The sequence below is a fragment of the Enhydra lutris genome, unplaced genomic scaffold, assembly GCF_002288905.1.
Source record: "Enhydra lutris kenyoni isolate GAN:26980312 unplaced genomic scaffold, ASM228890v2 scaffoldscaffold9, whole genome shotgun sequence".
NCBI classification, from domain to species: Eukaryota; Metazoa; Chordata; class Mammalia; order Carnivora; family Mustelidae; genus Enhydra; species Enhydra lutris.
The window spans coordinates 35239431-35355351 of NW_019154093.1; the positions used below are offsets into that span (position 1 = coordinate 35239431).

A 115921-nucleotide genomic window follows, 5' to 3' on the forward strand; every position below is an offset into this window, starting at 1 on the left:
GGTACGTTGTGTTACAGAAATTCACTCTGACAAATTGCCTCCTCACTGTTTTGAAAGCTCATGTAAAACAATGATTACCCACCTCTGAATCTCAGCAGCAAGTAAAGGATTTTATACCTAAGTGGGATCTGAAAAGTATAATTTAATTTGGAGACATCTCTGGTTATATCATTTTAGGGAGAGTAATCCCAGTTTATCTTAATAGATAATGTTAATTCAGGATGATTTACTGGGGTATGAAACATGAAGTTGAGTGAATGATTATAAAATACATTTCTTGCCAAATTTAAATTCAGTAAAATTATTTCCAAAGGAAACTTGGATTTATGTTCTCAATTACTGGCTCAGTAATGACAGTATTTTTAAAAAGAACACAATGAAACAGAGAACTTGCCAACTAGGACAAAACGAAATTCTCAGTGGTTCTTACAGTAAATCACCCACAGAACTTGCTGTGAAGACTTGGCTGCATAATGAACAATTTCAAGGTTGCAGGGCCAACATTATAAGCACATCAGAGGCTGAGTCATACTAAAAATAACATTATCAAACTAAAAAGTTGCTTTTAAGAACAATAATTCATTTTTAAAAGTTAGCACCTTTGGGACTGAAAAAAATTCAGAAAGCACACAACAAAAAACTCCAATGCTTCCAACATAATAGGCTCTGCTAAACAGGCTTCTTTAGCAAGTTCTTAATGTCTCCTATTAAAGGAAGAACTCAGGAAAACCAAAAGGGCCTCAAACTCATAAAGAGTATGACTGAGCAATTATCTAGAAAATGGAAGTTTAAATTAAAATTTTCTCCCATTATCTGGTTTTGTCAGTTCAAACATTTACTCCTTGAAGGAAAAGCGTCTATCTTAGGCTTTTATCTTACACATGCACTAAACACTGTATTCCACACATTGAACTCACTGTTCAATAATTACATTTTACTTACTGAGATACCAGGCTGAATTTCTCCACCTCACATTTCAAGTACAGATACAAGAAAATCCTTTTTTCTAAGTCTAAAACATTGAGAAGTGGTCCATAATTATGGGCTGAATTACGCTTCACCAAAATTCCTGTTTGGAAGCCCCAATACCTAGTACCTCAGAATGTGGCTAGAGACAGAGTCTTTGTTTTACAAAGTAACTAAGTGAAAATGGGGTCATTAGACCAGACCTTAATCCATTTGACTGGTAAGAAGGGATTAGGACACAGACATCATGCACAGAGGAAAGACTATGTGAGAACACAGCAAAGCAGCCATCCCCAAGCCAAAGAAAGAGGACTAAGAAGAAATCAACCCTTTAGACCCCTTGATCTTGACCTTCTAGCCTCTGGGACTGAAAGAAATAAATTTCTGTTGTTTAAGCACCCCTGGTCTCTGGCATTTTGTTATGGCAGCCCTTATAAACTAATACAGCCCACAAATCATGAGAACTAATTTGAAAGCTCACTATCAGAAGATATAACTATTAAATATAGCCCATGTGCTTAGATCTATACCACATATTTCCTTGTCTTTTTGTTATAAGAGAGGGAGAGAAAATTTACTCTTCATTTTGAAACTTTACTAAAATTTGCCTATAACCAACTTGAGGTTGGGTAGGAAGCTTCTAAGGAAAAATATAAAGGATGTTTAAAAAATTAAGAACAAGGCAGAGGATCATAGGGGGAGAGAGGAAAAAAATGAAACAAGATGAAACCAGAGAAGGAGACAAACCATAAAAAACTCTTAATCTTAGGAAACAAACTGAGGATTGCTGGAGGGGGTAGGGTGGGGATGGGGGATGGGGTAACCAGGTGATAGCCATTGGGAAGGGCATGTGTTGTAATTATATATATAATATATATATTATATATAATTATCTGGGTATTATATAAGACTGATGAATCACACACCTGTACCCCTGAAATAAATAACACCATTATATGTTAATTGAATTTAAATTAAAAATAAATAAATAAATAAATAAATAAAGTTACCAAAAAATAAAAATAAAATAAATAAAAGTCTGGAAAAAATATGTTTACAGGATCTGGGGAGTATTATTGTGAGCAACCAATCAGACAACAATTGGGAGAATCTCAAAATTCCACAATTATTGTAAAAGTGATCAATTCTTACCATCCCATTCCCGATTGGTTCTGTCTGGCAAGTTTGGAATGTACCAGTCAGGTCCCCTCAAGCAGGCTCACACCTTGTGCTCACCCCCCCACCTCCAACCCCCTCCCCACCTCCAACCCCTCTCCAGGTTCACCTTCCAGGTGGTTTCTCCAACCCCAGCTGGCCTGGACTGGGTGGGGGGTGGGGGGTGCTGAAAATAAGGAGCCCAACTAAAACACTCTATGCCTTTGTCCTTTAATGGGAAGTCAAAACTAGGGGCAAAATGGTAAGATACTTTAATATTAAGTACAGAAGATGCAAAGGTTGTTTTCAAGGAACCTGGAAGAGCCCCAGACCAGCCTCCCACCCCCATCCTATACTCACCTGAGAAACCATGGTGGGGAGAACCCAGCAACCTAGCTTTACACATGCCACTTTTCACATCTCCTCAATCTCTCTCTCTCAGTAGATACAGCTGGAGACAGTTGCACTGACTGGGGGAACAAAAAGAGCCTAAGATTTAATAAAACTATGTGTTTTCTAGTTCATCTCCCAACTCCACACAAATTTTAATTTCTGGCCTTCCAATACCGCTGCCTCTACTTTCTTTTTTTCTCTTCTAGTTCTGCTAGTTCTTCTCTCCCCACACTGCCACCTCCAGCCCTGTTACAACACATCCTGTGTCCATTGAAAATTTCCAGAACTTTCCCTACCTTGAAAAGGTCAATTTTCTTTCTCCAGGAAGAGGTTGCACCCACACACTTAAATCACTAAAAGTTAAAGTGACTCACCTATATTATAGATATAAAAACAACTATGCTGAAAGAGCAAAAGAATAAAGAGGTTAAGGAAAAAATCAAGCATAAGGGACTAGGAGTAGTAACTTCACTTTTCTTTCTTTCTTTCTTTCTTTCTTTCTTTCTTTCTTTCTTTCTTTCTTTCTTCCTTTTGTACTTTCCTGGAAACACAAAATTCTGAACAGAAGCTTAAATCTTCCTCCTTGCAGCCTGCAGGTCTGAATGGAAGTCAGCAGCCTGTATTTAAAAATTTGTTGAAAGGCTGCTTTCATGACTTAGGACATAAACAGCACAACAAAAACAACGACAAAATTCTTATTCCTAATATCAAGAAGCTGCCGATGTAATTAGTAAGATCACCCTGTATTTTATTAGTCAGATAGCAGGTTTGGGCACCCTCACCACACACACACACACACACACACACACACACACACACACACACACATACACACCATTCGTACACACCACAGAATCATAATTTAAAAATGACTGACTTGAAAATGTTCTTCATTTGAGAATGATGGAGCATTACTACAATATTAATTGAGCTGTTAGGCAAGAGTTACATTGGTAAGCATTTCAGGAATTCAGCTCATTATGCAAAGTGAAATGGAAATAAAAGTTTTTAAAAACAGCATTGACATCCCAACACAAGTCCATGCTAGTGGCAATGGGAGAAATTTTGCAAAAAATGTGCTTTTACTGTGTAGTAATCAAAATTTGGCTAGACATTGTTATTCATAGTCAATGCATGAAAACATTGGAATCAACTTATTTCACATATTTAAAATATAAGAAATAATAATAAAATAATAAGAAGAATATATAATATAATAATAAGAAACAATAATAAAAAGTACAGTGGTTTAATTCTATCATATTTTAAAACCATGTACATTCAAATACATGATTTGTAGGGAATCCATAACTAGAATCAAGTTGATTATAGAGTTTTGCCTAAGATTAATATAATGCCTTCAGCTCATAAATTTGCACAAAGGTGACATTAACTTCTTAAATAAAGGGGAACTGAATTCAGAATGTTAGCTACTCACCAATTTATAATCAATAAAATTTATTAAGCATGAATCTTATTAAAGTTCTTAGAATATTGCCATTATCTCGGTTAGTATTTATGGAATGCATACGTTGTGTCACAAGCTACAGTAGAAATTTTTAATGTCATATCTCATTTCATCCTTCATCTTTCATTAATATGTAATCTTTAATTAATATCTACGAGGAAAGTATTATCTTGAGCTTTAGAAATGATAAAACTCAAAGAAATTACATGACTTCCCCCAACATCAGGTAATTAGTAACAATTAGTAACTATTAATATAATGAAAAATATTTTCTCTTCAATAAAAAACATTCGGTAAAATATACACTAAAACAATCAAAATGAATTCTTTCAGTTAAATTCAACAGAAAATTACTGAATGAGGTCATGAACCTGGTACAGATAAATACTGAGTAAAAGAGCTTAATGAATGGTTTTATTTTAAAAGTATACAATTTCTTGGGGCACTTGGGTGGTTCAGTCAGTTAAGCACCCGACTCTTGATTTCAGTTCAGGTCATGATCTCAGGGTCCTGAGCTTGAACCCTGCATTGGGCTCTGCTCTGAGCATGGAGCCTGTTTTAGATTCTCTCTCTCCCTCTCCCTCTGCCCCACCCACTTGTGTACTCTCTTTCTAATAAAACAAAACAAAAAAAAAGGCAAAAGTATACAATTTCTTAAAATATTAACTGAATTCTATAAGAAAGCAAAGAAAGTAATATATGCAGACTTTTTCCTGCAAAGAGTGCAGACCAACCACAAAGTTAGAGGGCACGTTCCCAAGACCACACACACTTCTGCCACCAAGTTCAAACCCTTGGTTCAGTAATTAGCTAGTACCCACAGAACTCACTGAAAGCTATTATACTCAGGATTATGGTTTACTACAGGAAAACTATACAGATTAGAATCACCAACCAAGGGAAAAAGTGCATAGGGCAGAGTGTAGGAGAAGGACTAAATGCAGAGTTTCTGTTGTCTTCCTGTGGAGACAGGACAGGTTACTCTCTTGGTGTGAATGTACACATAAGGAGTACTGCCAATGAGGGAGGCTCACCTAAGCTTTGCAGCCAGAGTTTTTAACTGGGCTTCATCAATTTGACCGATTGCCCACATGGTTAATCTCAGTTTCCATGTTGACCCAAAATACCCACCTTAAGTCACATTGTTGGTCTTTCTGGAGCAGCCAACGCCCACCTTAAAAAATATGGGTGTGGCCAGCCCTCCACTCTAAATCACACTGCTAGACTATTCAATATGACCCAAGGCCCCAAGTAAACAAAGACATTCTATCAGGCACAACATCCCTAGGACCCAAAGATTACCCCCTAGAATAGCAAAGGGCAAAGGCCAGAACTTCTCTTTGGGCAAGAGAATCTTGACTATAATTCTTTCCTACGCACCTACTATATTTGGTTTAGAAAGTATCTAAATTTTTACTTACCCATTCTGAAATGATGAAAAGCCTGTGATTGCCCATCCCCATCTTCTGTTCTCTCACATAAACCATGAGGCCTAGGAGACATGTCAATATTCTTCAGCCTTCCTATTGTCCCTTTCATATCATTATTATTTATTTCTCTTCCTTTGGAGAGGTCTCCTTTTATGAGGTTTATGCCAACCATCTCTGCACACCTACTTACTAACAAAATTTCCAACCATTTCCCACTTGAACTAATTTAGGACAGTTCTCAGTATTCCTTTCCATATTAAATCCAAGAAGACAAAAGCTTTGTCTCTAAACTCATTAACCTCCCAGATTAAAGCTACCTTTACTTTTTTCTTTATCCTCTAAAATGATGAGTCTAAAATCTTGAGCTCTGATAGATCATCTCTAATCACAATCTCTTATCCCTTTAGTTCATTACCTCTCTTCTTCCAGATAATTGGCTCTTTGGTCCCTTAATCACCCTTTATTCCATCTCTTCCATTTTCAAATCCAATGGACGTCTTTCAGACCCTATGTTATTTGATCTTTGTTTTGAATTTGACACATTAATTCTGGTTCTTTGAAACGTTCCCATCCCTTGGCTTCAAGGATCCCACTCTCTACTACTTCTCCTGCCTTACTGACAATTTCCTTATGACCCACCCTTACGAACTCCTGTTTTTCCACTCACTCCCTGGGATTCTTTCCTGTTTTCTTCTCCCTTCATCCTCTTCCTGGGCTTGACATTGCCTTCAGAATACAGTCAAAATTACACAGCATAGAATATGGAACCTTGCATCATCTGAGTCTTATCTACATTGAACTGAGTTCTGATTTCTTTTCCAGCTTTTCTTCAGCTAACCTATTGTACACAAAGTGACAACCTTACCAGTTAATGTGAATTCTTCAGATGTTCCAGGTTTTTCCTATCTCTATGTCTTTGTTCATGCTGCTCCCCCTGCACAGGCACTTTAAAAGAACTTTTTCAACCCTGTGGCTCCAGAGGAGGAACACTTTATTTGTTCAGTGCCAATGAGACCACTGGCCACAACTCTGACCACAATGATTGGCTCAGGAAAAGGGGAATGACTCAGGTGAGTTCAATTAAGACCCAGAAAATTCAGTTCTGGGATATGGAGCCTCTGGGAAAGCAGATTCTCTCTCTTCTCCTAGTCTGTTTTGGCTTTGGGGGCCACCATAAATAGTCTGAAAATGTAGCTGATCCAGAGGAAACAAAGTGACAGATAGATATTGGAGGTATCATCTGCGCCCAGGGCAAAGCTACCACTGATGCTAGACCTTGTCAGCTTACGTGATGAAATAAATTTTCTTTGCGCATAAGCTAGTTTGGATTTATTTTTTCACTCTGTATAAGAGGAAATCTAAAAACTGATAGTGTGCTCAACATGTATTTGTCAAATGAATGGAATTGGTAAAGTTAGGAGATTAATGATCCCATAGGACTAATCTGAGGATTAAAGGATTTACCAATCTGAAGCACCAAGCACGGTGCCTAGCAAAAGGCAAATACTCAAAACTTTCCTTATGTTTCTGTGCCCCTAGCCCTTTCCCCTTCCCCACAAAGTCCACACAACACAATTTAAAACTGTTGCCTGCACTTGATTTTATAGTCTAAGAAAATACATATTCTTAAATATTTCAGTTATTAAATCATAGACTTTTTCTCCATAAATCCTTTCCTCCTATTAAAGACCACAAGTTTAAACACATTCTTTTATACAGCATCTTAAAATGTTTTGTCTATATCCATGCAAAAATGCAATATTTAAAGTAAAATATTGTTAGATCTGACTTTATATTAAAAATTTCTGCGTGTTAGAAAACACCATAACAAAATTTTTAAACATATTGAACTTGGGAAACTGCCCAATATATGTAAACACAGAGTATTTTAAAATCTTACAAATCATTAAGAAAAGGACAAATACCATACTGAAAACAAAATATGTGTTGGATATAAACCATCTATTTGCAAAAGAATAACTACGAATGACCATTAATTATATTTTTAATATCAACAAACTATTCAAAGGCATATATGTGCATTAAATCAACAAAATATGAATTTCTCCCTTATATTGGTAAGTTGGAGAAAGGAGCAGAGAAATACATATTCATATGTTCTGAGGGCACAAGAGTAAATTATTAGGATGGTAACTTACAATTTACAGAAAACTTTTAAAAATATATAACCTATGGTCCCACAATTCCACTTCCAAAAATTTATATTTAGAAATTAATCAAAGAAATCCACAAAGAATTAGAAATAATGATATAAATGTAACAAGTCTTTATAACAGTGGGAAAAATTAAAAACAGAATAATTTTTAATAATTAAATAATTATATAATTAAATAATAATCATCTATTATTTATTTATTATCAAATGGTATAGTTTCACAAATATTGTCTCACTTATCCTTTATTCTATAGATTTAAAAATTGGATTCAGATACATTAAGCATCTTGGTCAAAATCATAAAGCTATTAAGTTGCAGATTCAGAATTGAAGTCCAGTTATATTTGTTTCCAAAACCTATGATCTTTACTACTATTTTTTCATTTTCCTGTCTAAATTCTTGACTAGCCATATGAAGTTATATATAATGCATCTCTTAAAAGTGATATAAAGGAGCATTAACAACATAGGAAAATGTTTATATTTGTGTTAGTTAAAAAAAGCATCTAGTAAGACTTTACATATAGAATTATTTTCTTCTTAACAAAATAAAGTATGGGTCTCTGTTCTCAAAAAACATTCTGTGATAAAATGTCCTAAAAGATGGTTATCTTAGGGTGGTAAAATTATATCTTGGAATATTTTAACTGCTTTACACTCTTATATTTTCTAAATGCACTAACACATAGAGAATACATAGGAATATGTATTAGTTTTGCAGCCAAAAAGTTATTTAAAAACTTCAGTATGGCCAATATGGCCTCTTCTTGTGAGGTTTGAACAATCAAAAGCCTTTTAAAATAAAAAAATTAAAATGTCTTTCCATTTAACATCCAAAAAAGTTTTTACAAAAGTACATAAAGCTAAATACAATAATAACTTAATGATTTCAAAAGTAAAGGATAAGCCAATGAAAAATAAAAAGCTGAATGTAAACAAAAGAAAGATTGTTGATACTTTATGAGCAAGCCCTTCTAAAATCCTTCTGTTCTCTGTTTCAGGCTGAGGCACTTTTTCCTGAGGGAGGGCCCAAGACTCACTTCTGGGAATAAGAACTGGAGCCTCTCCAATTAGTCTGCTCTCCAAGATAGTTTACAAATACAATATAATCTGTTTTCATCCTAAAGCAGGAGAACTCTGAAATGAGCAAGACATTTTAATTTTGACTGCGGGACTCCTAAGTACAGATGGTATCCCAGAGTAGAAATAATAGATTAGTTTTTCCTATGATTCAAAATAAGATATAAACATTTTTATTGCAAAAACTAGTGAGGATACAACCAATTGAATTAAAATAGAATCTCTAATGCTGAACTGAACATAGAATTCCTGCTTAGATTAACTTAATGTTGGGAACCTTATTATAATTCCAAAATCAGGTTTTCAACTTTTGTAGAACAGTGATAGAAAGCCAGTTTAACATGATTTTTGCAATATTTATACATTTTTGGGGCACCTGAGTAGCTTAATCATCAAGTGTCTGCCTTCGGCTCAGGTCATGATCCCAGGGCTCTGGGATTGAGCCCCACATCGTGATCTCTGCTCAGCGGGGAGCCTGCTTCTCCTCTCCCTCTCTATTCCCCCGGCTTATGCTCGCTCTCTCTCTCTCTCTCTCTCTCTCCCTGTCAAATAAATAAATAAAATCTTTAAAAAAAATTTATACATTTTCTTTGAAATTTTGCAAAAGGGTTCTATTACTTTTTTAAAAATGTTCTCAGAAGTCTGTCTTAGTATTTTATACTACTTGAAAAAATACTTTAAAACTAAACAAGAAAAATATTATTATAGTCCTCACAGACCAGTGACAAACCACAGTCAAAGGTGGGCAGAGGAATGTAGGCAGAGAAGGTAGAAAGAACACAAGAAAGAGAGAAAGCAGAACAAATTGAATGGGAGGGGGTGGAGATAAAAGAGCAAATAAATTATTATAAATAAGGAAAAATAATCATGGAAGGTCTTATGACACAAATAAGACTGTTGTAGATATCTCTTTTGTTATTTTCTTTTTGGTACCATGTTGAGAAAGAAGGTAAAATTTTAAGAGAAAGAGGGTAGGGAGAAAGAGCAAAGACATGGGTGTGGTATGTTTTATGTCCATTATATCATTAAGGAATAAACCACTTTTAATGAGACTGTGTTAAGGCATAACCTCATTCAATCTTCCCCACAGGCTTAGGAAAGAGGTATTATTATCTCCTTTTTATAGATGAAAAAAAACTGACACTCAGATAAAGTAATCTGACAAATTTACTTAGGTAGTGAGAGGTTAATTTTCTTTTCCTTTCAAAGCCAGGATCTTTCTACTGCTCCTCACAACATAACAGGATCAAAAGCTATACATGAACTTCATGGGCAGAAGCCAAGCAGAGTGAATATCCTGTCTGTGACTCAAGACAAATCTGATATTCTGCTAAGAGATAAACAATTTTTAGATTGTTTGAAAATGAGTAACATAGCAGGATACCATGGTGGGAAGAATTTTTGCTTCAAAAGTAAAATTAAAGGTGAATAGTTAATGAAAATATAAAGATCATTATAAAGGGTTCCACTGTCTTATTTGGGTTCTCCCAAAAGCAGAACAAGCAAAGACATAAGGAGTATTTTGGTATAAGGAGTTTATTTAGCAAGTATAAGGAGTTTATTTAGCAAGTAACCCTATAAAGTGTGATGAGGAAGTAAAACAAAAAAAGAAAAAAATTTAATATGATAATGAATGGGGTCACTGCTCCTGGCAACTGGGGCTCAGTTCCCTTGGGTAGCTCTGAGAGGGGATGGAACTGATGTAGAACTCACAACAGAATTGTCTCTTCCCTGGGTAAGGAAGCTAGGGTATTTATCTGCAACACTCATCTCTCACCGATTAATGGTTATTCTGTGTCGTTATATCCCTGTCACTTTCACTCTGCCCACAAATGGGCTGAGCTCATACTTGAAACCAGAGAAAGTCTCCAGGCAGAGGGACACAAATGCTTGAGGTAAGATGTTACTGGCATATAAAGGAATTCTCCATGAAGTTGCAGGCGACCTGAAGAGTGGACTGAGGGAGTGAGTACAGACAGGACATCAACCGATTTGGCCATAGGGACCAATAAATAATACAATGTGTGTTTGTGCATGTATGTTTTACTTCAGTAAAAAAAAACAAAAACAAAAACAAAAACAAAAAAAAACCCACAGTTTCAGAAGTAGATTTCAGTAGAATAAAATGAAGAGAAAAATATTTGCTTACTTGTATACATCCTCCTACCACTTGGTGGCAGTATACCAAAGTCTAGATGGAAGAGAAGAGAAGAGAAGAGAAAGAAAGAAGAAAAAAGAGGAAGAAAGGAAGGAGAGAAAGAAAGGAAGTAAGAAAGGAAGGAAGGAAGGCAGACAGAGTAGAAAAGACTAACTTGAAGTGACACAAATATGTCATGATAATGGTTACAAAACAACTTCCTCAAAATGTGCCCTTTTCCAGTTGGAGATTAAGCTACTACTACTATATTGTAGGGTTTTCAGCAAAGTTTCTCCAATGCTTCCTTTCTGCCCCTGGCCCTGACCATTTTTACAACTATTACAGTCGTGAAATTACTATTACAGTTCACTGAAACTATTGAATTAATACTTAAACCACTTTATTTGTATGTCTCTTTACTCTTTGCTGCTACTTGAGGCCTGATTTTTCTCTTTATATTGGCATTCTTTATAGAATGCCAATAGAAACAGAAAGATCTCTCTTTTCAGTAAGAGAGGAGCTGTTTTCCTAACCAAAATGCTGACCAGGAATTATTATAAATGCTGATAACTATAACCAATTTTTTTGTGTTCTTGTGTTATACTCACATTTCTTCTTAATCTACTTACAATGATTCATTTAAAAACCTGTTAAGTAAATGTAATTAAAAGCTTGTATAAAACACCATCATTGTTTTTGAACTAAATGTAAAATTAAATATTGGTAAATTTTTATTAATTCTAAAAGGACTGACATACTCTCACACTCAACTTCTACTTCCTTTTTGGTTTCCTCCTACTGATTAGGTGGTTTCTGTAGTGGGCTCTTCTTTCTCTCCTCACTTTTTAAATGTTGATATTATCCAGGGTTCTGTGTTCAAACTTCTTTTTCCCTCAGCCTAGTCATTTCCCCTAAACAATCTCATTCATAACTAATGTTCATCATCTCCTTCCACTTACTGACAATTCCTAGACTTACATTCCTAGCCTTATCTCTCCCCAAAGCTCCAGTTTTATTTTTTGATTGCCTATTAAACATCTCCACTGGAGGTCCCACACACTGCAAATTCAACATGTCTAGAAGGTAATTTATTATTTTTTAAAAGATTTTATTTACTTATTTGAGAGAGAGAGAAGTAGTGAGAAAGAGCATGAGCAGGGGTGTGAGGAGAGGGAGAAGCAGGCTCCCCACTGAGCAGGGAGCCCAATTTGGGGCTCAATCCCAGGACCCTGGGATCATGATATGAGCCCAAGGCAGGGGTTTAACCTACTGAGTCACTGAGGTGCCCCCAGAAGATAATATATATCCCTTCCCAAACGTGTTCCATCCCACAGCCTTTTCCCTTTCACCTGATCATTAGAATGAAATATTGAAATTATTTTAATGCGAATAATGATATTATTAATTGAGTTCCTACCTTGTCCCAGGCACTGAGTCTTTTATGTGCATCACCTTATTTAATGCTCAAAACAAGCCCATGAGGTAAGTACTATTGTTAAGATCATTTTACAAATGAGGAAACAGAGACTTGGCCACAGCTACATGGCTAGTAAGTAGAGGAACTGGGATTTAAACTCAGGCAGTAGGTTTTGAGAGTCCATACTACTAATCCACACTGGTAATGATAACAGCACCAAATATCCATATGTGTCTAACCCTTTTCCCACCTCCCTCACAATTAGGTTGGGGCCATTCATCTAGTTCTGGTCAGTAAAATAAGAATGGAAGTGATGCATATCTCTTCCAGGCCAATGTGTATTTAAGAAATGGTATTCCTCTCAACGTATTTTTCCTCACCTATGGCAACCTTAGAGGTCATGAATTACAGATGGCATAGCTACAAGATAGAGGAGACTCCATATGAGTAAGGATAAAACCTCTGTGATAAGCTCTGGGATTTCAGGGGTTTTTGTGAGCACAGAGTTCTAACTAATACAGGCTATATCTGCCAATAAATTTCTCCCTCTCCTTTACTTTCCACATTCAATCAATCAGCAAATCTCATTCCTCCATAATTCTTCTTCCTCTCTGTTCTTTCCACAGTGCCTAAGGCTAAGCCCTCAATTGTCTGAATTGGGACAGCTCAGGTTAGCCCTTCTAAATAACTGATCTTCTTGCCCCCATCTCCAATCCATCCTCCACAGTCCAGCCCAGAATGACCCTTCTGAAATAATATTATATTAACATCCTGTTCTTATTTAAAATTTTTAAACGTCTTCCCATTCCCCAGTAGATAATGCCCTAATCCTGCAGCATGAGCTACAGGATCCTTGACAAGCCTGGTAACACGTCACTGGCCACTCCCCTCAGCTTCATGTTCATCCCATTCAGGTTCCCAAAGGTAACTTATTCTGCTTTTCTAATATGCTTCTCTTCCTGGGAATGCCTTTTCTATGTATCTTTAGAAATTCAACTTAGGGGGCACCTGGGTGGCTCAGTCAGTAGGTGTCCAGCTCTTGATTTTGCCTCAGGTCATGATCTCAAGGTTGTGGGATCAAGCCCCATGTTGGGCTCCACACATAGAACAGAATCTGCTTGTCCCTTTCCCTACCCCCATTTGTGTTCTTTCTATCTAGAATAAATAAATAAAATCTTCAAAAAAAAGAAAAGAAATTCAACTTAATTGTTGCCTTTTAGGAAGAAATCTTCCTTGACACTTTGTTCCATCTCCTATTTTTTCTGCTCCCATGGCCCTCTTTTTTCTAGTTCTTATGCACTGCATGTAGCTCTTTATTCCCTTATCTGTGTTCATCTCACTGTCAGATTCATGTTAATGTCTTCATTCCTATGCACTGGCTCTGGCACATATTAGATAATCAAATACCTATTGAATGAAATAATTAATATATAAATTAGTGAATATTATTTTTAGCTATAATGTATTTCTTACATAGCTTGTAGGAAAAACAGGATCATTTTTAAAAATCCATAAAACTGCATTCTCTAGCTATGGAAGACATTTTGCTGAAATAGTCCCTAATGAACTATGCCTCCCAGTACTCACACCTAATGTAAACCATTCCCACATTGAGTCTGGACTGGCCCTGTGGTTAGTTTTAGTTAATAGAATGTGGAAGAAGCAACACTATGCAGCCTTTAAGATTGGGCTTAAAATATCTGCAGTTTCTAATTTCTCTGCTTCAGAGACTCCTCTTCCGAAAACAGGCAACATGCTCTCAACAGCCCAAGCCATGGAGAAGATACAAGGAGGAAAAGTGAGGCACTTTGGTTAATAGTCCCAGCTGATTTCCCAAAAGCCAGCTAGCACAAGCTATGAGCTCCATGCATAAGCCCTTTTGATATTCTAAACAAGATGACTGCATATCCCAACAATATCATGTAGGACAGAAGAACCTCTCAGTTTAGCCCAATCAACAGCTTCTCTCCTATTCTGGCTTAATGTGGTCATGTCTTCTATGCATGTAATGACCAAAGTACCGATTCTGCTGCCTTGCAAGTCCTTGCCATGTCAGACTGATTCCCAGAGCCTGCCAATGTCTTTGCTAATGCTGTTGATACTTAACGTTGAGAGTGCAGATGTCTATACTGGTGTGTGGTCTCAGGTCTCTACAGAAATTTTGTCATGGATACTGCTAACTTCTCGCACTGTGTCCCACAGAGATCACTATATAATAGCTCTTCTGATTGACTCACATTTTTATGGTACCCTTTTCAGTCTAGGGCTTGGGCATAAATCTATGAGGGCATGGCTAAAAACCAATCTGAGGGATAGACAGAAAGAGTGCTACATTCATCATCATTTCTCTTCCTTAATCCTGGACATTGTCTTTAAACCTTACTCTGTGCCATGACATTCCCTTCCCTTGCAATGAAGTCTTTCCAAACAGGCACCAAGGTCCTTCATGGAAACAGATCCTAGGATAGAAGCTCACAGGACCTTCAGACATATCTAGAGAAGGCCAAAACCAAAAGGGATAACATGCTCAGATTCTAGTGAATTAAGACTAGAGACATTTATTGTTTTTTGTTTGTTTAATCAGTGCAGAGTACCTCTCCTCTACTCATCTTCATTTACTAACAGCTACACTTCTGGTTAGAGAAACTGCCTTTCCTTCTTCCCCGTTAGCTGTGGTTGGACTGTCAATTACAGTACAGAGATACTAGCCTACAGGGATAGTAACACCACCCTGTTCCCATGATAGAGCAATCAGAACCTTTCTTTGAGACTCTTTTCAGGAAGACCACTTTTTCATTCAACAATGAGAGTTGTAATCTGGACTTCTATGTGAAAGATACTTGGAGAGAGCAAAGTCTAGAAGAATTAAGCAGATGAGAGATGAATGATATGAAAGAGAATGGGTCTTGGTCAGGTCAAGTTAGAAGTTCTCTCCCTGAGATACCTGAAGTGATCTGCTTCCCATAGAAATTCCATCAGAAGTTTTATAACATTAGTTCTACAACATTCCTTCCCCATTGATTGTCACTTTTTACTTAGGTAGTTTGAGTTGGATTTCTATCAGGTATAGTAAAAAAAATTCTGACTATTGCAAATACAAGCATGCCAAAGTGATAAAAATATCTTTTTGTTTTGTTTTTAAGTGATCTTTTATTCATAATGGGAAAATGACTTAAAGTAAAAAGAGCTGAAGTTGCACATATTTAGAGTTATCTAATAAGAAATCAGTGTGCTGTATATAATTTGTGGTTACTATGCTCTACCGTGGTTCACAGATTGTTCAAGAAAAGGAAATTGGATTTTCAGAGTTTTTTGTAATGGGAAAAATTTGTGGAAAATATATGTTTTGTTGGAATAAAATAACTTTAAAATCACTCAGCTTTACTATTTTCTCTTGTAACTTTAATTTGAAATTTTGCCTTAAAAAAAGAATGTATCTATAATTTTGCCATCCAGAAAATAAGAGATATAATATACAACATGAAGTAATGAAACTCTTTGAGAGTTCTTTACTACTGAGAAATACTAAGCTCTGGATTTGTCTTCTATTGCTTTTAGAGTGAAACATGAACAAAGATTTAACTCTTTGAATCATTCTTTTTTTTAAACAACTGATTAGTATTAACTGAAGAAAGATATCTCACCCAAATATAAATGTTCTTATAAACAAGGCTGTATGAAATGTGTAAAGTATAAAGGTGTCTAAAGAAGAAAAATTACTTAAATACATCAGCCAAGATTTAGTCTGTCAAATGAGAAAGTAAAAATTTGACAACCTAATTTATATTAGATATCATCTTTTTAAATGTGTTTTTAAGTGTGAACATTTTGATTTCCCAATACCAGGAGGAAAAGGAAGCACCATCCTGATGCCTCTCTCTCATAAACATAAAGATCAGATCAGGCCATGATCTACTCCTAAAGAAGCAGCAACTAGAAAAAGAGATATTAACTTGGAATCCTCAAAGGATGCTTTCTTCAGAACTTAAGAGAGTTTATGGGCAAAATGACATTGTTTCAGGTTAAATATAACATTCCTGTTTCTCCTTTCAGATTCTATCTATAAAATTCTTAGTATAGTACTTGTTACATTGTAAGACAAACTAGTTCTCTTCCAATTGCTCTCCACTTTAGCATTTTGGGATTGATATTTGTTTGCCCAACATCCAGTCTTTCTCTGGGAGCTGTTTCTCACATCTACCCTTTGTAGTGGATGAAATGATTCAGCCTCATCCTTTCCAATCCTTTCCATCTCACTTTGACTATAGTTTCACTGTGGGTAAGGAAGTACTTTTCTGCCCTTTGACTTATTGTTTAGCCATGTGACTTACATTGACCAATGGCATGAGAGTAGGAGAGGCAACATTAGGATGGTTCTTGGTCTAAACTTCAGAGGCTGCCCACAAGCCCTGGCTAGCTTACTGGCTCCAGGGAGGATGACCAAGTTGTGGAATACAGATATCCTCGTCACCACAGTCTGAAGTAGAGCTGCACCAGCCAATCAGCACATGATGGAAATAAATGACAGTTGTTTTAAACCACTAGTTTGGGATGTTTGTTATGCAGCATTAAAATGTTAATAGCTAGCTGATATAACCTTCACCCCATTCCATTCCCAATCATATGGTTCCCACAGGACTTACCAAGTTCTTATAAGATCTATAATATGTTCTTATAAGATCCTGTCATCAGTTGGTCCAGAGGCTGACTGGGCTACTTAGAACTCTTCTCAATGTTTTTAACTCAGAGGGAGAACATCAGGCATTCTTTCTATGGCAGAAAGACCAAGGTGTAAAACCTGGGAGCTACCATCAGCCTGTAGAGAAAGTACATTTGCAAAGAGAAATAAAATGAGTCAAGAGGCAAAGAGCAACAACTAGGGGCTTTTTAGAGTCCCTTGTTGGTAGTTTTTTTTAAGGCTCTGCTGTATCCTTACCCTACGTTAGGTTCTCTGAACCAATAAATTCTCCTTTGTTTGACTAAGCTATTTGGGTTAGATTTAATTACAATTGAAGGAGTATGGGCACATTCACATTTTTTCTTTTTTTTTTAAATTGTGGTAAAAAAACACATAGCATAAAATTTACCATCTTAACTATTTTAAAGAAGGGAGCACAATAGTGTTAACTATATGCATGTTATTGTACAATAGCTCTCTCAAACATTTTTCTTCTTCTCTATCTCCTCTCTATCCCTGGCACTCCATTCTACTTTCAGTTTCTATGAGTTTAATTACTTTAGATACCTCAGGGAAGTGGAATCATTCAGTATCTGTGTTTTTGTGACCAGTTTATTTTATTTAGCCTAATGTCCTCAAAGTTCATCCATATTGTAACATCTGATGGAATTTTCTTCTCTTTAGACTGCAGAATATCCCATTATGTGCATATGCTACAATTTCCTTTTTCATTCATCCATTGATGGCCATTTAGATTGTTTCTACCTCTTGGTTGTTGTGAATAATGCTGCAATGAACATAAGTGTGCAAATATACACTTATTTTCTTAGTGGATTCAAGCTAATAATTATTTATGCAATCTCTGCTTTTGTACTTTGGAAGGAAAAAAAAATGAATGAAATATGGATAACAATAACAAGGGTTTGGGGACATGACCACCCACCAGTGAAACATACTCCTGAGTTTTCCCACCTCAGGGCCTTTGTTCATACTGTATCTTCTACCTGTCAATATCCCATTCTACCCCATATTTTAGGGGCTATCTTCAATGCCATGTCCTCTATGGAGCTTCTCAGATGCACCCAATGGAGAATCACCTTATTAAGCTTGACCCTCCATGAGGTGTGTCTGCCTCTCTATGTCTCTTATCATGTTTTACTTAGCTTATTGTCAATTTTTCTGTTGCAATCTTTCTGAGGAAAAAGTGTCTAATTTAAATTATCTGTATTTCCCCAGTTACCCTTTCAAGTGATAACAGGCACTGAATAAAAACTGTGAAATTGTGTGCTTCCCCATTGAAACCCTTGAGTTAAAACTAGATCTTGATCTCGATCTCTCTCTCTTTTCTTCAAGTAAGCCCATTTATTCTAATTCACCTATTTTGGACAGGCAGTTCATGTTTCAATCATTGCCCTTCATTTGACTGAAATTAAACCCCTAAGTTAGAATTTGATGAATGACTCAGTCAGCTAGTTTTTTTTAAAGGCCAAGGTATTTTTTCCAAAATGTCAACAGGTTGAATGTCATCATCCTTTAGGTTAAGGTCTATGTTACCATCAAGATTCTTTAGGTTTATGATATAGGCATTTAATTCTTTTTTCCAATCATAAATAAATGTACTTCCTAGTAACCTTCTTTGAATAGTTGGTAGACAATTTGGCCTGGTTTATTTTTTCTGATATCTTTGCATAGCAATGTTCTGGGCACAGTCCTAGGGCTTCTCCCCAGAGTTTATATTTTATATAATTTTTTACGTTTATATAAAATATATATAAATATAAATTATATAAAATATTTTTATATTTTATATATTATATAGTTTATATCCACTTTCTTGGTAATCTCACTCATATTTGTGGCTTTAAATTCCATCTGTGTGCAGGTGACACTCAAAATTTTCTATCCCACCTGCTTCTCTCCTCTGAATCTCAACCTGATGTGACCAGCTGCCTACTGAACATCTCCGTCTGAAGGCATATCAGGAACTCTAAACTTAACATGTTCCAAAACAGATTTCTAATTCCCTTCCCCATTCCTCTGCAAAATATTTTCCTGTTCAGGTTTACCCCATCTCAATGGTCACTTTATCCAATCTTTCTAGTTGTTTAGAACAGAATCCCTGGAGTCAAATCATTGTCATTCCTCTGTTTAAATCCTCCAATGGAGGTTGGGTCCAAGATGGCAGAGGAGTAGGAGACCTTAGTTTTATCTGGTCCCAGGAATTCAGCTAGATAGGTTTCAAATTATTCTGAATACCTGTGAACTCAATCAGAGATTGAAGAAAAGAATTGCTACAATTCTACAAATAGAAAAGTGACCACTTTCTGCAAGGTAGGAGGTACGGAGAAGTGAATCCAAGGTGATATATTAGAAGATAGACCAAAGGCAGAGGGGGCTTCCAAAAGATGGCTACTAGAAAGTGAGATAGCAGCAAAGCACAAAATCAGAACTTTTAGATTTCTGCTCTGGTGAGGGACATTCCTGCCTGAAAGGTACTCAGGTAGCAAAGTGGGGCAGAAACCTAGGTGGTTGTCTCAGGATCCCCAGGGTATCAGGAAGACCAGGGGTGCCTGAGTGCAGCAGAGTTCCTGAGCATTGGAATGGGGAAGCTGGTTGTAATTGGCGAGCCCAGAAGTGGGCTCTCAACTCACTGTTGCCATAAACCATGATCCAGCATGGTTGGACGACCACTCTCTGAGCAGGGGCCCAGCAAGAGGCAGGACTGAGGTGAGACTCCCCTTCCCCCCAACCCCCAGAAGGAGTGGCATGGGAGCTGGCCACAGGAGTCTGCAGGTTTTGGAGACTCATAGAAGGGTTGCCTGCCTGAGATAGAAACACGTGGTCACAGGCTGGGTGAACACAGAGTGCAGGCTGCACATGGAGGCCAGGGAGATAAGAGTGATTCACTGCTTTTCCCTGAGGGCACACTGAGGAGTGGAGCCTAGAGATTTCAGCTCCAGGGCTGGAGATTGGGAGGCTGCCATTTTCATTTTAATCCTCTAAAGCAGTGTGGAAAACCTTCAGGGAACAAAAGCCACATTGAGCAATCCAGAGCTGCAGCTCACTTGGCTTTGCCCTCTGGCAAGGGTGGTGCAGTTCCACCTGGGGCAAAGACACCTGAGAATTAGCACAGCAGGCCTCACTGACAGAAGATCAGGAAAAACATCTGGTGAAGACCAAGTTTACCAATCACACAGAACTGCAAAACTCCAGCACTAGGGGAAAATAGTATATGGAATACATAGTTTTTGCTCCTGATTCTTTACTCTTTTAATTTTAATTTTTTCTCTCTCTCCTTTTCAACCAATTTATTTTATCAACTCTTTTTTTAGGTCTTTTTAAATTTTCATCTTTTACAGTTACATTCTATCCTTTTACTGTATTTAATTTTACACTTATACAAATATTTATATATGTATATATGTATGTAAATATATACATATATGTGTTTTTCTTTCTTTACACTTTTGGGATGTAGTTTCTGCTAATAAACACACGAAAATACACACAGGATCCAGTGTACTACTCTGTTCTGTTCACCTGTCTATTCATATTCTTTTTTTTGGCTTTTAATTTTCATTTTTACAGTTACATTCTATCACTTCATTGTATTTAATTTTATTTTTGTGTGTGTATATATATATACATATATATATATCTTTCTTTTTTTCTTTTTAAAAAGGTTTTTATTTATTTATTTGACAGAGAGAGACACAGTGAGAGAGGGAACACAAGAACAGGGGAATGGGAGAGGGAGAAGCAAGCTTCCTACTGAGCAGGGAGCCTGATGCGGGGCTCGATCCTATGACCCTGGGATCATGACTGGAAGCCGAAGGCAGACGCTTAACAACTGAGCCACCCAGGCACCCCCCAAGTTTTTCTTTCTTTAAAATTTGGGATGTGTGTTTTCTATCAGACCAAAATACACATAGGATCCAGTGCATTGCTCTTGTCTGTTAACCTGTCTAATTATATTCTTTCTTTTTTTTGTCTTTTAATTTTCATTTTTTACAGTAAGATTCTATACTGTAAATATATAATTATATATATGTGTGTACATATGTATATATATACACATACATATATATACATATATACATATGTGTGTATATATACACACATATATATACATATATATTCATATATATATATTAAAAGAATATATATATATATTCTTTCTCATAATTTTGGGATATAGTTTTCTAACAAAAAGACCAAAATATACACAGGATCCAGTGTATTGTTTTGTTCCATTCACCTGACTATATTCTCTTTTTATCTTCCTTTTATACTTTCTACTTTTTTTCGGTTTAGGGTCTCTTCTGATTTGCTTAGTATATATTTCTCTGGGTGCATTGTTACCCTTTTAGCATTTTGTTCTCTCATTCATCTATCATTCTCTGGACAGAATGACTAGATGGAAAAACTCACATCAAAAAAGAGAACAACAGGCAGTACTAACTGCCAGGGATATAATTAGTATGGATATAAGTAAGATGTCAGAACTAGAGTTTAGAATAACTATTATAAAGATACTAGCTGGGCTTAAAAAAACCATGGAAGACACTAGAGAATCTATTCTGGAGAAATAAAAGAACTAAAATCTAATCAAGTCAAAATTTAAAAAAATCTATTAATGAGATACAACCAAAAATAGAGACTCTAGGGGCACCTGGATGGCTTAGTTGGTTAAAGGTCTACCTTTGGCTCAGGTCATGATCCCGGGGCCCTGGGATCAAGTCCCGCATCAGGCTCCTTGCTGAGTAGGGAGCCTGCTTCTCCCTCTGCCTGCTACTCTCTCTCTCTCTCACAAAAAAATAAATAAATTTTTTAACAAAAAAATGGAGGCTCTAACTGCTAGGAAAAATGAAGCCGAAAAGAGAATTAGTGATATAGAAGACAAAATGATGGAGAAAAAGGAAGCTGAGAAAAAAAAGAGATAAACAACTACTAGATCATGAGGGGGAGAATTCAAGAGATGAGTGATACCATAAAGTGAAATAGTATTAGAATAATTGGGATCTGAAAAGAAGAGGGGGAAAAAAGGGGGCAGAAGGTATATTGAAGCAAATTATAGCAGAGAATTTCCTTAATCTGGCATTCAAGTCCAGGAGGAAGAGAAACCCTCTCAAAATCAATAAAAATATGTCAACACCTCGACATATAATAGTGAGGCTTGCAAATCTCAGAGACAAAGAGAAAATCCTGAAAGCAGCTTGGGACAAGAAGTCCATAACCTATAAGGATAGAAATATTAGACTGGGGGGGGGGAGGAATCAAGATGGCAGAAGAGTAGCAGGCTGAGATGACATCAGGTAGCAGGAGTTCAGCTAGATAGTTATCAACCCATTCCGAACACCTACAAATCCAACAGAAGATTGAAGAAAAGCAGAGCAGCAATTCTAGAAACAGAAAATCGATGACTTTCTGAAAGGTAGGACCTGTGGAGAAGTGAATCCAAAGCAACGGGAAGACAGACCATGGGGGGAGGGGCTGGCTCCCGGGCAAGCAGCTGAGCAACAGAGCACAAAACAACAACTTTTAGAAGTCTGCTCCACTGAGGGACATCGCTCCAGAGGGTAAGTGGGGGTCGAGCCCTCATGGGGACAGTGTGGTCTTAGGTTCAGCAGGGTCACAGAAGGATCGGGGGTATCTGACTGTAGCAGAGCTCACAGGTATCAGAGCAGGGAAGCCAGCTACAGAGACAGAGCAGAGGAGTGAGCTTTCAGCTCAGGGTTACCTTAAACTGTGATCCATAGAACAGTCAGACCACTGCTCTTTGAGCAGGGATCCCACAAGTGGCAGATCCGGGGAGACCCCACTGGAAGAGTGGCAGGGATCTGCTGGGTTTGGAGACTCCAAACGGGGCTGTGTGCCAGAGACAGAAATGCCCAGTCACAGACTGGGTAAGCTCGGAGTGTGGCTGGAGACCAGGTAGATGGGAGTGATTGAGTGAGTGCTTTTCTCCGAGGGCACACTGAGGAGTGGGGCCCCAAGCTCTCGGCTCCTCCAGGCTGGAGATTGGGACGCCACCATTTTCATTCCTGTCCTCCAGAGCTCTATGGAAAGTATTCAGGGAACAAAAGCTCCTGAGAGCAAACCTAGTGGATTACTTAGTATGACCCCTGGCAAGGGTGGTGCAATTCTGCCTTGGCCAAAGACACTTGAGAATCACTACAACAGGCCCCTCCCCCAGAAGATTAGCAAGAAATCCAGCCAAGACCAAGCTCAAGGAAAACAGCGGAATTCCAGAGGAGGGGAAAACAAAGCACGGAATTCATGGCTTTCTCCCCATGATTCTTTAGTCTTCCAAAGTTAATTAAAATTTTTTAATTTTATTTTTTTCTTATTCTAATTTTTTAAACTTTTACTCTTTCCTCTTTTCACGTTTTTTAACTAGTTTATCTAACAGTACCTTTCTTACAAAAAAATCTTTTTGAATCTTTATTATTATAGTCATATTTTATCCTTCAGTGTCTCTAACTTTATCTTTTGCATACACATAGGGTTTTTTCTTCTAAACAATTTTGGGATGCAACTTCTTCTAATAGATCAAAATATACCCTAAATCTAGCACAGGGTTTGTTCTAGTCTCCAGCCTGAGCAAATTCTCTCCACTTTCTTTTTCTTTCTTTTCCAACTAACTTATCTTATCAACTCCTTCTTCAGAATTTTTTTTTAAATTTTCATCTTTACAGTCATATTCCATCCCTTCATCAGGTTTACCCTTATTTGTGTGTGTGTGTGTGTGTGTGTGTGTGTGTGTGTATGCTTTCCTTACTTTAAAATTTTGGGAGGTAGTTTCTTCTAAGAGACCAAAATACTCCCAAAATCAAGTGGGTGGCTCTGTTCTATTCATCAGTCTAATATATATTTTTTCTTTTTTTTTTTTTTTTTAATTCTTTTTGAATTTCGTTTTACTCCCTTTCTTCTCCCCATGATTTGGGGTCTCTTCTGATTTGGTTAACACACATTTTTCTGGGGTCTTTGCCACCCTCTTAGTATTTTATTCTCTCGTTCATATATTCTTATCTGGATAAAATGACAAGGTGGGAAAACTCACCACAAAAAAAAGAACAAGACGCAGTACCAAAGGCAAGAGACCTAATCGATATGGACGTTGGTAATATGTCAGATCTAGAGTTCAGAATGATGATTCTCAAGATGCTAGCTGGACTTGAAAAAGGCATGGAAGATATTAGAGAGACACTGTCTGGAGAAATAAAAGACCTTTCTGGAGAAATGAAAGAACTAAAATCTAACCAAGCTGAAATCAAAAAAGCTATTAATGAGATGCAATAAAAAATGGAGGCTCTTACTGCTAGGATAAATGAGGCAGAAGAGAGGATTAGTGATATAGAAGACCAAATGATGGAGAATAAAGAAGCTGAGCAAAAGAGAGACAAACAACTACTGGACCATGAGGGGAGAATTTGAGAGATAAGTGATACCATAAGATGAAACAATATTAGAATAATTGGGATTCCAGAAGAAGAAGAAAGGGAGAGGGGGACAGAGGGTATATTGGAGCAAATTATTGTAGAGAATTTCCCTAATATGGCAAAGGGAAAAAGCATCAAAATCCAGGAGGCACAGAGAATCCCCCTCAAAATCAATAAGAATAGGTCCACACCCCATCATCTAATAGTAAAACTTACAAGTCTTAGTGACAAAGAGAAAATTCTGAAAGCAGCCCAGGACAAGAAGTCTGTAACACACAATGGGAAAAATATTAGATTGACAGCAGACTTATCCACAGAGACCTGGCAGGCCAGAAAGAACTGGCATGGTATATTCAGAGCACTAAATGAGAAAAACATGCAGCCAAGAATACTATATCCAGCTAGGTTATGATCGAAAATAGAAGGAGAGATAAAAAGCTTCCAGGACAAACAAAAACTAAAAGAGTTTGTAAACACCAAACCAGCTCTATAGGAAATATTGAAAGGGGTCCTCTAAGCAAAGAGAGAGCCTAAAGGTAGTAGATCAGAAAGGAACAGAGAAAATATACAGGAACAGTCACCTTACAGGCAATACAATGGCACTAAATTCATATCTCTCAATAGTTACCCTGAATGTAAATGGGTTAAATGCTCCAATCAAAAGACACAGGGTATTGTAATGGATTAAAAAAACAAAACCCATCAATATGCTGTCTACAAGAAACTCATTTTAGACCCAAAGACACCTCCAGATTCAAAGTGAAGAGGTGGAAAACAATTTACCATGCTAATGGACACCAAAAGAAAGCTGGGGTGGAAATTCTTATATCAGATAAATTAGATTTTAAGCCAAAGACTATAATAAGAGATGAGGAAGGACACTATATCATACTCAAAGGCTCTGTCCCACAAGAAGATCTAACAATTTTAAATATCTGTGCCCCAACATGGGAGCAGACAACTACATAAACCAATTAATAACAAAATCAAAGAAACACATCCACAATGATACAAAATAGTTGGGGACTTTAACACCCTGCTCACTGAAATGGACAGATCATCCAAACAAAAGATCAACAAGGAAATAAAGACCTTAAATGACACAATGGACCATGGACATCACAGATATATTCAGAACATTCCATCCCAAAGCAACAGAATACACATTCTTTTCTAGTGAACATGAAACATTTTCCAGAACAGATCCCATCCTGGGTCACAAATCATGTCTCAACTGGTACCAAAAGATTGGGATCATTCCCTGCATATTTTCAGACCTCAATGCTCTGAGGCTAGAACTTAATCACAAGAGGAAATTTGGAAAGAACACAAATACATGGAGACTAAAGAACATCCTACTAAAGAATGAATGGGTCAACCAAGAAATTAAAGAAGAATTGAAAAAATTCATGGAAACAAATGATAATGAAAACAAAACTGTTTAAAATCTGTGGGGCACAGCAAAGGTGGTCCTGAGAGGGAAGTATATAGCAATACAAGCCTTTCTTAAGAAACAAGAAAGGGGGGGCGCCTGGGTGGCTCAGTGGGTTAAAGCCTCTGCCTTCGGCTCAGGTCATGATCTCAGGGCCTTGGGATCGAGCCCCACATCGGGCTCTCTGCTCAGCAGGGAGATTGCTTCCTCCTCTCTCTCTGCCTACTTGTGATCTCTCACTGTCAAATAAATAAATAAAATCTTAAAAAAAAAAAAAAGGAAACAAGAAAGGTCTCAAGTATACAACCTAACCCTACACCTAAAGGAGCTGGAGAAAGAACAACAAAGAAAGCCTAAACCCAGCAGGAGAAGAGAAATAATAAAGTTATGAGCAGAAATCAATGAAACAGAAACCAAAACAACAATAAAACAAATCAAAGAAACTAGAAGCTGGTTCTTTGAAAGAATCAATAAGATTGATAAACCCCTGGCCAGACTTATCAAAAAGAAAGGATAAAGGACCCAAATTAATAAAATGAATGAAATGAATGAAAGAAGAGAGATCACAACCAACCCCAAAGAAATACAAGCAATTATAAGAACATATTATAAGCAACTATATGCCAGCAAATTTGACACTCTGGAAGAAATCGATGCATTCTTAGAGACATAAAATACCACAACTGAACCAGGAAGAAATAGAAAACCTGAACACACCCATAACCAGTAAGGAGATTGAAGCAGTCATCAAAAATCTCCCAACAAACAAGAGCCCAGGGCCAGACGGCTTCCCAGGGGAATTCTACCAAGAATTTAAAGAATTCTCCTGAAACTGTTCCAAAAACTAGAAATGGAAGGAAAACTTCCAAACTCATTTTATGAGGCCAGCATTACCGTGATCCCAAAACCAGACAAAGACCCCAACAAAAAAGAGAATTACAGACCAATATCCTTGATGAACACAGATGCTAAAATTCTCACCAAAATACTAGCCAATAGGATCCAACAGTACATTAAAAGGATTATTCATCACGACCAAGTGAGATATATTCCAGGGCTGCAAGGTTGGTTCAACATCCACAAATCAATCAATGTGATACAATACATTAGTAAAAGAAAGAACAAGAACCATATGATACTCTCAATAGATGCTGAAAAGCATTTGACAAAGTATAGCATCCTTTCTTGATCAAAACTCTTCAAAGTGTAAGGACAACGAAAAGAAATAAAAGGCATCTGAATTGGTGAAGAAGAAGTCAAACTCCCACTCTTTGCAGATAATATGATACTTTATGTGGAAAACCCAAAAGACTCCATTCCAAATCTGCTAGAACTTGTACAGGAATTCAGTAAAATGTCAGGATATAAAATCAATGCACAGAAATCAATGGCATTTCTATACACCAACAACAAGACAGAAGAAAGAGAAATTAAGGAGTTGATCCCATTTACAGTTGCACCCAAAACCATAAGATACCTAGGAATAAACCTACCAAAGAGGCAAAGAATCTGTACTCAGAAAACTATAAAGCACTCATGAAAGAAGTTGAGGAAGACCAAAGAAATGAAAAAATGTTCCATGTTCATGGATTGGAAGAACAAACATTGTGAAAATGTCTATGATCCCTAAAGCAATCAATATGTTTAATGCAATCCCTATCAAAATACCATCCTTTTTTTTTTTTCAAAGAAATAGAACAAATAATCTTAAAATTTATATGGGACAGGAAAAGACCTCAAATAGCTAGAGGAATGTTGAAAAAGAAAGCCAAAGTTGGTGGCATCACAATTCCAGACTTTAAGCTCTATTGCAAAGCTGTCATCATCAAGACAGTATGGTATTGGCACAAAAAAGGACACATAGATCAGTAGAACAGAAAAGAGAGCCCAGAAATAGATCCTCAACTCTATGGTCAACTAATCTTCGACAAAACAGGAAAGAATGTCCAATGGAAAAAAGACAGCCTCTTCAACAAATGGTGTTGGGAAAATTGGACAGTACCATGCAGAAGATTGAAACTGGACCATTTCCTTATACCATACACAAAAATAGATTCCAAATGGATGAAGGACCTCAATGTGAGAAAGGAATCCATCAAAATCTTTGAGGAGAACACAGGCAGTAACCTCTTCGACCTCAGTTGCTGCAACTTCTTCCTAGAAACATTGCCAAAGGCAAGGGAAGCAAGGGCAAAAATGAACTATTGGGACTTCATCAAGGTCAAAATCTTTTGCACAGCAACGGAAACAGTTAACAAAACCAAAAGACAACTGACAGAATGGGGAAGATATTTGCAAATGACATATCAGATAAAGGGTTAGTATCCAAAATCTATAAAGAACTTACCAAATTCAACATCCAAAGAACAAATAACCAATCATGAAATGGGCAGAGGACATGAACAGACATTTCTGCAAAGGAGACATCCAGATGGCCAACAGACACATGAAAAAGTGCTCCACATCACTCGGCATCAGGGAAATACAAATCAAAACCACAATGAGATACCACCTCATACCAGTCAGAATGGCTAAAATTAACAAGTCAGGAAACAACAGATGTTGGTGAGGATGTGGAGAAAGGGGAACCCTTCTACACTGCTGGTGGGATTGCAAGCTGGTGCGGCCACTCTGGAAAACAGTATGGAGGTTCCTCAAAAAGTTGAAAATAGAGGTCCCCTATGACCCAGCAATTGCACGACTGGATATTTACCCTAAAGATACATACGTAGTGATCCGAAGGGGCACATGCATCCGAATGTTTATAGCAGCAATGTCCACAATAGCCAAACTATGCAACGAACCTAGATATCTATCAACAGATGAATGGATAAAGAAGATGTGGTATATATATGCAATGGAATACTATGCAGCCATCAAAAGAAATGAAATCTTGCCATTTGTGGCAAATGTGGATGGAACTAGAGGGCATTATGCTGAGTGAAATAAGTCAATCAGGGAAAGACAATTATCATATGATCTCCTGATATGAGGAAGTTGAGAGGCAAAGTGGGCGGTTTGGTCGGTATGGAAGGAAAAAATGAAACAAGATGGGATTGGGAGGGAGACAAACCGTAAGAGACTCTGAATCTCTCAAAACAAACTGAGGGTTGCTGGGGAGAGGGTAGGGAGAGGGTGGTTGGGTTATGGATGCTGGGGAGGGTATGTGCTCTGTTGAGTGCTGTGAAGTGTGTAAACCTGGCGATTCACAGACCTGTATCCCTGGGGCTAATAATACATTATATGTTAATAAAAAATAAAAAATTAACAAAAAAGAAAAGAAAAGAAACATTAGACTGGCAACAGACCTATCCATGGAAACCTGGCAGGCCAGAAAAGACTGGCATAATATATTCAGGGTTTTAAGTGAGAAAAATATGCAGCCAAGAATGTTTTATCTATCAAGGCTGTCATTCAAAATAGAAGGAGAGATAAAAAGCTTCCAGGACAAAGACAAACTAAAAGAATTTGTGATCACTAAAGCAGCCCTGGAAGAAATATTAAGGGATCCTTTAAGAAAAGAGAGTCCAAAAAGTAAAATGGACCAGAAAGGAACAGAGACAATATACAGAAACAGTGACTGTACAGGTAATACAATGGTACTAAATTCTTATCTTTCAATATTTACTCTGAATGTAAATGGGCTAAAGGCCCCAATAAAAAGACAGAAAGATTGGATAAAAAAGCAAGACTGATCGATGTGCTATTCACAATAGATTCATTGTAGACCTCAAGACACCTCCAGATTGAAAGTGAGGGGGGTGGAAAACTATCATGCTAATGGACATCAAAAGAAAGACGGGGTAGCAATCCTTATGTCAGACAAATTAGATTTTAAACCAAAGACTGTGATAAAAGATAAGGAAGGACACTATATCATAATTAAAGGGGCTATCCAACAGGAAGATCTAATAGTAGTAAATATTTATTCCCCTAACATGGGAGAAGCCAATTATATAAACCAGTTTACAAGAAAATTAAAGAAACACATTAATAATAATACAATGATAGTAGGGGACTTTAGTACCCCACTCACTAGAATAGACAGATCATCTAAGCAGAAGGTCAAGAAACAAGGACTTTGAATGACACACTGGACCAGATGGATTTCACAGATATATATAGGACATTCCATCCTAAAGCAACAGAATACACATTTGTCTCACATGCACATGGAACATCTTCCAGAATAGATTACACACTGGGTCACAAATCAGGTCTTAAATGATACCAAAAGATTGGTATCATTCCCTGCATATTTTCAGACCACAATCACAAGAGAAAATTTGGAAAGAACTCAAATACATGAAGGCTAAAGAGCATCCTACTAAAGAATGAATGGGTGAATAGGTCAACAAGGAAATTAAAGAAAAATTTAAAGAATTCATGGAAACAAGCGAAAATGAAAACACAACTGTTCAAAACCTTTAGGATGCAGCAAAGGCAGTTCTAAGAGGGAAGTATATAGCAATATAAGCCTTTCTCAAGAAACAAGAAAGGTCTCAAATACACAACCTAATCTTACACCTAAAGGAGTAGGAGAAAAAAAGAGCAAATGAAGCCTAAACCCAGCAGGAGAAGAGAAATAATAAAGATTAGAGCAGAAATCAATGAAATAGAAAACAAAGAACAGTAGAACAGATCAATGAAACTAGGAGCTGGTTCTTTGAAAGAATTAATAAGATTGATAAAGCCCTGGACACACTTATCAAAAAGAAAATATAAAGGACCCAAATAAATAAAATCATTAATGAAAGAGGAGAGATCACAACCAAAACCAAATAAATACAAATTATAAGAACATATTATGAGCAACTATATGTCGACAAATTAGGCAATCTGGAAGAAACAGATACTTTCCTAAAGATGTGTAAACTACCAAAATAGAAACAGGAAGAAATAGAAAACCTACACAGAACCATAATCAGCAAGGAAATTGAAGCAGTAATAAAAAATCTCCCAACAAGAGCCCACAGCTGGATGGCTTTCCAGAGGAATTCTACCAAATATTTGAAGAAGAATTAATACCTATTCTTCTGAAGCTATTTCAAAAAATAGAAATGGAAGGGAAACTTCCAAACTCATTCTACGAGACCAGCATTACCTTTATCCCCAAACCAGAGACCCCACCAAAAAGGAGAATTACAGGCCAATATTCCTGATGAAGATGAATGCAAAAATTCTCACCAAAATACTAGAAATAAGATTCACCACAACCAACTGGGATTTATTCCTGGGCTGCAAGGGTGATTCAATGCCTGCAAATCAATCAATGTGATACACTACATTAATAAAAGAAAGGACAAGAACCATATGATCCTCTCAATAGATGCAGAAAAAGCATTTGACAAAGTATAGCATCCTTTCTTGATTAAAATTCTTCACAGAGTAAGGATAGAGGGAACATACCTCAATATCATAAAAGCCACCTCTGAAAAACCCACAGCAAATGTCATTTTCAATGGGGAAAAACTGAGAGCTTTTATCCTAAGGCCAGGAACATGACAGGGATGTCCACTCTCACCACTGTTGTTCAACATAGTACTAGAAGTCCTAGCCTCAGTAATCAGACAACAAAAAGAAATAAAAGTCATCCAAACTGACAAGGAAGAAGTCAAACTCTCACTCTGCAGATGATGTGATAGTCTATGTGGAAAACCTAAAAGACTTCACCCCAAAATTGCTAGAACTCATACTGGAACTCAGCAAAGTCGCAGGATATAAAATCAATGCACGAGTCAGTTGCATTTCTATACACTAACAATGAGATAGAAGAAAGAGAAATTAAAAAATCCATCCCATTTACAATTGCATCCAAAACCATAGGATATCTATGAATAAACCTAACCAAAGAGGCAAAGGATCTATACTCAGAAAACTATAGAACATTCATGAATGGAATTGAGGAAGACACAAAGAAATTGAAAAAATTCCATACTCATGGATTGGAAAAACAAATATTTTAAAAATGTCTATACCTCTTGAGCAATCTATACATTCAATGCAATTCCTATCAAAGTACCCTGCTCTGTGGGGAGCCGCTTCTCCCTCTCTCTCTGCCTCTGTTCCTCTGCTTGTGCTCTCTCCTCTCTCTCTCTCTGTGTCAAACAAATAAATAAAACCTAAAAAAAAAAAAAAAACAGGCTCACAGGGGGAGGGAGGGAAAAATAAAATAAGATGAAATCAGAGAGGGAGACAAACCATAAGAGCCTCTTAACCCCAGGATACAAATTGAGTTGCTGGCGGGAAGAGGGGTAAGGGGATCAGACAACTGGGTGATGGACATTAGGGAGGGCACCTGATGTAATGAGCACTGGGTGTTATATAAGACTGATGAATCACTGAACTCTACCTCTAAAACTAATAATACACTACATGTTAACTGATTTAATTAAAAAAAAAAAACCCTCCAATGACTTCTCATCTCAATCATCAGAAGAGTTGAAGGCTTACACTATTGCCATACACGATTGCCCATCACCCCTCACTTCAGTGATTTCTGCACTCAACTTCATTTCCTTCTGTTTTCATCTTTCACTGTTCTCTTCATTGCTTACTTTGCTCCTTCCATACTGACCTCCTTCCTGGTCCTCAAATGCACATCAGAGCTTCTTTTTCTCCCACTTCCTCTGTCTCCTACTGTTCTTTCTCCCTAAAGCACACTTCTTCAAATGAACCCCATTGCCTCTCCCTCATTTCTCCTAGATCTTTGCTCAAAAGATATATGTTAGCAAGATCTTTGAGCACACTGAACTCTGTCTGCCTTTCCTACTTTATTTCTCACCAAATGCTAACATCATCTAAAGAACTATACTTTACTTATTTATTTTACTTACCATCTGTCTCCTTACACTAGAATATAAGTAAGCTCTATGAGAGAGATTTTTTGTTTTGTTTTGTTTACCTCTTTATTCTCAGGATTAGAATAATTACTGAAATACAGGAAAAACTCAATAAATATCTCTTCAATGAATGAATATTCTAAAAATAGTTAAGTATATAAGGTCAGAACAAAATGAAGAATAATTTTCCTTTTTCCTTGAATTATATCTCTCAATGCATTTAGAAGGCAAGCATGATTCCATAGTGTATCTTATATTGTTAATAAAAAACACTTCCATTCAGTTATCTTAAAATATATATGGGTAGAAAGGCAGAGAAAATATACCAAAATAAAGCAATTAAAAATAAAGATCTTTTAGGTTCTGTAAGAAAAAAAAATTCAGTTTGCTATAGGAATATTCTTCAAAAGTTTCTTTAGAGCAGTGTGTGTATTTCTGGTGATAAATAAGTAATTTTAAATTGTACACAAACATTTCATTTAAACACATGTGCTTATTTTAATGTGTATTAGGAAAAATAAAACTAGTATGTCAGAAATATGATTTTTCTGGACATGACTTTTTCAGATAAGGCTAAAGCAAGTAGAGCAGTACTAATCTGAATGCTACATAAATCACAGGAGCAGGATTCAGGCCTGCCCATGATTGCTGTGAACCCCATGATGGAATTTTCTCCTATAACTGTTCATGGAATGTGTAACTTGGATGATGATGTTCACTAGTATGTTTTCTTACATTCTGAATTTTCAAGCCCATTCCTGCACTCTTTTTAGCAATAAATTGACTTGTCACTTGAGAAGCTCACAAGTGAAGCATTGAAATGGTTGCCCTGAAAGCACAATCTAGTCACTGTTTCCATGTACCAGCAAAACAAACAAACAAACAAACAGACAAACAAACATCCCTGAGCACACACTTGCAAACTGAAGATAAGTATTTAAATGGTGCTTTTCAAATGTTAGTTGTATCATCCAAACTCCTGTTAGGTCTTAGATTTTTCATTTCATGGAGAGGAGCAGAGGCAATGAAAACAACTGAAGATCATTAGCTTTCATGTAGTGGGGTCCTCACTCTTTCATTTGAGTTGATAAGACTCTAAATCTTAGCAGAGGAAACTTCAATCTTCAAAACTGTTTTCATGAATGGATTTGGACATTAAAATATATTATTGATATCTTTACTAATTTGAACAGCCTAAAGTCACTCTTACAATGTGAGCCTCTATTAGAATTATATGTGAAGGTCAGGGGAAGGAGAGGAAGGTCAGGGTCTGCTTCTGCAAAACAGTAATGAATGTGTGCTTTGATCATGCTTAGTTATATTTTTTTCTAACCGAAAAATTCTCTAGAAATATCTTGAACATCATGAAAGAATTCATAAGTATTTTTCCCATTAATTCACAGTAGTGAATGGATAAGGAAAACTTTTTTCTTCTAATAATTTTTATGCTTTTTAGTAAATGATATAAAATTTCCATCAAAGCCAATATAATTAATAATAATTAATGATAATAAGTTTCATTGTTCATAATTATTATTAAAGCAGTAAACACCTACATTAAGAAAAAGGACAGATCATAAGTAAACAGTCTGACCTTACATTTGAACAGTCTGACCTTAGAAAAGAAAACAAACTAAGTACAAGGTTAGCAGAAGGAAGGAAATAACAAAGATCTGAAAGATTACTATGAACAATTATATGCCAACAAATTAGGTAATCTAGAAAAAATAAATTCCTGGAAACATACAACCTACCAGGACTAAATCATGAAGAAACAGAAAATATGAATGACCTATCAGTAGTAAGAACATTGAATCAGTAATCTAAAATCTTCTAACAAAGAAAAGTCCAAGGTAAGATTAATTCACTTGTGAATTCTACCAAACATTTGGAGAATTACTGCTAATCTTTCTCAAACTCTTTAAAAAAAAGTGGAAAAGACTAATTTTATGAGGGCAGCATTACCATGATAACAAAGCCAAACAAAGACACAAGAAAAGAAAATTACAGGCCAATATCTTGATGAACAGAGATGCACAAATCCTTAACAAAATACTAGCAAACTGAATTCAATGGCACATTTAAAAGATCATATACCATAACCTAGTGGGGTGTATCCCTGGAATGCAAGGATGGTTCAACACATGCAAATTAATAAATGTGATACACATTAACAGAATGGAGAATAAAAATCATATGATCATCACAATACATGTAGAAATAGCATTTGGCAAAATTTAACATCCTTTCATAATAAAAACTCTCAACAAATTAGGTATAAAAGAAATGTATCTCAGCAAAATAAACCCACATGTAACAATCCCATAGGTAATATCATACACAAGAGTGAAAAGCTTTATAAAGTAAGATTAAAACAGAGAAGGAGACAAACCATAAGAGACTCTTAACTATAGGAAACAAACAAACAAACCATAGGAAACAACAGGGTTGTTGGAAGGAAGGTGGGTAGGTGGATGGGGTAATTGGGTGATGGGTATTAAGGATTGTACTTGATGTAATGAGCACTGGCTGTTGTATACAACTGATGAATCATTAAATTCTTCCCCTGAAACTACCCCTATATGTTAATTACATTGAATTTAAATAAAAAATTAAAAAACAAACCAAAAAAAAAAAAAACAACAGTGTAAAGCTTATCCTCTAAGATAGGAATAAGACAAAGATGCCTATTATTGTCACTTCTATTCAACAAGCCAGAGCAATTAGGCAAGAAAAAGAAATCACAGGTATCCAAAATCAGAAAACAAGAAGTAAAATGATCTCTGTCTGCAAATTTCATGATAGTATATATAGAAACCCTAAAGGCACCACCAAAAAAATAATTAACACTAACAAATTCAGTAGTTTTAGGATACAAAATCAATATATAAAAATGAGTTTCATTTTATATAGTAAACTATCTAAAAGAGAAATTGAGAAAGCAATTCCATTTATAATAACATCAAAAACAATAAAATATTTAGGAATAAATTTAACCAAGAAGGTGAAAGATCTGTACACTAAAAACTAGAAGACACTGGTGAAAGAGATTGAAGAAGATACAAATAAATGGAAAGATGTCTCGTGTTCTTGGATTAGAATTAATATTGTGAAAATGTCCATACTACCTGAAGCAATCTACAGAATCAGTGCAATCCCTATCAAAATTCCAATGGCATTTTTCACAGAAATAGAAAAAAAAATCCTTAAAAAAAATCCTAAAGTTTATACTACAGTATAAAGCAATAGTAATTAAAACTGTATGGTTTTGGCTTTCAAACAGACATACAGATCAGTGGAACAGAATAAAGAGCCCAGAAAAAAACTCATGCATATATTAATCTTTAACAAAGGTGCCCAGAACACACAATGGGAAAAGGATAGGTCTCTTAAATGGTGCTGGGAAACCAGATATCTACATGCAAAAGAATGAAACTGGACCCCTATCTTGCACATGCACAAAAACTAACTTGAAATGAATTAAGGACTTAAATGTAAGACCCCAAATCCTAAAACTCCTGGAAAAAACATGGAGGAAAAACTCCTCAACATTTGTCTTGGCAACGATCTTTTGGATATGACAACAAAAGCACAGGCAATAAAAGCAAAAGCAAGGAAGTGGGACTACATTAAACTGAAAAGCTTCTGCACAGCAAAGAAAACAATCAACAAAATGGAAAGGCAACCTTTGGAAGGGGAGAAAATATTTGCAAACCATATATTTGATAATGGGTTAATACCTAAAATATATAGAGAACTCCTACAACTCAATAGCAGCAAAACACATAATCTGATTTAAAAAACAGACAAAGGAACTGAATAGATATTTTTCCAGAAAAGATATACAAATATCAACAGGTACATGATAAGGTGCTCAACATCACTAATTGTCAACAAAATGCAACTCAAAACCACAATGAGTTATCACCTCATACCCCTTAGAATGGCTTTTATAAACAGACAGCAGATAACAAATATTATGTATATGGAGAAAAGGGGTCCCTCATATACTGTTAGTGGGAATGTAAAATGGGACAATCATTATGGAAAACATTATGAAGCATCCTCAAAAAATTAAAAATTGAACTACCATAATATCCAGCTATCCTACTCCTGGGTATATATCCAAAAGAACTGAAATCACTATCTTGAAAAGATACCTATAACCCATGTTTCCTGCAGCATTATATAAAGTAAGCAAATATGAAACCTAAGTTTCTGACAAGATGAGTAAAGAAGATACGATACACACATGCATGCGTGCACACACACACACACACACACACACACACACACACACACATGCACACTCCCCAGAATATTATTCAGCCATGAGAAAGAAGGAAATTCTGTCCTTTCCAACATAGATGAATCTGGAGAACATTATACTAAATGAGATAAGCCAGAAAGGAAGACTTACATTGTATGGCATCACATATAGGGAATCCCAAAAAAAAGTCCAACTCATAGAAACAGAGAGTAGAATGGTATTTGCCAGTAACTATGGGATAGAGGAAATGGAGAGATGTTGGTTGAAAGGTGCAAACTTTTAGTTATAAGATGAAGAAGTTCTGAGGATCGAATGTACAGCATGGTGATTATAGTTAATAATAATGTATTACATACTTGAACTTTAGGGGTGCATGGGTGGCTCAGTTAAGCATCCGCCTTCAGCTCAGGTCATGATCCCAGGGTCCTGGGATTAAGCCCTGCGTCAAGTTCGCTGCTTAGGAGGAGCTTGATGCTAAGCCTAAGGAGTATTTAAGGAAAATATTTGGTAGACTACTGCACTAGAGTCTTAGCCTGCTAAGAAGACTGGTTCTCCCTGCTAAGAGAGACATCCTCCCCACTCATGCTCTCTGTCATTATCTCTGTCACTATCTCTCTCTTTCTCCCTCAAATAAATAAGTAAAATCTTAAAAGAAAAAAGAATTTGATAAGAGGGTAGAGTAGATCTGAAGTGTTCTCAAAAAAAAAAGTATGTGAGGTTATGAATGTGTTAATTAACTTCATTTGGGTAATCATGTCATATATATATATATATATATATATATATGAGACATATATATATATATACATATATATATACAGAAAATCATCATGTACATTTGAAACAGGTAATTTTATTTGTTGATTTTATTTCAATTTAAAAAATAATTATTGCATTTTTTCATTGGCCTTCTTTTCTTTGGGCCATAAAGGCTTAAGGTCTATATTAAAAGGTGTAAAATAATTTATTTCTCTTCTATAGGAAAAAAGAACTCTCCTCATTCTTACCCCTTATAGTTAAGTATGCATATGAAATGTGTACATCAGTAGACATATCAATAATTCCCTCAAGCTGTCATATATTTTAGAATCAACTAGGAAGGAAATTCCTTTTATATCCCCTCATTTAAAGTTTTCCTTGTCCTTGGTGTAATTAATATTTTTCTGTTCTTTTCTGTGTGTGTGTGTGTGTGTGTGTGTGAAGTGATAGAAGTTTATTAAGTGAAGACACAGGAAAACCTCTCATTGAGGGATGCCGACAGGGTTTCCCGTATTTAGTATTTTTTTCAATATTTTAAAAGAATCATATATAATATACTTATCCTAAAAAATTGAAAGTCATAGAAAAGCAAAAGAAAGAAAAAATAACCATAATTCAATAATCTAAAGAAACCACTATTGATATATATTTTTTAAAGATTTTACTTATTTATTTGACAGACAGAGATCACAAGTAGGCAGAGAGGCAGGCAAAGAGGAGGAAGCAGGCTCCCTGCTGAGCAGAGAGCCTGACGCGGGGCTCAATCCCAGAACCCTGGCATCATGACCTGAGCCGAAGGCAGAGGCTTTAACCCACTGAGCCACCCAGGCGCCCCTCACCATGTTTTTGTTTTTGTTTTTTAAGATTTTATTTATTTATTTGTCAGAGACTGAGAGAGAACAAGAGAGCAAGCACAAGCAGGGAGAACAGCAATCAGAGGCAGAAGCAGGGTCCCTGCTGAGCAAGTAGCCCAGGATCATGACCAGAGCTGAAGGCGGACGCTAATGACTGAGCCACCCAGACATCCCTCCATCATGGTTTTTGATTGGCTTGTACAGTTGACCTCTAGTGCAGTAGTCTACCAAATATTTTCCTTAAATACTCCTAGAAGAAGCTTTTAAAAATATGTACCCACTGACTTTTTATATATATATATTTTTATTTTTTTATAAACATATAATGTATTATTAGCCCCAAGGGTACAGGTCTGTGAATCTCCAGGTTTACACACTTCACAGCACTCACCATAGCACATACCCTCCCCAATATCTATAACCCCACCACCCTTTCCCCACCCCCCTCCCCCCGGCAACCCTCAGTTTGTTTTGTGAGATTCAGAATCTCTTATGGTTTTTCTCCCTCCCAATCCCATCTTGTTTCATTTATTCTTTTCCTACCCCACAAACCCCCCACATTGCATCTTTACTTCCTCATATCTGGGAGATCATATGATAGTTGTCTTTCTCCGATTGACTTATTTCACTAGGCATAATACCCTCTAGTTCCATCCACATTTGCCACAAATGGCAAGATTTCATTTCTTTTGATGGCTGCATAGTATTCCATTGTGTATATATATACCACATCTTCTTTTATCCATTCATCTGTTGATGGACATCTGGGTACTTTCCATAGTTTGGCTATTGTGGACATTGCTGCTATAAACATTCGGGTGCATGTGCCCCTTCAGATCACTACGTTTGTATCTTTAGGGTAAATACCCAGTAGTACAATTGCTGGGTTGTAGGGTAGTTCTATTTTCAACTTTTTGAGGAACCTCCATGCTGTTTTCCAGAGTGGTTGCACCAACATGCATTCCAACCAACAATGTAGGAGGTTTCCCCTTTCTCTGCATCCTCACCAGCATCTGTCATTTCCTGACTTGTTAATTTTAGCTATTCCGACTGGTCTGAGGTGGTATCTCATTGTGGTTTGGATTTGTATTTCCCTGATGCCACTGGCATATTTTTAATTAATATCTAAAAGAATAAACATAAGTATAAATAGTATATTTCTTTTTATATAGACAATAGACAAAATATAGATATAGACATAGATATAGAAGATTATATAGATAAAGACAATAGAAATTATTAAACATTGAGATGATGATGATTTAGATTTAGATGATGAAACAGGTTCAACTGTGAACAAATACGCCATGAACTACCTTATGGAATGAAGTACATTAAATCTGAAAAAAGTCAAGTAACATTTTAACACATGCGTTTTATCCAAAGTGTCTAGAAAAACTGCGATAGTCCATCAAAAATTACATTGACATTTAAGTCAATAACTGGCATGACTGGGTGGCTCAGTTGGTTAAGCATCAGACTCTTGATTTTGGCTCAGGTCACGATTTCAGGGTCATGAAATTGAGCCCTGTGTCAGGCTCTGAGCTCAGTGCAGAGTCTGCTTGAGTTCCCCTCTCCCTTTCCCTCTGCCCTTCCCTGATCTCTCTCTCTTTCTCTAAAGTAAATTTTAAAAAAAGATTTAGAAAATTTAAAATTTAGAAATTTTAAAAAAAGATTTTAAAAGAAAACATAAGTCTCCATATTGCTTCTGATGCCTGGCACTCAGACTATTCCAAAACAGATCCAAATTGGCTATCCCCAAATTGTTGAGGAGAACCTCAACATAAGCTGAAATGCAAGTATTTTGGCAAGCTTCACATTTCTAAAAATATATCTAAAATGCAAGGCAAAGACTAGAGAAGCCTTGAGTGTTTAAAGCACCTGCAGCTATTTTTACCCAGGCTCATTCTCCAAGGAATCAAATTTAGAAAAGGGCACATGACGATGAGGGAAGTCCACCAGACTCAGGAAACTGACCTCCTTAAAAGTGTTTATGCTGTCCAAGAGCCAGAAATGAGGACAAGCTTTTGAAATCACCCCCACTTCTAAGCATTCTTAACTCTAACATGCTGATAGTAAATGAGATAAAACTGACCTTTAATGCACATCTCACAGGAAATAGTGGTGATTCAGCTTGTACATATGTCAGCTTTCAACATAGTTAAATGTACCGTCAGGAGTTTGATGCTGAGAAGAATCAAGCAGCTGCATTTAGGTACCATCTTCTGGATGAGTCATAAGATTTATGATATTTATTTCTCTTCAAAGAGTCTATATATCTCTTTATGAATAATGGGGTTATTAATTCAGTGGTTGAGAAAATTAACAAAATGACACTTCATTTATCTGGCAAAATTGAAGAATGAGTTCTTCCAGGTAAGACAACCCTCGAGATAATTAAAATATAACTTCAAGGCCATGAAGTTCAAAAAATAAGTTCAATATTTTTGATAAAAAACTTTCTGAAATGAATAACATTTTCTGTTACCTTCTTAAATAAAGACTGCAAAACTAATACCGTACTTTTTATAATTACTGTCATGAGTGTTGAAAAGCAGGGCAGGCTCAGACACTGTGTTGGACGCCACTGGTGAAGCAAAGTGGGCAAGGTATGGTACACACTCACTGAAGGATGACGGGGCAGGAGAGGCAGTTGAAAGAGGGATGCTGACAGGATAAAATCGCCTTCAGAGGCACAAGTGTGATCAAACTGGAGGGAACACACAAGAAACTGAGCCCAAGTCCTTGATCCAGGTCAGTTTTATCCTATAGGAGTTGGCATTCAGGCCTGAGGCTTGCAAAAGTGTGGACCTGAGGCTGTTGTACATTCCTTTCTGTTCCCTTAACTGTTTTCCTATCTTCCCATTTAGCATTTTATTCTTTTGCACTTTAATTTTTAAATACAATCTCCTTTCCCACTGAAGGATCCTTAAAAGCCATTAACATCCTCTCTGTAGTCATAGCCCCACATACAGAACATGGCTGGTACAAGAAAGGCACTAAAAAATACTCAGCTCTTTCACTGGGCCTATAACAGCAGAAAAGCAGGATGTCACAATAAATTAGCGAAAGAAGTCTTCACTTCAATTACACATACAGTCTATAGTATATTGGAGAGCACAGAAGAGTCCTTTAACCTGGGATTAAGTCCCTTAATGCTCTATGTACAGGTCTTAACCAGGCTATGACATGTGACTCACTGTCCAAGTCCATCCACAGTCACAGTGGGCTTTCTGCTTTTATCCTCACTCTCTGGAGACCCACCCATGCAGATGCAGTCACACTTAACCCATTATAGTACCATACGCCCTCTTAAACAGGGACATCTATTTTCCACTCAGGTATAGAGACAGACTAGGCTGTACCCTGCACCCTACCTACCAAGAACTGGGCAGATATGTATAAAGCATCTTCCCTGAGCATACCCATGTATCAGGGGACTTCCTCTGGCCCTTATGGGTAGCTACTGCCATCTTCTCTGCTTCAAAAACCAATTCATCCAACCACCTATCAGTTTCTCCCACCCTTCAGTGATATTGATTTTTTTAGTTTTATTTTTTTAAGAAAAGATTTTATTTATTTATTTGACAGAGAGAGATAGCAAGAGAGAGAGTACAAGCAGGGTGAATGGGAGACACAGAAGCAGGCTTCCCACTGAGCAGGGAGCCTGATGCGGGGTCAATCCCAGAACCCTGGGATCATGACCTGAGCCAAAAGTAGACACTTAACGGCTAAGACACCCAGGTGTCCTGATTTCTTTATTTCACACAGAATTGCTAGATCACTCTACAAAATCTTAAGCCTCCTAAATCAAGTCTACCTAATGGGATTTGCCAATTTAGTGGTACGTCCCATGGAGTGTCTGAGGAGCTTTACTCACGACAGTATTCAGTCACTCACCTCTGCTAAAGCTACCACAAAGAAATGCAGTAATCTAAGTAAAAATGGTGTACCCTCTATACAAGCACGAACTCAGGACTAGTTTCCTACTCCCCCTCTCTAACCAGATTATTTAATATCCCTAAACCAGGCCTATTAAAACCACGAGGGCTGCTGTATCACTTCCCCATATAGAGGTGGTAGGTTTTCCATCTCTCTTCAGGTCAAGTCTCTAGGTTCCCTTTTCAGGGGTCAACAGTCCACTCCCTGTTCTGCTCATTCTCATCAACATTTGGCATCAGTGTTTTGAGGCAAGGAAGAGCCCTCTAGGCCTGCTCCCTAGTGGATAGACCAGTGTTGCTAGGCAACCAGATTAACATTAGTTCTTGGTCCAGCTATACTTCTTAAACTGGGAAATCCTAACTAATCTACTTCAAGGAATTCCTTCTAGTAGCCAGTTAGTTTATGACAATGTTTGTTGTCTCTGGACAGGGAAACTGGAGATATTTTCAATCCACAATAGTAAGGTCAATTTATAGAAAAGTATGATTACATAAGTACTACAGTTCTAGCTGTTTTCTTCTGTTCTTAGCCTTAAATGCCCTAAAGAGGATTTTTTAAAATTTGAGGAAAAATCTGAAATGCTCCATTATGATATATTTGCCTTGATGACGTGCTAACTCAAAATATGCTTACTAATTTAATATGATGTTTTCTGGATCATGCATTTTATACTAAATCATCCTTTTCATTCCCCTCAGCTGACAACTATTCCAACCTTTTACCAAATACCAGAGAAAACTTGAAATAGTATGACTTTTCGGAAACTTTTAAGCCTTTAAAAGAGTGGCAATATATCTCCTACACTAGAAAAAAATTTTTTTAAAGATTTCATTTATTTGACAGAGAGAGACACACACAGAGAGAGGGAACACAAACAGGGGGAGTGGGGGAGGGAGAAGCAGGCTTCCTGCTGAGCAGGAAGCCCCATGTGGGGCTTGATCCTAGTACTCTGGGATCATGACCTGAGCCTAAGGCAGACGCTTAATGACTGAGCCATCCAGGTGCCCCTACATTAGAAAAGTTTTGAACATAAAATGGAGTGCTTTTTGTAATTCCCTGGGACATGTTTAAATTAGACTGTCCTGGTACACCCAGATGGCAACCTTGTCTATGGAGAAAAAGCCAAGACAGTGGGTCTTCATGCTTTCTGATTAGCAAATGAAGTCAAACCACTTACATATGAGATTTGATATAGTTGATCCTCATCATTCCCTGATTCCAAATTTGTGAATTCTTTAACCAGCTAAAATTTAGTTGTAACCCCCAAATCAATACTTGCGGCATTTGTCTGTTATTTGAAGACATGTGCAGAGTGGTGAAAATTTTGAGTCACGCAATGTGCAAGTTTCCAGCTAAAAAAACTTGTTTCAGCTCTTGTACTATAAACAAATGTCCTTTGGGAGCTGTTCTTAGTACCACATTTCCCCCATTTTGTACTTTTTTTTGGTGATTTCACTAAAACGGCCCCCAAGCATAGTCCTGAAGTACTGGCTAGTGTTCATAAATACAAGAAAGCAGAAATGTACTTTACAAAGAAACTCCATGTGTTAGATGAGCTTTGTTCAGGCATGAATTAAAATGTTGGCCCTGAGTTCAATGTTAATCAACAATATAGATTAAGTAAGGTGTCTTTAAACAGAAACACACATAAGACAAGATTATGAATTAATCCAATGATGAGAATGCAAGCAGCACAAAACAAATGAAACAATAAAGTAATTAATGAATTAAACTTGATCAAAATTAAAAATTTCTGATCTCAAAAGACATTGGTTAAAAAATGAAAAAACAAGCCACACACTACGACAAAATATTTGTAAAATATATATGATAAAGAACTGGTTTCCAAAACCATGTAAAGAACTCTCAAAACTCAACAATAAGAAAAACAACCAACCAATGAAATGGATAGAAGATGTGAACAGACTGCTCACCAAAGAAGAGAAACAACAAGTGGCCCCCACTAAAAAAATAAATCCTCATTTGCACTGAGCTCTCCATCAGTCTCATCTTCACTCTCCAAATTCCTGAAAGGTTAGCCAATGTCCTCTTTGGTTTTTATTCTAACTCACTTCAATCCCCTTTCTACCTCCATTTCTTTTCTGAAACTGTTCTAAGGGAAGACTACTGTCAAATCCAATACTTTCTTTTAGTTCTAATCATATTTAATTTCTGACCATTTGATGAGGGCCACAAACTCCTTGTATCTCTTCTTGTCCTTTGGTAAGATTTTCTGTGTTTGGCCCCCTACTTCCTTCCCTTATCGTTCTGGATGTGCTCTCTGTTTTCTTATTCTAATCTTAGTTTTAATACTATTGACATGCTGAAATCTTCCAAATTTAGATCTCCAGCTCAAACTTCTCTCCCAAGTTTACCTGTATCTATAATGTCCCACCAGACAGTTCTGTCTGGCTCCTCCAAATCAACAGGACCAGAACCAAACTCATCACTTCCCCACATCTCTTCCTGTTGTGTGCTTGGTTAATGTTATCTACTAGGTCAGTAAAAATCACCACCAGAGTCACTCTTCATGCTCCTGAATTCTTACCCCGCCACACACAAGTGTTGTTCACTGCGTAACTCCAGGGGCTTCTGTTCCCTTACTGGTCACAATGGACTGTCCAGTTGTCCTCCACATAGCTCTCAGTTCCATATTTCCCCCTTAAGTTCTGGCTACCTCTGCTTTGCTTTGGACCCTCACTAACTTTTGCTTTTCAATAGCCTCCTAACTGGGCTCTTCAATCTTTTCAATTCTCCACACAATAATTAGAATTATCTTTTAAAAATTGAATCTAATTATGTTATTTCTCTGCTTACCAACCTTGGCTATCTCTGACTGACTTCAAGACAAAGATTAAACCATTTAGCAGGAATACAAGGCTCCTATTAATTACATTCTGCCACTGACCTTAGTTTTCCAGCTCATATCCTATTCCCTTCAACTTGAAGAAGCAATTAGCCAGTCCCAAAACATCTCTATTACATGCACATTCTGTTCTTATATGTGAAATATTTCCCATACCCTCTCTTTCACAGCTTGGAAAATTGTCACTAATCATTAAAACCCAGGCGACAGTCCTTTCCTCTGTGCAGTCTTCAAAGACACTCTTATTCTTAAATTCAGGTAGTTCTCAACTCTGACTCTTTATTGAAATCACTTGGAATTAAAAGAATCAATGCCCAGCCTTCACCCACACAATTTCTAATTTTCATTGTTTAGAATAAATCTGAGCATAGAAATGTTTCAAATATTTCCCCAGAGTATTCTAACGTGCTGAATACCAAAGATAAAAACATTTAAAAGGCAGGATGGAGTTTCTGGCTTTAAGAATTTCATTGATGGAACTGGAGGGGATTATGCTAAGTGAAATAAGTCAAGCAGAGAAAAACAATTTTCATATGGTTTCACTCATATGTGGAACGTAAGGAATAGCACAGAGCACATTAGGGGAAGGAAGGGAAAACTGAAGGGAGTGAAATCAGAGAGGGAGATGAACCATGAGAGACTATGGACTCCAGGAAATAATCTGAGAATTACAGAAGAGAGGAGGGTGGGGGGATGGAGTACCTTAGTGACAGGTATTAAGGAGGGCACATGTTGTGATGAGCACTGGGTGTTATATGTAAATAATGAATCATGGAACACTACATCAAAAACTAATGATGTGGGGCACCTGGGTGGCTCAGTGGGTTAAAAGCCTCTGCTTTCAGCTCAGGTCATGATCTCAGGGTCCTGGGATCGAGCCCCACATCAGGCTCTCTGCCTGTCGGGGAGCCTGCTTCCTCCTCTCTCTCTCTCTCTCTGCCTGCCTCTCTGCCTACTTGTGATCTCTGTCAAATAAATGGATAAAATCTTCAAAGGAAAAAAAAAAAACAAATGATGTACTATACGGTGACTGACATAACAATTAAAAAATGTTAAAAAAAAGAATTTCATTGAAACAAGTAACTTAACTGTCATTTACAATAAAAAGAAATACACGAAGTGGAAAGATAATCATGTTGAAGTAATAAAGGATGTGGGAGGAAAGATTATGCTGGGAAAAGCCCCTGGTGACACCAACTACAAATGCACCAAATATCTGGTAATTTTTTATTTGCTTGTAGAATCCTGTTAAAGCATGGGTGATAGTTCAACTGATCTGTAATTAAATCACTTTAAATAATACAACAAAAGAGCTGTCTGGTAATTAATCAACATTATATCTTTAATGCCCAGAACAATACCTGACACATATTAGACACTCAAAAAGGCTCAGTAAATAAATAAATGGTCAACAGTAGCATCTAAACTGTCTTAAGAAACTGGTTCATAATAAATATCAACGCTAATTGCACATTAAAACTAAGCATTATCTTTTTGTATATTTTGGTGTTATATTTTGATAGATAGACTCTACATATGTGTTCTACTTCTTGGATGAGACAGATCTTTTTAAATTAAACTGAGAAAAAAAGTACTAACAAAGCAGTTCACGTTCAGTAATCTGGGTTTTCCCAAATAGTGACATGTGAGCCAGTCATTTCGAATTGGACAGTTTTTGAGTTCCTTTTCAAGAATCTGAAATGTAGGTCAGGGCTTTGCTGACATTTCCATTTGCCTCATTGCTGAAAATCTGAAGTAATTATTGACAAGCAGGCAGTGGAGAAGGAGGACATGATGCAGGCTACAAGATAGCAACCTGGCCCTGAAGTGGAATTACGTGCTTCCAGCAAGTTAAAAGGTAAAGAGACAATGATCACCCAAATACCTAAAAACAGCTACATTTTTGTTTGGAAATACATGGGCCAGGTTGTTTTTTTCTTTTAAGTTCTTGTGGTATTTCATATGGTGGTTACTGAAAGGTGAATCTAAAATACTGTCTGATATCACATCATTTTAAAAAGTGATTACTGCAAATATTTTATTGGGTGAGTAGTTAACTTCTAACGAGGAACATGTTAGGCCTTGCTTTGCCTATTATTTAAAAAGAGAAGACCTAACATTGCTAACAAATTATGAAAGGGATTCTTATATTCATGGGGGTCATGGGTACCCCAGTTTGTAAAAATGTTATCAGATATGGATGGGGTGCCTGATAGCTTAGTTGGTTGAACATCCGACTCTTGATTTTGGCTCAGTTCGTGGTCTCAGGGTCCTGGGATCGAGCCCCATGTCGGGCTCTGTGTGCTGCATAGAGTCTGCTTCTCCCTCTCCCTTTGTTCCTGCCCCCGCTCATGCTCTCTCTCTCAAAGAAATAAAGTCTTTAAGAAAAAAAAAATGTTATCAGATATTTACGCTATATGACAAGTCATGATTTTGTTTTGCTGTTTTATATGAATGGCTCAGGTTTTATTAAACATATAAAAATAATTAAATAATGTTGGTTATTGAGTAACTGAATTATTCAATAATGTAGGTAACCGACTACATAATGCAACTCTAATTGTGAACTGATGGCAATATTGTTTGGAATTTATATAATGAGTTTCTTTTCAACTATCTACAGATGAAAAGGCTTTTTTTAAATAAATGTAACTGGTGAGAGCACCTATGCCTTTGTCTTACTTCATCTTCTATAATCAAAATTATGCTTTCTTTCTGGAAGTTTTTTTTTCTTTTTCTTTTTCTTAAAGACTTTATTTATTTAATCGACACAGAGAGAGAGACTGTGAAAGAGGGAACACAAGCCGGGGGAATGGGAGATGGAGAAGCAGGCTTCCCGTTGAGCAGAGAGCCCAAAGCAGGGCTCCATCCCAGGACCCTGACATCATGACCTGAGCCGAAGGTAGACGCTTCATGACTGAGCCACCCAGGCACACTTCTTCTTGAAGTTCTGCAATTTTTGTCTTTTCCCAAGTTTAACTCATCAAAGACTGATATTTCTGGAGCTTCTTAGGCACAGAAATCTGGTCAGGAGAATTTATCATCTGGAGTTAGAGCAGAGGTTTCTGATGAGAGAGATAAGATTAGAAAAAGGTGTGTTTTATCAAGGGTCAAAAATCTACTAAGGTAATTCGCAGTGACTTTTGAAGGATAAAAGCCATGCTTTTGCTTTATTCTTCCATCTGTATTATATCTCCTCACATACCAGTGACTTTTCTTTGCCTTGTTTCCTCCTCCCTTCCGTTCTCACCTTCCTCTTTTCTTCCTTTCCTCCTTTCTTCTTTTCTTCCTATTGAAATGGTCTCATCAAAGGCAATACTAACTGCTGGGAAAAAAACGAAATGCCTTTTATTATTGTTATTTTATTAAAATATTATAATTTAAACATTTTTCATATTTTTTCTTTCCTAGAGGGGAACAAAAAGCTTTTTCCTGCTTTTAGGAATGAATCAGGTCACAATTCAATGGGATGTGGTTATAGCTCTTTACATATTCTTCAATTGGTGTCACGGAGGTATAGTATTTTTAGTACTTATTGTTATTTTTTATCCAAAAAATGTTGAGTGTTTATGATTTTCAAAGCATTATGGTAAGATCTCTGAAGAATCAGAAATTGTTAGATTGAGAAAACTATATGCACATAAAAATTTTATGTGTAAATGAAATAAAACAGTCCAACCTCCCTCCTAATGGCAGGATTCCTTTCTCAAACATCGCTAAGGATCAAACCTCTAACTCATATATGAATATTTCCATGAAAAACCTAAATATTCTGAGTTGGCTTGTTCTATCTTTGAACTGTTATAACTGTTGCATGATAATCCATCAAACATTTGAATTTAATTCAACTCCACAAACCATTGTTGACAGTTACTATGTAATGAGCACTGTGCTAAGCCTTTTATTCCTCACAACTTTGTGCAATAGTATTGTGCTATTATCATTCCCATTTTATAACCCACACAAACATCTAGCTCTATTACAGATACAGACATAAGAGCTTTGAGGAATCCAGGAGGGGGGATCATCAGAAATTCAGGCAGGATAACTGTTGGCATTTGAGAATTTCTACTGAGGGCTTTGTATCCTGGGCAGGTGGCAGAAATTCATTTATTGGGAGACAGCAACACCAAGGTAGGTTTCTAGACCTTGAAGAAAGTTTTGCAAATTGTGCAAGTTACTCAGAATAACAACAAAAGGAAACTCTCTTCTGTAAGTTGGAACACGATTATATTGGGGATGTAGAGGTACCCCTGTCATCAGAATTAGTATTCCTCCAGCAGGTATCAGACACTCCCAGAGTCAGACCACAGGATCTAAGAAGATTTAGAAGAAATAAGTCCCCAGCTAGCTTTTTCCAGCTTCTTGAAATATGCAAACAATAAGTAGGACTTGTGTTTATACATTCAAGTAATTAATATAGAGTGTAGAAAAATGAGTCAATCCCCTCCAATATGGCGTTAGAGACCCTCACGCTGTCCCTTAGAAATTATTTTATAGGGACACCTGGGTGGCTCAGCTGGTAAAGCATCCACCTTCAACTCATGTCATGATCCAGGAGTCCTGGGAACACTGAGCTCCCCGCTCAGCAGGAAGTCAGGTTCTCCCTCTGCCCTTCACCTTGCTCGTGCTCTCTCTCTCTCAAATAAATAAAATCTTTAAAAAAGATAAAAGAAATTATTTTATATATTATTGTTCAATCTATGAATAGTTTTAAAATCATCCAAACTACATTTTTTCCAAGTTCCCCCTTTTCAATAGCTCTGCCAAAATTAAACAAAAATTTAAGAGAAGTTTAACATTCCTCTGATCAATTGACTAACCCTATTAAAAGAAGAAATTAACATATTTGTATAACTTATTCTTACACAATTTGTGTTGATTCCCACTGGCTACTGATTTTTTTTAGGTACTGAGAAATCATTGACTTACTAATTTATTCCTGAATATACTAAAGCTCTGTGGTCCAAAGTTTCTGGGGTTCTTCTTTATTCTATTTTTGAAAACCAGGACATTTGTCCAAATCTGAAGTCTTCTGACATTTTTTCTATTTTCTATTTTTTTCAAACACTACTCATAATAATTCATGTTGGTATTGACATTTTTTTTAAAGTCCTGGGGATTCAGTTTGTCTAACCTTGAATTGCGGACCTTATTTAAAGCAGTTGGATGCTTTCTTAAAACTTCCTTTTCATGTCTTTGGTTTCAATGTCCTCTTAATAATGATGGAATTATTTTTATCAGTACTTCAACATTTAAATATTTATAGTTTATACATAAATGTTCATTATGTAAATGGGAATATTGAATTACATTTGTATTATACCAGTTAATTCCTTAGGCATTGAAATCTAAAGATAAGGACCTTTTAAAATCAAATATTTACCTTTATCATTATTTTAAGATATTTTAATGCAAGTATTTCCAGAAAAAGACAAAAATATATTTTCCTTGATGTGAATTTTATTTAACTGATACTGCATTGCACTGTCATTTGAGCTTATGAAAATGACTTTAAATTATTATTTTGGGCTATAAAAGTAATACATTCACTATGTAATTTTTAAAACACAGAAAAATGAAATTAAAAATGAAAAATTAGTCTAACACACAGACCATCATTGTTAATATCTTAGTGTATTTCTCTTCACTCATTTGTTTCTGATATTGAGCCTATATTAAATATGTTGTTCTGCAATTTGCTTTTTAACAAAATATATGCTGAATATTTTCCCATATTATTAAATTAATGATGAATTTTAAGTGGTTATCAAACAATAGATTTTTGTCATTAGTAAGAGTATAATTTTATTCATTAAACTCATAATCTTCTTTTTTTAAAGATTTTATTTATTTGAGAGAGGGAGAGAGCACTAGCAGGGGGCAGCAGAGGGAGAGGGAGAAGCAGGCTCCCACTGAACAGGGAGCCCAATGGGGGATTCGATCCCAGGACGCTGAGATCACGACCTGAGCTAAAGGCAGACGTTTAACCAACTGACCCACCCAGGCACCCCTAAACTCATAATTTTCTGATAAAAGTAGCCATTATCTACAGAGCAATGAACAATTGATTGAGTAGATAGAGAATGGGGTTTGGATTCTGCAGTGCCAAGTATTATTTCTAACCTTACTTTTGAAAATGGCATAGCCTCATAATGCCCCACTCTACTTTAAAATAGAAGAGCCAATTATATTTGTTCTTGAGACAGAGTAGCTTAAAGGCTGACTCTTAAAGATTTGTATCATGTTGCTGAGCATCAACTGAAGCACAGTAAAAACACATTATAATAAACTAACCAGGGGCACCTGTATGGCTTAGCGGGTTAAGACTCTGCCTTTGGCTCAGGTCATGATCTCAGGGTCCTGGAATCAAGCCCCACATCAGGCTCTCTGCTCAGCAGAGAGTCTGCTTCTCCCTCTGCCTGCTGCTCTGCCTATTTGTGATCTCTCTCTCTCTCTGTGTCAAATAAATAAATAAAATCTTTTTAAAAATAAACAAATAAACTAATCGATTAAAAGATACAGTTAGTCCTAAAATTTTTTTCCAATGAAGATCATTTAGTTAATAGAAAAGAATAAAATTTAAATGCAATGGCATATTCTTTTGAATCTCTTGTTCTAATGTTTTACATGGAATTTTAAAAATTTTATCCATTTGTTTCCAGGAATTACAAATATAAACTGCTCTGGCCACATCTGGGTAGAACCAGCCACAGTTTTTAAGATGGGTATGAATATCTCTATATACTGTCAAGCAGCAATTAAGAACTGCCAACCAAGGAAACTTTATTTTTATAAAAATGGCATCAAAGAAAGATTTCAGATCACAAGAATTAACAAAACGACAGCTCAGCTTTGGTATAACAACTTTTTGGAACCACACGCCTCTATGTACTGCACTGCTAAATGTCCTGGATATTTTCAAGAGACACTGATATGTGGAAAAGACATTTTTTCTGGATGTAAGTGTTGGGGTGCATTCAAAATTCAAATGAAAGCTCATCTAGCAAACTAGTCTAAAATCTTGTTAGGGCTCCTGGATGGCTCAGTGGGTTGGATGGGCGTCTTCCTTTGGCTCAGGTCATGATCCCAGAGTACTGGGAATGAGCCCCTTGTCAAGGTCCCTACTCAGCAAGGGGGCCTCCTTCTCCCTCTTCTTCTGGGCCTGTCAGTCTGCCTGCTTGTGCGCTCTCTCTCTCTCTCTCTCTCTCTCTGTCAAGTAAATAAATAAATAAAATCTTAAAAAACAATTAAAAAATAAAATCTTATCTAAAAATAAAGACAAAATGATAGAATTTACTTCTTATATTAGTTTAATATAGGAATTGCAACCCCAGATGCTTCCAGGGGCCAGTCTGGTAAAATTTGAGTCAAGGAGGCTGGTGGGATCTGTGGCAGAGAGGAAAGCACATAGATAGTCTACTGGGGACAGCCACCACCCAGCTCCATCATTTATGATGACTCCGTATTCCTAAATCTTTTGACTCTTTAAAAGAAGACAGAAATATAAACTTTCAGTATCAACATTTTTTAAATACTTCTGATGCATTCAATAAAAGTTGACACTAGCCTGTCCATACATGAGGGGCAGTGTCCTCAGATTTTAAGTGTTGTTCTTTTCATCTCTTCTACAGTTATGCTTTTTTTATTTGCTTTCCAAACTACTATCATCTGCCTTGAAGCAGATCCTGTCAAGAAATTTTGAGGCTAAAATTCAGGATGAAAAAACAGTTGCAAAACTAGCTTTGTGTTCCTGCTATACTTCTTACCAGCTGCACGACCTTGGGCCAGTTAATCTGTCCAAGCCTTGATTCTATGTCTGTAAAATGAGGCCAGTTACTCCAGCTGTACTAAGCATCAAATTTTAATAAACTATATGAAAGTATATTATACGCTTTAAAGTACAGGACCAGTGTGTTAAATGCACTTAAAATTGCATGCTTTTGATAAAACATGAGGAGATTCTGATTTAATTTCCGGCTCCTAGTCCCACTGCCACAAAAGTGAATCATTTTTTGTTACTATAATTATTAAGAAAAAGATTAGGGGTGCCTGGATGGCTCAATGGTTTAAGCAGCTGCCTTCGGCTCAGGTCACGATCTCAGGGTGCTGGAATCCAGCGCCTTTGTCAGATTCCCTGCTCAGCTGGGAGCCTGCTTCTCTCTCTCCTTCTGCCCCCCCCCCCCCCCCCACTCTAGTGTGCACATGCATGCAGGCTTTTTCTTTCTTTCTCAAATAAATAAATAAAATATTTTTTTAAAAAAGAAAAAATCACATTCATCTTAAAAATATTTGTTAAATTCAATTTGTATTTATAGTATCCTGAAGATGTGTAAGTTATCATAGTAATATGAGCTCACTTGTATAACTACATACTTAATTCTTGGTTATAGTATTATGAGAAATAGATCAATAAATTCAGCACTGTTTTAACCCAGAGATTCATTCCCTAGAGCATCTGGACTCAACTCCAGTGAAGAAAGAGAGACGGCTTTGGTGTCTTTGTCGTGCTCCATATTTTTTTTTTTTTTAATTTGATAGACAGAGATCACAAGTAGTCAGAGAGGCAGGCAGGAGAGAGAGGAGGAAGCAGGTTCCCTGCTAAGCAGAGAGCCCGATGCGGGGCTCGATCCCAGGACCCTGGGATCATGACCTGAGCCGAAGGCAGAGGCTTTAACCCACTGAGCCACTCAGGCGCCCCCGTGCTCCATATTTTTGACAATCAAATATGAGTTCTTATTCTTCTGCATCTCCAGATCTTAACTAGCAAAAACAAGACCACCTGGTGGTCACCACTTGCCCCTAGAGTGGACACCTGAGAAGGAAGAGGCTTCCTTGTTCTAAATAAGGTCATTGTTGTCCTTAATTCTGGGAACCTGATCTTGCATGATTTTCAAAATAAAAAAGAGCTACGGGAGGTGGTAGAAGTGAACTGAGGAAGGACCACAGTAAGTTTTGGGGTCAAAGAATAAAGTTGGCCAACTCATGCCTTAAATTGATAACAGCATACTAAACTTGCCCTAAATTATGGGAATTGAAGGCACAGGAAGACATCTTATCTGATGTATGAGGACTCCTTAGCTTGTCCACATCCTCATGACACATAAACATCACTTAATGCTTAAATATTTTACTATTTATTCTTTGCAGGTGGAGGTAGGGTGTTGAGAGAAGATGCAATTTCTTTGGAGGGCAAATAAGGAAACATGAGGATTTCCTCCAAATATGAGGAAAGGTTAGCTTTTAATTTAAGCAGAGGAAGAAAGGAGCCAAAAGAAGTATGGCCTCCTTCCTTGGGTTGCAATTTGAGTGACGAAATTTGAGTAACGAATTACCCCCAACGGGTCTTCTAGTATTGCTCCCAAATGCAACCACCAGGCCATGTTCAGGATCAGGCAATGGCCTTTGCTCCCCTCTGGGACAACATCACAGAAGAATTTCAATTCACTGGGGCTAGCTGCTTAGAAAGAACATCACTCTTTCCATTTATGTACTTTGTGACTTCTTACATAGGGTTCTGGTTATGAGTGTTCAATTGTAACTGCCAGGTAAGAATTTACTCTAACTCTTGGATCCAAGAACCCCTAAGTTCTTGGGCTCTGCATTCTTAGCAAACAAAACTTCCTAGTTAAGTAGGTCAAAAAAAGTTTTTTGAAGGTTTTTGTGGTACTCTAGAAATCACATTGCTTTCACTGAGTTACTTTGATCACAGGATATTTGTCCTGTGAGCTTTGCTATGTTAACTTATCATCACTGTTTTGAATAGAATGATTATGTGTATTTTTTAGACTGGAAACAGATCATAAAAGAGAGAGAAAATAAATGAGTCAGTGTTTTCCTTGAAAAGAAATCCAAATATATTTAGAAGTTTCTGTACTTTAAAATGTAATTTGTGAAATATAAGGTATTATATCACAATCTCCATTTTTAGTCATCATTTTAAACAGCTCCTAGAATCTCATCTGTGATTAAATGCACACATATTATGGGAAGTTTTTTTTATTAGTTTCATACCAATCATGGGATAAAATATTATAATATGTCTTTATTCATTTACAAATACCAAATTAAAGTAAACCATACATGGAACAGTCTGTTTCCATTTAATCATTTATTTAAAAATTTAAATATCTTTGACTTAAATTTTGACCATCTTTGATCTCTAGTTATTGTGGGAAAAACAGCCTTTTAATCCAAAAAGGTCCCTTAATATTTGTCTTTAACACTACTACCTCGTATCATTCCTGGCACAATTAGGCCAGCCTGTGCTCTCCTTGAGAAAGGAATTTCAGTGATCTTTGCCAGAAACATTGGGCCTCTGTTCATTTTAAATTCTCCTCATTATCACTTTATTAATAAAGCTAATCAGATTATGAGATAATCTTTACTTAGTGGTTGCCATGCACCAAAAATGTTTTAAATGATAGAAATTAAAAGAAGAGGGATTCCACCTTCAAGAAACTCTCAGTAGAAAATGATCCTTGGCTAGACTCTGAATTAACAAATCTGGCCTGTGATTACTAAGTGCTCCAATAATAGGGGAGGGATGGGACTGGTAGGATAAAGCAAACACATAAGCCTCATCCTTGCGTATTTTAGAGTATTCTCTGATACCTGACCATCGAGCAGGTTTTTCCTCCTTGATGTTGGGTAAACTGACAATGAGATTAACAACAACAAGGTCTTACTCTCATAACTATAATCATACTCCCATCTTCATATACTTCACATTAACAAATATTGCACTTATTTGCATGTGTGTATATACTCTATTTGATCTTTTATAAAGTTAATTAACCATGAGGCATTTATAACCCTGAGCATTCATTTTATAGAGAATGCTGTGGAATAACATAGCCCAAAAGATTGACCATTGTCTTTTACGAGGGCCAAATCAATGATATTCTGTCTAAAACTAGAGGGGGGAAAATAACTTTAGCACAAATCACTGCAATCAGTAAGGGACCACAACTCTATCAATATTCAAAATGACTTAAATTTATGTTTCTAGATCTACCTCCTTTAAGACCCAAATAAAACTTAAATATTTCTTTTCACTAATTTGGAGTCCAGGTTCTCTCCATTCTAACTCAATGCTACAACTCACCAGAATGTTTTAAAGTAGTTTAGTATGTTCTTACTGCTTGAAATTGCTTTTTAATTGTAAAATCAAATTGCATACAATATAGAAAGCTTTTAAAAATTTAGACCAACAGAAAGGAAATACCCATCGTCTCTATATTCCCATAATCTCACTACTAACAATCCCTCTTTGATAATTTGAAATATGTCTTTTAAGTTTTAGTTTTTTTCTCTCTCTCCCCCTTTCTCCCTCTCTCCTCCTTCCCAATCCCTTCTCTCTCTGTCTCTCTCTCCAATGAGATCCCTATATTACACTATTTTGAAACCTGCATTTTTCACTTTATCATATGGCCAGAATCTCTTTCATTAAATGTATTTCTAGTGCTTTCCAGAGGCTAGATACTTAAATTATTGTCTATAACTTTGTTTTGAGATGTATTTTAGGAGTGTATTTACTTATATACATATAAAGAGCAAATGGGAGATGAAATAAATGACCAGTATAATATAGGACCCTTAGCCTAGCTACTAAGAATAGGAGATACAGGGGCACCTGGGTGGCTCAGTGGGTTAAGCCTCTGCCTTCAGCTCAGGTCATTGATCTCAGGGTCCTAGGATCGAGCCCTGCATCTGGCTCTCTGCTCGGCAGGGAGCCTGCTTCCACCCCTCTCTCTCTGCCTGCCTCTCTGCCTACTTGTGATCTCTCTCTCTGTCAAAGAAATAAACAAAATCTTAAAAAAAAAAAAAAGAGTAGGAGATACAGTAGTAGATGAGGAAAGAAGATTTAAGGAGTGACTTTTTTTTTTTTATGAGAGAAACTTGATCATATTAGTACCCCCAGAGGAGTAGAGAATATAGTAAAGTATTACAAAGAATAGCAATGTTTGATGGCAAAGTAGATTGTTAGATGAGATGGTAGGGATGGAATGAGGGAGGTACTGAGTGCTGATTGGGCTGGTTTCCTAAATAAAATGGGAAGTTTATCAACTAGCTACTTGATAAAGAACTTTCATGTTTCTTGGGTGGCTTCTAAGTGATATATTTTGTTGCAGATCCACCAGATGTTCCTGACAAGGTAACCTGTGTCATTTATGAATATTCAGGCAACATGACTTGTACCTGGAATTCTGGGAAGCCCACCTACATAGATACAAAGTATGTGGTGTATGTGAAGAGGTAGGTTCCTGCAATAGTTTAACATGAGCAATTCCGCTCCAGTCCAGCCAGTGTTCTGCCTCCAGCAGGGATCCAAAAAAATGAGCCTTAAACAGTAAATGTACACTGATAACCCCCAATTCCCTAATTATCATCAGTGAAGCTACCCACACCCTTTTTGGGCCATTCATACTTTCACTCTCTGGGACAATATGTTCTATAAACTTTCTATCCTTTAATTCATTGGTATGTAACTGGGGGCAGGGACTTAATGGCAATATAGCACTGAATAGTTTTAAAAGGACCTTTGCTTTCCTCTCAGCTCTATCCTCTTTCTAGGTTTTAGGCAACTTGGTCAACCTCTCCAAATTGTCTTTCTTTTACCTTTAAAATGGGCATAACAATAGAACCTAATGCACAGGTTTTTTCCTAATCATTTCAGTGGAATTTAGCTTTTAAAGCATGTAGCACAGGGCTAGGTCCACCATTAGCATTATTTCATGGAAGCCATTAGTTATTAATAATGATCTCCAAATCTTTTTTAACTTTTAAAAAAAAGATTATTATTTATTTATTTGACAGAGAGAGAGAGAGAGAGAGAGATCACAAGTAGGTAGAGAGGCAGGCAGAGAAAGGTGGGAAGCAGGGTCCCTGCTGAGCAGAGAGATGTCTGTATAGGTTGACCATCTTTTCTGGTTTTTCTGAGACTAAGGAAGTTCCCAGGACACAAGACTTTCAGTTTTAAAACTGAAAGTAATAACTGAGTAAAAGTGATCATTTTCTACTCGGAGTCCAGAGGACTTTGAGGAAATAATCTTTTGTTACATTCTTACAATAACCAGACCTCAAGAGCTAAGATGACCAAGCAGCCAAAATCTCTTAAGTTTTATGCTTAAACAAATAGTTGACCATAAAAGTTGTACTACTATGTACTAAATTAAATTGGGAAACATGTATGCTCGTTCAGAAATGGCAAAATAGGAAAAGGTTGATAAGAAAAAATCCCCTTCCCTCCAATGTACATAGCTGAATTCTTTCTTTGTTACATTTAAACTATATTCATGTATGTTAGTCTGTTTTGGAATCCTCTGTTAGTGTTAAAGTTGGAAATAAAACCATTAATTGAAAAAAAAAAAGATTAAGTTGGTCACCCATCCATGTTTCTCATTTTGTTTAGTTTTTTGTTTTTTTTTAAAGAATGCTTTCAATGGTGTATTTGAGATATACTTTTTTTTTGTTTGTAACTCTCAAAAAATTTCCCAAACTACTTGTTTTTTAAAAAGCATTTATGGAGGGGCGCCTGGGTGGCTCAGTGGGTTAAGCCACTGCCTTCGGCTCAGGTCATGATCCCAGGTCCTGGGTTCGAGCCCCACATCGGGCTTTCTGCTCAGCAGGGAGCCTGCTTCCTCCTCTCTCTCTGCCTGCCTCTCTGCTTACTTGTGATTTCTCTCTGTCAAATAAACAAATAAAATCTTTAAAAAAAAAAAAAAAGCATTTATGGAACCCTTACTATTTGCCAAGCATTCAGCCACAAGCTTTATATGTGCTACTTCATTTAATCCCTTACACAACCTTGTGAAGTACATATGATTATTTTTCTGATTTTTGTAGACAAAGTGACTGAGGCTCGGTGGGGTTAGACAATACATCCAGGGCCATATAGCTAGAGAGGGAGAGGCGGGATTTGAACTTGGGCTGGCTTGACTGCCTTCTTCCCAATTCAGTTATTTTCTGCTGATATGGTGTGGGAACCAGACCACAGGGCATATTTGAAAGACGATAACCAGGTCTCATCACAGTAGAAGAGAAAAATCTTCCAATATTGCTCTCTCTCTCCACCTGTGACATACTCAGAATAATTTTAATTAAGTGAAACATAAAAGGTAAAACCTTTTTGTTTGAGAAATTCTGTGTAAAAACTAGGCAAAGCCTGCAGTCACCAGCTACATGCCACAGGCAAGATGCTCACACCTTTCATTCTAAGAAGGGATTACACAGAGGCAAGGTTGGGCATCAAAGAAATGACGGAAACATGGATATTAGGCATAGGTTGTGTTGTCAGGTGCACTACATCTTCAATCCTCAACTCCACCTTGTAAAGTAACTATCATTACTGTCCCCACTTTACAGTGCTCATATAACCACTCCAAAGTCACTTGGCCAAGATGGCAAGAGAGCTGGGTTCTAACACACATCTGAGACTTAACCTCTACCCTTTGCCTCTAGGGTAAAGTAGTCCTTTTGACATGCAAAGAGGACACAAGGACAAGAAAACTCAAGAGTCTCCTTATAAAGTCAACTTTAGAAATTTGAAAATGAAGGCAGTATGGAAGCAGCCCCCACAATGGAAGCTCACAGAAAAACTAGATAGTGCCTGATTTAGAGAGAAATCATGGCATCTTGATGATTTTTGCTATCTCCTGGAATTTTTACTACCTCATGGGTCCACTGATCTTCATTGATTAATTTCTTTCTTTCTTTTTTAATATAACAGCTTCATAGAGTATAATTCACATACCATATGATTCACCTTATTTTAAGTATAGCATTCAATGATTAGTCACAGAGTTATGCAGCCATCACCACAATTTTAGAACATTTTCTTATGCCAAAAGTAAACACTATCCATTAGTAATCACTCAATTTCCCTCAACTTTTCCATCCTGAGGCATCCACTGGGTATTTGCCTACTCTGGACACTTCATACAATGTGTGGTCTTTTTTGAGTGGGTCTTTCATTCAGCGCAAGGATTTCAAGGTTCATCCGTGGTCTAGCAGGTATAAGTACTTCATTCCTTTCTATGGCCAAATAATGTATGAATATATCACATTTACTTTATCCATTCACTAGCTGATGGACATTTGGGTTGTGTCCACTTTTTGGCTATTATAAGTAATGCTTCTGAGATATTTGTGTACAAGATTTTCGGTAGACACAGGTTTTCATTTCTCTTGGGCATGTGCTTAGGAATAGAATTGCTGGGTCATATGTTAATTCTGTTTAATGTTTTGAGGAACTGCCATACTGTCTTTTAAAACAACTACATTCCCACCAGAAGTATATGAAGATTCCAACTTCTCCACATTCTTGCCAACTCTTATTTTTATCTTATTGGTTATTGCCAACCTAGTGGATATGAGTTAATTCTTTCAGGTCCCACTTACTTGCCAACTCAGGTTCCAGACAATGAAATTGCATTATAAATTTGGAACAGGCATACCACAATTTGAGAAAATATATTTGTTGAATAAAAATTTGCCAACCACCACCTAATTCCCTATTTTGTGTCATTAAAAAAATTCTCCAAATATTTTGACTATTTATTATAGTTTCTCTTAAAATCCATTAATTGCATTCAGTTTCATATGTGTAAGTTATTTACACATGGGTTTTTTGAGAAATACATCTAGCTTATAAAGTGAGAAATACCTGTAGCAGTTATGAGTATTGAGATTGTTCTCAGTACTCAAAAGGTCACCTTTAAAGTGTTAAGAATACATTTATTAAAAGAGCATGCTTTCAGAACTATCCATTGGAAAGAACAGAGAGTTTCAAGTTTTACTTCTGATTTCCAGTTCTGAGATTTATCAGTTAGTTGTCTTTTATGATGCAAATAGCAGAAAACCCAAATGCAATGACTTAAACAGATCGGGTTTTACTTATATCAAGCCATAATGGTAGGAATTACAAAGCTGGCATGATATTCCCAAGGCTTTTTCCACTTTTCTTTTCTACAAGCTTTACTGTGTTGACCTTAATCCTTAGAAGCTGCACCTCTAGGCTTCTCATCCAAGTTCCAGGCAGGAAAAGTGGTGAAGGAAAAATAACATCCCCCCCACCCACAGATTTCCATAGCATCCCATTGGGTTACATGTCTACTCTATCTGGATGGGTACTTAGGAGAAGAGTATTGTTGCTAGAATCTAGTACTATCATCTAACAGTATCTGCCATAATTTCTAGCTGTGTGATCTTGGAAAAGTTATTTAGCTTTGCCGAGCCGTAGCTTCCTATGAAATGAGGATAATACCATACTGGGTTCCAAAGTTTATAAGAACACAAACTATAAAAAATGAATTGCAAATAGGAAATGCTTACAAACAACAACAAAAAGGCAGAGTATTATGGCAACACTCAAGGCTGACATCCTAGGCTTGTTTGATTTGTTCTTACAACAAAACTGACTGATCTGGGTGAGGAGATTAACATAAGGCCATTAAAAATGATCATTTTTAAGATATTATAAACAATAATTTTACTTACATTATTCCCAAGTAATAGTTATTGTAAACAGATGAATATCTAGAAAGAGATGTTTAATGCGCTCTAAAAGTAAGACTTTCCTGGAAAAAATAATTAAAAATACAAGTAAGACTAATTTTTTAGCTGTTGTGCTTATGTCAAAGGAAAACTCCACACATTCATTCAGACTAGAAATGTAAACTCAATATGGGCAAGAATTTTTGTTCACTTCTGTTATCACTTGAGCCTCAACTGGGGCCTGCTGCATTGTAACTGCTCAATTAATATTTATTGAGTGATTATTCCGATAAGTAGAAATAGACATTTCCCGCATTCTCCCTTCACAGTCTAGTTAAATAATAATACAAAGTCTTACATATTAGAAAAACTTTTTTCACAGTATTTCTGAAATATAACAGTAAATTATAGTCAAACTCAGACAAACTTAACCCAGATTCTGAAGTCCAGATTAATGTAATTTTATCATATTTTAAAAAGGATGTAAAAGATGTGAAGGATTAGCATAAAAACGAACATTCTTCTGTAGCAAATTCAAAGAAAGAGCTCCTCTAAGACAAATTGGAAAAGGGAATAAATATCTGTTCATCTTATAGTTAATTAAAAACACACCAATGAGTTGAAAAAAATTAGAGAAAATAAAGTTAATTTTTATAACCATTAAAAAGGTTTTTTTCCCCCAGAAAAAAGTTTGTGGTTGAGATAGTTTAAAAAGGTTATTCTAGATCCTTGGTTCTCAGGGTGTTTTCCACTTTGGCAGATAGGTATAGAGATCAGCATTTGCAAGGTTTCACTTCCAACCCATGTGGTTCTGTTTTCCAGTAAAATCACATATACAGAAGAGGTATTTTACCTCAGTCCACCCACCTTGTTCCGCTAGTGGCAGAAAGGTGGTATTCCCTCCACTGCAACCTGTGGGTCCATCAGGGCTTCCCTACTGGTGTTGGGTTAAGTTGTGAAAGAAAGGAATTATATCTGTGTTGCTACAAAAGCTTTCTTTCTCCCTAGTATCTTTGTGGTAACCCCACCAGAAGAACTGCACAGCAATTTGCACACCCTCCTCTACCCCTCTGTCTTTTGCTATATATCAATAAGTGGTGATAGGAGAAACCAAAGAAGAAGAAACTGCTAATAAACAGCTACCTACTATTGTCTCTTACCCTCAACAGCTTCATGTAAATATGTTCTTTATCTTGGAAATTCTTGCAATGTCTACTGCAGTGTCTTCTACTCAATAAATACTTTTTGAATAAAAATGAATGCATGATGGCCCTTCATTCTATTCCATTCAAGCTAATTTAGCAAATATTTATTTAGCATTTTGTGACTTCTCGTTACCATGTTAAATTCTAGAGATTTTTTTTTTTTATAGATAGGCACCATCTCTGTGCATGACAAGGTCATCAACTTATTAGAATAACACCAACGATGGAATTTTCAAGCACTGTGAGAGATCAGTAGGGCAATTATTTTTAGATGAAATATCATTTTAGACCCTCTGGGTCAATTGCCTATTCTGTCAGTTCATAAGTTCTGCTTGTTTTGGCCATTTCTACTTCTCCTCCATATGCATATTCCTAATAACCAGAAAGAGTTCCTAGGCATGATTCTAAATATTCTGAAGACTGTGATCTTATATTTCAGTAATTCTTCTAGGACCTAATAAGCAGTTCATGTTTTTAAATCCATTTCCTCACTGATTCTGCACCCATACTAGAAAAGCTAATTCTGACTGGGGACAAACACAAACTTACTGACTGATGGGACTTTATATTAATGACCATTAATCTCAATGAGCCCAGGTAGCCACCCACTATCCTGCTACTTATCACTGGCCAAGTCATTCACCCACTAAGTCAATAATTATTTCATTACTTTTTCCTCTCATTTCTGGTCTTCAGTATCTTTTCTCCCTCCTCATTCTCTATTAATGACCTGCTTTCTAATTTCACTGAGAAAATAGGAGCAATGAGAAATACCATAAGCCTCCTCCATCTACTGATGCATTAACATCTGACCCAAATACTTGGTCTTCCTTTCTACTACTGTGGATGAACTACAGTTGCCCTGAGGCCAACTCTCCACTTCATGTGCTAGATCTTACCCCTCCTGTCTCTTGGAGGACACTGCTCCAACAATTTTCCTCTCTTTTTTTCTGCATGGTCACCTTTTCTATCTTTACTGGCTCATTCCCACCAGCTTTCAAACAAGCTGCAGCATCTGCCCTCTTGAAAAATGCAAAATTTCTTGATCCTTCCTCTCCCCACTACCCTCTCTGCTCCTCTTTGTGGCAAAACTCAAGGAGTTGTCTGTATTTTCTGTCTCTACTTCCTCTCTCATCTTTAACCTAGTTTAGTCAAATTTTTGTGGTAGACTGAGACAGGTCTTATCAGTGTCACTGACAACTTCCCCATTAGCAAATCCAATGGTTTCTCTCAGTCCTTATCTTTCTTATCAGGAGCATTTAATTAAGATTTTCACTTCCTTCTTTTGGCGTGGAGGACACTGCTGCCTTTTGATTCTCCTCCAAACTTCCTGGACACTTTTTCTTAGACTCTTTGGCCATTGCCTCTTCATTTCTAGTAAAGTAATAGGTCCCCATAGCTTTATTCCTAGGATCTCCTTTTATTTCTATCTATACTCATTACCTAAAAGACATAATGCAAATTCAAAGTGTAAAACTTCGCAATTTATCTACCTCAAGTTTCGACATCTCCTCTGTCCACAGCTACCATGTATCTAACATCTTATTCAACACTCTCTCTTAGACATCCAAAAGCCATCTCTAAGCCAACCTGTTCAGTACCAAATACCCTGTTTTCCTTTACTCACACTGCATTCCCCCTTCTCAGTAAATGGCAACTCCATCTTCATATTATTTAGGTCAAAATCACTGGAGTCCTCCTAGATTCCTCCCCACCATGCCCTTAACAAAATTAATCAGCAAAACCTATTATATTTGACCTCTTCTTACTACCTACTTTGCAACCCTGAGCCAAACCATATCATCTCTCATCTGAGTTAGTAGAAGAACTTCCTAAATGTGCCCTAGCCTCCACTTTTGCCCTCCTATAGTTATTATTATTATATACAAGTAGCTGCAGTAATTCTTTTCACATGCACCTCAGATCATGTCACTCCTCTGCTCAAAACCTCCTATTTCACTCACAGATCAAAGCCAGAATCCTTCAATGGCTCTGTGTGACCTTATAATAACTTCGAAATTTCCCTCCTCCAGACTCTCTGATCTCATGTTTAATCCCTTTCTATCAGTCTTGCCTAAACCAAACATCACTGATGTCATTGCTGTTCCTTGAACAGGACAAGCAAGATTCTGAGTCATTGAGTATCTCTAGAATGCTCTTTCTCCAGAGAGGAGGAAAGTCACCTTCTTAGACAGGCCTTCCTCATCTTTACCTTCCAAAAAAAAAAAAAAAAAAGAAAGAAAGAAAGAAAAAGAAAAAAATCCCCACTCCTGCTTCAAGCACTTTCTACCCCCTTTTTGCTTTATTTTTCTTCTAAACGTTAGCACCACATGGCATATCATGTATTTATTTGTTTCCACCAAAATGCGTGCTCCATGAAGGCTGGGACTTTACCTGTTATATTTTGTTTGTTTTCAAGCACAAACTGCCCCACAAGAGGAACTTCACTGGTGGCACTAGTTTATTTTCCTCTTAAAAGACCAACTGCAAACAAATGAAGTAAACATAACCTCGAGATTTTATTGTTTTCATGATAAAACAAAATATGAAATTTAGAACTATATCACTTGACCCTTTCTCTTATCTCCTGTCAATACAAAATGTTTGCATCTCTTAATAACCAGCATTCTCTTAGATCTGCAGTTGGGCTCAACACATTCAAACCTCAGCACAATCCTCTTTGTAGTTTTAGCCTTTTTCCGGAAAATAGGCCTAGTCTGCCTACCATAACCACTCTGCTTCCTTTCATAAGGCTGCTTTCCCGGGCCTAAAGAGAATCTTTGCCTTTCTTGTACTGTGTCACTTTTGTGGGGTTGGTGCTTGCCATACTTCTTGCAGAAAGTCCGATGGGTTTTAGGAACATTCTCCATGTTTGTGAGAGTGCTATAGGCTCAGAAAGAAAGAATGGGAGGGACATTTATCTGTTTTGTCCATTGTTGTACTCCCAGTGTCTTAAGGAGTGCTCAGACCATAGTGAATGTTAAATAAATATTTGTTGAATGAGTGGCTAAATAAATAGAAAACACCATTCACCATTATTACCATAGATTGGCAGTGTTTACTGAAAATCTATTAAAAACAGCTAGGGCGAGGTGTATGGGAAAATTCAGAGACATATAAATCCTGCTGACTCCCTTCAACAAATAATCCGTTATGTGTTAATAAGCACACGGAAACCAGAAATAGAAATAAGAAATTTGAAAACTTTGCAATATACAGTTTCATGTAAAAATAGCACCAAAGTTATAGTCATTCATTCATTACTACTAGTTCTTCATCTAAAATAGTGTTTGTGATCTAGGTGCTAATATGAAGTTAGACTTTAAAAGCAGAATTAAATTACCTAATAACTATGGTTAATGTCGGTTTAAGAATATATTTCCATTTTGACTGTGGTCTCAATATAAAAGATAAAAGAATTAGCCACAAACCAAGGACATGCATGTGGTTTTCTCTAACTGGAAAATACTCAGAGATGCCCTACTTGCTACTTACCTATATTTGCCATTTTCTTATTTTCACATTTGAAATTTTATTGAGCATGAATAAAATTCATAACCTCGAAATTATTTCGAGGTTAGCATACCTCGAAACAAACTCTCCGTAATTTATTTACATTCCATCTTATTTCAAAAGAAATATAAGGGAACTATGCAAACACCTGAATTTAATGGAAGGATTTGATTTCATATACAAGTAATACAAAAGAAATTTTGCTTGTCGAAATATAACAGCTTTAAAGGTTTCATTTGTATTCTGTAGAATGTGTAAGTCTTATCATAAATACCTTTTAATTCAAAATAATTATTGTGTTTAATAAGCCCTTTATTGCATGTGAAGCCACCTGCTCCATGCTTCCTTATCTCACTCACTTATTACTCATGATCACAACGATGTTGTCAGATGAGTAAACTGAAGTACACTGAGGTTAGGTAACAGGCTCCAAGTCCCACATTTTATCAAGGGGCAGAGCTGGGATTTGAACCTAGGTTTTTGTTTTTTTTTTTCCTAAAACCCACGCACTGAGGTTTTCATCATTATGACACGTCCTTGTCCTAGCCTGGTGCTCATAGTGATCTCCCTGCTGCTGAAAGGAAAGAGGCAGCACTGGAAACTATACACTGAGGGTTAAAAACCTGAGCTGAACTGGAGTAGTTACTGCCACCTCCATGCCATGTAGACTCCTCACCCTTATCCACGTTATCCCTGTCAGCCTTAAGAGATTCCTTGGTTGCCTGCTGAGCTTCTCCTGCTCTGGTGGTGGCTATAAGTTTAAAAATACAGATATATAAATTCTATAGTATTTTGATTCATAAATGCATTTACCTCTTGGTAGAGTGAGGCTGGTCTCTCTTTTCCTCCCTGGAGTTCTGTGTCTCAGCAAACAAGCCACTCTAGAGTCTAACAGATCATAGTGGCCGGCAAGTTATAATCCTGGCTGGGATACTGCAGGGCTGGAGAAATTGGGGGAGTTGCTGAATAGATGCACCCATTAAGAGGACTTGAAGCGTGCAGCTGTAGAGGTGAAATGATTGTAATTTTTAAACTCTTCCTTCCACATAAATCCTATCAAGTCAGTCCCCCAGGACAGAAAAAGTTGATGGTATTAGATAAAGAAACCGAGCAGTGCTTGCCTCAGCAGCACAAATACTATAATTGGAACAGTGCAGAGAAAGCGAACATGACCCCTAATCGAAGATGACATACAAATTTGTGAAGCATTTCTATTTGTCAAATATAAGAATTTAGGGTACTTGTCTTTTCACCTTTGTTCAGATTCCAAGGTTGTTTCCCTCCAAGTTAGTAGATCTATATTGTTAGGTTTCACAATGTAATATAATTAACATAGGAATCTACAAGTAATATACCAAACAGATAATATAGAGCTAAGGCTTAGACCCTGGCCATAGCTATCAAAAGAGGAACAAAAGATAAGAAAATAATAGTTAAAGAAATACTTCACCTTCTATGGTTGGTTCTTAAGTGATGGAGGAAAAGTTGTTAAAATGGCAAACCAAGGACATCAGAAAGGCAGCATGCTGTTGACAATAATGGAGAAATGGGCGAGAAGAAGAATATACGATTCAGTTATAAATATGCTATAGTTCTGTTCTCAGGCAGATATACCAATGCAGCTCCCAGTGAGAGTGCAGATATTCAGTATTTGTATGTGTGGAATGTTTGTCCATTGTTGTCACTGGACCAGGAAGTTGAGTGAGCTGAAAGAACAGTAAGCACCAACAGACTGACCCTCACTGTGGTGGGGTTAGAGGAGTAGAGAGGGCAACCCAAGTGGAGGGCTGAAGAAGGAAAGACGTCACTAAGCATGTGTGAGAAAAAGATGTAGGCTCTTTCACTCAGAAGGCAGGGTCTGGGTAGCCAAGGGAAGTAAGACTTGTAAGTTTTCAAGAGGGATGACTGCTACAAAGAGGATTCAGAGGACTTCACCTTGGAAAGGACACCATTTTAGAAGAGTATTTTCATGGGAAAAGTGAAGGCAGAAGTCACAACAAAAAGCTTAAAGAACAAATGGAAATGGTAATTTGGATGTAGTTACCAGGATATAGAAAATCTGATTGAGACACTTAAGAAAAGGAAATGAAAAGAGTTCGTAGTTCAAAGGGTTCAAGAAATGCAAACTTAGTGAAGTCTAGTGAAAACCAATTTCATGTTATGAATGGATCTGAGTACAGATAATGGTGTTTAAGAGTCTGAGGTGGCTCAATATTTATCTCTGCAGATTTTCCTCATGAATTCCAAACCAACTGAGAGAAATAAAAAAGCCAATAGGTGAAAACAGAAATATAAAAATAGTTATGTTTAAATATTTTAAAATATATATTTAAATAATGAAACATTTAAAATACTTTATAATATTTATTACTGATGAAGCTTGTTAATGGAGAGCATGGCTTTGGTATGTGGCAAAAGTAAACCTTCTAATACTGATCTTCCCAGAATAAACAGAGTTACTGCCGTTGCCCTCAATCACAGCCAGTATTAAACAGCTGCACAACCCCACTTGGAGACCAACTCCTCTAAATCTTATAGCTTATTAGAGAAGACCAGAAAAGTTCATTTCTGTGGTCTTCTGACTCCTAAGGGAAATTGGAAGAGAGGAAGGGACTGTGAGGTGTGCAATCCAGTTCTTCATTAGTAGAATCAGGCCTATCTTCAAGAAGGATGAGGGAAGGAGGGACAAGACAGAAAAGAGGAGTTTTGAGGACAGTTTCTCCTCACTGAAACCAGAAGAAAAGGGAAGAAACATTTCCCAATACTCTCCTCACCACTACCTCCAGCCTCTACCCCCTAAAAATATTGTGGAGTAGAAATTTTTAAGACTGATTGATTAAGTAATCTCTCCACCCAATATGGGGCTCCAACTCAGGACCCCCAGATCAAAAGACACATGTTCTACTGACTGAGCCAGGCAGGTGCCCCAGAAATTTTTTAACAGATATAACAGAGAGGCTCAAACTTGCTAACAAAAGCCAATGGAAACTAATAAAATTTAAAATTTTAGCCTTAACAAATAACATTTGAAAATTCACTAAGTTAAACTGGCTGATTAGAGATCCTCACTCATTCCATTATAAAAGCTTAGATAAATATAATTTGAAGTGATGATTTAGTAGCTCTATTTCTCACTCCAAACTGTGCTTCTCCCCTCTATCTTCTCCATCTTCTTTGGCAGCAAATGACTTCCTTTTCCCCTTACCTAATCAGCCACCAGATCCAGCCAGTGCTCGTTTCAAAGTCCACAGGAAGTCTTTCTGATCTTGTCTACTTCAAGTTATTTCTTCCACATTCATGCTCCAGAGAATTAACATGCTGAACTTTCTTGAAAATGGCATGCCACTTCAGTTATTTGTTTCACAACATGCCGGGGGGGTTTTGTTATTGTTTTTTTTTTCCCCCTGGAAGGTTGGTCTTTCTTTACCCCATCCAGATCTCTCACCCTATCCTGATCCTTCAAGCCATTCTTACCCCTCACTCTATACCTGGTAGAAATGTCCAACTCAAAGCCCGTGTACTGAGCTCCTATGCAATGCTCCTTCCCAGAGGGTACTCATTTATTTCAAGCTCAGTCTAGAGTCAACTTATCCTGTAGGCATAATGCCCAGGGCCAATGATATCTTTAGGAGTCCATGAAAATGCTTAATTTCATTTAAAATCAGAAGAAAAGAGGTATCTAGGTGGCTCAGTGCACTAAGCGGCTGCCTTCAGGTCGGGTCATGATCCCAGGATCCTGGGATAGAGTCCCATATTGGGCTCCTTGCTCAGCGGAAACCTGCTTCTCCCTCTGCTTGTGCTTGCTCTCACTCCCTCCCCTCCCCATGTCAAATAAATAAATAAAATAAATAAATTTAATAAATATATAAATGAAATAAAATAAGAAGAAAAAAACCATTAGGTCAAAGAAAATGTTTCAAGATGTAATACTGATATATTTGCTTTTATATCAACAGTAATAGAACATAATCTATATGAACATATATATGTATCTATATAAGTATACACATACCCACACACATATGTACTCTTTTTTTTCTGGGTAGAAGAATCAATACATAAAGGCAAAAGGACATAAGACTCATGAAAGTCATAGTGTGGCCCTGAAGAGTCTTGAATTTATTTTTGAAAATTTTCAAAATTAAATAAATTTTGTATTCTGAAATCAGGCTAAAAAAGTAGTATCAAAAAATTGAGGAATGGGGTGCCCAGGTGGCTCAGTTGATTAAGCGGCTGCCTTCAGCTCGGGTCATGATTCCAGGGTCCCGGGATCGAGCCCCACATCGGGCTCCCTGCTCAGCAGAGAGCCTGCTTCTCTCTCTCCCCCTCTCCCTGCTGCTCTGCTTACTTGTGCTCTCTCTCTAGCTCTCTGTCAAATAAATAAATAAAATATTTTAAAAAATTGAAGAATAACTCATTCAAACCAAACATAACTGGTCATCATAACTTTTTTTTTTTTAAGTTTAGAGACAGAAGAAGAGCAACAATATCTTTCTTCAAGTTGTATTAACATCTCTACTGATTCATTGCAAGGTGGCAAGAAATATTTGGTTTGGGTCCAAGCTGCAAATGCACTGGGTATGGAGAAGTCAAAACAACTGCAAATTAATCTGGATGATATAGGTAAGAATGAGAAATTAATACGTCTTTATAACTAAACAACTCATTTGTTCTGACCTGTCAAATGAAGTCTAGCTCTGAAAGGAGTTCCCCCAAAGGTCCTGCAGGTCATGATACAGAAAACAAGAACTACCTGTAATTGACCAGCCCGAGACAACTCAAAGATAAGTACGGCTACCATTTTGCTGCATATCTTTCCAGTCTTATTTCTATATGGATGCATGTGGTTTTACACTTATTTATTGAGAACTTATGTTCAAGCATTGTTCTACGGGCTAGGGATAATAAGATAAGATATCTACGGCCCTAAATACCTTGCAATCTACCAGGGAAGATGGAAAGAAACAAGGATTATAATAAACTGTGATAAGTCTTACATTGTGAGAAGTACAGCATACTAAAGAATTCTATTGTATATACTATTTTGGAAGTTTTGGGTTTTTTTTTTAAGTTTTACAAAAAACAAAAAATGGTGAATTATGTGGACATCTCTGTTTTTACAAGCCAGGTTTTGCTTCAGATATTTTAGAACTTCCCTTCTAAAACTTATAATATAAATACTTCTATTTTTTGAATCTACAATATTATTTTTAATGAATGTCTTTAATCAATCTTTTATTGTTGGAAATGTAGGCTGCTTTCAAATTTTCACCATTATAAACTATAGTACCATGAACAACCTTTTGGATAAATTTTTTCATAATAGTTGCTTCTTTTTCCTTTTTTTTTTTTTTTAAGATTTTATTTATTTATTTATTTTTAAGAGAGTCAGAGATAAAGTGCATGCAAGCATGGGCGGGAAGGGGAGAAAGAGGGAGAGAAACAGACTCCCCACTAAGCAGGGATCCCAACTCAGGTCCATCCCAGGACACTGAAATCATGAGCTTAGCCAAAGGCAAGTGCTCAACCAACTGAGCCAGCTAGGCATCCCTGGTTTTTTTTTTCTTTTTTTCCCCTTAAGATAAATTCCAAAAGATAATTGCCCCTGAGTTTTTAAGAGCTACATCCCAGTCCTGAAGCCAAAGTTCAGCCAAAGAGCACCAAGTGAATCACCCTCTATTTGGACATCCTAGTACCAATTATTTCTGTTTTTATCATTAAGGATGATTTCAGTTAAACTCATATTTATGGAGCGCTTTCTTAAGTGTTAACTGCTTTTACATAAATTACCTCATTTAACCCCCCAAACAACCCTATTTTGTAGAAGAGACTATAATTTCTACTTAAGGGAATCAAGGCTAGGTAACATTATAAATTTTGAGACTGTGGAGCTAGGAAGCTCCAATTCCAATATCCTCATCTTCTATCCTCAGTCTTTATTTAAAAGCATGGTATGTGTCTGACAACTTCCCTGCTGATTAGTGATCTAGGGGATGTGACACCTTTTGCAGTACAACATGGGTATCCTTTGGGGACCACTCGGGTCTTCCACTGGAACTAATATCTCAACTTCTCAACTTCTGCTTCAACTAAACTCAACTATTCCAGCTAACAGGTTTGGTTGAAAAGTCTGTCCCTATGCTCTGAATATTGGATTTGAAAACAAACACTGCTGACTATGATATGTAGTCCACAATATATAGTTCTCTTGACCATGGTGCACCTGTTTTTGTAAATTTACAGTTTGAGGTAGGATGCCATAAAATGCCCTTTTCTTAAAATAGGGTCCCCTCAATGGATTAAGGATGTTTAGAGGCTACCATGTCCTGTATCACTTTGGTAATATCATCTTTTAGAACTAAATTATTTATTAGTAGTATTACTGCTATTATTATTATTGTTATCTTGTGATCTTACTATCATCACATCCATTTATTAAATGCCTACAGTGTTCCAGACAATTAACATGTAAATCACACTTAATTCTAGAAACAATCATACATGGTACTACTGTACCCATTTTACAAATAAAGAAAGAGATAAATAATTTGCTCAAGATCCCACAGCTAGTAAGGAGGAGATCCAGATTTCATTGCAGACTTGCTGTCTTGTAAAGAAGGTTAATCACCACCCTTTCTCCCACAAAGGGAAAATCTCATCTGGCTACCACTTTCAAATCTGACTTCTCACACTGTGGACCAGAAAGCCTCTTGTTTGGAGTTGTTATTCCACCTCCTTTTTTTCCCTCTAAATCTCAAAACAAACTCTTAGAAACTCAGGTAGAAAAATATAGGTTGACTGTGTAGGATACTCCACCCAACAAAGCCACCAGATAATTAATGGATGAGCTATACTCATTTGTCACACTTTTAAGAATGAGACATTGCAAGTTAGATAAATGAATTGTTCTATGAAACTGGAGGCAGAGGATTCTCCTGAGAACAATTTCCACATAACAGCTACAGGACTGGGCTTTAATTAAGTTAGATGGCTGGGTTGAAAGGCAGGCCTGAGCTACTAGTGCAGTAACACTGTGCCAAAAGGACTGTGAGAGGGGTGCCTCAGCTTCTGTGGAGAAATAAATGCCAGTGCAGAAAGTGCAGTGTCTTCCAGTTGCCATTTTGAACGTTAATTCTCACATAGGTAAATATATGTGGACATTTGGACATCTATTTGGACATCCTCGTACCAATTATTTCTGTTTTTATCATTAGGGATGATTTCGGTTAAGCTCATATTTATGGAGCAGAAGATACCAAAAGACTATAAATCCGGTTCTTCATTTCAATACAAATGAAGACTAAACACATGGTATCTATGATGAATTTGACAGTTTTTTAAAAACCTAAGATACGATGGGAATATTTGAAACCTAAGCAATGGGAGCAAACGTTCAACATTTGAGTCTTTTAACACAGTCAAGTATTTATTATATAGCATGTTTATTTGAAAACATATGAGGTCATGCAAACCTAAAAGCTTAGGTCTCTGTTGCATCGACCTGCCCTGTGCTGACACTATTTTAAACCTGACTTACTGTTCCATCTGCATTTCTCAAAGGACTAAACAGACTTTGCTTCCTCCCTGGAGTATTTCTTTCTGCAGAAGGGTTTCAGGAATGCTTGTGCTACTCTACCAATCAGAAAAGACAGGGAAGAGTGGGTGGGTAATTTAGCCTGAGGGTGCTTAAATGGTCCCAGTTGGTCTCAGAACCCTGGGAAACAACTTCTCTGACTACAGAAATCTGCAAATATTGATCCTCATTACAAGAAGCCTATACCAGTAAAAAGAAATCAACAGTGGCATTTGGATGATAAAAGTTCAGTACAGTAATCTCTTTAATTAGACTGATTTTTGTCATTACTTCCTTCCTATGTTAGCTTTAGCTCAAGGATTTAATTATAGTATTATAGGACGGTGCTACTAAACAGCAACTCTTTAATTTTTATATTTCTCTATAAATCATATACCTGGGCAAATAGTTTTAGATAATAAATCATTAATAATTAAACAATCATATTCCCAAAGAATCCTTTATACACCTAGAATAAATGAAGAGGAAACTAATCCATAGAGAATATTAAGCTATAATAATGGTCCTTAAAAACACACATATAGGCTCTTCAGTTCTTTGTTAAATAATAAGTCTAACAAAGTCATGGGTTTTCATTGTTCTGTGGTACACATAGGAGAAATGGGACGTGCCAATGATTTAATTCTGTTCAGACAGAACAAATGTATACATAGGAGAAATGGGACGTGCCAATGATTTAATTCTGTTCAGACACAACAAATGTACAAGAATTAATACAGTTTAGAAATACAGAAATTCCAGTTACACCATTACTCCTATAGGGTACAACAAAACTATAGTAACATAACCCAACATAATTTCACTTTCCTTTTGAAAATTATTATCACAGAGCATGGCAATAATTTATAAAGGCTTAGAGTCTTATGAGACTTGCTTTGTTCAAATCATACTTTCAAGTACAGATTTATTTTAATAGATAACAAAATAAGTTACCAATAGATTTAATTATTCATATGTTTCCATATGTTTCCCTATGACACAAGAGAATAAAAATATTATTGTGAAAGGTCTCAATTTAATATCTTATCAAATCAGATTATCTGAACTAAGTTTAGAATGCAAAACATCATTTTTCCCCTAAACAGATGCAGGAAGAAAGAGATATCTCCTTTATCTCTTTTTCATTCTCTTTTGTTAATAAGGCCAGACTTTGGAATTTCATCATTTAGGATTATAAGGGAATAGGGGGTGGAGGAAAGGTGGACTATAAGAGTCCCACTTAAAAGAAATAGAAACTAGGTTGAATAGAATTTCACTTAACAGCAGCAGTTTTTGCCTACACAATAGCTTAGAAAACAAGTAAATATTGTTAATTAGATCATGAAATTGTTTTTTTTAGTATTTTGAGTTTTAAAACGTCTATTTATTAATGAAAAGATATTGATTTCTCCCAAGGCAAGTTTTAAACTGCTGAGTATTTATTTATTCATTTATTTTTCTAGTGATACCTTCTGCATCCATCATTTCCAGGGCTGAGGATATAAATACTGCAGTGCCCAAGACCATAATTCACTGGCATAGTCAAACAACATTTGAAAAGGTTTTCTGTGAAATGAGATACAGGACTACAACAAACCAAACTTGGAAGGTAAGCTAATTTTCACTGTTCTTTATTTTAGCACATAAGTGAATGAAAGAAAAGCCAACCTGCTTTTGGACTTACGATGTTCTTATTTTAGCACATAAGTGAATGAAAGAAAAGCCAACCTGCAATGGACTTATGATGTTCTATTTCACATGTTTTCATCTGTTTGTCTGATACTCAGACCACTCTAGCTTGTTGGGTTTTTTACATAATCTCTATGTCCAACATGGGGCTCGAACCATGGCCCCAAGATCAAGAGTTGCATGCTCTACCAACAGCCAGCCAGGCGCTCCTTAAACCACTCTAGTTTTACCTACAACCACTCCTTAAACCACTCTAGTTTTGTTTGTTTAAAACAAATTATTTATTTTATTTATTTATTATTTATTTATTATTATTTTAATAAATTTTATTTATTTATTTATTTATTTATTTATTTATTGTCTTTGCAAATGCTCATGCCCTGTATTTTTTTTAATTTATTTTCAGCATAACAGTATTCATTGTTTTTGCACCACACCCAGTGCTCCATGCAATCCGTGCCCTCTCTAATATCCACCACCTGGTTCCCCCAACCTCCCATCCCCCGCCCCTTCAAACCCTCAGATTGTTTTTCAGAGTCCATAGTCTCTCATGGTTCACCTCCCCTTCCAATTTCCCCCAACTCCCTTCTCTTCTCTAACTCCCCTTGTCCTCCATGCTATTTGTTATGCTCCACAAATCAGTGAAACCATATGATAATTGACTCTCTCTGCTTGACTTATTTCACTCAGCATAATCTCTTCCAGTCCCATCCATGTTGCTACAAAAGTTGGGTATTCATCCTTTCTGATGGAGGCATAATACTCCATAGTGTATATGGACCACATCTTCCTTATCCATTCGTCCGTTGAAGGGCATCTTTGTTCTTTCCACAGTTTGGTGACAGTGGCCATTGCTGCTATAAACATTGGGGTACAGATGGCCCTTCTTTTCACTACATCTGTATCTTTGGGGTAAATACCCAGTAGTGCAATTGCAGGGTCATAGGGAAGCTCTATTTTCAATTTCTTGAGGAATCTCCACACAGTTCTCCAAAGTAGCTGCACCAACTTGCATTCCCACCAACAGTGTAAGAGGGTTCCCCTTTCTCCACATCCCCTCCAACACGTGTTGTTTCCTGTCTTGCTAATTTTGGCCATTCTAACTGGTGTAAGGTGATATCTCAATGTGGTTTTAATTTGAATCTCCCTGATGGCTAGTGATGATGAACATTATTTCATGTTTCTGATAGCCATTTGTATGTCTTCATTGGAGAATTCATATCTTCTGCCCCTTTTTTGATATGATTATCTATTTTGTGTGTGTTGAGTTTGAGGAGTTCTTTATAGATCCTGGATATCAACCTTTTGTCTGTACTGTCATTTGCAAATATCTTCTCCCATTCCGTGGGTGACCTCTTTGTTTTCTTGACTGTCTCCTTTTATTTATTTATTTATATGAGAGAGAGAAAGGTGGGAGGGGCAAAGGGAGAGAGAATCTCAAGCCGATTCTGCACTGAGTGTGAGGCTGACTCAGTGCTAGATCCCACGACTCTGAAATCATGACCTGAGCAAAAATCAAGAGCCAAGATTCAATTGATTGAATCATCCAGGGGCCCTAAGACCACTCTAATTTTAATAATCATTACCATATGTTTCCGAACGGATATGTGTTTCCTGAAAATGTCCTCTTAACCGTTTTTAAGTTGTTAAATGGACAAGTATCCAACTAAGAGAGATCTATTTGGCTCCTTTTAATTCCGTGCCTCCTAGAGTGAAATTTACATCAGTGATGATATATAAGATGTAAGCATTCTATGCTGAAATTTAAAGGCATCTCTGGTAATAACTTCAAAAAAAGGACTTCCGATTTATGAGAGTCTCTTTTTAAATTAAAAATGCAAGTCAAAATGTAAAATTTGTTACTAATATAGGCCTCAGGGGCGCCTGGGTGGCTCAGCCATTAAACATCTGCCTTCGGTTCAGGTCATGATCTCAGGGTCCTGGGATGAGCCCCACATTGGGCTCCCTACTCAGCAGGAAGCCTGCTTCTCCCTCTCCCACTCCCCCTGCTTGTGTTCCCTCTCTTGCTGTCTCTCTGCCAAATAAATAAATTATATCTTTAAATAAATTTTAAAAAACTAGTATAGGCCTCAGTCTTATATGAAGTTAAAGTAAAAAGTGAATGTCTAGACAAATTATCCTTAAATACCAATGGTAAGTTACCGACTGACTTAGGAGAGTCATAGGTACAAGGTTCATTAATGAAGTCATGTCACATGACAGCACTTGTGACATTATAATAAAAACTAATTTGAACCATGGAAGAACACTAGTCTGACTGAGGAAAAAGTTCCAGTTTTGGTGTATTTTAAAAGAAATGCCATTTTATTATTTTTAAGTAAAATGAACTGCCATTTAGTCAAACTAATTAAGGACTGGAATTTCTGGCTCTGTTTAATTAAGAGTTATGTACCATATTTGACTTTATCTGTTTTCAGGGAGTTAAATAAAATGATATGTATTTAACACTAATCTTTGGAGTCAGGCTAACCATCAGCTTTGCTGCAGAGCAATGTGTTTCAAGAGTGTCGAGAAGGTGAGGGTAAAACTATACTGATTGCATGACATACTTTAAGGACTGTTCTCTAAAAATAAATCCCTAACATCAACCTTATTTACCCCCTGTTCATTTAAATCAGAAATGTGATATGAACTTTACAGTTTAGATTACATTTAGAAGTGATCCCACGTTCTGCATCATTTGGTCAATTATCAAGTGAAGATCCTGCCGGACTCATTGACTAAATAGTTATGGTGTATGTGTGCCCAGCAAGTCTGCGCTTAAAGCCTGGGACAAGCAGGATAAAAATAAAACACAGCTCCACAGTCAGTCCTCTTGCAAATGTGAAATTTAGGTAAATTTGAGAACAACTCAAATGAAATCCTCTGAGTCTTAGATATTGAGTCAATAGGATTTAATTCTAATAGGACACCTGGAGCCTTTTGCTTAGTGTTGATCATAGGATGTTATTGATAATACAGAAATCTCTTATTTGGCATAATTAGGAGGAGATTATAGGCTATGAGAATGTTTAGAAAATAGAAAGTAATTACACTTTCAGTATCTCTGAGCAGTTTTCAGAAACCGTTTTCTGTTTGAAACTCTTGTTCTTTGCTCCCCCTGCTGGTGCTACTATGCCATTTTGAGATTTCGTAACCCAGAAGCAGGCAAATGAAGGAGCTGAGAGTATTTGTTATCTCATCTACTCTTCATAATGATCCTTTGAGACAGGTAAGTATCAGCTCCGCTATAGAAATGAGGATGTAGAGCTGGAAAGACCTCAAGCCAGTTTTTTTCAAGCTTACACTTTTAGTAACTAAATGCCTTTCACAGACCTTATGTCACTTTGGGCACCCCAAAATACTTGGGAAATTAAAGAACAGGCTTCAATCCAAAACCTATATCCTATCCCTTCTACCATGCTTCCTCTAAATATAACCATTCACACAGAAAAATGTGAATTACCATTTCTATCCAGATGACCCAAGTCTAGTCAGTAAGAGCCAGAATGAAAGTTTGATTTTTAACATTTGCTGCTTTATCAATTTCATCTGGGTCATACACAAAGTGTTGTCTTTGTCCCCTTGTCAGGAGACAGGAAATCAGAGGCAAGAAGAGAAGGAGATATAAAGGACTACAGATTTGATCTTCAACTTCATCTGTGCCTCTGTCATATTACTTGAGGGAGATTCTTTACTTCAAAGAGACAGGCAGCCAGCCACGCAAGAAAGCCATGTGGCTTAGAGCACAGTACTAGAATTTAAAGCCTGGTTCTGCACTTTCTAGTTATGCAACCTTGGGCAAGCTCCTTACCTTCTTTGTGCCTCATTATCCCAATACCTAATGTAGGAATAAGACAGTCACATACCCCATATGGTTGTGGGGACGATCAAATAATATAGTTAGCCCCGAGTCTGGAATAGAGTTCAAGTTCAGTAAATACTGGCTGTTGTTACTCTTAGCCTTAACCTCAAGGAGAGCCATGCAACAAGTTTGGTGGAGCAAAGGAAGCCCTCCTGAAAAATCAAGATTATTGAATTGAGGTTGGTTTTCATCTGCCTTTAACTAACCTATACAGACTTTGAAGTATTGAAGAGAACCAGCCAGTCCTTCAGGTGATCCTGCAGGGCTGACACCATGGGGAAAATATTTATCTACTTGTTGCTTATCCTCATGGATTATCTCCCTGGCACCTCAAACTTGTGTTAAAAATTAAGCTCACAGTCTTCACCAGCAATCCTTGCTCACTTCTGTATATCCCATCTCAAGAGCATTACAGTGCTGTATATTTACCTGCTTACACTTCTATTTCCCCATCCTTTAACTATAATCCCCTGGAAAGCAGGCTGTTCCATAATCGTTTTTTGTATCTTCAATGATTTTTATAATGTGTAGTTCATGCAGATGACATGTGAAACATTAGTTATAAAAATTATTGTTTGCCTTTAATAAGAGCCCAACTGTAGTGATGGTAAGGCAGAGAAGTCTTTGCTGCACATTCCAGTAAGTGGATTAAGGGTGATTCCTTTCTCTAATTAAACTCGATTAGAGTATTGGTAACCTTTTTTTTTTTAATATAATCTCAAGATTTTATTGTCTTCATAACAAAACAAAATGTGAAACTTAGAACTGGAACTTGGCCCTTCCTCCCAGTTCAAAATGCTTGCATCTCTTGACAACCAACATTCTCTTAGATCTGCAGTTGTGCTCAACACATTCAAGTCTCAGCACAATCTTCTTTGTACGTTTTAGACTTTTCCCAAAAGATCAGCTTTATCTGCCCACCATAGCCACTCTATTTCCTGTCATAATGCCACTTTCCCTGCACCTAGAGAGATCCTTGCCCTTCTTGTACTGTATCACTTTGTGGGGTAGTTTGCTATACTTCTTACAGAAAATGCAGTGGGTTTTATAAACATTCACCATGTTTGCAAGAGCAGTATCAGCACAGAAAGTGAAAAAACTTCTTATTCAAGGACCAGAGAGTAAACATTTTAGAATTTGCAGGGCATAAGTTCTCTGATCTAATGCCTTGACTTTGCATTTGTTGTGTGAAAGCAGCCACAGGCAATATACAAATGAATGGGCATGGTAAAATTTCAAGTTTGGAAATGGAAATTTGAATTCCATGTAATTTCCATTCATCACAGAATGTTCTTTTATTTTCATACAACCATTTAAAAATGTAAAAACATTTCTCAGTTCTTGGAGTGCATAAAACCAAGCATTCTTTCTTTTCCAGGAAAGGCTACTAGAACAGTACACAGATAGCAAAGTATCAAACATTTGACCTTTTCATTTCAAAAGTGTAAATGCTGGTATAACACAAAGACTTGGAAGAATGGTGATTAGTCAGGACAAGTTTTCTCAATCAACATCCCACTCCCTCCTCCACCAAACACTAGGTAAAGATTAACTGGGCAGACAGAGGGGCAAGTTAGAAGGGTGAAGGGAGTTAGGAAGAGGAACCAAAAGAGTTTAGACGGTGGTAGGTCCCTGAGAGGAGCTCCTTCACCCTGGGCTTGCCCCAGCTAGAGGGCTGGAGGAAGTTGAAATTAGAGACCTGTCTGACTAGGCTGGAGATTCTCCTTCCCTCCACCCAGTGATGCTCCCGGAAACTTAATGTAACCCTAAAAGAAGAGGGTACCTCAGACTGATGGAGAATCAGTTTTTACGCCTCTCCTCTATTCAGAATTAAGATTTTAAATAGAAATAAACTGCCAAAAATAGTCATATTTCTTGCACTTGAGATCATACCCTCTACATAGGCACTCAATTACATCTCTCAATGTTTGTTTTAGCCCCGAAAATAACTTGAGGTAACAACTTGTGCTTACAAGACCCTAAGTAGTCACCTGGGTTGCCTCATGGTGGAAAAAGTCTGTTAACAGTTCTGTAAAATTCTTGCATTTTAGAATTCCGGCTGTGCTTTAATGTATTTCTCTTCTTCAAGGGGACTTATCTATAAATGTAATGGCAAGAGACATACTAGAGAATAACTCCCTTCCAAGAGAAGCAAATAGAAGCAGAGTACATTTGAAAGTCAAACTTCCAAATACAAGTAAAATCTTCCCTGGATCCCAGGAGACCCTAGATGCCTGCCCGTCATACTTACATGGCACAAAATTCCAAGGGCCAAGGGTGGAGACATAGCTTATGGAAACTTGGAATGGTACTTTAGATGGAGCATGACTTTCCCAAAACAGATAGTTTCATGAATTTTACATTTTCACCACATTGCAGATTTTAAAGATTTATGCTAAGATTGCGTTTCCACAGAAGAATCCCTCAGTAGGGTTGATGATAGTTTGCTCTTTTTTTAAAAAATCTTTACAGTTTCAACTTTCTTTTTCATGAGTCTTTGTAACTGTTTCTTCCTGGTTATTGTCTAAGTGCATTTTTAGACATGTTTTATGGTTACTTTCAATCATGCTTCACTTTTTTTCAGTCAATCCACTTATCACAACATACGGAAGGGATGTAAATGCCTTGGTTTCTCTCTCCTATTTGAACCAGCTTGTCAGGGGGTCATCTTTCATTATGTTTTATAGCAGGTCATAGTGCTCCAGAAAATGATTTGTAAGTTTAGACCTCAGCTATGTGCATGCTTATCTTCCATTGGATTTTCATAGCTCAGCCTTCTTAAGTGTTTTATTTTCTCTCTCACACAAACAGACACACACACACACACACACACACACACATATATATAGGCTTTATAGAATCAGCAAAAGTCTACAATAAGGACCAGTTTAGCAGCTTAGTTTGTGAGTAATTTTCTCCAAAAGTCATCACTAGCAAGTGAAATTATTTCAATATTCATGAAGAATTATTGATGTAAATATCCAACTGCACAGAGTGAGAGAGAGAGATTGAAGGGGAAAGGGGGGAAGAAAGTCTACATTCAAACAACTGCGTTTAGGTTCCCCATTTCCTCCATCCCATCAAAATCAGCTACTCCAAAATTAAGAATATATTATATTTTGGACTTAACTTGAGATTTAAAAGCTTGAATGCACTGTCAAATACAAAGCAATGTGTATTTCACTTTTAATGTTAAATAACACATATTTGGTTATTTATGGTTATGCTTTATATAAAGGGCCCTATTCTTTGTTTTCCCAGGGTCTAGAGGAGTGCCTAGAACATAATAATAATGGTAATAATAATAGGTGCTCCATACATTTCTGCCTAAATGCAAGAACTGTTCGTTTTCAAAGAACACTGTATTGTTTCATCATTGTTACTCATTCATTTTAGGTCAAGGAATTTGATGCCAATTTTACATATGAGCAACAGTCAGAATTCTACTTGGAGTCAGACACTAATTATATATTTCAAGTGAGATGCCAAGAAACAGGTAAAAAGTACTGGCAACCCTGGAGTTCCCCCTTTTCTCACAAAACACCTGAAACAGGTGAGTGTATTTATATATTTAATCTCTTAGGCTTTTCTTTTGACATCTGTCTTTCCTAAATACACACACACACACACACACACACACACATATATATATATATAATATATATTTTTATATATTTATATAATTTATAATTTATATATTTATATATATACATATATATGTTCTCTCTTCTTGTATCAATATTGACAAAACTATTGTCGGGCAGGTGGTTACATTTAAATTGTCATTTTGCTTTGATTTTGTTAAGGCTGACTATAATTTATGTAATGGTTCTCAAACATTCTCGGGAATAAAAACCAATTAAAAACCAGCTGATATACATGTTCATCGTCCCTGCTCCCCGAGGGTCTGTGTCCATGGGTCTAAGGGAGTGGGTGTGCAGGTTGCTCAAGAGTAAGCATTTCTTACAAGCATCCAGAATGACCATGAGGCATATAATGATCTAAGACTTTGTTTTGAAACACATTATTAAGAGTTACGTTAAACTCTTTAGGGCACTCTGACACAATATATTCTCCTGAGAGACACAAATCAAATCATATCAATAAGTATTGATTACCTACCATATGCAAAGTAATCAGAAAGTTAAGACACTTAATCATGGGATTACTTAATTCTCTCAGCAAAATTTAGCTGACCTATTGTTTATCTTCAGATATTTCCCTGCTCTTAATATTATTAGTTTAATTTTCTATCCATTTACACATCATTCAGTAAAATCTTGGCTAAATAGACTTCAATAGTAGCAAGGAGAATCTATTGTAAATGTCATAATACTCCACAATGTCTTTCATTAACCTCATGATGTCTCCCTATTGTAGGTAGCTTATATACTAGATTGAAATTTTTCTTTTCAGAACTGAAGCATTTAATTATAATCACATGGATTGCTAATACCATCTTTATTATAATATAATATAGCATCTTGGAATTGACTGTTTTTTTTTTAAACACTTTAGCATACATTATAAACATTGATGGCTGCTACATAAGCAGAGGGAGTGAAATGGCAAACTAAACAGTTCTTTTGGCGCCCCCTAATGCCTAAATCTTAGAAATGAATTATCAAGGGAATAATTTGCAATGCTCGCAGTTCCTTTTTATTTTTATTTTTTAAGATCTTATTTATTTATTTGAGAGAGAGTGAGAGAGAGAGCACACAAGTAGGGGGAGTGGCAGAGGGAGAGGGAGAAGCAGGCTCCTTGCTGACAGGAAGCCTGATGTGGGACTTGATTCCAGGACCCAGGGATCATGACCTGAGCTGAGGCAGAGTCTTATCCAACTGAGGGACTTAAGACAGACGCTTAACCGACTGAGCAACACAGGCGCCCCTATCAGTTCCTTTTTAAAAGTTAGTTTTTAAATTACAATATTCTTTCTTAAGTTTATATTGCTAAAAGTTCTTCAGACTTTATATGCCATTTTATAACAGTGAGAATTTAGTTGATAACTCAGTTATTTTTAAATGAAATTTAGAATTGTCTAGCAAGATGATTCAAAATGATGACTAATATTTACTTACCATCTGCAAAGTACTACTATGTATAAGCTTGTCTGATCTTTACACCAGCCATATTTGGTAGTCTACTTGGCATCATTTTACAAATGAGAAAACTGAGGCATGACTTGCTAAATAGCACATTGCTAGTGACTAAAAGCACCTAAACAAGAACATAAGTTTTCTTAGTCATCACCAGCTTTCAGCAATTTCATCAAGTTCTTTCTTTAACCAATTACATCAAAGTGAAGGAGCAATTTATTGAAGTTTTCTACAAGTTTAATATAGGACCACAAATGTTCTCCTTTAAAGGCAAAGGTCCAAAACCTCAGGTGGAAGAAAATAGAACCCATAGCCACCCTACAATGAGTCTAAATGTAAAGTCTTTGTTTCCTAAGGGGGAAAAGAAATCACTTGAGGCAAAAAATGCTAGTTAAAATTAGATATTCCTGAAAAACTGCATCTATCCAATTCAACACATAGCTAAGAGGAACCATACAAATTTCTTCCAAGAAACATTAAATGAAAAATGGTGACTATGTGTAGGGAAAGTGCTAATATTAAACCTTTTCAAAAAATTTTTTTTGTTTGTAAAAGCAATGCAACTTTATTATAATATACAACCTAGAAATAACTGCTGTTTACATCTTAATGAATTTAACACTAGTTTTTCATGCACATTTTTTTTATTATTGAAGTATAACTAACATACAATGATATATTAATTTCAGGTGTACGGCATTGATTCAACAATTCTATACATGAATCAGTGCTCACCAAGATAAATGTAGTGACCATCTGTCATACAACATCCTTACAATATTATTTACTATATTCCCTATGGTATAATTTTCATCTCCATGTCTTAACTATTTTATAACTAAAAGTTTGTACCTCTTAATTCCTTTGTCTATTTCACCCATCCCCCAATCCCCTCTCCCCTCTGGCAACCACCAGTTCTTTGCATTTAAAAGAGAGGTTGTTTGTTTGTTCATTTGATTTGTTTCTTATATTCCACATATAAGTAAAATCAAGGTATGTGTCTTTCGCTGTCATTTTTTTAATGATTGGTGTTGTAGTGTATATATTGTTTTATATTCTTACTTCGTCTCTCTTGTTGAGTTAAAAAATCTATTTTATGGTCATACAGTGTATGGTGTACTCTAATATACTGAATCATTTCCCCATTTCGGCAGTACTAGGTCATGCCATTTTTTCCATTATCAATAAACTTCTTGGAATAGCCCTTTAGGTAAACTCTCCTTATGTGTTTAGACCTTATTGAATCAAGACTTAAGCAAATTTTAAGATGCTTGATGCAAGTTGCCAAATTGCTTTTTAATTTAATATTAATTGCTTTTTAAAAAGATACCTAGGAAAAGACAGTCATTCATTTAGCCATTCATGAAATATTCAAGCAGCCTCTACCATGTCCCAGCCACTTGCTATGTACTTGCAGAATCTCTGTGAACAAAGGAGACAAAGATCTCTGACTTTTAGAGAAGACAGTCAATAAAAACAATCATAAAAAAATAAATTACATAGCACTATAAATATCTTATAAACAAAAGCAGTAAGAATCAAACCTCACAACTAAGATTTGAATTCCTTCACAATCAAAAAAGTTAAAAAATACAATTTCTATAATACTTTAATTAACCAACTTGTTTGAAAATGGGGCTTTTTAACCAGCCAATTTTCCCACTAATTAAAGGCTGATTTATTTATGAAGAAAGATAGCTCAGGCAATAAATATCCCCCCATGCAGGAATTTGCTATTTTGCCCTCTAAAATCCTTATGTATGTACCACTGAAGAGATTTATCTCCAAGCAATGTATTTTCAAAATTATGCCGAAATGGTATTGCAGAGTAAATCATGCAGTAGATGTGGCTTATCCTGCAACCCCAAGCTTTCTTCTGTATCACTTCCCTTGGTTTTTAAAAACCTAGTTTCCAAAAAAACCCCAAACAAACTCATTTATAGTAAGAATTAAATGATTTATTACACTTATTCTCTTTTCCTTCCTTAGAGCATTTGGACTTTATTATTTTTTTAAGATTTTATTTATTTGACAAAGAGAGAGAGCACAAGCAGGGCGAGCAGCAGGCAGAGGGAGAGGGAAAAGCAGGCTCCCCACTGAGCAAGGAGCCAGATATATGGGCTCAATGTGGGGCTCAATGTGGGGCTCCATCCCAGGACCCCGGGATCATGACCTAAGCCGAAGGGAGACACTTAATCGACTGAGCCACCCAGGCACCCTGAGTATTTGGACTTTAATGAAAAACAAAGTGTTACACTAAAAAAGAAAAAAAAATAAACCTCAGAATATAATAGCAGGCTTTAGCAAACACACAGGAGAAGTTTCTCTAGATTGGAGATGCATATTTTTTTATCCTGGTAATAAAGAGTGTATGAAAATAATAGAAAATAAAATAGTTTAATATAACTTATATATTGTATATAATTTATATATAGTATATGTGAATTACAGTATATAAATATAAATTATAATATATAAATTATATATAACACATAAGTTGTATTATATTATCTGTAAAATATATAAATAATATAATATAGATAATAACTAACATTTATTGGATGCTTACTATGTGTTTGGTACCATGATAAGCATTTTACATACGAATTGTCCTTTATCAATCACTAAAGTCCTATGAAAGTTTTATTACAGTTGTACAGTTGAAGAAGATGAGGACCAGGGAAATTAATCAGTTTTTTCAAATGTTCTAAAGCCGGTAACAGTAAAGCCAGGACATCAGCCATCCGGTGGGATTCCAGCACCTGCACTATGGCTTTGCTGGTCTTCCTAAGAGACATAAGAGGGTCCTTTGTCAACCTCCCCTCAACCACCCCACCAAATCCTCCTCTGTACATTAGCTAAAAATAAAACAATGCCAGGAGAAGTTCACTTTTAATGTAATGTTTGTTATGAAAATGCAAATACATGAGAAAAGAGGAAACCACAGGATGCTATCAACTAATTCTATATTGGCCTAAATACAAGATGTGGAAGCACGTTTGGGTTATGGCAATGAAAATGAAACCACAGGACCCCAGGAACCTGGAGAACAGGGAATAGGATGGGGCAGTCTGAGATGAAGACAAAGTAGAGGTGGAAAAGGTGGTTCTCTTAAAGATAGGACCTCCACTTGGAACACTGAAAAAATAAAATAAAATAAAATAAAAAGATAGGACCTCCACAGGGGCATTCATAATGTGTTTTTCTAGCTGGTCTTGGTCCAATAAAGGGTCGAGAAAGCAATGCTTCTCAGAGTGGAGTCTGTGGACCATCTGCATTAGAAATGCTTGGGTAGGAGTTTAAAATGCAGATTGCTGAGCCATTAGCCAAGTGATACTTCTACAGTAAAGTGTAAAAACCACTGCTCTAGGGGTTAGACACACCCTTTAAGAGAAAGAAGTGTCATGAAAAATGACGTAGGGTGTGGGCAGGAAATGTGGACAGAAATGGGGAGACTTGATTGCCCAAGCTATTGCCTTAGTAATAGTTATTTTGGGGGTCAGAACAGGGTGGGTACATGAGAATTTCAGGCCATTATCTCTAGTATTATCTGGTCACCTCTCTCGGCTGCTCTTTCTCCTGCCCACCACTTCCTGAGTTACTGAGCACTCCAGCCCACCTTGGCAGCTCAGGATCCCTAGAAGCACAGGATGCAGGACCGTTGTGCCAGTGAACCATCATACTCCCATATTACTCCCTCTGCCCGGACCCTGCCTCACCTCTCTATGTGAAGCTTCAGCTGAGGTTCCGAGAACCACTGAGGACTGCTGAAGTTGGAGCTACTACACCACCACCCTGGAAAGTCACTATAAAAAATTCCTGTTCCTGGGGTCTTTAAGCAGTACAGAAAGAACCCCAAAGGGGAAAAGATAATTTCTGAGTGTAGAAAGCCAACACTGTAAATGTGAAAGCCAGTTCCCTAAATAAATACTACTGAAATATATATGTTGAACAGATGACTTTTGAGCAGGAGTGTTGTTCAACTCTGCTGTATACAAGTCTCTTTGCAATGAAGGAAAGGCACAGGCTCCATAATCCCTTTAACGACAAGTCAGAGGCCTGAGGGAAGGGCAGTCATGTTTCATAATGATTAGTTAACTTGCTTGAATTGCTACTTGAAGTAGGAAAGTTTCCCAGAGAAATCGTATTATTCTTTTTTTGACAATTCTCCAGAGGAAGGCAAGTATGAGCAAAGGTATTAAACCACATGATGTTTTGTTCTTACAAAACACCATTGGTTGTTGCATTACTGATGACTCCTTGAAGATTCTCATTAGTTTTTCAGAACTTATAAAGACTATAAGAGAAAAAAACAAATGTTATGTCAATGGAACTAAATATAAATGATATTAAATCGAACACAGATTAGAGGCTGGCACACAGAATTGTACTTTTCAAAAATTCCGTTACTTGTAGTTAGGGGTTTCTGATTCATTCACATTTGAGATATAAATGTAAATAAATGTGTAGATTCATGGTTACTAAACCAGGTTAAACTGACACACAATGTTCCCTGATATACTACTCAGTTTAATCACCTGCATTTATTTAATCTTCTTCATGTCCTATTCCTAATAAAGAATCAGAGTTCAATAGAATAAAAAAATAATTCATAAGATTTACAATCTCTCTGAGGTTCACAATATCCACTAATAAAGAATAAAGATTATGATTTTCCATGAGGAAGTAATATCTTCTATATTAGTTTCCTATTGCTGCTTTAACAAGTTATTAGAAGCTTAAGTCACATGCTACATGGCTTAAAACAATACAAACTTATTATTTTATAATTCTGGAGGTGGGAAATCCAAAATTGATATCAAGATATCAGTAAAGCTATGCTCTTTCTGGAGGCTCTAGGAGAGAATCAGTTTCATTGCCTTTTCCAGATTCTAGAGGATGACTTCGTTCCTTGGCTTGTGGTCCTATCTTCCATCTTCAAAGTCAGAACCATAGTATCTTCCATTCTCTTTCTCTCTGACCCTCCTGCCTTGTGTCTTGACTGTCCCACCAAATGTGATTTCATTCAGACCTACCCCTATAATCTAAGATAATTTCCCCATCTCAAGTCCCTTTTGCTATTATAAATTATAGAAATATATATATAAATATATATTTGTTACATAAATTATATAATTTATATGTAAACATTTATTTGTAAATAAATTTTATAATATTAAATATTTATATATTATTTGTTTATATAAATATACTTATATGAATATTATATTATATATTTATAAATAAATATTTATAACAGCAAATAATTATATATAAAATATAGTTAAGGGATGCCTGGGTGGCTCAGTTGGTTGAGCAGCTGCCTTCGGCCCAGGTCATGATCCCAGCGTCCTGGGATCGAGTCCCGCATCAGACTCCTTGCTTGGCAGGGAGCCTGCTTCTCCCTCTGCCTCTGCCTGCCATTCTGTCTGCCTGTGCTCGCTCTCTCTCCCTCCCTCTCTCACTCTGACAAATAAATAAATAAAATCTTTAAAAATATATATATATAGTTAAATATAAGTACAGCAAATAAATATTTGCTATATCAATTATATAATATATATATATAAACTCAAAGGCTCCAAGGATTGGGACAGGGATATTTTGAGGGGGTAGGGAGATCACTATTTGTCCTACCACATCTCACCTATCTACCTCACCACCTATTATTGCAATTTTTACAGTTATTATGATTTGATGCCAGCAAAAAAACCAAATTGGTTCTTTTTAAGCAGAAAAGGAACTATTGGAAAGATAGCTAGAAATCAATATGAAGGCTGGCAAAATGATCATAAGTAGGATACAAGGGACAGCAAGAGCCAGAACCTCAGCCAAAAATTGCAGCCTAGGAAGAATCTGGTGAGGACCCTGCAGCTGGCACTGTGGTCATTGCCACTACCTGCCCTGCGCCCTGTCTGGACTGCCCATGATGCTACTGTTACCAGACCCTGGGTATAGCTGCTGCTATAAGAAATTTCCTGGAGCTGAATGTTCTGTACCTGTGGAAGCATCTGAATGGGTAGGTTTAGGTCATCTGCTTGTAGCTACTTGTTGGCAATGGGGAGAGGGAGGCTTTGTTCCATCAAGGCTTCCACAGTGGGAAGCCTTACCTGCTTATTACCTATTTTAGGATGCCCACAAAGAAGTACGTCCTGGGGCTGGGCAACTAAAAAATGACAAATGTCCACTAGTCTATTGAGACTCAGGAATTGGCACATACTATATGCTTGAGAGCAAGGTCGCACTTTTGAAGAATCTAAAACTACTGAGTAAGACTCGGAAGCTGCCCATTCCTGCACATAGAGTTTTGTCACACAATGACATCAGACCCATGCCTCTGTGTGTTCCATGTCACTTAAGAAAATTTCCTGGGTTTGCTGCTGCTTTTTACTTTTTTCTCTTCTTAATCTTTTTCTTTAAACATGTGATCACGTTATATATATTTCTCTTTCTTACCTTCTTCTCCCTATACATAGGAAGTACTTAGAGCCAGGAACATAAGCATGAAGATAATACTTGAATAGGTCTAGGCATATCCACCTATCTGTAATACACAAGGATGACACTGTAACTCATGAAATGATTCATCGTTTGACTTGTTTTTCTAGGTGTGGTAATGAGTTTGTCCTGACATACCATTTTCCCTGGCCTGGGCTTCTGGTGCCTATTTGATAGGTCTGCCCATTGTCTTCTGCTTTGCCAACTGATTCAGACTAGTGTCAAATCCTTACCATTACTCTTAACCCAATAAGGTCAAATTCCAACCCTAGAACTAAACTGGCCTGGGAAAATAGCACATAAACACTGTGAAACAGCTGAGATTATTAGAAGGAAATTAGAAAGAGAGAACCCAAAAGGAGATTTTTCTGTTTTAAGAAAAATAATTTGAAAAACACTCTTTGTGCCTCTGTGTCTTTTAATATGACACCTCTTTTATCTAGAAGCTACTGAAAGGAGGGTCTAGAAAAGTTATTGTGTCAGCTCTGGTCAAAGCCTTTAAGATACAGGCCTCAGGTAGCACAGCTTTGACACCAAGATTGGCAAAGGCAAAAGTAAATAAAGATTTATAAATGTCCATACCCTTTGGGCCAGTAATTCCACTAAAGAAATCTAGCCTTAGGAAATAAAGAGAGAGACATCTGGGTGGCTCAGTTGGTTAAGCATCTGCCTTCCGCTCAGGTCTTGATCCCAGGGTCCTGGGACTGAGTCCCGCATCGGCCTCCTTGCTTATCAGGGAATCCGCTTCTTCTTCTGCCTGCTGCTCCCCTGCTTGCGCTCACTCTCTATATATCGCTCTCTCTGATAAATAAACAAATAAAATATTTTTTTTAAGGAAATAAGGGGTACCTGGGTGGCTCAGTGGATTAAAGCCTCTGCCTTTGGCTCAGGTCATGATCCCAGGGTCCTGGGATTGAGCCCCGCATTGGGCTCTCTGCTCAGCAGGGAGCCTGCTTCCCCAACCCCCTACCTGCCTCTCTGCCTACTTGTGATCTCTGTCAAATAAATAAATAAAATCCTTTAAAAAAAAGGAAATGAGAGATATGGCAAAAAGATTTATGTACTATGATATTTACCCAAAAACTAATTATAATAGTAAGAATTTGGAAACAACCTGAAAGTCCAATAATAGCAATAGCTAATGCTTATTAAGCTTTTAATTTGCGTAAGGCACAGTACTAAGTGCTTGATATGAACTATTCCATTAGATCTCAGGGGTGAAGTGCTGTTATTATCTCATTTTGTAAATGAAGACACAGAAGGGTTAAGCAGCTTACCCAGAGCCATGCATTTCCAGGTGGTGGAACCAGAATTTGAAGTGAGTTTTGTCTGAATCCAAAGATTTATTTGAAACCACCAAACTAGACAGTTTCTCAACAGGGTGATGACTGAATAAATACACAAACACAATATTAAATTGTTATTAGTATGACAGTTTTGAACACCTTTTAATAAAATGAGGAAACGTTCATGATATAATATTGAAAGAAAGGAAAAAACAAGACACAACACTTAGCAAAGAGTGTGATCTACACTATGGTACAGAGACACACAAAAGATTATTCACAATTTTTTTTTTAAATGATTGCTTCTAGTCTGTGAACAAATATAAAGTAGTACTTTCTTCTCTATACTCTTCCATACTTTTTAAGCATCCTACAATTAGTGTGCCTTATATGTATAAATAAGAAAATAGTTGGCTTCCAGGAGGAAAGAACTGTAGGTTGGAAGATTCTAGGAATCAGTGCTACATGGGTGAGCCCAACCATAGCTCGCTGTAGTGGGGGCTGGAGTCCTACAAGGCCAAGCAGCTCTAACAAACCGTGGCCAGCCCCCAGAGACACAATGGCTAAGTCTCAGCTTGGGGGCCCCTGCTACAGGGCTGACTGAGCTGCCCCATCCATAGCCATCCTGCTGTGGAAGTGAGGTTATTAATTAATGGAGCCAGTGACCAGCAAAACTACACATCAGGACTGAATGGGAATTTTCACTCTTTGACCTCTACCAAGGTGACTTCGGTTAAGTCATCTATCTTTTGTACACCTTTGTTTCTTCATCCATGAAATGAGGACAATAATATTTTCTGCCTGATTGGGTTGATAAAAGGATTAAATGAGAGAAAGCATGTAATGTCTAGGACATTACCTGGAACATATTCAGTACTCAATTAATGGTCACCTAAAAAGAATAATAAAACACACTTTGCCCCATGGTATAGCCATAGAGTGAAAGGCTCAAGAAAAGATTTGGTATCATACCTCAGAAACAGATGAAATACATCATGACTAAAACCAAGCACTGTTGAGCATATTTGATTAAAATAGGCTGGCATTTGATATGGTACAGACTGTAGTTATGCTATATGCTTCTAGTCTTATTCAAGAACAAGAGACTACATTTTTTGTTTAAAAAACCACTCTAACTCCCCTCTAAATTTCGTTTAAATGCACTGTCTTTGACAAGACTAATTCTAAAGTCAGATACCAGTTTGCATAAGATTTATAAAAATTCTTACCAACTTAGAGATAATTTGAGTTTCTGAGTATACTCAGGTATGTGCTAGGAGGGAAACAAGCAGGGACAGAATGGTCTCATTATGGCTATAGCACCATAGATATTAAATTAACAATGAAGATATCATGGTATTTTTCTGGCACATTAGGCAACACACTGATGGTTAAAGCTGATAGACACAAATGTTTTTTTTAGTTCTAAAGTTTCTCTGTGTGTGTGTACATCATTCTGCGTTTTTGAATGCTTTTCTGTGTCAAAATACTTGGAAATACTATAAAATGCTAACAGCAAAAGGATTAAGGGGATAGGATTAGGGATGGTTCTTTTCCTCTTTCTTTTATTTTTCCTCTTACAGTTCTCTCTATTAAGGTTACTGCTTTTATAATGATAAATATTAGGTATGATTTAAAAGAAATGACCTAGCCACATGGTGGCAGTATATCATGAAATTACACTTTATACAGTTTAATTTCAGTCCTATGCTTAAAAATTTTGTTATTGGCTTGATTTCCTCTCTGACAATCTTGTTTATAAATTGTCTTACTTCAGATATCTGATTCTTTGTGAAATTACGCTCTGACAATTAATCATGTCTTAAAAGAATTTAAAAATGACTAATCTAATTTAAATTAATGCACCTGGTTGATTTGAAACTATGATAACAAAAAGACCCTAAAGGATAATTGTGTTTATTCTCCTTATTAGGGCTAATAAAGCCCTAGTTAGATATGTACATTATTTTTATGTAAAAAAAATTAATAACCAAAATTTCATTGCTAAATAATCACCTGTACTTTATACAACAGAATTAAGTTAACCTGCATTAAAAGCCACAGCACCACATATTACTTTTAAATAAAAATGCTAATTTTAAAATAATGAAAGTGAAAACAAAAATAATCTAGCAACATATGCTATAAACCTATGACCTTGCCAAGTTAAAAATTGCATTACATTTTAATGTAATACATCTAGTCTTAAAATTTCAAAATCATGTAGATGCAGACTCCTGCTTGGGCTTCCCAAGACTGAACATCAGTCTACAAAATACTAATTTAGATGAATAAACCTGGCTGGTGACCATTGGGGCATAACCTTGCTCCCAGAGTTTGATGAAACCACATACTCAGGAACAAAAGAGACTTAGTGAAGCATTGAGAAGCCAAAAAGAATTCCTGATTTGTCACAATTCACAGTCAACATTTTCCTCTCGATGTAGAGAAGACAGAATAAAAACACAGAAAAGAACTTTTGGTTCTTCTGATGTTTTCACCTTCTAAAATTCCCTACCCATTGTTCTTAGAAAACTACTGAGCTTTTGCCTGCACCCAGGTCAACCTTTTTCAAAAATTTCCAAAGACCATAAGAACCTTTTTATTGAAACTCCGTGATAGTTTTCTCAAAGAGAGCTGTCTGGGCCATACAGCTTGTTATACAAGCCTGTGATATCATGGTGGCAGTTAAAGGTGCCTCAAATCATGATTACTCCCTGGTCCTGCAAGTAATTCTTCAAAAAGAAAAATATGAACACTGAAATCAGAATAACTGAATAAATAGGGCTTGAGGCACACTTGGGAATGCAGAGCTTAGAACCATTTCCAGGAATGTCTTCTGTCAGCTAGAAGAATAGTGTCCTTGAAGTCACCTCTGGGAGCTTTTAAATATCAGGAGGGAGGAGATGAGTAAGAAAGCACCAGGGCTCTTTTGGGTTCAGACTGAAAGCGAGTTAGCTGCCAAGGCTGCTCACCACACCCCCGTCAGAAGCTTTCATTAGCTGTGTCCTGACAGTCGTTATGACTAATCAGGGCTGGTCAGGATCTTTGTCAGTGGGAAAGGAGCAGAGGGAAGTCATTAATAGAATTCCACACCTGTGTTATAACCTCAAAGTGTCTGCTAATCAAAATTGGGCTTCTTCTATGGAGCCAAGATACTGTTCCCCAGCAGTATCTCAAAGATTGTGCAAAGGCAGAAATGACACATCCTGGAGGCTCTTCAGGAAACCTAAACTTTATTGCATCATCTATTGGAAGGAATCAAGTAGAGACCAATTATTGTGCATTTTTTTGGTCAGTGAATTAAGTAAAGCTCCTTGGTATTTGTTGCCTAGAAGCCTCATGAAATTAGAGGACACACCTTGAAGTTTTACAAACCCTAGGTAGTTTTTATTGTCTTTTCAGTGTTTCCTTCCTTAGGATTTGCCCAATTAAACAAAAAGGAGAAGAAAAGACACACATATTTGAAGGCCTTTGCTTTTATTCCACATTCAAGCCTATTAAAGTATACTTTAATCATCTCCAAACAAGTGAAGAACCCTTTTAGAAAACTGGGTAACCTAAATGCAAAATGTAAGAAACTCACCCTATTTCATTTTGTTGAAGTTCCCCAGGTCACACAGAAATCATTCCAACATGATACTCAGAATTCTAAGCATCTAACTGCTTCCATCTTTAAAGGACGTCTTACTTCTGGTAAGAAAATACTACTTGGGTTTTTTGCGTAGTCTTTACTTATCAGCCATTTGAATCTTCCAACTGAAAAATCATGTTTCAGGCATAAATTTCTTGATAATAAGATATGCTACATGTTTTCGATAGGAAAATAATCAATAAGGATCACTTAAAACTGAATTTAAAGAATGATTCAGGTGGACTTAGCCAGCCTTTGCTATGGGTTGGATACATTTTCATTTCAATGGGTGCTGGGTCTCACGATCCCAAAACTCCTTCTTAAAAAACATTATTTGAGTGTCTACCATGTGCTAGGAGGTTGTACACACCATTTGTTCAATATTCAAAACAACCAGGTGAGAAAAGTATTATGTATCTATTTTATATGTGGGAAAACTGGAGCTCAGAGAAACTGAGGAACTTGTCCAAAGTCATACTAAGTGACAGACTAAAATTCAAATCCTGTTTTTCAAATCCTGAAGTGTGTGCTCTTTTTCTTGTACATACCAGCTCCTATTTCATTAGGATGACCCAGTACTTTCCTTTGATGAGCTTACCTAAGTGTTTTAGGCATAAAAAAAATTATGAGATCAGGTAGTGCAATGGACCAGTATACCCTAAATAGAAATTGCAAATTGAAAAACTTTAGGCATAACTATTTCACCTCCGACCACTGATACACCATTTATCTCCCTGCATTGAAATCTGGCAGGAATAGTATCAGAATTTTTGCAGGTTACATTGACATTCTTGAGACTTTCATTCATTTATTCATTTATTCATTTATTCATTTATTCATTAAGCAACTCCTATGTGCCAGTCACTGTTCTGGGTAGGGGGGAATCAGCAGTGAAAAGAAAATGACCAAAGGCCCTGTCTTCATGGCTTCCATTTTGGACAGATGGGGAGAAAAACAATAAACAGAACAACAAGAAAAGAGTCAGGTGGCAGTTAAGTATTATAAAGAAACATGAAGTGTTTCTTCATAAAGAAACACGAAGTGAGGCCACTCAGTGTGTGTACATGTAAATCAAGTGCTTAGGCCCAGTATAGATACCTAATTACAGATACCTACCCAGGTCTGCACCTTGATAGTTCTGTGGGAACTGGGGAGGCCAGGAGCTCCCTGCCGCCCTATTAGATAGGTATTATGATCTCTGTTTTACAGAAGAGGAATCTTGAGTTTCAGTGAGTTTATAATTTTGCCTTGAGGTTACTGGGCTGGTAAGGGGCAGAGCCCAATGTGAATCCATGTATCTTCAGTTGCCTCTTACTCACTCTGCTGTATCCTTAGAACCCTATGCCTGGCTGCCTGGCCCCATGTTATTGTGGGAATTCTCTATTCTCTCCCAGGCACTAATGCTTAAAGATATGTGGCAACATTAGTTGCATGAAATCTTCAGCAATAGTTTTAGTCCTAGAAAAACACTCATTACATATCTCCCTTGGGTCTTTGGAGGGTGGAGGTTGTTGTTGTTGTTTTTTAAGACTTATTTATTTGTAAGAGAGAGAGAGAGCAGGAACACATGTGAGCTGGGGGAAGGGCAGAGGAAGAGAGAAAGAATCCTCAAACCGACTCCTCACTGAGCAGGGAGGCCACTGCACAGGGCCCAACATGGGTTGGTCCCAGGGCTCAATCCCAAGACCCAGAGATCATAACCTGAGCCAAAGTCAGATGCTTAACTGACTGAGCCACCCAGAGCCCCCCCCACCCCACCCCTAGGACTTTAGAGTAAATTAGCTACACTGGCCTGGCCCCTGCCCACCAGCTGGCTTTGAGAGAGGGACCAGGCAGCCTGGAGAACCCCAGGTGCATGTCAGGTGCAGCTGAGAAATACCGAGGGCAGGGCCAGTGAAGTGTCTGCCACATTGTAAGTATCTGGTACATATTTGCTAAAGGGAATGAGGAAGGAAGGAATGAGGATGGAAAGGCAGCCAGTATCTATCATCACTCAGAACAAACTTCAGTCTGATAGTCATGTCTCAGTGATAGTCTATATTTGAAAATAGAAAATAGAATTTTTTTCATGTACTAAGGAGAAAATGTGATGAGCCTAGTAGGTAACATGTGTTGAATATATCATATTAATTATCTAAAGATTTGGGGTGATTAATTGATGCTTCAAAATGCAAGAAAAGCATTGCTTTTAAGATAAAATGTGAGTGCAAAATATATAGCAACTTGAAAATCTTTCTTATATATTGTTTCAAGTAGAGCAAAAGTCCTTTCTCAGCAGAAAAAAATTCATGAACAATAAATTTTGAAGAATAGTGACAACTTCTACATAACTTTTGTCTTGCTCTAAAGGTTAAAAAGAAAACCCAATAAACCTCAATTGTGATTGTGGCCAGCTTTAGACTCTGTTACCAGCAATTGGGAATTCTCACTTGTGTCAGACAAACCAAATGAGGTTCATCACTAAACCGTTTTATATAAAATATGCATGCACAAGCTCAGAAAAAAAAAATGTCTAATGCTGACCACATTTGCCAGAGATGCACTTCTAGAAACCCACTGATATCAGATACATGCGGCCTAATTTTCTCGGAAAAAAAGGTATTGTCGTGCAGTTTGGAAGGACAGTCACTGTACACACAGCCCAGTTAATTTAAAGTTAATTTTGTTCTCCCCTTCCCTTTTTCCTTTGAGATCAATGACTTTTGCTTCGCACAGAGTAGAGAGGACAATGATTCTGACATCCCACAGACACTAATGCTTAGCTAAAGTTATTTTTCTTTCTTTCAGACAACCGGCAACAAGACACTGGACTTTTATCAGGAATGGTTTTCTTTGCTGTTATGTTATCAATTCTTTCTTTGATTGGGATATTTAACAGATCACTCAGAACTGGGTAGGTTTCTGTAGAATTTCTATTTTCTGATTTAGACCACATATAGCAAACCTAGTCATTTCATTTATTTACTAGGAAAACCCATCAACGTTTTTAATCAGAGAAAGAAAAATATAAAAGGAGCAGTGTTTAATGATTACCAACCCATGCCAAACTCTTGACACAGGTCATTCGTTTAATCCTTGTGATGACCCTGCCAGGAAAACCCGAAGATTTATTTTACAGATTACTTACTTTAGGCTTCAGGAGGTTAAGTGGTCAGCCCAAGGTCATTAAGCATTAAGCCAAGAAGAGCCCAGACCCGGCTGACATCACAACCCACGTTCTCTCCTTTGCTACATAGCCTGCTCACTGTGCCTGGACTCTTTAAAGTGGTTAGGTGATAATCTGCCTCAAATCCTACCCAAACAAATCCTCTGAATCAGTGTGAGGAGCAGTGTGGCAACATTTGAATTCATCACTCTGATACCACTTGTGCTGGTGTGCTAGTATCCAGCTACCATGCCCATTCTTGACCTCCTTCAATCACTGTTTTCCAGAATGGAATTAGTAAAGATCTATGCCTAGTTATGGATAAATGAAAGTTTGAGGAAAGCAAAGCCTTCAATTTTCTAAATTTTACTAGATGCATTGAGTATTTCTAATCTGTGAATAGACTAGAGCTGTTTGATGTGGCAGTCTCCCTGTATAGCTAATGATGCACAAATTTTAACCATACAAATGTTCTTTGCCTAACTGGCACTGGGTTTCTCTTTCTTGCCATCACTTGCTTCATGATATAATCTTTCTTTCTTTTAAATTAATAATCAAAAGGCAGTAAGAAAATTTAGAATGAGCTATTCTAAGTGAGATAAACTTCTGATTTTTTTTAATTTATGTAGGCTTTTCCTCAGAGGTTAGTAATATTTCAAATTTTTAATTACCCACTAATAAATATATCCTTGATATCATTACAAGGTGTGTAAACTAATAGAAAAGCTTGTTTTAGGTTGTTTTAAAAACATACTTGATTATAAATCCCCCAGAAACATCTTAAAGTTTGAACTTGTATAACATAAAAATATTAATATTTGTTATTGTCCAAAGATACTGTGAAACTTTAAATAACATTAAGTTTGTTATTAATAACATAAAAATTAATTTACAGTTGGCAAGACAAGAAAATAGAATAATTCTTTGCTCATTTAATTATTTAAGTAAATATTCCTTTTAAAAAGATAAATGAAATAAGATCATTTCAATACAACTCTTTAATATATAAGCAGACACTCTTATTTACTCTAACTACACATAACTTATAGAAGCCTTACTTCGAAACAAAACTGGAAAACGTTTTAAACTGAAACCAAAAATGAATGTGTGTGTGTGTGCGTGTATATATATATATACACATATACATATATATGTGTGTGTGTGATATATATAGATATATATGTATAGATTTGTGATATCTATGTAGATATATAGATCTAAATGTTCTCACTGTATTGGCATGCTGTAAAAAATTTTCTGTAATAGCATGAACTTATTAATTTGGTCTCATTTTAAGTACAGAAAGAGAGTGTGAATTAGTAAAAAAAAATTTGAGTCATAAAACATTGTCTAAATATGTGTAAAGAAATTATTTTTACCCTACAGTTCAAGGTCAAATTGAATGAGCAAAGTTCATTCAGCATTTTGGTTGTTACTCAGTAAAAGTCCTTAGAAAATTTGCTTAAACAGATAAACAAGTCTGATCTGTTGCTAACAGGTACTTTGTTTACAGGTAAAAATGCACCAGACATCAGTTTAGTCTAAGTTCCTATTGCAACCTCTGCTCAAATCGATTTGTACTATAAAATGCAGAAAGTGCTTCTTTCTGCAGTGCCCAGTGTAGCTTGGGGAAGAAGTGGGGTGTTCACAACTTCTCCCTTTCCTTTCCATCACCTCACCCCAGTGGTCCTTAATAAACACACAACATAAGTAAAAACCAATATTCTCACTGTGCCATACAACTGCAAGACAACTTCTTCAGCCTCCTACTCTATACACATAAACAACGTTTGGAGACAGCATTATCACCTCAACCCTCTATGGAAACAGAACAAATTCAGAATTAGAGGAGCTAGAACTATACCATTTTATTATACAGCATTCTCTTTTTCAATATTTTTCTGTGGCTGTGGTCAGCTTGGAAAGCTCTATAAAATATCCCTAATATTTTCCAATCCTTTCTACACTGATATCTGCTTATAATGGTTAGCCATATTGCACATGCATATAGTTTTATTTCCAGGGTGGTTCTCCCACTCAACTTGAATCTAGTGTTAGTGTTTTGAAATGTTCTGGCTCGTTAGAAAAAAAAAAAAAGAACAATAGAGAGAGGAGGAAATCTGAAAAGATATTGAATCAACTTCCCACTTAACTTACTCAAGTTGGAGATGGAAATCTACATCAGGAAGTTTAACCTTTATTATGCATTCCATTCCAGGTGATTTCCTGGCCTCCTATGTGATTGCCTACTCCAATCTTTAAGTAAAATGCTTCTTCTAATGTGTCATTTTTATTTCCTAGGATTAAAAGAAGACTCTTATTGCTAATACCAAAGTGGCTTCATGAAGATATTCCCAATATGGAAAACAGTAATGTTGTAAAAATGCTACAGGTAACCAAACACCATCAAATAAAAACTAAATGGCGGCTAAGACTAAGAGTGCAATCCAATAATTAGAATAGAACTTCTGTTCAAATAAATAAATGTGTGTACATTTTAGCATAATTGTATAAACATATGTCAAAACAGAATTATACATATTTCAAATTATACTTAAGGGAGATGAGGGGTTTAAGTTAGGGGAAGGAAAAAGAGAAGGAAGAAAGAAACAATGCTATTCAAAAGAGAAAAGGGAAGAGGAAGCTTGTGGGCCAGGTGTCAGTCACCTTGTGGCCAATAGTTGATAGATGACTTCGGGGATGAAAGGAGAAAGGCAGAAAAGCTCAGTAAAATGAGGCTCAAAGACAAAAAGAGTCTTATGTTTCACATGAGATTGGAGAAGCAGGTGAGATCAGCTTCATTCCTGATGTCCAATGGATTTGAGAAAATAAATGTGAGAGGACTGTGGAAGATAATGTCATCAGGCCTGGGCCAGGTTTCCACTTCAAAAAGAACAGGAAAGTGTGCGGCGAAGACCCAGAGACTATAGGGGACTTTGCCAGTTATGGAGGAACTGCTGCTGATTATTAGGAGGGAAAAGATTCTGCTATGTGTGCTCCTTCTACTTTTTGGCAGTCTGGTTTCACCATTAAGTGTCTCAAAACCCAGCCGATGGGACAGACATATCATCCAAGCATTACAGTGCTCTGATATAAGTGCAGTGACAGAAATGAAACCAAACATGATGGGGGGTATTCAAGAAGCACATGGAAAGATGAGAAGGAGTTGCTTAGGAGAAACAGAAAACATTCAAAATACAAAGGACAGCATGAGAAAAAGCACAGAATGAGAAAAGCTTGTTAGGTGTTGCTTTATTGAAAAGCTTGATAGGAATGGTTGGTATATTGCTGGAATGGTGACTAGGATCAGATCATAGAAGGTCCTGTTACAGAACTCATATCCGCATGCAGTCAATGAACAACAGTAGCTTCAGAGGGACATGAGTCAGAAGCATATTTATACTAAATTGGTCAGGCTTAAGAGGGACTACTACAGAGAAAGAGGGAATATTGGTCAAACAAGACTGTGAAAAAGAGAGGAGGGGATGGTCTAAAGGGATGAGGTGAAAAGGTTCACCTTAGGCAGAAGGGAGGATTCCTATCTCTAGATAATTGAAGGTGAGAAAGTGTGTACACACAGCTGATTTTGAAGGAGATAATGTTGCCTACTAATAGTGCAGGGGTGATCTAAAACAACTAAACTTACATATGTGATGAAGTACATAGTTAACAAATAACTGAAGGACAAGCATATATTCATCAAACTATAGATAATAAATACTGTAATCCTGTTTTTCTTTCCACTAGGTAGTTCTTATTCCTCCACTAATTATTATCTAAGGGAACTGGGGATTTTCTGTGGCTCAGAGAACTGTCCCTGACCTCGTTGTGGTCAGATCCTCTTCTTCCATTATTATCTTCACTCTGGAACGGTCCCTTTTGTTCTTCCATGTCCTTCATTACAGTTTGACTCCCACCCACCATCACTCAGTTGCCAGCCGGAAGAAAAAACCTCCTTCTACAGAACATAGCCACCTTGTATTCTTTGTTTCTTATAACATGCCTAGTTTCTTTGATTTTCATCTGACCTTCAAAAACATGTCTGCCCTTCCCAACCCAAACCTGGCATGCTCCCTAGGAGGCTGAATCTGAAGAAAATCTGAATGACACTTCATGCTGCTTTATTCAAAGTCTTTTTTTCTTTTCTTTTCTTTCTTTCTTTCTTTTTTTTTTTTTTGCCAAACTTTCTTCCCATTCTGGGCTACTGGAATTAGAAACAAACCTTCAGATGAAGTTTTGTTTTCTGCCCAAAGATTAAGGGGTAGTGTTCTAGTGGACAGCTATAACAGAACACTATAGACTGGATGGCTTAAACAACAAACGTTATTTCTCACAGTCAAGATTAAGGCACTGGTAGGCTGAGTTCCCGGTGAGAGCTCTCCTGAAGAGGGCCACCATCTTGCAGTATCCTCACAGGGCAGAAGGAGAGATAACAATCCCATGTCTTCTTATAAGGGCACTAATTCTATTCATGAGAATTCCACACTCATGACCTAATTACCCAACAAAGGCCCCACCACTTAATATCATCACACTAGGGATTAGAGCTTCAACATATAAATTCTGTAGGAACACAAACATTCAGTCCATAGCAAGTGGCTATAATTTTATCACAGCAGTTGTTGGGAGTTATTTGCCTTAGGAAGCCAGCCATCAGCTCTGAGGCCTCAAGTCATTTTCTTACCCAGAAAAGTCATCAGGCTTTTATACAAATAAAACCCCTCTTCACTGACCCTCCTGTTCATGTCTGAGTTGTGAATAGCTGCATATACCTTTAGAACTTTAGCACAAAGCATTTATTATTACATTATTTGAAAATAGAAGCAAAACAGGATTCTTGCACTTTCTTTTATTTAAGCAATGAGGTATTTTCTTGTAGTAATGCTCCATGATATTCAGAAATATTCCAATATATTAAACTTCCAAATATTAAAAGGTACTGAAATAATATGCAAGTTAATATGCAAGATACATTTTTCTCTTTAAAATTTTTAAACCAAGACATGTGCTTTAAACAAGGATTATTTTTATTATTCCTTTCTTTAGTCTCCTTGTGGGAGAATTTAATAAAGACTTGGAATTGAGGAGGGTAACAAAAGGAGGAAACTGTATGGGAGGAGAAACAGTATCAGAAGAGGGAGGGGAAAGGAAAGCTGAGGGAAAGCAGAATTCCAGTTCTTACTTAATTATCCAGTTAGCTCCTTTATTAAATGCCTTTTGCAAAATAAAAATAAAATCTTTCTTTCTAGGAAAAAAGTGAATTTATGAATAATAATTCCAGTGAGCAGGTCCTATATGTTGATCCGGTGATTACAGAGATAGAAATCTTTCTCCCAGAAGAAAACAAGCCCATGGACTACAAGACAGAAAAGAAAACAGAATCCCTGGAGGCCAGAGACTGCCTGCAGAAATCACTACTCACCAACACTACAGCTGTGTATATTCCTGGTCTCAGCACTGGGTATAAACCCCAGATTTCAAATTTTCTCACTGGGGGAAACCATCTCAGCAAAAATGATGACACATCTTCATCAACTCTCAAACCAATGGCTGATTCCTTAGACCTGGGGGAAAATGCCAGATTTAAAAAATACCCTAATTTTGCTTTTTCTGTCTCAAGTATGAATTCGCTAAGCAACACACTATTTTTTGAAGAATTAAGCCTCATTTTAAATCAAGGAGAATGCAGCCCTCTGGACATGCAAAACTCAGTTGAGGGAGAAACTACCATGCTTTTGGAAAATGCTTCACCCAATGAAACTATTCCAGAACAGACCCTGTTGCCCGATGAATTTGTTTCCTGTTTGGGGGTTATGAATGAGGAGTTGCCATCTATTAATTCTTATTTTCCGCAAAATATTTTGGAAAACCACTTCAATACGATTTCACTCTTGGAAAAGTAGAGCTGCATAGTCAAAGTGATTATGGGAAAGCTGCCTTGCAATCTGAAGTTGGATCATCTCCTCTTCAACCTAAGTTTAATTCCGACCTATTTTTTTTAAAGTTAGAGAGTTAAGTTCCAAAGATGGAACGTACTGCATAGTCACAAAGGAAGCACCAATATTAGGTACACCTTCTGTATTTTTTTTAGAAGTATCAACAATTATATTCTTTTTATTTCCCTTCATTGCAAGGCATAGAACAGATCTCTCTGTTGTACAAAGGATAAATACTACAAGATATGTGGTGGTGAAATAAATGTTGGAAATAGTTCTTAAAAATTGAGACATTAGTGTTTGTTTGCAAGAGGAGAAGCAAGTTTAATTTTCATTTTATGGCTTAAAATTCTCTTGAGTGATAAAAATATAGTCCCAACAACAAAATAAGAATAGAATCAGAGGAGCATTAATTAGCATGTCTGTTGTATTATTTTTTTCTACTACTTTCTATGCAGGTATTAGGGATTTGATGTTCCTTTATTTTGATTTTGGACTAAGAGAGTGATAAAACAATGATGTGAGGACATCATGAAACTGCTGTCTTCATTCAGGTTAAGTGTGATGGCATTGTTGTCTTACGGTGTAGCTGGTGAATTAATTACACTATGGCAGAACTGAAGTAGTAGATGCATTATCAGCAAGGTGTAATTATTCCTTTTGTAATCAACTGTGTATTAGATATATGTCAGGCAATTATTGTTAAAACCCATATTTGTCCAAATCTAGGATGGCAACACTTGCCATGCCTACCATTGCCCCATATCCCATGTCTCCTGCAGACATCACTAACTGATCACCACACACCTTTCTGCTAAGCCTTAAGGTGACCTCAGAATCCTCTCAACATGGTGCTCCTGATAGCTATACTCAATAAGGTCTAGGACTGGAGGTGAACTTTATCACCCACCCAGGTCAATACTGAAAGATAGGTCATCTTAAAATATGAAATGTATATTTTCAGCTGAAAAATGGTACTCAGCAAACTTCTCTACTTTTTAAAATTTTTTTTAGAGTGTGAGCAGAGTGGGAGGGACAGAAAGAGAGAGACAATCCCAAGCAGACTTCACACTCAACAGAGCCCAATATGGGGCTTAATCTCATGACCCTGAGATCATAACCTGTGCCAAAGTCAAGAGTTGGTCACTTAACAAATTGAGCCACCCTGGCATCCTGCAGACTTCTCTATTCTGATTAATTTTTATGGTCCAGGGAAAAATTTTTCTAACGATCAGAATAATTTGAAAATAGAGTAGACTATCCACTGAATTTCTCTTTTCCTTTGAACAGTTATCAACAATAATAATTTATATTCAGATTAATTAGTTTGATTTTATTATAATAAATTGAGCAGTTAATTTAAAAAGGACCAGTTGCCTACTGTGTGTTAAGCACATGAACAAGCTATTTTGTTTTGTTTTGGCTTTTCTTCAAAATTTAAAAAGAGGGGGGGTACCTGGGTGGCTCAGTGGGTTAAAGCCTCTGCCTTTGGCTCAGGTCATGATCCCAGGGTCCTGGGATAGAGCCCTGCATCAGGCTCTCTGCTCAGCAGGGAGCCTGCTTCCTCCTCTCTGCCTGCCTCTCTGTCTACTTGTGATCTCTGTCAAATAAATTTAAGAAAAAAAAAAACAACTTTAAATTAAAAAAAATTTTTTTAAAAACCCAAATGCTGTTTTATTGTCATTAAGTGTCCCCATGAGGAAGATGACTATACACCCTGGTTTACGCTGGTTTGTGGTCTTCTGCCCCAGTGCTATTTATGACCAGTGTACCCTTTCACTCTTAGAAGCATCCCATTTGGATGATAAATCATATGGTTGTTCTATCTATGAAGACTTTAATGCCCAGCATATAAGCAATTTGTTATAATTCACTTTTTTTTGCATTGACAATCTTTATTTTACTTTATGTCATGTACTAAAGTCATTTGCTCCAAAATGGAACATTACTATTCACAGTGTAAAAAACGTATCCCTTACTATTAATTTCTATTCTGTTTGCCCTAAAATCTGTGTATATTTGTTGTACTTTACATATTCTAAAAGGAGTATATTTTATTTCACTAATGAAATGCTAATATTAAGCATGACTGTAAACGATCATATGCCTTTCCTTTATTCTTCTTTGAAGGGAGAATATGATGAAGCAAAAAGGCAGGAAGTACATGGGATAGAAATAGCTAAAGACCGAGACAAATCTTTGATGTCTACCAACCTGATGAAGACATCTGTTTACATATGAAGAATATTTTCATAGTATATTTCAGTATAATTGTAATCTGCCACACATCAAAAAAGCTATTGTCAAGCTTAAGAGACTGCAGCATTATTCGATCTACATAAACTTCCATTGCAGAGAATGCCTCCTTTAGAACTTCTTGTCCTCTGGAGTGAGAAGGAGGCTCCTTTCTCTTCCTATGGTGTCTTTTCCATACCCACATCACTGTTCAGCACAGAGAAGATACTTCTAGTTCCATTTTTGCCATTAACCCTTGTAGGTCCAATGGACTAAAAACTGAAGCTCTACCTATAATACAGGCAATGTGCCTGCCATTGCTCCAACTAAGGGAAAGTTTCAACTGTTTCACCACAATGCAACCTTGTCAGTAAGAAAGGGTTTTCTTTCCACGATTCTTTTATTCAACTATCCACTGAGGTACTGGATGTGCAAAGCACTTTGAGCAATACAGATGTGAACAAAACCAGCCAAGTCCCTACAGCCTTGGGGCTTATATTCTAGGGCCAAGAAACAGACAATATATGCCCTTCAATGAGCTTACATTTTTGTGGGGAAGGGGCTAAAGCTAGGGCTGGGGAGAGGCAGAAAAAAATAAAGAAGAAAAATTCCATATAATAATAAATGTTGTGTAGAGAGGTAAAATGAGGTAATGTAGTGGAGAGTGATTTGGTGGCCACTTTTTGCTGGGCAGTCAGGGAAGCTCTCTTCCAGGAAGGGACACTGATGTTGCCATCTGAATCACAGGTAGTAGCCAGTGGGTGAGAATCAGTTTGCTAATTCAAATTCCTTCTATAGAAAAGTTATCCAGTGACTAATATCTCTACTTCTTTGTCTCCTGTACAAGTTGGCCCTAATCCCAACCCCTTGCCACCTACCCATTCTCAGCCAGCACCTTCTGTAGACTGGGGGACAAGTATGTATATCTATTTATCTTTCCATTTGGCTTATTATTAACTTTCTCTCTCTGAGTCTCATAGTGTTTGTAAGGAGCAGGAGGAAGAAAGAAAGAGGCAGAAAAAGTCCCTCAAGATACCATTGAAAGGGTAGAAGGAGAGAGAAATACAAAGAAAGAAAAGCAGATTAATCCTCAGTAATGCTGAAGCAAAATGGAATCCCAATTCCAGGCAATACTAAAACTGATTAAGGGACATCCAATTTCCTCCTGTTCTAGTATCTTCTTCACACTCTTCCACTCTTTTCTTATATAGAAGCAATAGGGGAAGGCACAAGTGAAGTATTGTTTAGGGTTGTTTTCTTGGTTTATGTGTGTGTTTTATTATTTTTTAAATTAGGAATGTGTTTTTAACCAGAGTTAGATATACAACTGATGATATAAAAAGGCTTATGAGTGTTAGCATGTGGTTCTCGTCTAATGTTTGCCCTCCTGGTTCAATCGCAAGGTTTTCCCACCTTTTTTTCTTTTCTTATATATGTTCAGTCATTCTCTCTTTGACATAGAGGCAGCACATGACCATGGCATAGACAGAGGTTTTCAAAAATAAATTTTAGCAACTGATACCCTTTCTCCAAATGAAATTTTTTGTAGAAGCCCAAAATGTAAAATAGGTGAAAGCAAATCTGCTGAAACAGATGTTGAATGTCATGCCTGTCCCCAACAACCCTCTTCTGCATCAGCCTATGCATACAGGATGAAAATCCCAGGCTGGGGATTCTCTCTTCCAAATATGTGACCTGGGTCCTGGTCCTCCTTGAAAACCCTCTATCTTGGGATTGTACCAAATCTTCCATCTCCAGCCAGAAGACCACCAGCCCAAGTGAAGGGCACCCAAAATGCCCTCAAACCTCCTTACTTCTTGAACAGCTGCATAAAAAGGAGCTCTCTCTCAGAGACTGCTCAAAGAGGCAGTTCTATATGCAATAATTAACTTGTTTCTTTCTAATTACTTTATCATAAATGTTTGGGTTTTGTTCAAGATTATGCTCTTTTTGTGATCCCTGAGAATAAAATATTATGTGTTGAACATAATTAGATATTATAAACCCAAAGATTGGCAAATTGTGTTGTGGTTTATCTCTTTACTAAGTAATTATACCAATTATAGGAGGTGATGTTTTAATGGGAAATGTTATCCACTTGGCAGACACTACTGATTTAAAATAAAAGAAGTAATTAAAAACAATTTATGAATTTCTCTTGGGTAAAAGCATGAAACCAATATAAAATAATTGGATTCTGATTCATAGAGTGGATTGTGTAACACTTTCTTGGATGCTACAGTTAAGGCAATATTACAAGGAACTCTAACAAAGGATTGATAGAATGTTATTATGTCTCTTTCCCACTGCTAAAATTACACCATTAAATTCCAATTAATGTTTCATGTTAAAACTCCTTTAGCCATCTTGCTAATTTCACTTTTCAACTTAATTTAGGATAAACACTATGCATCTTTAATACCTAGTATTTCCATCAGTTTTCTGAAGATGTATTTTCTTTATGCTTATATTCAGGAAAACAACTTATTCTCTAATTCTCATAATTAGCATTTAGCAACAAATTAGGAACTTATTCTTAAATGGTCTACTTTTGTTTGGGGTGGTAAGAGGATTCTGGCCTAACTTTATGAAAAGAAAAAAACACACTATACTATACTGGTATTACAGAAACATAGTTCTTTCCTGAGATTATTGGTTCAAAAATTCAAGCAAAGCAAAATGCTGTTTCTAACCATAAAGGCATACCTAAAATTAGTGACTCTGTCAGAGCACAGGAAGGAAATCATAGTCAAACACTGGAGCCCAAGTGTGAGATACGGAAGTCAATAAACCTGACTGTTTTCTTTCTGTTCATATCCTGCTTGAGAATATTATTATAAGTCAGAAAGAATACAACAGTGACATTTTTAAAGTTGATTTTTAAGCTACACAGTAATTCATAAAAAGACACTTTAAAAAATCTAAGTAATACCAATGTAAATGGAGTGAAATGGGACAGTACCTCTTCACACCTCTGCTTCCTGTGCTCCACCCCCATCATCTAGTGACTCTCAACACATTAATGTTTTTCTTTCCCATTTTTTTTAACCCAAATGGTTAACATATGGTACTGTTCTGTGACTTGCTATTTCCACCTAGCAATGTATGTTGGAAATCTTCACATGTTGTTATGTATAGCTTTATCTTATTCTTTTCAGCAGTTGAATTGTATTCCATAGAATAAACATATTTTAATATATTTTCCTATTCTGTTTACGGACATTTAGATTGTTTACAATTTTTCACTAATAAACCCATTCCTGTAATAATTCCTTTGGTGTATAGATCCTTACGCACACATGAGAATTGCCTACATGGATGCAGCAAGAATGGGAATATGAGGTATGTGAGAGGAGAGCGAGGCAGGGAATGTCAGTGGGCAGTAGACATGTGGAATAAAGAGGAGGAGAGGAAAGAGCACTGGAGAACCTGCAAAGCATGTACTATTAGGTAGTGCAGGACCAGACCTGTCCACCTAGTGAGCAACACTGACCTTCAATTCCCACCCTACTCTTGTTTTTGTTTTAGTGTTCAGGACTTCCTAGTAAACAAGCAAAGTCTGATATTGATAGATGATGTGATACTTATTCCAAACCTCTTCTTGTCCTGATTTAAATGAAGTTCGGCCCTCATTTTACTTTGGTAGTCAATGTAGAAGATTTATTTTGTCTTGGTTGCTGAAATTGAAAATCACTTGTATTTCATTAAATGAAGAGATTAGGATTTTAAGAAGCTGCCAGCTGCGATGTATTTGCAGGTTCATTTTTCCTTTTTTAGTATTCATTGCACATTCCCTTCAATGTGCTACTTTGGAGATTGCATTTGATTGAAGAGAGGCAGCCTATGCAAAGCCCTGTGAGGGAAGGATGGGAGGGAGCTGGTGAAAGCCCAGAGCAACGCAGAAAAGCAATTGTAATGCAAAAAAAAACAAAAACAAAAACAAAAACAAAACCAACCCAGGCATGCTTTGGAAACACAATACATAATAGATTCAACCTATCTTCATCGCTTCAATGAAATGTTCATTTTTAAAAGCCCTCTTTAAAATTCTTGTTTTTTTAATTTCCATTTTGTTTCTTTTGTTTTACTAAGCAATGGAAATCCTCACTTAAGCAAAAAATTTGCAGAAAAGCATGTAGAACTACAAATATACCTGCTGTTGCAAATATGTGAACTAAATTTTCTTCCTTCATTTTCCCTTCAAGAACTTGGATTAAGGTCAAACAATCAGGGTTTTTGATTTTTCAGATCTACCCCATGCCAACTCTGTGACCTTGGGCAATCACTAGAGTTTCAGGTGTTCTCTCCTTGTCCTATTTTCTGGAACAGAGATACAGACCTTTGTGTACCTTGCCAAAAACAAACAAAAAAAAAAAGCAGAGAGCTGACCCTCTCTGCTTCCTGCAGTACTTTCTTCACTTCACTCCCAGAACACCACAAGCCCATGACCTCTTTCTCTGACCACCCATTCTCAGTCTCATTTCCTGCTTTCCCCTGGTATCTCTGTCATATAAACACTGGAGACCCCACAGCACAGGCCCTACTTTCTCCTTTGGTGATCTCAACAATTCCTGTGGCATTAAGCACTATCTACACATCATGAAAACAGATCAGTCCAGCCTCTATTCTGAACTCCAGACTCATTCAACTGTCTGTCTGACATATCCATTTGCACATCCTCATGGCCTGTAATACCCATAAGAGATGACCTCCCAAGCCTTGTGTTCTCACAGACATCCCCATCTTAGTAAAGAGTATTGCCATTTTTCTAATGCTCACAAATCTAGTTATTACCCTTGGCTTTTTTTTTTTTTTATTATTGCTGTTGTTCTCACTCTTCATGTCTACTCTATCAGGAAATCCTACCCACTCTACCTTCAAAACATATCCAGAAATTAAATCACTTCTTCTTACTACCTCAACTTGATCACCCTAGTTTAATCACTATTATCCCTTGCCTGGGTTATTATAAAAATCTCCTAAGGTCCATCTTCACTAGCAAAACTGTATGTACCTAGATGATCCTGCTGAAACAACAATTGTCTGTTTAAAATCTGCCAACAGCTTCCTATCCCACAAACAACAGCAGTCTAAGTCACAGTGGTGACCTTTGAGGTCCTACATAGTTTACCTCTATCTGTCCCCCTGGCCACCTAGTAAATACCTCAGAGTCTTTGCTCTTGCTATTCCTTCTTCCTGGAATGCTCCTCCTCAAGACCATTGCATTGCTCATGAACACACTGCCTTTAGCCCTTCCCTGGTCACTTTATCTATAATTGCAACCCTCAGCCCCAGCCCATATTTCCTACTCTCCTTTGCTTTTCCTTCATCAAAGCACTCACTACCACCTAAAATCAAGTACACTGCACTTTATAGACATTAATGTGTTCATTGTCACCTACTCTAATATAAGATCCAGGACGGCATGAATTTTGCCTTTCTCTCCCCATAAATCTTTAATGCTTAGAACGGTGCCTGCCACATAGTGGGGTGCTCAACGAATGTTTGTTTAAAAAATGAATAAATAAACAATGGTCTAATCTATTAATTCCATGTGCTTCACATGAGAAGGAAATCAATACACGAAGGTGTCCAAGAACTTTCAGACCTCAGTGTGTTTTCTGAGGCTCTTCCAGAACTCCATTAGTTTATCACCATCATTGTTGCTTCTCTCTAAACTGACACTGTGTTAATTGATGAGAAAGTGGTAATACGATGTAAACATAAATATTTTTCTTTTTGACTGTGCAGTTTTCTTTTATTCCTTAGATCATTTCAACATGACAGCTTTTTTTAACCACTTTTTACTTTGACCAAAACTGTTATTTCAAAGAGTTGCATATGGCAGAGTTAACAACAACTCAGTGTGCAAACAATGTCTTTCATTTCTTCAGGAGGAAAGGTTTCTGGCCACCAGACTAATTAGACAGCTCTCTGGCTGATAATAAGGGCCAGATGAATTGCATGATGTATTAAAGAAAACCAACAAACAGGGGTTTCCCCTTATAGAAGATGAGCTAAATAGTTTACTCATAAAAAAACAACAGCTGAATTCTAAAAGACTGGGCAATCTCATAGTGGCTTAAAGAAATGTCAGTAAAGGGGCGCCTGGGTGGCTCAGTGGGTTAAAGCCTCTGCCTTCAGCTTGGGTCATGATCTCAGGGTCCTGGGATCGAGCCCCGCATCGGGCTCTCTGCTCCGCAGGGAGCCTGCTTCCTCCCCTCTCTCTCTGCCTGCCTCTATGCCTACTTGTGATATCTCTCTCTCTCTCTCTCTCTCTCTCTGTCAAATAAATAAAATCTTAAAAAAAAAAGAAATGTCAGTAAATTCTACCTAAAATAGCCAAGTAGAGATAGTGCATAAAATATACTTATTCATTTATTTGTTGTTTCAAATGCCATCTAATTGTGTTTCAATCTAGAAAATCTTCATTTTCTAAATGAAGCTGGGGTTGTCTTGGTCATCTGTGGAGGAGGCAATTCCTCCTCCTGACTCCTAGTCCAGATCCCTTTTACAACCTACAGCAAATCAGCTGTTTTGAAATGGGCAAGTGGTTCTCATTTACCTAAACATTAGAATCACCTAAGAACTTAAACAACAACAAACTACCAAAGCCTGCTCACCATGCCAGCCTCATTGATACTTTTTCGTCAGGGGTATTTTATGCACTGCCAGGGTTGAGAACCATCCACTTAATTGTTCCTCTTTGTGAAAAGAAACTTTTTGCCTTTGTTCATTATTATTTGGCAGTAATTCTTCCGTCACCTCTTCTCAGAGACAACATATGTAGATCAACGGAGGCCCCTCCACCTCATTATATCCCATCTACAAACTTGCATTCACCCATCTTCTCTCCTTAGCTCTGTAAAACAAAAAAGATACATGTTTTCCCTGCTGGGCTAATGTCTCCATCTAGCAGTGGACTCTTTCCCTCACCTTGTGCCTTCTTAGAGACTGGCTATAGGTATCAATTTACATATCATATTCATCTTTTTCCCATTTACCAGTATCTGTCTCATAGTAAATGTGGTAGAGACTTCAAATTATCTATTCAACATCCATTCTCACTTTCTTAATTACTAACAGAACTCCTCCAGTAATGAAGCAACAATGCACCCCCCACAAAGACACATTTTCCAGCCTCCTTTGCCACTAGGTGTGGCCATGTGACTAAGCTCCAGTCAATGAAAAGATACACAGAAGCTGTTAGAAGGATTTCTGGAAGTTTTTTTTTTAAAGAAGGAGGCAGAAAAGTGGATAAATATTTTCCCCTCCATGTCCCCCCTTCCTCCTTCCTGACTGGAAATTGGGCATAGTAGCTAGAGTTCCAGCAGTCATCTGGGACCATTAGGTGATCTGGAGATAGAAGCCAGGCACTGGGGATAGTGGAGCAGAAAGATGAAAAAAGGCCATGTCCCAGATGATTTTGAGGAGCTGTCCTGGATCACTTATCTCTTACTTTCATATGACAGTAATATTTTTATTTGTTTGTTTGTTTAATTTATTATTAAGTAATAATTTATTAAGATTTATTAAGTATCTCTACACTGAACATGGGGCTCAAACTCATGACCCCGAGGTCAAAAGTTACATGGTCCTCCAACTGAGGCAGCCAGGCTCCCCAAGAATAATGCTTTGAAATGACCATTATTGTTGGTCCTGCTATCCGTATCTGAATTAATCATAATGGATGCAATAAGCTATCAGAAATTATTTTTTCACAGAATGGCTGGAGCACACCCCTATGGTGGTCCTATATTGTCTCCCCAGGTCCCCTTTTCTAGAAACTACCCCTTTCTTTCTCCACTGTTCCTTTGGTGTCACCCTGATCAGCTGGCACCAATTGACTGATGTGAAGTATCCTCACCCAGTGTGGATGAGTCCTGCCCCAGGACTTGCCTCTAATCATAACAATTGGGCTGGAGGTGCACACCTGACCTAAGATGGACTAAGCAAAGGCTCTCCTCAGCAATTTTGGAAAAAACAGGGACTCTCTCCAGTGACAAAATTTTAGATGCAAAGTTTAGAAGCTATTGTCAGTCATGCTCTTCTCTGCGTGGCCAGAATAAAAGGAGGATGGTCTGTAGACATAAAACAAAAACAATAAACTGATGAACAGAAAAGGGCAAAGAGGAAGGACAGAATGGGAATCCTAAATGCACCTGAATCCCTCCTTATAATTGTTAATAAGGTTCAATCACCTTTGTGACTTATAGCATATGAGAAATTTTTATCATACATTCTTTCTGCTTAAGCTTCTTAGAGTTGTATTTCTGTTATTTATGATTGAGAGTCATATTATAATCCCCTAGAATTAAGAAGAAAAGGCTTTGTATTTTGCTCCTAGAATCTATATCACTTTCTTTTAATTATGATTAACAATGATGGCATTTGTTTTCTCTTGTACACTAATTTACCTGATATTGAATAGGGACTATT

At 36.9% G+C, this 115921-nt stretch overlaps 1 protein-coding gene and 1 pseudogene across 1 annotated transcript; one reads left to right on the forward strand and one right to left on the reverse strand.

The window, feature by feature from the left end:
• The first annotated feature begins 48751 nt into the window (after positions 1-48751).
• Positions 48752-105214, forward strand: LOC111143244 (interleukin 23 receptor). The gene is made up of 10 exons (XM_022496853.1): positions 48752-48821; positions 51973-52269; positions 57442-57565; positions 70985-71145; positions 75559-75704; positions 83046-83202; positions 96139-96228; positions 98954-99059; positions 101613-101703; positions 104561-105214. Exons 1-10 carry the CDS (start codon positions 48752-48754, stop codon positions 105212-105214), a joined length of 1896 nt encoding a protein of 631 aa, XP_022352561.1.
• Positions 65568-65879, reverse strand: LOC111143245 (annotated as a pseudogene).
• Positions 105215-115921: the final 10707 nt, after the last annotated feature.

Coding starts and splice junctions, on each gene's coding strand:
- LOC111143244 (XM_022496853.1), top strand. CDS start 48,752: ATGAATCAGGTCACAATTCAATGGGATGTGGTTATAGCTCTTTACATA. Junction 83,203..96,138: donor TCACAAAACACCTGAAACAG/GTGAGTGTATTT, acceptor ATTTTGTTGAAG/TTCCCCAGGTCACACAGAAA. Junction 101,704..104,560: donor ATGTTGTAAAAATGCTACAG/GTAACCAAACAC, acceptor CTTTCTTTCTAG/GAAAAAAGTGAATTTATGAA.